The following is a 144,179-nucleotide window of genomic DNA, read 5'->3' on the forward strand; positions in this document are numbered from 1 at the left end:
ATTTTGTATCTTAAGAAATCATCATCAACTTTGTTGGGAACTTCTCCATTATCCAAATAGGAAAGAAAGTCAACAACCACATACTAAAATCTTGGATGATGGATCACTCAAAATTTGAATTTTTGAAGTTATGCAAATATACAAACACATTCCTACTATTAAACAACTTAATCTTACACTCTACTACCTAAAGAGCATTCATCACAATAGTTTCTCTTTGAGCAGAAGCCTGCATCACTTGTTGTTGTTGTTATACTTATATAAGCATGTTCATATTCTACGCTAACTACTTATGAGGTGCCTCCTCCAACAGACCCGGAGTAGTCCTCTAGTAGTCCACTGAAATTCATATCCATGCACATCACCATCCCGTCTCCCCATGGGAAACCTTGGGCTTAGTTAAACATAGGAATCTCAATTCTACTTCATTAACAAGTCACCCCTAACAGTAATCTAACACCCACCTAAGAAACACCACTTTGTAATCAATCAAAGGTAGGAGTGAGGTTAACCTGATAGACAAGCCAGCCCTACTTATGCTAAAAATTATCCTTCAGCAGCAAGTACATCTATGAGTGAACTGATAGGCAAGAACCTATGGCTCTAATACCAATTGTCAACAAGGAGAGGACAAGGGAGAGAGAAAGAGGAGAGAGAAGACTACAGAAGAGAGAGAAGAAGAGAAGCATAAGAGAGAGAAAGAGAGTGATGAGGATAAAGAAATACTAGAAGAAGAGAGAGAAAGAAAAGGAAGGAAGGAAGCCATGAAAGCTGGAGAGTGGGAGAGAAGATGAAGGAGACTTGTTATTATATTCTGATTGTCCAAATGTCAAGTCCCTTACATCTTATATACCCGCCAATGTTGTAGGCATTGTCCTCCATTATTTTATTCCCATATTCCCTCGTATTCCCCATCTCTTACACACTGCACTTGGTTCAAAGAAAGTGAGACTCAATCTCCCTACCCATAAGGTAAAATCTCAACTCCGGCCCCCTAAAATGGTGATAAACCTGGTAACTAATCCTACCGATATTGGGAGGGTCACGATTTAATCAGCTCTATCTAGTGTGGATCCACCCAGCCAGAGGTGTCCAATCGTCAAGATTGAAGCCTCCCACTTTCCTCGATGGGTTTGCTTAGTCTGTTAGATATGCTCAATGCCCCACCCTCACAAGGTGCCACCAATGATCCATGGTGCTCAAAGTTGTAAGGCCCCCATTATGAGGAGAAGCCAAATGTGAGCTCGGACATTGGTTGAGTCCTGACTTCTATATCAAATGAGGTTTATGCGACCGAATGGCAAAAAGGTGACCATTTTGGGTCTAATCTTTGGGTTGGAATGAGTAGTTAAGATGGTAGCAACTCGAGGCATATTGCATCGAGTTGCAGGGTAAGGGAGTTAAAAGGGGCCCCTTTTTTGGGGTCCGAGGGCCATGGAAGCGGCCCTTGGCTGGGGAGTCACGGGCCAATGGTAAAAGAAATATTCCCTTGAATATTCATTGACCTGACGGTAAATAAAATATTCATTGGAATATTCCCTGGCCGACTAGTGGAGGCTCATATGGTAGGTGACCTAACCGCCTTCACGAGCTATAAAAGTTAAACCCCTTCACAACCATCGATCATCTATCTTTCACCCAGTCAGAGTTGTTCCAGCTAGCCTTAAGCTCTTCATCTATCTTCTATCTAGATCGCCATCTAAGCTTCATTGTGGAAGCACACGGGTGGACAGGGCCATCTCTGTATCAGTTGTTTGGAGCTAAAGAAATTTTCTAATTCTCCTCTTATCTGTTGTATACTCTCTATCTCTATCTCTTTTTCAAATTCTGTTCGCTGCGTCGTGTAATTTTTACATGGTATCAGAGCCCAGGGAGCTCTAGGGATCGAAGAGTACACAAGAGACAAAGGCTTCAACAGCAAAGAGGAACAATGTTGTCTTCGAGAAGCGGATTTGGCACATCAAGAAGCAATGCATGAGGTGGTGTTGCTGTGCCAGCTATTCAAACACTGAGAATTCATCCACCAGCCTTCAGAAGGAAAGTTAGATGGTACAAACTATACCTTGTGGAAGTTCAAAATTACAGCTATCCTTGATTCTTATGGGCTTTTGGAGACTATGTTGGGGACTGATGTAGAACCACAGCCTACCCCCGACCCATCAAATCTTAGTGTGATGATTCCTCTGAATGCAAATCTTCTACAAGCTTGGAAATAAAGGAATGTAGATGCATTGTGTGCCTTAGTTACAAGCTATTTTGACAGTGTTCTGACTTTGATTCAACATACAACCAAAGCATCAGAGGCTTGGAATGTATTGAGGAGTTAGTATGAAACGCGAAACCAAACAAGGATTCAAAACTTGGAGAATCAACTAGCAGCGGAGAAGTTTGCTGAAGGAGAGATAGCTGAAGCATTCATCACTCGGATTAAGAATCTACGCGACCAGATGGCTCGTGCTGGGATACAAAAGACTAGCGAGGAGCTAGCGAGGAGGTGTCTTTGGATTTTTCCACAAAAGTTTGATGGACTAATAACTGCCCTTAACAACATTATCATACAAACCTTTCAAATATCTTGAAGTTATGGAGTGGCATTGTATCAATACCCAAAAACCCTAGACCAGTTACATTCCATTCATGAATGATGCATGATGCATTGCTCTCTTGTGCAGAAAAGAGAGAGAGAGAGACAACATTGATGCATGATGCATATTTCACATAACATTACAAACTGTGATCATTCCATTGGAATGAATGCATCCTTCACTGCTTGAAGATTTCTTACAAGTTGGAAGTCCTTGGGAGTTACAGTGATGCATGTATTACACAATGCTGAGCATCAATCGTCAAGTCAACTAGAAAGGCCTCTGCAACACACTGTAAAGCATGAATACATTCTTTTGTGAAGCGATTAGGTCTATCCTGCCCTTGTGCCAAAAACCACCTCCTACTTTCTGTGTGATAGAGGTCTTGCACAATCATGCGAACAAGTCTCAAGAAGCTCGCCTTCAGAATGATGAGATCAAAAGAGTGTTGATACCTTCTGATTTCTCTCAAGGCCATTGTACCTGGTCATCATAGCTGATTAGGTCACACCTATGATGGATAGAGATTGACGAAGAGACCCCTTGTATCCATGATCTCTAGGATGCCCTCAATTCCACATGAGATCATTAGAGATGAGTTAGCACAAGTGCACCAATCATAGTAGAGGCTCTCACCCAATTAGTCTCACACGCACATGGCCTATGGGATTTAGTTAGACATAGATATGCAAGACAAGTTCTTGATTCCTCTCAACAACTTACTCTAGAGAGGGAGATACCTCATGTTGGTATGCATAGATGTCAACCTATTTTGGGTTACATGGCTTTATCATGGACAAACTAGCCCTTTCAATACTCCCTTGACACACCATCTCTTACTTTGAGTTGCTTGAAGATTGATGAAGGGTGGATCTAACTCAATTAGACGCTAGGGGGACATGGTTGCACTAATGTAGGAGTTGGGGACAAAAATGGCTTTCTATTGAGAGCATCTGCTCCATACTATATATAATGGCCACCTAAGATACATGGATAGCCACCTTTCACATGGGATTTGAAGGTGTTATTAGCTAACTACACATCTCCTCACATTGGTTGGAGATTGAGATTGCCATATATAGATCCATGCCACTAGAGGAGTGCATTATGTCAAATATGTCAGCTAGAGCTAGAGGCAAAGAAACATTAGATTTGTTGCGTCCCAACCTACTATGAGATTCAAGGCCACTTTCATTGTCTATTCAAAGATGGTGGGTTTGGGCCACTATTGAGAGTCATGGATTACACTAATCAATGATGCCTTGGCCTCTTCATCATTGAGATACAATGGCTTAGAGAGATGCTCCTCATAAGTAAAACCTTAGAACATTGAGGACCTATCTAGTGGTAGCTTATAGGTTTCTTTCATAAGGGAGATCAAGGAGACTTTAGAGTAGTCCCAAACTCAATCCACACATGAGAGAATCATTGAGGGAATCTCAACACTACAAATATAGTCTGCATCTCCTTGAGGGAAATTAATTGATCAAGTCATCTAGCTTGGCTTATCCAAACCTCCTAGACCTTGACATAGACATTAGTAGCACATGCATATGCAAATATATGAGATCATTTCTCATGCTAGAGCTAGGCCCTATTATGTACTTCCATGATACTCCTAGTCTTGGCTTTTGTATATCAAGTTTTATAACTATGGACGATATCAACTATGATTTCTCCTTTTATCATTAGGTTTTAGATTTTAACTTTTTTATACTGCTCATCTACATTTACTATTCTTTTCCAAACAATTGCATCACCATGCAAATGTTTTGACTTATGGTCTCATAGGTCATTTTGGCATTTTACAAATAATAATATATCATTTTCTTTCCTTTCGTGTGTGTGTGTGTGTGCTTTAAAAATATCCCTTTAAAAATAATGTAAAAGTTTGATTATTAGACTTCTACTATTTATATAGATACTATATGGATGATCAAACATTTACATTATTTTTAAAGTGATATATGAATGATTTAAATGCTATTAATATTTATGGATATTCCAACTATAAAAATATTATCTAGAAAATTCTGATAGTTATTGGGTATAGTGGGATCTCTTGACTTAAGAAGAGGTACAATGGTATCTATGCTCCAACTCTCTAGGAGGCCTTCACTGTTGGTTCTATTAAACATGTAAGTTAGGAATTTAGCCACCAAATCTCTAGCATGAATCAAGTGCTCAGTTACTAATCCATCTTGATCTTGTGCCTTACCTTTGCTGAGTCTATCAATAGCCTCACAGACCCTCCTCTAAAAAGAAGGTGGTGGTCTTTGGGCAACGCTTTAGTGGATTGGAGAGAGGAGGTTGACCTACTCCTATGTAGAGCCTAGTTGTGTAGTGCTCTCATGTACTAGGGGATATGATGGATGTGGCCAAACAATGCTCTCTAAAAAGCTACTAGCCCTCTCTAGAATCTTGACACAAGAATAGATGGGATAGGTCTCTTTCCAATGGGCTAAGAATGCTTTCTTCTTCCACCATATGAGGCATCTGATGACAAACTATGCCTACTTATGTGTAATGGATGCAATACTACTTCTCTTTGTAGGTGAGCTATAGTCTCATCACACTCATCATCATACTAGCTATTTTCGAGGTATCACCCTAGAAGAGGCTTTTTATGTAGGCCTCAAGTGTGGAAAGGCTATCCCTATTACTGTGTATAGGGCCTCATTAAACTATTGGATGAGCTCCTGCGGTGGAATGTCAATGTCTACATCGTGTAATAGTCTAATAAGCTGCACCTTGTAGATGTCCTCTATCTCTCTAGAGAAGAAGTACCTTGAGTGTTGATGGGTTATATGTTGCGTCTACATACTAGTAAGTTGGAGATCCACACTAAAAGATAGATGAGCATGATCTATTTGCTACCCCAATGAGACATGGTGAGGTTAAAGATCCTAAATATAGGGTATAAGCATCAGTGGAGCAAGTACATAATCTACCATGTTAGCACCATGCTAGTGGGGGTAACATGTGAAGGAGCCTAATGAGGGGTATTTAGCTAGGCCATTAAGGATGGCCAGACCATATGCCATGCCCATCTCCACAACATATCTCCCATACTCTATGACTTCTCCCATGTTTGAGAGGTCCTCTCCATCTGTAACTCTACCACATCCTACTCCTATAGTATCCCCACAAATGTATCAAAGAATGGCACTTGATGGGAGGCTATCCTAGCATTACGATCTCCTAGTAGGATGGCATCTCTCTCCCTCGAAAACTCCCAAATTTCCTCATCTAAAACTACATATGGTAATTGCCCCTTAGGTGGGTTGTAGTGAGATGTCAACGGGGGAAAATAGCATATGGCAATGTTGAGAGTGCGCTCCTCACCCCATAATCTCACCCACATATATATGCACTACTCATCTCTACAAACCACCTAGATTATCGTTGGAGTTCCTCTCTAAAGAGCATTGCCACTCCTCTTGACCCCTTACTACTTTGGTTTGTGCATGTCTCCTTCGTGTTTATAGAATCCCAACTATAACCTGTCACCTGTGGGAGTTTAGTATGTGGTCCTTGATGTGTCTCGAAGTGTCTAAGTGGAAGACTATGTCACTCCATCTAGATGTCTCCTCAAATGCTCCCACATCTAGTCACAGAGCTCCATTACAATTGCAAAATGCAAATCTAAGGCTAGTCCCATAGGTCTCACATTGTCATTTGGTGCATCTCTCCATAATCATTACTCTACCTCCCCTATAGAAAGCCATATTATCTTCCTCCTTGGCTGCTCGAATTTTGGGCATACACCCCCTCATATGGGCTAGCTAGGTGGGGGTGAGATCATCGTCCTTTAATGTCTTGTGTTTTGTAAGGAAATCCTTTGTTGTAGCCTTTAGTGTGGGGAATTGTATGATGAGGATCCTTTTGAACTTTCCCCCATTCCAATCTATTCATTTTGCCTTTTGCTTGTCCTCCATGTTGATGTACGTGTTATTTCTTAATACCTATCTTTGCATAGGTTTCTTTGATGTCTTCCTCCATAATGCCACGAGTGTTTAGACCCACCACTCTCACATGGAGAGTACACAATCTCCAATGTTCTTCTTCCTTCAAGGTTTCATTAATGTTGTTAGTGGTGGGAGCATGTATCAATTGTTGTTTCCTCTTCTTTGCTACATGTATCCATTATTTAGCTTCACCTACTTGCTTTTGCACCTTCTTGAGCACTTCCACCCAAGAAGTTGCCTCCTTTTTTGTTTCCTCTTCTTTTTCATGCAAGTGGTGAACGTGGTGAGTTCTTCGATAACATTTGGTGGAATCTCACCTTCCTTTAGTTTGGGGTCCTGTTCTAACATGTCCCCGAGTTTTTGCATCTCTTCATCTTATGTTGAAACTTTAGTTTGGAGGGATGTGCACTCGGTTTCCAACCTTTTGATACAATCAGCAAGCTGCCTATTCATTGGGCTTAGAATGTTTTCATGTTTCCTTTTGAATTTGTTAATATGATTTATGGAGTATTTGCTCAATCTCAACATGTTCCATCTCCATGGACTTAAGGAAGCTCCTGTTACTACAATTTGAAGCACTCCTCTTCCGTTAGGCTGACTTTGTAATTGTCATGGGAATAGATTGAGCAAAGGCACAAGTCAAGGCAAACAATAGGAAAGCAATAAGTCTAGGGCTATAACAATTCATGATAAGGCCAAGTAGGGGTAGGGCCAGGAGACAGAGCAGGGTAGAGGCGGGGTAGGGGTAGGGGTAGGGGGTAGGGTTGGGTGCAGCGATGGGGGTTGGGCAAGGTATGGTAGGGTTGGGGGTGTTGGGGCTAGGGGCAGGTTCAGGGTAGGGGTGGGGCTAGGAGCATGGTTTGGGACATGGTGGGGTAGGGTGAGGCGAGGAGGCTAAACAATTTGCATCCAAGGACCCATATCCATGCATTTACCACGTTCTTTTGGTTGGTCTCGTCATAGTAATTAGATATTACAAAAGGAAATCAACTTGCATATTGCAAACATGTATTCTATATCGAAATCTAATCAGCTTTGATCAATAAGAATGGATATCCAATATGTTATGGAGCTTTAGCATGCCAAAATTCCATTTAAGGATGAGACTTTTTAGGCATTAAAATTGCCCTCTAAACTTGTCGTGATGCTAGCAAATCTTTTACAAACTAGTAGTACTATCGACATGTCTGCTAGAATGCATATTCTTTTACTTTGAAGCACCTAGAATCCCTTAAAATTTAGGCTTGAATATAGATCAATTTACCTCTTATCATGTTCATGATCTAATTCTTTTGCCTCTTATCATGTTCATGATCTAATCCATCATGGACTTCGATAAGGTAAGGCATATCAAAGTTATCCATTAAGGAAGACAATCGGGTAAGCCATTACAAAACAAATGTTGCACTTAGCGAAGTGTTTTCTACCCATTTTCATTAGACAACGTGTCCAATATAATCAACTTCTTAACTTGAAAGCCCCATCATTGCCATTAAATGGCTTGGCTCTACATTCCCCTACGAGCTCCGTACTAACGAAATTAGCACCTTATGAGCTTGTAAAACACCCTTACCATCAAATTTAGACATGTTTGTGCTTTTGTACCTCTTGACCTTGTCACTGTCACTATTAAAGTCCACAATGGTAACATAATACATCCTCTCTCCTTGCTTTCTTGTGTCTACCGCTAGCCTATGCCATTCTTCTCGTATTGTTTCCTCTCATGAAATACAATGAGGAGCTTGGAATTGCATATACTTAGAGCAATAGTTAGACATGCCATGGTTAAGAGTAGATTCACACACATCACATGTGTGAAATCACATATACATGCATATGTTTGCGCACGTGTGTGTGTAAGAAAAGTGGATGCTACAAAATAAAAGAAATCAATGTAAGTGACAAGTAGAGTATGAAGAATCAAATACTTTGATTATTGTAGATGAGCACAAACTAGTAGTCAATCTTTTACAAACTAGTAGTACTATCAACATGTCTGCTAGAATGCATATTCTTTGACTTTGAAGCACCTAGAATCCCTTAAAATTTAGGCTTGAATATAGATCAATTTACCTCTTATCATGTTCATGATCTAATTCATTTGCCTCTTATCATGTTCATGATCTAATCCATCATGGACTTCGATAAGGCAAGGCATATCAAAGTTATCCATTAAGGAAGACAATCGGGTAAGCCATTACAAAACAAATGTTACACTTAGCCATGTGTTTTCTACCCATTTTCATTAGACAACGTGTCCAATATAATCAACTTCTTAACTTGACAGGCCCATCATTGCCATTAAATGGGTTGGCTCTACATTCCCCTACGAGCTCCATACTAACGAAATTAGCACCCTATGAGCTTGTAAAACACCCTTACCATCAAATTTAGACATGGTTGTGGTTTTGTACCTCTTGACATTGTCGCGGTCACTATTAAAGTCCACAATGGTAACATAATACATCCTCTCTCCTTGCTTTCTTGTGTCTACCGCTGGCCTATGCCATTCTTCTTGTATCATTTCCTCTCATGAAATACAATGAGGAGCTTGGAACTGCATATACTTAGAGCAATAGTTAGACATGCCATGGTTAAGAGTAGATTCACACACATCACATGTGTGAAATCACATATACATGCATATGTTTGCGCACGTGTGTGTGTAAGAAAAGTGGATGCTACAAAGTAAAAGAAATCAATGTAAGTGACAAGTAGAGTATGAAGAATCAAATACTTTGATTATTGTAGATGAGCACAATAAATAGTTGATGCTTCTAGAGCATGTCACCTTGGTAGGAAGCTTTGATAGCACATAGGAAAGAAGAGAGAGCAAAGGCTATGTATATAAACAAGTGAGGTTGAAGCTCGTAAAATGAGCCACAAATTGTTACACTAAGTAGAGTGTTACATGCACAATTTTTCGAGCATGAAACCAATATTGATCATCATACCTGTATTCAATAGGTCCATAACTTATGCATAGTAAATAGAGTATTACATGCATGGTTTTTCGAGCATGAAACCAATATTGACCATCGTACCTGTATTCAATAGGTCCATAACTTATATGTGGTATTTTGGGTAACAAACCTATCTTTCTCCTGCCCTGCCCTATTCAATTGACTCCTTATTACAAAGAGGGGCTCTACCCCCCTCCACATCTCCCTCCAAGAAGTCTGGTGGGAAAAGTTACATCGTGGTAAGCCCTCTAAACAAAGACCTAGTGTAGTAATGATTTTACACATGCATCTAGCCCAGTTGGCAATATGCTAGCCTCCTTAGGGTTTGTCTCTAGTTGGCCACACTCGACAACCATTTGGTGTTGAAATTAGGATGATGTGTTTAGTAGCCTCTTGCATATAACTTGATATTCTTTTTGTGATTAATATTACATCATGAAGTAAAGGTAGGCATTCTTCTAATAAGGAGGCAAAAGAACATAACACACCGTGTTTACTTTACTTGCAAGACTCCCACAAAGCGGAGTTTGAGCTAGGTGAGGCATTGTCCTTAGTTAAGACTTTTGGCGCTTGAGCTACTTTGTGGAAGAGTTGGTAAGGACTTCTCCCATATGTAGGTCGTTTACATACCGAATGTCGGACGCCCACTTTGTAAGTGTTAACCAATCAAACTACTTATTTACAAGTTAGGTGAAATCTCGAGGAGAGGGAGTCTCCTTAGCCCAATTCGTAGAGTGACGAACAAGGGTATATTTTTTTACATTTGATGCCAATCAAACAAATAGCAAAAAAATAATAATTTATTATTAAATAAAAGATATCCTTTTGGTATGTAAGGGCTTTGTGCCAATATCCGCACCACCCAATTTCCAAGACTACATACATGCCTAGACTCTAGGCCGAGTAACCAGACTTAGAGCAACTTATGTACCCGAGATTGAGATTGAGCAACCAGCTGGTGCGTACCCATGCTTGATCTACGATGACGAGTCTTCACCTTCTCTGTCAGTCTCAGGCCGCGCCTGAGTTCCTCGTAACGTGCAATGATAATGCCGAATGCCTCATCCCCCACAGTCCAACGAGGCTGCTGCATTCGTGCCTCAGCCCTAATTCAAACCCGAAGAGCACCTTGCCTCAGCTTCATCGGCTCACGAGCCCCCTCCGAGCAGCTGTCTGCCTCGCCCGTGCCCCCAATAGGAGCGCTGAAACCACCAGCGCTGGCCCGGCCTTGTACGGCGAGTTTGTCGATTTTTCTATCCACGAAGCTGCACGGCATGCCGACTTGCGACCACTCCCCATTCAAGTATCTAGTTCATTGTTGAATACATTTGAAGTATAAGAATGGAGAATTTGTATCTGAAATGCACAGGAAATAAGCAATGGTACAGTCAGTTTTCTGAAAAAAACACCATTTAGGCAGCAGAACAAAGTTCTTTAACTTACAGAAGTTGAGAGGTTTTAGCATCAGAAAGATTCAAAATGCTTGTCTCTGCCAGTTTCAAAAATGAAGATTTTAAGGTCTGAGATGCTTTCTTCTGTATTTGAACGCGCTTGAAAAGTTTCTACTTGATTTTACACTGAACCTCATTGTTTGTGAAACCGGTTATAATTGTATTGGAAAAGTTGCCCAGACTTGCATGGATAAACTTGTGATATGCATGCGTATTTTTGCATTGGAGTGTCCAGTAAGCAATGATCCATCTATATATGGGGAGTCCGTGCAGGCTGTAAAAATCTAGTAAGCAAGGAAATTCTATCTCAAGTTAACTATCACATGGTGCACTTTCAGATTGTCCTTTTAGTTTGGAATGTGAAGCAAGCAGCAATGTATTGAGGGGGATTTTGAAGAAGGCTTGTGTCAATGCAGTAGGAAAACCCAATGAGATGGCCTTGCCATTAAATCTTGAATCGTAACTATGAGGTCATTGATTCATCTTATCACTTGGTCTGACGCTTATGTCCCCGTGGTGTGTATGTGTAAGTACGGGTTCTTGTCCACTCAAATAGTTTCTTGGTCCTCCTCCTTGGTAGGGTCATTGATGAGGAGAGTCCTAGTGTGATTAAGCTTCGATGCTCGTTCAGCTTGTGAGCTATCCTATTTGTGCACTCGAATGTGGGTGTGTCTGTTCTCTTGGCCAATATTTGGAGGATAGTGCCAAGGTGTGGGGCCATAGTTGCATCCCTTGCTGTTCTCGTGGACCTTGGAGTGCATATGTCTTGTTAAAGGGAAAAACATATGGTAGCTCACTTGGAAAGTAGTATAGAGATGCAAACTTTAGCATGTGTGCGTGTGCGTTCTCATATTGGTTTTGCTGCTCATAATCATGGAGTTGCAAGGGGTGCTAAAGCTAACTAAAAGTTCCTTTCAAATTATCATATTTTTGTATCTCGTCAGATGGCCCTAAAAAGGCATTTTTGCTTTTTATACAAAACACAAGAATTTTTTGGGCTCAGAATGCTTTTTAAATAGGGACTTAGTTTGCACTTTCATTTTCAACCCATATTTCCACATTCAATGCCAAACACTCTTATCACATTCCTCATTATCACCTTGCTTCTTTGGCATCAGAAGTTGCTATCTGGTGCTGTTGTGGCTATCTCAATCAGCAGGTTCACACATGGAGGTAGATTATAACTGACAGTAAGCATTTAGTGGAGCCACACCACCTCGTGTAGTGAAACGCAATGCTCGATACTTAGCCTTTCTTGATGAGAGTGAGGGTAGGCTACTTTTTACTTCTCCAAGCTATTGCACTAGATCCAAGGGAGAAGGAAAATTTAGTAGTCAAACGTCCAGTATTGGCATCTCTAATCAATCAAGATTACTCCATTTGGTAAGATGCGTGCTAAGACTAGATCATCTATGTTGGTCTAAAGCAAGGTTCTAGATGCAACGTAGATGAATCTAAGTGTGAAGTGATAGTAGGAGGGAAGGGTGGAAAATGTGAGGGTGAATGTGAAGCACCAAAGTTATACTCAAATGAAATAGAAAATAAAGGTTTATCTTGTGAAACATTTTTGATCATAGAGTGTTCTTCTAATCCATACGGGTATTGATTTGGGTCTATAGTATAGACATAATCAGAGTCACACAAAAATGGATTGCATGAACTTATCATTGGGCTTGACAGTGAAGAATTTGAACTTTTGATTGTATCTGGAGTGGATAATCTTTCCTTAGTTGGGAAGCAATCAATCTCGTCATCGGAGTGCCCTAACTGAGATGCAGGTTGTAAAGAAATATGAGATGAAGAAGAGATGGGCTTCCGTGAACGATCCCTTAAAAGAAAGTTTAGTAGGTTGAGAGTTACTCTCCAAACAAAGACCATAATGCCTTAAGAGAGCCTCCATTGAAGGGTTAGCTTAAGAAAGCACCAGAGGATTTGAAGATGGAGTGGTTTGTAGCCATGGTGAGTTAGCATGTGATGTATAGTGTAATCAAGCATAAACCAAGCATCCATGATAGCCTCAGGTAACTGTTTAGAGGAGCATCGGCTTTGATAGGATGCAGATATACTAGGATTTGCAAATGAAAACACCAATTGTACGAGCACAACTAAAACATAGAGATCTCAAACACAAATGTAGAAACACAAAACATAAGAAAGAAGGTAACTAAATGATCAAATGAATAATGAGTGAAAGTATACAAAATGCTCAATAGTAGAGCAACGAGCTATCCAACAGCTAGTGGCTTATGCGGGAGTGGGTTGAGGGAGGTGTTGGAGTGCGTTGTCTATTGGAGATAGATGTTGAGTGCTGTAACTAGTTAAAGGTGAGATGATGATGAAGATGCAAATACTAAGGCAATATGATGAAAACTGAAATGTAGCAAGTTTGTGGGGCTAGAGAAGGAAAACACAACGGTGTACTACCCGAAAATGATGATAGTTGGTCACATAGTAGGGAAGGGTTGGGTCACAGTTAGGAGAGGAAGATTTGATGTTGGGTGGCTTGAGTAGTTACAAAATGCAAGCCTAGATAGGTTTCTAGATGATGTCAACAAGCTAGGTACAAAAGCACAAATTGCGGGAACCTCCAAGGATGTAGAGGATAATGATTGATTGGGATTAAGAGCAGGATAAGTGACCTAGCACACGTACTATTTGTAGATGAGGAACCGACCAAAAAGTGAGTAATTTGCTTATGGGACATTGTAGGGTTGTCACGTACGATGGCGTTTGATTAGTACCATCTGATAGTAGTATGGTACTAATCGGACTAATAAATCTTGGAGCTATGTCCGAGGAAAAAAAAAACGTATAATTTAAAGTCTATACTTAATATTTGGACTTAAAACATAAATTTAGAGATTCAAGCCAAAAGTAAGTGCAAAAGAGTTGAAACAAGAGTCAAGAGTCAAGAGTATAGTACGAGTCATGACTCATGATTCATGAATCATGAAACTGACTTTTTTATGAGCCAAATATGCGATCTTATACAAAAAGATATACAAAAATGGATTGAGATAAAGTCATGGTTCAATCTGAATCAAGATACATGATCAAATGACAAATCCCTAGGCTCTAGGTGCTCATATCACTCTTGGTATCGGAGGTAAAAGCATTCTTGTTGTCGCTTGAGGAGCCATTACTATCCTCAACAAAATCACCCTCACTAATGTCATTGATGCGCCCCTCATCATGCTTGGACTTTGTAAGCTCTATGTGAGAGGTAGTGATGGGAATATCCTCATGGACCAAACTAGAAGTATTTCTTGAGCCACTCCCATGCCTTGTGTAGCATCTAAGGGTCCTGCGAGCATCACGAGTAGTCGATGTAGATGCTGAAGTGGAAGCTCTACCACTAGCAGCATGAGGGCGAACAACACCATGGGCTCAACATACATGAGTGCGAGTGATCCGCCATCCATCTCCTTGAGCTGCAAATAAAGCTCCCTAAATATTTGCTTCTCCTCCAAGTCCCTCTTGCAAGTCATACTTTAAGTGTGCTAGTGGAGAGCTTAAGCATCTACATTTACCTATACATTTTAAGGATGAAAAACTTAGATTAAACAAATGAAGCATAATTTATGAATAAAGTTATAAACTAAAAAGTATAAAAATTGGGTATGCTTGTCTTGCCATAGACATCTCATGCATATTGTGTAGCATGCGTAAATTGGAGCGACAATAAATTAGTCTCTCCAATTGCCGCGTACTAAGCTTATTACGAAATTTTGGTACGCATGAAGAAATAGACAGACCATTTTTTCTCACATGCACTTGATGAATAATCCTAAACCATGTGAAGAGAAATTAAATTTAAACTTCAAATTTGCAAGTTGTAACTAGAATCAAATGAAAAAAGAGGAGATTTTTAAACTTGTGCTAGAATGCGTAAGGTTGCTCTTTGGAGATAAGAGATTTTTAAACCTGTGCGAAAATGGATAAGGCTACTCTTTGGAGATGAGGCAATTGATAGACAAATGATTCTAATAAAAAAGAGGCTTCATGAATGATTCCTGCTTCCAACATTTGTGGATGCGAAAGCGGTGCCCCTTTGATCACACTATAATTTATGAGCTCTTAGAGTAAGGCATCATGATGCTCTTCTGCCGAAGCCTTTGGAAGAAATGCATCGCATCGGCAAGGACATTGGCTGTTAAGAAATACCCTAACACAGAAACATAAATAGAAACCGTACAACAAAGCACAAACTGATAAAAGAACACAGTTAGGGTAAGGGTAACTTAGAGACAATGAACACAATGAATAAATGAAGTGATATAACTACTGAATAATACGATGCTCATGCAGCAAATACACTATGCAGTGAATGAATACTGAACCTCGAACTTTTATATCTCAAGGATTAGGGTAGCGGTAATGAGCTGGAGAGTGTGTTGAACTTTGAACAGATCCTGAATCGCAGCAAGGTAGTCTCCGGATGTCGAACACCAGCAAACACAGCAGGAGAAGCTAGATCTGATGTAGACAGCAGTGAGGAGAGAGAAAGACTAAAAACGCAGGCAGCAGGTGAGAGAGACTAAGAACGCAGGCAGGACAGCCTACAGGAGCGAGGAAGACTAAAAACGCAGGCTAGTTAGCCTGCAGGAGAGAGAAAGACTGAAAACGTAGGCGCAGGACTGTGATGATGTGGCAGGCTGTACGGCAGCAGGTTTGCATAGGAATAGCAGTCGCCTGACTGAAATCAGCTCCAAACTATGTGAAGAGGGCTAGAAATCAGTTGCCAACTGATGGAGACAGCAATGGATGCTTCGGCTGAGATGTCCTCCGTGAATGGGGTGTGGGCAGCAAGCTGAAACACGTCAAATCTGCAAAAACAAGATTGAGGGAAGAGTGGAGGATTGGCTGCCACTTTACAGAAAATTAGGATTCTAGATTCTCTTCTGCTTAACTCTCTCGATCCACTCCCCATTTTAGGGTTTTGGCTAAAATAAGCCTAAAATAAGTATGTTTTGGGGCTGTTTAAGTGACTAAGTGCATTTCTTAGCACAAGACCCCCTCTTAGGCCCAAAATAGGGCTAGAAGAGTAGGCCAGCTTAAATTTTGAGTTACCCCAAGGTGTCCCACCCCAAAGTAGCCAGGGCAACGGACAAAGGGTGTGCGTCGGCTGCCCAGTGACCTACCAAGACTACAAAGGCGATGGTTATCTTACCAAGGGAGCCCAAGTGATCACCCCAGAGAGGCCAGGGCATCGGACCAAGGGTGCACGTCGGCTGCCCAAAGGCCTACCAAGTCCTACAAAGGCGGATGGAGGAGACAACAATGGACTTGTTTGTTTGTGTATTGGTTTTTTTTTTGTTTGAAAAGTGTTTTGAAAATACATAAGGAATGTAGGGGAAGCAGCCGATTAAGTGATAGATAGGAAAGGATAAAGAGAGTCTTAAATCCAAGTCATTCACAAAACTAGCAAGCCAATCCCTCACATTGACTAGGATAAGTGCCTACGGATGATAAAAGTGTGTGTGCGTGCCAATTATGTGGTGAATATATGTAGAGGTAAAAAAGATGATGGTGGGCTTAGCAAGACAAGCAAGCAAGTAAGCAAGCAAGGGTTGGGAAATTGCCTTTTAGGAGAACTGCCATGTGTTATGCGACGAATATGGTGGATCCTAGAGTTGACTACTCCAAAAGACCGAAGAGGGATAAATGCGCACAGATGCATGTTTACATGAACAGAATGCCAATGCATGGGATAATGCAAAGGGAGATGGAAGATGACATACTCATGCAATATGCTATGCAACGGTGCCACTTGGATAGTGCCCTTGCAGGGGAATTGTTCACTTGTCCAAGTGCCCTTTTACAATCATGTCATCCTGACAATGCGGATGAAGTTACAAATGTCCATAATACAATACAAAAGATTAAATGAATGTAATGTCTAAAAAATGTAAGCTTCATCACTGTCACTATCAAGAGTAGAAGCTGCTCCCTCTCAAACTGGAAGGGAAAGCAAGAGGGATCCACCCTCTCCTTGTCAAGCTGAAGAAGTAGGGGAGGGTGTACCCAAGCCGATCCTGGGTAGCAAGTACTGAAGAGCCGGCCGGTTGACCGCTTTGGTCAAAATGTCTACAAAATTATCTGATGAAGGCACAAACTCTAGGCGAATAGTGCCTAGCTCAACCTACTCTATGGAAAAGTGAAAGTGAACTCCCACATGTCATGTCCGTGGTGCGATGATCGGATTGCCCGCAAGAGCAATGGCACTTTGGTTGTCACAATAGACAATTGTGGGAGAGTCACATGGTAAATGAAGTGCTGCCAGTAGACTCCTCAGATAGATGCCCTTGGTGGTGCCATCAAAGAGAGCCCGGTACTCAGCCTTGGCAGTGGAAGCCGCCACTTACGGCTGGACCAAGAAATGGGAGCCATACCCAAGGTAAAGAGGTAGCTGCCATGGGAACGTCGAGTGTTAGGATCTCTTGCCCAATCAGAATCAGCGTACCCCTGCAAACATGAACCATAACCATATGTCAGGCCATAAGAAAAAATACACCGCAAATAATGCAACACACGAAGACATGCAGTCCAATGTGACATCCTAGGTGCTGTGAAATATTGATTGAGTATACTAATTGAGTAAGCTAAATCTGGCCTAGTGTGAATTAACCAAAGAAATTTTCCTACAACAAAGCGATAGGTATGGACATTGAAGGGCTGTCCTAGGGTATTCTTCGACAAGTGGACAGTAGGATCAAGAGGCATGGCCACTGGCCGTGTCTGGTCCGTAGTGTACTGGTCCACGAGCTGAAGTGTGTACTTCTACTGTGACATAAAAATACAGCCCCTAGAACAAACTACCTTCATCCCCAGAAAATAGGACAACAAACCAAGGTTTGTCATTTCAAATGTAGCTTGAAGCTTAGCCTTAATTTCTACTATGGCAGCAGAATCTGAACCGGTGATGAGTAAGTCATCAACGTATAGCAAGATATAGCTAACCCCCTCTGTAGTAGATCAAACATATAAGTTCGGGTCATAAGGGGTAGAATGGTATCCATGAGTCTGTAAGAACTCATCCATCCTATGGAACCAAGACCGCAGCGCTTGCTTCAGCCCATAGAGCTTTATGCAACCGGAATACCTTATTCCTTGGGTTGCCAGAAGGAAAGCCTAGTGGTTGCTCCACATAGGCTTCCTTCTCGAGAAAACCATTTAGAAAGGCACTCTTGACATCCATCTGATGTATCGGCCAACCGTGGTGAGCAGCTAGTGCGAGTAGCAACCGAAAGGAAGTCAACCGTGCAATAGGGGCAAAGGTCTCTTCATAATCAATGCCATGCTTTTGTCGAAACCCTTGCACTATAAGGCGAGCCTTATACTTGTCTAAAGTCCCATTAGCTTTTAGCTTAGTCCTAAAAATCCAGTTTGTCCCGATGGCTTTCTTGTGGCTCGGATGATCTTCCAATGTCCAAGTCGCATTTTGGTCAATACTCTCGAGCTCCTTTTCCATGGCCGCTCGCCATTGAGGGTGTTGAAGAGCCTCCTGCCATGTATCCGGCTCAGAATGCGCTATGTAATCAGCTGTAAACAACGACACAAATGATGCCTGAGGAGCAAGTTGGGCAGATCTTCTAGGTCCCTCCGTAGTGGAATCTGTTGGTAGGATCCCCGAATCCCGCAAGGTTTGCTGGTACTAGCGAGGTAACGGGTCTCGCGAAGAGGGCCTAGGAACTGAAGAATCTGTGGGAAGGTCAGGAGTGGAAAGTAGACCAGGCTCAGTAGGCACGTGCCACGATCTCTGATGATGTGAAAGAAGGAATCGGATCGGAATCTAGTGCAGAAAATTGCACAATATCCCTCTCGTCAAAGACGACATCCTGCCTAACAATCACCTTGTTTGTTCGAGGATCGAACAAACGATAGGCTTTCGCCTTAGAGGAATATTCCACAAAAATAAGATCAGCTCACGGAGTGAGCTTTCCTATCTTGTCGTCAGGCGTTTGTGTGTACACACGACACCCGAAGACTCTGAAGTGGGAAATAACTGTGAGAGTGCGCAGCGGAAGAAGAACACGAACACAGAGGAGAGGAGAGAGAAAGCAGAGAATGAAGGAAGAAAGTCTGCACTGACTGAGATAAATGCTGAATACACTGGAATGGACAGAACAGTCCCTGCATGCAGCCCGGAGCGTCAGTGAGGGAACCAGGACAGACTGGAGGCAGAGGCAGCACCAATGCCGGAGACGGAGACGGAGGGAGCAGTGCTGTACCTGCAGAGAACAATGCTGGACTGACTGGGGGGGCTGCTATAAATAGCCCCCAGGCCAGCAAACTGGCCGACCAGCCAAACTGGCCGACCTGGCCAGATTTGGCCGACCAGCCAGATCTGGCCGACTATGGCCAGATCTGGCCGACTGCCCAGAAAAATGGGCAGTCAGCACAAAATCAGCCCAGTTTGGGCTGGAACAAAACCAGGACTGCATGCTGAACAGAAAATGTCCTGACAGAGCTCCTCTGTCTCCCGTCAGACTCTGACAGGAGCTCACAACCAGGAGATGACAAACTGAGATTGAAAAAGAGCAGGCTAACACCCCCTCTCAACTCTTGGGAGAGTCTGAAGACCCAAGAACCTCATGTGATGAAGCAAAGAAGCCTGAGGCAACGGCTTCGTAAAGAGATCAGCTGCATTGGCCGCCGTAGGACAATAGACCACCACCAGCTCCGAATCCACGATCCGCTCTCGAACATAGTGATACTGAACCTCAATGTGCTTCGTACGAGCATGAAACACCGGGTTCTTGGCCAGAGCAAGAGCACTCTGGTTATCCACGCGCAGCTCCGTAGGTCCGGTCTGGGAAAAGCCAATCTCCGCGAGTAAGCGACGGAGCCAAACTGCCTCCATAGCGGTCGAACATAGGGCCCGATACTCAGCCTCAGTAGAAGAAAGTGCCACAGTAGGTTGCTTCTTGCTGCTCCAAGAGACAGCACCAGATCCAAGGGTGAAAGCATAACCTGTAGTGGATCGTCGCAAATCCACATCACCTGCCCAATCAGAATCACTCCATCCAGAAAGGGTAATCCCATCTCCATACATGATTCCGAAGGATCGAGTCCCCTGTAAATAGCGAAGAACCCGCAAGGCCGCCTGCCAGTGATCCTGGGTAGGAGTCTGCATAAAAGAAGACAATAAAGCCACCACAAAAGAGATATCCGGCCGAGTGTGAAGTAGCCAGATAAGAGAGCCGACAAGGCACCTGTAACGGGTGGGATCGGTAAGAGGAACTCTAGCTGTCAGAAGCTTGGACTCAGGGTCCATGGGGCATGAGATAGGCCGACAATCAGCCATATCAAACTCCGAAAGAAGCTCGGAGATGTACCTGTGCTGCGAGATAAAAATGCCCTGTGCCATCTGATAGATCTCCAGACCTAGAAAGAAGTGAAGGATCCCTAGATCCGTCATGTCAAACTCCTGCTGAAGAATGGACCGTGTATGCTCCACCTGCTGAGTGTCGCTCCCTGTAAGGATAAGATCATCCACATACAAGATAAGGAACACCGAAAGTGAATCCACAACCCGTAAGTAGAGGTTGGGATCATAAGCGGAGCGCGTAAAGCCACTCTGTAGAAAGAAACGGTCAATCCGCTGGTACCAAGCACGAGGAGCCTGCTTGAGGCCATAAAGAGCCTTCCGCAGCCTGTAGACATGATCCTCCTTCCCCGGCACAAGAAAACCAGGAGATTGTGAAACATAAATCTCCTCCTCAAGAACGCCATTCAGAAAAGCAGACTTGACGTCCATCTGAAAGACAGGCCAACGGTGGTGAGCAGCAAGAGTCAAAAGAACTTGGATGGTAGACATCCTGGCTGTAGGAGCAAAAGTCTCAAAGTAATCCAACACGGCACGCTGAGCAAAACCCTTGGCAACAAGCCTAGCTTTATGCTTGTCCAAGGAGCCATCTGCAAGATATTTGGTCTTAAAGACCCATTTCACACCAATCACCTTCCGTTTCGCGGGACGCGGAACAAGCTCCCACGTATGGTTTCGCTCGATGGAATCGAGCTCGGCCTGCATAGCCTGTCTCCAAATATCCTGTGTAAGAGCCTCCTCCACAGTGGAAGGCTCGGAATCCTGAAGAATTTGTGACATAAGAGCATAGTTCACACATAGTGAACTGTCCCACTGGGCCTGTAAACGTGTTGATCGACGGGGACCTGTAGAAGAAGCAGGAAAGTGAGTAACACCTGAATCCTGCATGAGCCGGCGATACCATAAAGGAATCCTGAGAGACTCCTGCTGCTGTGAGGGAGACCGGGGGGTCTCCGGAACCTGTAAAGCACCCATATCGGAGAGGGACTCCCCCTCACCGAGTGAAGGTAGATCCTCCGCATCTAAAGAAGGCTGTATATCCCGTGAAGATCCCGAAGTGGCGGTAGAAGAGCTCGTAGAAGACGAAGGCACATCCACCAAAGGGGAAAGGGAAGCCGAAGGAGGAGGAATAGGGGGGGTGCTAAGAGGCATCCTGGAAGGAAGTGAGGGGAGAGAAGGTGGGGGGGGGGGTCCGTCGATGATGAAGAAACATCTGTAATGGAACCATCAATCGGATCCTCAGAGGCCGAAGCCTCATCAAAGATCACATCCCTGCTCACCTCAACCGTCCGCGTCGTCGGGTCATCGAGCCGATATCCCTTCGTGGTCGTGCTATAACCAACGAAGATAAGCTTTCGCGACTTAGAGTCGAACTTCGTCTTCCTCTTCTTCTTGTCCACATGGACAAAAGCATCGCACCCAAAGATGCGAAAATGGGACACGGAAGGCTTCTTTCCAAAGAAAGCCTCATACGGAGTCATGTCCTGTAATGCCGAAGTCGGAGAGCGGTTGCGAATATGCACCGCTGTAGCCACCACCTCACCCCAAAGGAAATGAGGAAGACTCCTATGCTCCAGCATAGATCGGGCCATCTCAAGCATGGTCCGATTCGCACGCTCCACCACACCATTCTCTGATGGTGTGTTCGGGATGGGAATACTCCACCCGAATACCATGATCCCTGCAAAACTGAGAGAAAAGATGAGAAGTGAACTCTCCACCGTGATCAGCTTGAACACCACGAACCTTGGAAGTGGTTTGGGTCTCCACAAACACTTGCCACTCACAGAAACGGGAGTACGCCTCGCTCTTGTACTCCAAAAAATAAGGCCACACATAACGACTAAAGTCGTCCACAATCAACATCAAATACTTGGCCTTCCCAAGGGAGGCCGTGCCCATAGGTCCGCAAAGGTCGGTATGAACCAACTCAAGCGAAGTAGCCCGCCTAGTAGCAACCTGCGGGTGAGGCTGCCGGTGCTGCTTGCCCCTCAAGCAGCTAGGGCATAAAGTGTGAAGAGGAGGGAAATCAGGAAGGCCCTCCACCATCTTCCTCCTAGAAGCCCGACGAAGTGAATCGAGGTTCAAATGACCATACCGAGCATGCCAAAGCAGCCCAAGCTCATGGGAAGTCCGCGCAGCCAAGGCTGTGAGTGTGTAAAGCCCACCCTCCTGAGTACCTGTCCAAAGAGCATCACCTGTAGAAGCATCCTCCACTGTGACTGCATCCTGTGTAAAAATGACTCGGGTACCTAGCTGAGTAAGGCCATGCACAGATAATAGGTTAAAACCCAAATCAGGGACATAGAGAACTTTGGCGGAGGAAGACCGCCTGTCAGAAAACATAGGTAAAGTCCCCACGCCTCGAACAGGAACTGTAGAATTGTCACCAATGGTGACTGTACCCCCTCTGGAACGAAGATCCTGAAGCCAATCCTGACGGAAGGTCATATGTGAAGATGCTCCACTGTCGACGAGCCAAGGCTTCTCCTGAGTGGTAGAAGCTAGGGCAGTGTCTTCCTCAACAAAGAGACGCACAAACGCAGATTCTGTTGTGGCTGGGGCCGCCTTCGAGTCCTTCTCCTTAGGCTTCAAATGGGGATACTTCTGCCAACACTTCTCCTCGGGATGGGTGCCCTTCCCACAATGGGGACACTTGGGCTTCTTCTCCTTCGCATCCTTCTTGTCCTCCTCCTTCTTGTCCTTGGCCTTCTCCTTCTTTTGTTTCTTCTTGCCGCCACCTGTGCCGGCCGTAAATGCCTTGGTGGAGCCACTGGCTCCCACCTCTTTGAGTCGCTCATCATGCTCCAAGACAAGCGGGGAAAGCTCCTCCCATAGAAGTGTCTCACGGGTCCTCGAAGTGATGAGGCTGGTGTAGAAGACATCATAACGGGGTGATGGCAGCTGAGTCAATAGAATCATCGCCATATCCTCAGACGATATCAAACGACCAAGAGAGGCTAGCTCGCCTCGCATATCCTCCATCTTCGTGATGTGCTCCTTCATGGAAGAAGAACCATCAAGACTGAGCATCCACAACTTCTTCTCCAGGGAAATCTTGTGGGCAAATGTCTTGTGCTGATACAAAGACGCAAGCTTTGTCCATACTTCCGCCGCGGTCTTTAACCTGTGAACATGTACAAGAACAGAATCATGTAGACTCATAAAAAGAAAGGAACGGGCTCGTGAGTTGAGCCTATCCCATAAGGCTGCACGGTCCATAGAGGTGCCATCGGACGAATCCACGGGGGGTCGGTCGATGGGCGAAGAAACAAGCTCCCAAAGGTCAAAGGTATCAAGGATGCAAGCCACCTTGCAGGACCATAGGGAGTAGTTGGAACCATCCAACTTATCGTCCTTCGGAAAGGAAGGGAGAATCGGCACCTGTATAGAGGGAATCAAGGAAGGCATCCGTACATTTGATGCAGTCTTCACTGAAGAAACCTTCGCAGTAGATGGAACCCTCTGAGATGCATGGACTGAAGAAGGACGAGTGCGAGGAGGTTCTTCCCAATGTCGCATTTCACGATAATCCCGCCTCCGCTCAGAGGAATGATGAGAGAGAAGCTCATCCTCTGAGTCTTCAAAGCCTGAAAACTGGTAAGACATCTTCCAATCTGCAAAATACCAAAGAAAGTTGTGCCGTTGTCGAAATAGGACCCGCAATGTGGTCACCAACCACCAAGACGCAGGCAGAGAGTGCCTACAAACACTTGGATCTGCAAAACGCAAGAATACTGATGTCGAACACCAGAGAAGAGACCACCAGCACCAGGAAAACAGCCCGGACAGAGGTCGCCAGCAGGAAAGGAGCAGCCTGGGGTGGAGGCGACCTGCAGAGCTGCAAAACGCAGCCTGTAGGGAGGTCGCCCAGCAGCAGGAGAGGCCGCCTGGCTGCAAACGCAGGGTTGCTGCGTTGCTGGATGACGTGGCAGCCCCTGCAGTCAGCGTGGACAGCAAATGCAGGCTGAACAGCCTCCTGATGCAGTCGCCTGGCTGGATGGATCTGGTGGCAGCCGCCTGAAGCAGTCGCCTGGCTGTTGTGGATCTGTTGGCAGCAGCAGTAAGGTATTTCTCTCCTGAAGGTTGTCCTCCGTGCTCTCAATCAGGCGATGATACCATGTGAGAGTGCGCAGCGGAAGAAGAACACGAACACAGAGGAGAGGAGAGAGAAAGCAGAGAATGAAGGAAGAAAGTCTGCACTGACTGAGATGAATGCTGAATACACTGGAATGGACAGAACAGTCCCTGCATGCAGCCCGGAGCGTCAGTGAGGGAACCAGGACAGACTGGAGGCAGAGGCAGCACCAATGCCGGAGACGGAGACGGAGGGAGCAGTGCTGTACCTGCAGAGAACAATGCTGGACTGACTGGGGGGGCTGCTATAAATAGCCCCCCGGCCAGCAAACTGGCCGACCAGCCAAACTGGCCGACCTGGCCAGATTTGGCCGACCAGCCAGATCTGGCCGACTATGGCCAGATCTGGCCGACTGCCCAGAAAAATGGGCAGTCAGCACAAAAACAGCCCAGTTTGGGCTGGAACAAAACCAGGACTGCATGCTGAACAGAAAATGTCCTGACAGAGCTCCTCTGTCTCCCGTCAGACTCTGACAGGAGCTCACAACCAGGAGATGACAGACTGAGACTGAAAAAGAGCAGGCTAACAATAACAGATCGAGAGCCAAAGAATGCCTCATACGGGGTCTTCTGAGGAAGAGCCGCAGTCGGGCACCGGTTAAGGATGTATACCGAAGTGTTAACAGCCTTGACCCAAAGGTGCTTAGGAAGCTTTGTTGAGAACAGCATAGAGTGTGCCATTTCCATGATTGTCCGATTTCTACGCTCTACAACTCCATTCTGAGAAGGGGAGTTGGTAGAGGTGAGTTGGCGAGAAATACCATGCTGCTGTAGAAACTCGGAGAATTGGTGGGAGATAAACTCACCACCGCTATCACTCATGCAATCGACACGACGACCAGTTTGGTTATGAACCAGCAGCACCCAAGCAGAAAAGTATGTGAAAGCATCGGATTTATGCTTGAGGAAGTACACCCACAAGTATCTAGAATGATCATCCACTATAAAAAAGAAGTACAGTGCGCCATTCAAGGCAGCAGTGGATGTGGGACCACAAAGATCAACATGAATTAATCTAAGAGGCGCCTCAGCTCTATGAGAGGACTGCTGAGGAAATGGGGTACGGTGCTGCTCTTCGAGCTGACAAGCTTTACAGACATCTCGAGCAAGCTTTAGGTGTGGAAGGCTCTCAACTAGCTCACGGCATGACAACTCATAAAGTGAGTCATAACCAAGATGCCCTAAACAAAAATGCCAAAGACGCTCATTGTTCGTAGGCTCCTGAGAGATGGCTAAGGCCTGGAAGTTATGGAACATGGAGCCCTCAGCTGTCGGCTCGGTCAGAAAGTGTATCATGTGGTATAGGCCATGAAGTTGTGCCTCACCGCGAGCAATCACTAAACAAGTTAGAGAGTCAAGCATCTTGACTGTGGTTGTTGTAAAGAAAACCGCTTGCCCCAACCGCAAAGGTGCTGAACAGATAAGTTCATCCCAAGTTGAGGAACATGATATACATTGTCCAACGTAGTCAGATCCGGACCCTTAACAGTGGGAAAACTGACGCAACCTTGTGCTTGAATCTTGACTGAGGAGTTGTTTCCTATGCGGACCCGCCAGGTTGCAGGGGCTCGGGTACTGAAGATGTCCTCTATAGGAGTCATGTGATGTGTAGCTCCACTGTCCACAATCCAGACAGGAGTTGAAGTGCTTAGCTATGTCGAGTGGGCCTTTGCGGTAACCTTGTCGGGAGGCAACTCACAGATATGGACGAGATTCACATTTAATGTCTCTATGGAGATGATGTGGGCCTCTGCAGACCTGTCAGACAAGCCCTCTGGAGTTGAGAACATTGTAGACTGAGATGGCTCTGCAGTGGGAGTGTGAGTTTGACCTTTAAACTGCTCCTTGCCATCACCCTGCCTCCCCTGCAAGAGGTTGCTTGACTGAGGGGCGGGGGTCTGAGACTTAGGTTTTGGTGCTGTGCCTCTTGCCTATGATCGACACTCCTCATCAAAATGGCCAGCCTTTTGACAATGTTGACAATACCTATTCTTTTTAGGTACATTTTGCCACCTAGGTTTGAGAGATTGGGATGTTCCTTGTGATTCCCCAGATTGATTTTGATTTTGATTTTGATTTTGATTTTGAGTTTGAGTGGAGGTTTGGTTTTGTTTTTCCTTCCCTTGTTGCCCTATCTGAGAATGAACATTAAGAGCCCCCTCTAAAGAGGAATTCATATGAAACTGATCGAATAACCGTGCGTAACGCAATAGCTGACACTCAAATTCATAGAATGTAGGCATGGTAGGTTTTGAAATTATGCCTTCCACAAAATTGAAGTATTTCCTAAGGAGTTTGTTTAGGAACAATGTGACCTGATTGTCAGAGGGACTTAGGAGTCCCTGTAGTGGAGAATTCAGCGAGGAGACGCCGAAACTCAGCCAACTTGACTTTCAAGTCATCTCGGTTAGTGATTATGAAAAGCTGAAGCTCATGGTTAAGATTAATACGACGGGTCCTATCCCAAGCCGCATAGCAGTCAGTCAAGTGTGCCCATTGCTTTGACGCTAAGTCAAAATGCTGAAGCTGAGAATGAAACTCAAGCATTAAGCCCTGTCTCAGCTTGACAATAGCGGAGGCATTCCTAGCCTTCCATGAGCGGACAACCTCGTATGGAACAAGTGCGGGATCGGGTTGGGGTTTTAACCCCTGCATAAGATCCCATAGGTTCTGGGAGTCAAGAACATGTCTCATCAAGTTTGACGAAGTAGTAAAGTTTGACCCGTTAAAACAAGTCTTGTCATTAAATGCATGCTTGGCAGAAGACAAGCTAGAAACCATGAGGTGTCGAGTAGGTAGGGTAAGATGGATGTGGGGGATAAGATTGTGAAGGATAAGATGGTGGAGGTGGATGTGCCTGATAAGAAGAAGGAGAGGGGGAAAAGATGGGTAGGCAGAAGTAGGTTGTGAGTGTCCAATGAGTGCCGATTGAGGCGGAGGCACTAGAACATGAATGTTTCCATAAGGTGCCGGTGTATGTGAAGGCATTGGGACACGGAAGCCCTGTCCAAAGTGAGACTGGGACACAATAGTATGACCAAAAGGTCCACTAGGGAAAGCCATGGAGGCAAACTGTGGAATCAACTGATCCACACTTGGGAGAGACGGGGGGGGGGGATACCTAGGCTGCAATGATCCCGAAAGTGTGTGTGAAGTAGGTGGAACACCACCTGACAGAGGTAAGGATGAGGTCCTAAAGGATGTGCCTATGTTTCCATAACCCCCCGGTGTGATGTGCGGTGCAATATAAGGTGTCTGAAATGAAAAAGTGAATGGTGTGAATGGAGAGAAGCAGCGGATGAATGTGGTGGGATGGGTGGGTTTTGAAAATGAGGTGTATGAGGTGCAAATGCATTTTGTTTATTTTTATCATTTAATGATTGAAAATGAAAATGTGAAGATGATGATGCAGTATGCAATGAAGAAAAAGGAACACCAAATTCATTCTGATTTTGTGAAGTAGACAGAAAAGAAGGAAGGTTAGAAGAAGAGGTACCTGACTTTTTCTTATAATCCCCACGACGTGTGGTAACATACAAGAATTGGTCCTCAAGAGGATCTTTTCCGTAGTCAACAGGCTGTACTCTTTCTTCCACGTGATCTTTACCAGAATATTGCAAAGCAGAAGAAGTAAAAGAAGAAGGCACAAAAGATGAATCTAACTTACCTTGCATTGGAGTGGATGAAATAAATGAACATACTCTGGATCTTGTTTTCCAACAGGGAGGCCCATCCCTGATGGAGGTCTCGACGGCCCTGCAACATCATCAGACTTACGTGCAAAATTTGAAGAGAGAAATTTATGCATACCTTCATTAAGGGGATTTTCTTGAAGGGCAATCCTTTGATCGAGCTTCTTAATCTTCTTTTGTCTATAAGGTATGATCAGTTTATATTCTTCAGAGGTCAGCTTGCCTAGCTGTTCTTCCACGTAATCAGAAGTGTCATTCACCATGTCGAAACTTTGTGGAGCAAGCTGATCAGCCCACTCTTGCTCGGTTCTCGGTATAGTTGATCTTGGAGACTGAATTGTTGTTGTTGTGTTCGAAGTCATTTGAACCTATTGTTGTTCTTGCTTCTTGTGTAGAGCTTTCAGATCAAAGGCCTATGTTTCTCAGAGAATACCAGGCTCTGATACTATGTTAAGAAATACCCTAACATAGAAACATAAATAGAAACCGTACGACAAAGCACAGACTGATAAAAGAACACAGTTAGGGTTAGGGTAACTCGGAGACAATGAACACAGTGAATAAATGAAGTGATATAACTACCGAATAATATGATGCTCATGCAGCAAATACACTATGCAGTGAATGATTACTGAATCTCGAACTCTTGTATCTCAAGGATCATGGCAAGGGTAATGAGTTGGAGAGTGTGTCGTACCCCGAACGGATCTCGAATCGCAGCAAGGCAGTCTCGGGATGTCAATCACCAACAAATGCAGTAGTGAGAAAAGCTAGATCTGATGTAGACAGTAGTGAGGAGAGAGAAAGACTAAAAACGCAGGCAGTAGGAGAGAGAAATACTAAAAACGCAAGAACGACAGTCTGCAGGAGAGAGAAAGACTAAAAACGTAGGCAGCAGGTGAGAGAAAGACTAAAAACGCAAGCAAGTCATCTTGCAGGAGAGAGAAAGACTGAAAACGTAGGCAGCAAGATTGTGATGATGTGGCAAGCTGTACGGCAGCAGGTCTGCATAGGAACAACAGTCGCCTGACTGAAATCAGCTCCAAACTGTGTGAAGAGGGCTGGAAATTAGGTGCCAACTGATGGAGACAGCAATGGACAGCTTTGGCTGAGATGTCCTCCTGAACGGGGTGTGGGCAGCAAGCTGAAACACCTGCAAAAACGAGATTGAGGGAATAGTGGAGGGCTGGCTGCCAATTTATAGAAAATTAGGATTCTAGATCCTCTCCCACTTAACTCTCTCGATCCGCTCCCCATTCTAGGGTTTTGGCTAAAATAAGCCCAAATAAGCATATTTTGGGACTGTTTAAGTGACTAAGTGCATTTCTTAGCACAACATTGGCATCCATGAAGAGAGAGGGTTTTTTGAAGGCGGGATGCAAGAGTGCCGCGAACCATGGATGGGTCACTTAATCCACCCCTATCTCTTCTTTGTCAAAAAGAGAATATAATCTTTTTTAAGGATGGTATCCAAGATGTCACTACATAGGTGTAAGAGGATAGAGATTTAGAGGTGAAAAGAGAGTGAGACAATGTGAATTATAAATTCTAAAACTAAAAAGAAGCACGAATCATTTAAAAAAAAGAGAAAATAAAAAAACAGTGTATGGTGTCGGAGGGGTTTAAGTCGAAGGTTGTATCCACCGAGGATCAGAGAGAGAAGGAAGTAGAGAATAGGAGATAGAAGAGAAGAAAAAGAATAGACAAGATGTACACAAGGTAAAGACAAAGCACGATGAATCAAAGCACTGTGTATTGATAGAACATGAGAAGATAAACAAATTTCTTGTTTGGTACTACTTAGAAACAATCTCTAAGCATTAGATCTCCTGGGTCTCCCTTGTAGACCAAAAACGTGCATCAAACACTAGCTTTTTCTGTGTTGCTCAGACTGCAAATCTGATGGTTCCATTGGCTCCGAAAAGGGATAAAACCCAAGGACACCTGATCAGAATTCTTCCAGATCACTCATTTTCCCAGTTCGGAATGCTGTTTGTTGCCTGAAAACTGTGATCGTGCACCGTGCGAATTTGCAAGTCCTTTTTACATGAAATCTCCAAAACTGGTTGAAAAAGCAACTTGCTTTTTGCATGTTACTCTATTTTAGTTGTTTTCTACAGCTTTTTAGGATATTTACAAGAAATAATATCCAAAATATAAAAAATAGACTAAAATTGTCCAAAAATCTTGTATTTTTGAACTGTTCATACTATGAACACTGACAGTAATGACTAATATGGCATTGAGACTCTAGATCGATAAGAAACCCGGATACCGATGCACTCTAGAGTTTTTCACGTTGTGTCCGTGTAGCGATACGACATCCACCCCCTCTGAATTTGCACATTCTCTGGTATGTGCCTAAGTTCTAGTTGTCACCAGATTTTGAGTTGTCGTCATCCTCTACAACCATATTCTTTACTTCTTCATCTTCTATATCTTCTTGGCTAGCCTTGTATCATGGCCACTATTTTCTTCCAATTCTGGCAACTCATAGACAATCGATTTCTGCCTCTTGAATAATTTGATTCTTTTTCCTACTATCGAAAGTTTTATGGCTGTCCTATTTAGCTCATTTAATGCATAAGTAGTATTATCAAACACGTGTCTTACCACATAGAGTCCAAACCATCTTTTGGAGACTTTATGCATGACACTATGTTGGTTGTCTAAAGTGCTATCATAAACCAGTACCCAATCCCCATCTTGTATGGTTCTTGGCCTCAATCTATGTTTTTTGTCAAACCGTTTCTTGTTCTTTATCCTTGCTGCCTTTAACTTTGCAACTGCTGTCTCTATGTCTTCTGAATTTCTTTCCAATTGTCTAATACGTAAGGCCAACAACTCCTCTCGATTCAACTTTTTTTGACCATACATCAATTCAGCATGCATATATCCTCTAACAGCACTATGAGTTGTTCTGTCAGCCCACAAAGCATAAGGGAGCAATTGTGGCCAGTCTTTTATATTCTCTCCACATGCTTTTGCCAATGCCTTCACAATAGGTGGACGACCTCTTTCACTTTTGCCATTTCCTTCAAGGTTATAAGTTGAAGTTAAAGCAAGCTTTATCCCCAGCTGTGCAAAGAAATCATGGGCTTCATTTGTATCTAGTTCACCCCTATCTGCTGTAATTTTTCCCACACAGCCATACCAACAAAAGATCTCTTCTAAGAGAAAAATACACACTGTATTTGTTGTCTTAGTACATAGAGCTCTCCCTTCCACTTGATTAGTCAAGCCTTCACGGGCAAGTATAAGATATCTCATTTACCAAAGACCTGCAGGCATCGTGACTAAATCCACTTTCCACTTAAAATGAAAAGACAAGGGATATGTGGGTTGCAATCCATCCCGATGTCTCATAGATGAATACACTTGACATGTCGTACATGTTTTCACAAAGTGAGCGATATCCTTATACATGTCCTGCCACCAATATTTTTCTTTAATCTTTGCAAAAGTATCCCAAACACCTCTATGGCCAGCCCATAAGCTTTCATGAAATTCTTGCATAATGTTTACTTGTGAAGCTATGTCACCCAAGACTTGCAATGGCATTGTAGAGGTGAAGCGGAAATAGTTAGAGAGAGAGAGAGCTGTGAGCTGAGAGCAGACATGGTGATTGAGGAGTTCAATGACCCAGAGCAGAAGAGTGTTTGTCGGTGATAGAGTGAGAGTGAGTCGTCGGATAGGTGTGTACCAGTTGTTGAAAAACATGGATCTAGAGCATGGTAGCTATGGAGGTTGGAACTCAAAGTACAAACTCATGAAGACATAGACTAGGCAAGACCAATTGTCACACAAGTGAATTAGGTTCCAAGATTGAGACTTGGACTCATAAAGACATTCTTGTGTGTAAGGACAATGACAGTGACACTTGATTGAAAGGACAATAGCATTTCATTGAAAAATGAACCAAGTACATGTCTTTATAGCTTTCCAACTTGTTCCTCTCTCCTCACTATGCTTATGGGATACAAAGCACCTTATCTTGCAGCATACATCATTTGTCTATTTCTCAGTACCCCCCCCCTCAAATGATGAATCTCTACCCTTGCTGGCTTTTGCCCCCCCTGCATACAAAGATGGACTAGGAGACTAGCTTTGTGGCAGCCTAGTCAAGCTGAAGCATAAGGAACACCCTTCATGGTATTGGCTGCCTTATCATCTTTTGGGCAATCTGCTTTGCTAAGCTTAAGATGTTTCAAGGGCCTAACTTGTATTTTATGCACTAAAACTTGCCAAATTTGGACCTTCCAGTAGTTGTAGTTTGTGCACTCCAAATCCTTGAGCCTTATGATGTGTCGAGGATCTAAGGGGGGGTGTTAGAGATTAGTCATCCCCTGGACTAGCATTTCTTAGGAGACGCAGTCAATTCTCTTGGAGGGCATTACATATTTTTCTTGTCAGTTAGTGGGCATTTTCAGTAGTCATAGTGTATGCGCACCTTTTCAGGTAGGTGACTATGCCACGTGGCAGGCAGGCTGGCCAGCGCTGATAATTTTAGTCATTTATGTTGCAGTCGGCTGGTTGCTGATTAGGTCAGCCAGTTTTTTGCTGGCTGCCTGCATTATTTTATGGCTTTATTTCGTGCTATTTATGCCCCATTGGCGGTTTGCCCTCTTCACTTGGTTTTCAGGTGTTGGTGGGAGAGATTTGGCTCAAGGAGATACATCAACAGCCCTTGCACATCTACCCTTTTCATTTGAGCATTCATTGACTGCAGATTTTTGCGTTCTTCTGTCTCTTTTCTCTCTCCCTTCCTCTTGCGTTCATTGTCTTTTAGTCTTGTCCATATGCTTCTGGATTACTGCATTTTGACAGCATAAAGCCGATTGGGCTATTTATTCATTCTCTCTCTTTGGCATCATGATCATATTGTTAGCAGATATTAGTCAGCTCATGGTGTGAGTCTGTGTTAGAGGCTGGGCATTTTATGCAGTATTTTATGGCACATTTTAGTGGCCATTTATGATGTATTATTTAGCATTTGTTGCTGGCCGACCTGCATTTTATGCTCCCCACTTTTGTGGCTATTTATAGGGCTCCTCCTCCACAGTCTTCGGTACTTCAGCCATCAGTGGAGATCCTTCTGGGAGAGAGGAGCCGGTGCTGAGGAGCCCACGCAGCCAGTGACTCACCGTTGTATGCTGTTGTCTTGTGTTCGATATGGATTCCATTTCCCGAGCATACATCTGAGTTCTCATCTGTCTACTGTGTTCATTCTTTCTTCTGTCTTGTGTTTCAGCATTTATTTCAGCATATTCTTTACGCTTCCATTGCTGCACCACTTCTGACATGGTATCAGATTTCAGGCTGCAACCTATTTGTGCTGTGTTTTCTTGCTGATTTCAGGATTTACACCCTTCTTGCTGATCAGGCAGCTGTCCTTCCTGCTGGCGACTGCTGATTTGCTGCTGGCGACAGTGTTTCAGCATTTGCGTTTTGCGTTTACTGCTGTTCCACTCTTTGCTGCTCGTGTTTCCTTCATCAAACTGCTGGCAACAGTCTTTAGCCCCTGTTTCTTCAGTTTGCAGCCTGCGTTTTGCTGTTTACAGCATTATTTTTGGCTGTTTTTCTGATTATTCAGGCCGTTTTTGCTGTTTTTGACAGTTTTAACCTGATTTTTTCACTTTGTGCAGCAGCTTTTGGCTTATTTTGGTCAGCCTTTGGGTTATATTGCATGTGAACTCACTATTTTTGGTGTTTTTGGTTGCGTTTTGGCTGTGCTCACTCTCCACACGACCTTCTTTATTTCTACTTCTCTTTTCTACCTCCTCCAGATGGCCCCTCCGTGCACCTCAAGTGAAGATAAGTTACATGGACCTGATTATCTCACATGGAGTGCTGTCATGAAAGCTTGGTTTGTGCAGAAGCGGCTATGGTACATCGTCTGTGGAGCTCTTGCTCGACCTCTCCGTCCTTTTCCTCTTCTTGAAGACTTTGATGAGGACAACCATGAGGAAGCGGTGCTCACATGGGACTCGGACGATGCCCGTGCTTACTCGGGGTTGCTTCGGTGTATTTCTAAAGCGGTCTTACCGGCGGTTACCTCCTGTAGGACGTCTCCTGAAGTATGGCAGAAGTTGCAGCAGATGTACGAGGCACCTTCCACCATGCGGGCCGTCACACTTTATGGCCAGCTCCAGCAGATGAAGTTTGAGCCGAAAGATACTATTCAGTCTTTTCTTCTTCGTGTTACGCAGGTACAGGACCAGCTTCGGCACATGCAATCTGCTCTTCCCGAGGTGCATCTTGTCGGGACGGTCCTCTACAAGCTCCCCCCGGAGTTTGATGGAGTGGCCAATGCTTTGCGGGCACAGACATCATCGACTCCTGTCAGTTTTACACATATGACCTCGATGCTTCTTGAGCATGAGGCATCCTTGAGATTACAGGGGCGGCTTCCGGCACATTATGGAGGTGAGGCTTATGTAGCTTCAGAGAGGGGTGACGGGAAGAAGAAGTCAAAGGCCCAGTGTTACCACTGTGGCAAGAAGGGACATTTGCGGAAGGACTGCAAGAAGTTAGCAGCTTCTAGGAAGAAGGAGCAGAAGACGAAGCGGGATGCTGACTCTACCGATGAGTCCTCTCCTTCATCAGACTCCGACTCCGATCCTTTGACCAAGGGGAAGTCCAAGGCGCGGAAGGGATCCTCTTCTTCGGATCGCGGGAAGGGCTTGGTTGCCCCTTCCTCGGCTGCTTTCTAGTGGTGGTGATGAAGTCATCCCTCACGACTCTCTTATGCCAGAGAGGGAGTGTGAGCGGGTGTTGGTGGGGCTGCAGTGCCTCATCTATATTTTGATATAGATGCACAGGTTCCAGAGAGGGACGTCCCTGACGCATCGACGGTATCTGGCAGCGAAATCCTAGAGACTGGAGTTGATTTCTGGGTTCATGATGAGCTGTTCTTCTTGACAGAGAGCGAGAGGCTTTCGTCTGGAGCTCACATGAGGGGACACTTTGGTGGTTTGGCCAAAGGCGGGGAATCCATGGTCACATGTTCAGAGACATGTTTGGCAGATTGGCTTTGTATGTCCTGAGTGACATAGGTGACATTACACAGAGAGCTGCTATGAGTCTTCTCTATTTTCAGGTGTTGTTGGTACGATCGACATCGACATCAGATACTCTCCGAGGCATCTTGGTGGTGGGCTGGCCACTCACCGCTTGGACATCCATGGTCCTTCTGGTGTTTCTTTGTTGTGTAGTTTATGATTCTCCATCATTGTACTATTTTATTGTATCAGATCACCCATGATCTGAGAGAGGGTGTTAGCAGATATTAGTCAGCTCATGGTGTGAGTCTGTGTTAGAGGCTGGGCATTTTATGCAGTATTTTATGGCACATTTTAGTGGCCATTTATGATGTATTATTTAGCATTTGTTGCTGGCCGACCAGCATTAAATGCTGGCCGACCTGCATTTTATGCTCCCCACTTTTGTGGCTATTTATAGGGCTCCTCCTCCACAGTCTTCGGTACTTCAGCCATCAGTGGAGATCCTTCTGGGAGAGAGGAGCCGGTGCTGAGGAGCCCACGCAGCCAGTGACTCACCGTTGTATGCTGTTGTCTCGTGTTCGATATGGATTCCATTTCCCGAGCATACATCTGAGTTCTCATCTGTCTACTGTGTTCATTCTTTCTTCTGTCTTGTGTTTCAGCATTTATTTCAGCATATTCTTTACGCTTCCATTGCTGCACCACTTCTGACACATATGTGCTGGTGTAAGAATGAGAGCTTGAAATTGGCCTTTTATAAGATGGCCTTTATATTGACATTCATGCCCCTCCTCAAAAAGTTTCATCATGAATTTGAATAGACTAGATATATCATATAAATATAAGCAACATAAGCCTTAATTGTTTTGTTTATATGTAGTGAAGTCTTAAGGGCTCTTTTTTTGGCCTTTCATGCATTCTTTTCTCACATGTAATGATTACATTGGAGTTACCTGCTGTTTGGCTAACCATGAATTTAGTGATTACTATCCAAGGCTGTGTTCTGAAAAAAAAGTACAACTCTAATTTGACTTTTTAATGATTTGGGTTATCTATTGTTTTACCAACCATGAGTGCAGTATTAACTAGAAATCAAGATTGCGTTCTCAAAAAAAAAAAACACATCTATTTTGACATTTTGTCCTCCCTTTTTTGTACTCCTTATTTACTATAAATACCTACCTTGGCCAGTATGCTACTATGCAATCATAGAAATTAAACAATTTGTCATTGGCATGCCTGATCTTGTTACATGTGCAACCATCAATGTGTGGTAGGATAAGGTGTTTGAGATTTGGAGTAGACTATTATGTTTGTTGAGGCTAGATATTTTTCTTGGTTGTTTCTAGAAATATTTGGTAATAGAACTTGTCTTAATCAAATAAGATAATGGAGGCAATGCTTTGTTTTCAAGTTGTTCTTTTGGATTTTCGCTATTTGTGGTAGGATGGCTTTAAGGAGCTTATTGCGGTTGATAAGAGGACAGTTCTATTTAGTTATGCTTTTGAATCTTCCAAGATTCGCCTTTTCCGTGTTGCAATGATCAATGGTGGCGAATCAATGCAGGTAATTTATGAAGGATTGACATCATTAAACTTTGCTTGTTTGTATGTATGTTTCTTTCTATTTACTTTAAGAGTGGGTTTATGTTCATATTCAGATTGGTTGGCCATAGTGAAGTGAGATGAAATGTGTGAACCGAAGAATAAGTCAATTGTGCATTATGGCTTGTGTCAGAGTGCATGATCATGCCATATTGATCTCATACGCAGCTCACTCAAACTATTGAATGGTTCTTGTATAGATAGTGATGCCATAGCTTGAGTGGGTGAATGAGTGCGAAAGATATGTTCTCTTGTGTGGATGATGTTCAAGTAATCAATGGTCCAATATTCTTTTGCTTGCTCTAGAGAGTTGTGTATGGACACGAGGCAAATCTCAACAACTTAGTGTAGTCTACAACTTCTAGATGAAGTCTGCAAATTCAAAACTGATTTTATTTATAATTTTTTTTAAAGAGTATGCCATTCAGACAAATAATCACACCCTTTTGGGGATGATTACAATGCCATCAGCTGATATTATATGGTGATAACACAACTACACATTTGTAAGGTCGCACTTGGATATGAAGTACTCTCTCATCGACGATACAATGATTGAGTATGTTGTGAAGAACCATTGCTAAATTAACAGTTTGCCATGAGTTGGAAAGTTATGGAAGTGTAGATTAGGCCGAAAGATGTGATTAGAATTACATTGCATATGGTGGTTATGGAGGGTAGATAGATCTTGATCACAGGAATGTATCATTTGGCTAGATGCAACGTGTTATCAAAGTAACCTTGAGATGTCAAAAATGGCTCATGTCTAGTCTATACTTAATAGTTGGTGTTAGCAGTCATGTTTGTCATGCATAGTTATCTCTTGCCTATGAGCCTTAGTCTAAGTCAAACGGGGACATTAGGACCTCTGACATGCAGTTTGTCATGTGTTTTGACAGAGGAGGCAGCTCTTTCTAGAGCATGCATTTCTTTTTCAGTTGGGTTTTAGGTGTGTTCACATTGGCTGAGTCATTTTAGCCTTTACATTGGCAAGGTGGGGCAACCACCATTTTTTGATTGTGTCAGGATTTTATGATTATCTTATTGATGCTTGTCAGGTCGGCCAGCATTTATGGCACTCCAGGCTGTTGTTGGCAAGTATCTAGCATTTATGGCTATTTAGAACCTACTTCCACTTGGCTGGTCATTCATCTTAGTTATTTCACGCATTTTCCTTTGCAGGTTTCAACACACTTTGACATCTGAGACTCTCCTCAATCTTCCAGTGTGGTCTTCCATCACTAGCCTGATCCGGTGTCCTCAATGATGCCTTGGCTGCATGTAGGGACTGATCAGTCCTTGTATTCAGCATTCTTTCAGAGTTTAGTGCAGATTTTCTTTTTCCATTCTCTTCTTTCACTGCAGTCATGCTCTTCCCTTCTCTCTCCATGTTTGTGTTTCCTGATGTGTTGTGAAGAACATAGATTTTCTGTATTGTTCGGGCCTTCTATAACTCCTTGTAGGCTGTAGCTGATTTTCCCTCTCACTTAGGCCACTCAACACCAAAATGCAATTTTTCCTAGTGCGTTTGCAGGTTTTCAAAGATGGATTACTACTAGCTTGATGCTTTTGATGATTCCAAAGAGAATCTTCTCCCTTCTCGTGATGCATAGTCACAATAGTTAGACTATCGCAAAGAGTGATGTGAAGATTGACATTCAGAGCCTCATTCTCCCTTTGTTGGGTTGAGAAGATGTGAGCCCCCTTCACCTCCCCCTTCTCTCCATATTTCATGTAGGCTTGTATCTTTGGCCCTTGTATTGCCATGATGGCACCCCTTGTTCAAGTGCTTGTGCTTCCTTTCCTACCAAAAGAAGATCAACTTGATGGGTTGAACTACTCCCTTTGGTTATGTAAAGTGGAATGTATCCTTGATACCTTTGATCTTTGGGATTTTGTTACTAGTGTTCCTTGTCAAGTAGAGGATTCTTGCATTGGTTCTACGATGGACTAAGCCGCTTTATGCAGTGGGCTCAACTCTAGAGCCTAGTCTTTCCTTTTCATGAGCTTACATGATTTTGTTCTTGTTTATATGCGCAGATTTCAAACTGCAGTGGAAGTGTGGACAAAGTTAGCTTCCCTCTATCATTAGAAGACCTTGGCCCAATGCATCACCCTAGAGAAGAAACTTCGAATGCTCTTAGTTGATGATTCCTCTCTGTGTGGGAGCACATCAACCAAATGGAGGATATGTAGGATGAGCTTGGATCCCTAGGTTGGACAATAACTTCAGAAGATATGGCGATGATCCTTCTTACTCATATACCATCTTCTAAGTATGATGTTTTCTACACTAGTCTATTGACCAGTAGGGTATGGGAGACTATTCTCTGGGAGGAGTTAGCTTCCCTTGTTTTGGAGCATGAATTGTGCCTTAAGGAGATTAGAGCCAATGGATTAGGCTCTTTGAAATCTTTTAGTGTAGGTTCCGAAGGGGGCAACAAGAAGGCCAAGAACAAGAAGTAGATTCACCATCTTGAGATTCCTTAGGCTTGACACAGATTCAGAGAAGCCTAAATGTCAATATTGTGGGAAGGGCACTCATCTCAAGGAGAAGTATTGGCAAAAATATCCTCATCTTTGTATAGGGGCGAAGGATGGTGCTAAATTATCCAAGCCTTCCTCTTCCTCTACACCAGCTATTACCCATGGGTTCGTTTTTTTGCATATCTGTGAGATGGAGGAGGTTTCTTTAGCGGTTTCCTTGTCTTCAAAGAGACCTTGGCTTATTGACAATGGTGTGCTTCGAGTCATATGACTCCTCGAGGAGGTTTGCTACATGATCTTTGTCCATTTGAGGGTCTAGTTGTTGGCGACTTTTGTCTAGTGCTTATTAGTGGTGTCGGCACTTTGCTGCTATTATTTGACCGAACATTGAGTTCCGTTTCAAAAGTCCTACATGTTCTAGACTTCAGCTTTCCACTCATCTTTGTTCATGGCCTTATTAGAATTGGTACTGTTAGCAAATATGTGTATTTGTGTGTGAGTCTATGCATGCTAGAGAGGGCTGGGCACATTCTAGATATTTTGGGCATTTTATATTTGTCATTTTAATGGTGTTTGAGGCATTTATTATTGGTCAAGCAGCATTTATTGCTGGCCTACTTGACATCATTTATGGCTTAGATTTGGCCTATATATTTTGGCCTCTCCCTCCTCTAAATTGTATCATTCACTTTCTTAGGTTTTGGTGGAGAGAGGGAGCCGGTGCAGGTGCCAACGAGTGACTCATGTTGGATCTCTACTGTCTCATATCTTGGTATATGGATTCCATTTCTCAAGCATCTCTTTGCTTCTGAGTTTTTTGTGCATTGTTCTTTTCTTTTGCAGTGTTTCTCTTTCCTTTGTCTTGTTTGGATATATGGATTTCATTTCCCGAGCATACATCTGAGTTCTCATCTGTGTTGTGTTCTTTGGTGTTCTTTCTTTCCCTTTCTCTTTTGTCTTGTGTTTCAACAGTTTATTACAGCAAATGTTTATGCTTCCATTGCTGCTCCACTTCTAACATGGTATCAAATTTCAGGTTCTATGCTCTTGCTATGTTTTCTTTGTTGATTTCAGGACTGTTTTGACCATTGCTGATTAGGCGATTGCTGCTCCAACCAGGCGACCTGTTTTTCTTGTGTTTTTGTTGACGTCAGCATTTGTACCGCCTGTATCAACCCCTCTTTGCCTATGTGTCAGTTCCAGCCTGCGTTTTGGTGTTTTTGCATCTCCTCCTGGCTAGACAACTGCATTATTAGGCCGTTTTTACTGTTTTAGGTAGTTTCTGGCAGATTTTTTGACTTTTTGTAAAAGTTTTCTTCTTGTTTTGGTCAAATTTTGGTGAATATTGCATGTGAATAGTCACTTTCTCTAGTATGTGCTTGTGGTTTGGCTGTGTTCCCTCTCCAAATACCTTCTTTTCTCTACTTCTCTTCTAAATCCTCAATCGATGGCTCCTCCATGCACATCTATTGATGATAAGTTACATGGATGTGATTATCTTACATGGAGTGTTGTGATGAAGGCTTGGTTTATACAGAAGTGGTTATGATACGTGGTTTGCGGAGCTATTGAATGTCCTCAGTGGCCTTCTCTTGTTCCGGTTGATTTTGATGATGACAACCATGAAGAAGTGGTGCTTACATGGGATTCGGATGATGCCCGCCGTGCTTTCTTGGCCTTACTTCGGAGTATTTCCAAAGAAGTTCTACCGGTGGTTACCTCTTGCAGGACATCTTCTAAAGTATGGGCAAAGTTGCAATTGATGTACGTGGCACCTTTCACCATGCGAGTAGTTACTCTTTATGAACATCTCCAACAAATTCTGTTCGAGGCTAAAGATACTATCCAGTCAGTTCTACTTCATGTGACCCAAATCCAGGACTAGCTTCGGTACATGCAGTTTGCTCTTCTAGAGGCTCATCTTATTGGACTCGTACTCTCCAAACTCCCTTCAGTGTTTGATGGAGTGGCGAATGCTTTGAGGGCGTAGACATCATATCGACTCTTGTCAGTTTTACACGCATGACCTCGATGCTGCTTGAGCATGAGGCATCATTGCGGTTACAGGGGAGGCTTTCATCAGGTTGTAGTGAGGCTCTTGCAGCTTCAAAGAGGGGTTCAAAGAAGAAGTCGTCGAAGACCAAGTGTTACCATTGTGGGAAGAAATGTCATTTATAGGACTGCAAAGAGTTAGCAGTTTCCAAGAAGAAGGAGAAGAATACGAAGCAAGATTTGGACTTCGATGACGAGTCATCATCTACCTTTGACTTAGACTTTGATCCTCCGGCCAAGGAGAAGTCTAAGGTGCGGAAAGGATCAATTTCTTTGGATTGCGGGAAGGGAGTGATGGCTCCTTTCTCAGTTGCTTTCTAGTGGTGGTGATGATGACATCCCTCATGACTCTCCAGTGCTAGAGAGGGAGAGTGAGAGGGTGGTGAGATCGGGCAGTTGCGCCTCATCTATACATCTATACAGATGCACAAGATGATCCAGGGAGGGACTTCCTTGACGCATCGATTGAAGTTTGGCAGGTTCATATCCTGGAGCTAGGATTGACATCTAAGTTCATAATGGGCTGTTTATTTGATTGAGAGTGGGTTTGCTTCCTAGTCATGAGCTCACATGAGGGGACACTTTGGGGAATCCATGGTCACGTATGTTCGAGAGGCATTTTGATAGGATGGTCATGTATGCTACTGAGAGACATTGGGACAAACACAGAGATATGCTATGATCTTCTTTATTTTCAAGAGCTGGTATGATCGATATCGACATCAAGTTCTATTCGAGGCACCTTCATTGTGGCTTGATGGGTATCCATGGTTCTATTTGGTGGTTCTATGTTGTATGATTTATGATTCATTCTCATTGTACCCTTGTATTGTATCAGATCACCCATGATCTGAGAGAGGGTGTTAGCAGATATGTTAGCTCATGTGTGAGTCTGTGTATGCAGAGGTTGGGGACATTATTTAGGATATTTTAGGCATTTTTATGGTCTTCTTTTTGGTCATATTTAGCATTTATTGCTAGCCGACCAACATTAAATATTGGCCGACCTAATTATATTGAGGATATATTTTTGTCCTATATATTCAGGCTTCTCCTCCTCACTTAATGACTCATTTGCCATCACATATGTGGAGACTCCGTGGAGAGAGGAGTCGGTGCCAGTGCCCATGTAGCCAGTGACTCATTGTTGTATGTGACCGTCTTGTGTTGGATATATGGATTCCATTTCCCGTGCATACATCTGAGTTCTCATCTATGTTGTGTTCTTCAATGTTCTTTCTTTCCCTTTCTCTTTTGTCTTGTGTTTCAGCAGTTATTACAGCATATGTTTACGCTTCCATTGTTGCTCCACTTTTGACATATGCCTCATGCACAATATGGGCTACAACATATAAGTTACAAGTAAATAGATGGGATTGGATATATCATGCATAAATGATCATACAAATATGAGAAGTGTAGGCTTGAGAGAGAGAGAGAGAGAGAGAGAGAGAGAGAGAGAGAGAGAGAGAGAGAGAGAGAGAGAGAGATTTTTGATTCAATATCGAGTATCCATGGTCATATGGCCCGTGTTCATGGTTTAGTGTTATGGTAGATCTCCTCTATCCTAACATTGCTGCTCCTTGGCTAGATATTGTTCGCTCCACTCCAGCTGTCCTTTCTGAGTTACATTTCTGTGTTAGACTGTTAGAGTTGTGGTAGAACTTTAGTTGTATTTGCGTTTTTCTCTTTGCTGACTTGATGGTTTGATGTAAAAAATGTGAGATCCTTTCTGTTGGTTGGATGTAAATATTCCAATATTATTATATACTTATTCACGAGAGAGAGAGAGAGAGAGAGAGAGAGAGAGAGAGAGAGAGAGAGAGAGATGTGTGTGGAAGATTGATGCTGGAAAAAAAGGAGGTTTGGGAAGTGTGGCCAAAAGTGCCCTATTTTTTCGTGTGAAATCGTATAATACATATCGTATTGTATTGTACAGATCGTATGGAGACAACTATGTTGACTCCTAGTCTTGTGCTCACATGAAGGGACACTTTGGCAGTCTGGCCAAAGGCGGGGAATCCATGGTCACATATGTTCATCAGAGGCATTTTTGACATTATGGTCTTGTATGCTATTGCAAGACATTGTTCTTTCTTTCCCTTTCTCTTTTGTCTTGTGTTTCAACAGTTATTACAGCATATGTCTATGCTTCCATTGTTGCTCCACTTTGGACATGTGCCTCATGCACAATATGGGCTACAACATATAAGTTACAAGTAAACAGATGGGATTGGATACATCATGCATAAATGATCATACAAATATGAGAAGTGTAGGCTTGAGAGAGAGAGAGAGAGAGAGAGAGAGAGAGAGAGAGAGAGAGAGAGAGAGAGAGAGAGAGAGAGAGAGAGAAGGGAAAGTGGTGAGAGAGAGAGAGAGTAAGAGAGAGAGGAGCTCATCGAGACAATGTGATGGCGGATTTGCCGCCCCCGTGACGTGGCGACGAACCTCCTGTGCACGGCGGGCGATCTCCCCCCGGACCTACGTGGAGGTCATGAGCCCTGACGTCTGCGTCACGCCTTCGCCTGGACCTCCCGCCTGCTGGGCCTACTGACGGAACGTGCCACTGCTCGCCTGACGGTCGCCTGGATCTGCACCTTCCGATTATCGATTGCTGAGCAACGCTATGGTCGCCCACTGCTTCCACACGCCCTGTTGGTCAGTGGTTCACCTGCTTGTGTCCGCCCTGTTGCAGTCCTGTTGTTGCAGCCCGGCGGTTTCCTGGTTTTGCAGGTTTGCGGGTCCTGCAGAGAGAGAGAGAGAGAGAGAGAGAGAGAGAGAGAGAGAGAGAGAGAGAGAGAGAGAGAAGCGTAACCGTGAGAGGAGAGATGGCGCCGCTTGCGTGCCCTGCCGTGCCGTCGACTGGTTGACCGTCGCGACCCTGTTCGCTGTCGCCATCGCTATCGCCTGCGAGACCTGCTCGTCGCGGCCCTGTCCGCCACGCCTGTTGCGTCGCCTGTGCCCCGTCGCCCTCGCCTGCAGCCCCCGTCGCCATCGCCTGCAGGCCCCGCCGCCGTCGCCAGCATCTGGCGCCCGTTGGCTGCGTGCCCCGCCCTGCCGCCGCCCGTTTGACCTGCGGGCTCTGCTCCTGGTCAACGCGCGGCTGCGCTGCGTGTCAGAGCTCCTGTCGCCCCTGCTTCGCAGTGAGTCTGTTGCTGACGGTTCAGCCCTGCTGTCGCCTGCCAGCCTTCCTCCTCAGCGTTCTGGCCTTTGTCACTGCCCGTTGGCCCTGTGTTTCGCCCTCTTGCATCGGCTCGGTTAGGGTTGCGCCCTGACCCATGCGCTATCTACACCCCCTCGGGATTGGCCACGGCTGAGGCCGACAAGTTTGCGGGACTTGCCCAGAGAGAGAAAGAGAGAGAGAGAGAGAGAGAGAGAGAGAGAGAGAGAGAGAGAGAGAGAGAGAGAGAGAGAGAGAGGGCGCGAGTGCGAAGACAGCAGTATGGCTGGCCTGGATATGGATTTTCTTGACCGGACGGTGGCAGCCCTTGGCCCTGATTCCGATGCAGAGGAGCCGGAAGATATGGTGCCATGCACGGAGGAGTTGCCGCCGAGTTCTGAACTGCCGCCTGCCGGCAAACGCTCCAAGCATACTTGTGATGAGCCAATGAGTCCTTCGGAACGCTCCTATGCACAAGTGGCCTCTGATCCTGTGGATTTGCAGGAAATTGACTGGGAGCATATTTGCTGGACTTTGCCAATACTTTGCTTGGCGATTATGTCCAGCATAATAATGAATCTTTTTATGTTGCGGGAACGGATGATGTGCTGGAAGCCACGGTGGACCCCAAATCAGTCTTGCGATCCTTCTCGGTGTTTTATGACCGTGTAGTTATACTTTTCTTCACTGGCAGGATCCCAGTGCTTTCGCATATTCGCCAGTGGTTGCACCATTTATTGCAAGGGGAGTCTGTTGAGGAGATCTTCCTTGGACCTCGCGGCTTTTATGAGGTGCTGTTGAAATCGGAAACGCATCGAGCTGAGCTCCTGTCCAAGTTGCCACTATTCTTTGATCGCCGCTTGGTCTATGTTGTGCCATGGCGCCCCATGGCCGACTTCCAGCGTCTGCTTCAACGCGAATGCCCGGTGTGGGTGGAGGTGGAAAATTGCCCGGCGGTCTATTGGCCCATGTTGAAGGATGCGATGGCAGTTGTGGGAACAGTGCTGGTTCCCCCAAGCCTCAGGGCGATGAACCGAAACCGTTTATGCATGCTATGGGACACGGCTAGGAAAAGGCCCGCGTGGCTTCGCCTCAATTGTTCGGGCATGCATCCTTTGTATTTTCGCTTAAAATGGGGCAACTTTGCGGGACACTGCTTTTCATGTGGTAAATTGGGGCATTTCATGGCCGAATGCCCTGAAAGGCAACCGACTTCGGAGGATGCGCAGGTTGTGCTGCCCAAGGATGACATGGTGCTTGATGCCACGCCCCAGGAAGCCCTTCAGTCTCCTCATGTCATGGATAAAGGCAAACAACAGGTCCTGAGTGTGGATTCCTGTCGCACTGACTGGATTGAGGCACGTCCCAAAAAAGGTAAAAAGTTGGATGCAGGCCTGGCGGATCCTGGGCCTACTGCTTCCCAGGATTCCGTGCGCACGTATGCGCGCCGGAAAGAAATGGCCACTTCACAGCAGGCTGCGCGTCCTACGGCCCCGTCTGCCCCCCGTAATCAGTCTCCAAGGAGAGTCTATACCGACGGCCCCAAAGGCCCACCTGGTAAGTTGGCGTTTGATGCCAAAGGTAATGTTATTACACCCTGGGATCGGCGTTATCCCCGCCCCTCTCCCAAGGCAGTGAATTTCCCTTCTACCTCTAAAGCAGGTCGCCAGAATTCTTTTGCAGTTTTGGCTGATTTTCTGGATGAGGGTGTCCTGGATGCTCTTACGGAAAAGGTTAAATCGAGGCAGCAGGCGCCTCGTTCCTGACTTCCTTCTTTGAGGATACATGAAGATAGCCACGTGGAATGTGCGAGGCATTTGCTCTCGCCATAAGCAACATGCCATGTGGACCATCTTGCATGAGAACCAGTGGGATGTATTGTGTGCAGTTGAGCACAAAAGTCACGGTGAAGCAGAAAAAGTGATAGATTGACATGGATTCCGTCTATTTTATGCAGGGACCCATGCTACGCACTATTCGGGCGTGCTGATGATTGTCCATGAGAAATATCAGCCTGTCCTTGTTAAAAATGATGTGCAGGGCCGCTTTCTGGTGATCGAAGTCTTATTTGAAGGAGAGATTTTATGGCTATTGGGCCTCTATGCTCCGAATGATCCCGCATCCCGACGGGATCTTTGGTCCGCTTTGCAGGGCTCCATGTCACTCGGCCGAAGGGGGTTTTTGATGGGAGATTTCAATATGTGTGTAGACTCTTCTCAGTCCACTTCAGGGCATTCGGTAATGGATACACCGGAAAGCCAGGTGTGGAGTTCCTTTGCTTTGCACGTACTCAAGCAAGATCTTTGGTTGTGGCTTCACCCTTCTGTTTCAGGGTTTACTTTTCATTCCGCACAATATGCAACTACCTGGTCGCGACTGGACAGAATGTATATCATGCAGGGGGATGATTTTCTTCCCGAGATGCTGGAAATGAAGGTCTTGCAGCAATATGCGTTGTCGGACCATTTCCCCCTCCAGCTTGAGATGCGGGCACAATCTATTGCACCTTTTGTGCAATTGCTGGATAGGCTCCCTTTATGTTTCAACTCCTCTTATTTGAAGCATTCAATTTTCCAGGGCTATATGCAGCAGTTGATTGAGAGGTTCTTATTGGACTTCGCCTCTGAGGGCTTGCCTTCATTTGCACGGCTGCTCTCTAATGTGCAGCGGGTTGCTCGACAGTATGGGATCCATCATGCCTTGCTTTGTCGCTGACGTCGACATGCAGCAGAAGACTTACTGGCTTTGGTCCGTTCCTTGCTTCTGGATTCCCCAGATGATGATTTTCTGCTGTCACTGGAGAGGCGGTTGGCCCATCTTATTCAAGTATTTCAGTTGAAATCTTATCAACAGGCCAAGCTGCACAACTTGACTGACACATTGCAAGATAGTGCCTGCCAGTCTCATAAGTTCTTTCGCGCCTTGCATGCGTCTCCGGCTCGCGAAAATATGACCAGACTCCAGGATTCGGAAGGTCGCATGGTCACTGATCCGCAGACCATTGTCACTATGTGCAGAAATTATTTTATGGAACTTCTTGGTTCTTCTTCCTCACCTTCTAGCCAGGTTATGCATGCCCGCTCGGTCTTCTATAATCTGGTCCGCCAGCAGGTTCCAGTTGATATGCAAGCCACTTTGGAGGCGGATATTTGCGAGGAAGAGGTTATGGATATTTTGTTGCACCTGCCGAAGGATAAAAGTCCTGGCTGGGATGGTCTCACTAATGAATTCTTTCAGACCTCGGCCACGCAGTTGGTGAAGCCATTGGTGGTCATGTTTCAGCAGGTTTGGGAAACAGGGGTCATGCTCTCCTCATGGAAAGAAGGCCTTATCAAACTAATTCCAAAGGTCCCTTCGCCATCAAAGCTGCAACACTGGCGACCAATCTCTTTGATGGGCTCCATGTATAAAATCTACTCCAAAGTGCTGGCGAATCGGCTTCACAAGCACCTTCCAGCTATTGTGCATCCTCTCCAATATGGTTTCATTAAGGGCCGCAACATTCTGCATAATATCTTAAATGTGCAAATGGCTATTGACTATGCGCGGCACTCCGGTCAGGAAGTGGTATTGATTCAATTGGACTTGGAAAAGGCGTTTGATTATGTGGACTGGTCTTCCATTGCAGATCTCATGTCTGCTATGGGCTTTGGTACCCGGATGTCCCGATTGATCTACACCATTAGTGCTGCGGCCTCCTCCAGAGTTATGCTTAATGGTGGGGTTACAGAGCCATTTGTCCTTGCACGCTCGGTCAGACAGGGTTGTCCTTTGAGCCCTCTCTTCTTTGCCCTGGCGACTCACCCGGTCCTTTCAATGTTATCCTCCATGGCAGCCTCTGCTCAGCTGGCCGGGCTGTCTCTTCCGTTGGGTCAGCACTTCGTTAGCCAATCTTTGGCTGATGACACCTTTATGATTTTGCAGGCGGACAGGGACAACATTCGAAGGGCATTAGATGTTTGGACACTATTTGGTCAGGCCTCTGGGCTTCGCATCAATGCCTTGAAGTCAGCCATTCTCAGTTGTACGGAGCCTGATTTACAGTCATTAGGCTGGCAAGGCCAGGTGGTTTCCCGTGGCTCCATTGTCAGGCATCTTGGATACCCATTGGGGGTGGATGTACGGCCAAAAGACCTGCTGGAGTGGATTTCACAAAAACTGGAGGCGAAGTTTATGTATTGGAAGTCGCAAGCGTGGCCATTCCATGTCCGCCTCAAAGTGGCCCAGACAATCATGCTACAAATGCTAACGTATTTCCTGCCTTTGTTGCCATGGACGCCTACTACTTTGAAGGCTCTCACTCATCCCATCCGTTTCATGCTATGGAAGAAGGATTCACTGCAGGCAGGCATTTCCTGGATTTCATGGTCACATGCATGTACCCCTAAGCGCCTGGGTGGTGGAGCTATTTTGGATGCACAAACTCATATGCTAGCTCTCCGTTGGTCCCTTTTTCGTGCCATGTGTCTGGATCATTACCCGTGGACCATCATAGCCCGTTATTTTCTTGAGGACAGCGGGCTCCGCCATGGTAACACACGGCTTCGGGCCTCCTGGTGGCATGTCCTTAATGCTGACTCTTGTTTTTCCAGTCCCTCTTCCTCTTTGTTACTGCACTTGGTCGGCTCTTGGAAAGTGGTGCTCCAAAAGGCCCGTTGGCACCCAGTAGGGGACCGCATGCAGACTAACTCCTTTCAGCTGGAATTGTTGGCAGTTTCGAGACTCCTTTCATGGGAAGATAAATATCAGCTCAGACCAAGATTTAACCGCATGGCCCATTTAGGTGTGATGTCGGTTGCGGATGCTACCCTTGCCACTCGCAATGTCCTCATATCGTTTCGGACTGCTAGGCGACTCTTCAAGATCCCGCGTGGATACCGTGATTTATGGGAAAAGCTTTCGTCGGAGCTTCAGGGTAGGCAACCCTTTCCTGCCCTGGCTGTGGATCGCCCTTGGCAGGACTGGGACCTTGCAGGCCGGCTGGGTCTGGAAAAGGCCTCTACTAATCAGGTGTATCATCTTCTCATTCAAGATCACCAATGGCTGGGTGAGAAAGCTAATACTGTTTGGGGACTGCGGAAATCGCTGTCATGGTGGCAGAAAACGCTGATCGAGGGCTGGCTAAATAAGACACCTTTCAAATGCAAGGTCTTTCTTTGGCGGGTGATGATTGGTGGTCTTCCTCTGGCCTCGGCCCTTGCCAAGCGTCGCATCTCAAATGGCAATTGTTTCTTCTGTACCACACCGGCGGAATCGGCCCGACATCGTTTTATTTCTTGCCCGCTCGCCAAGAATATCTGGTCACTCTTGTGGCACATTTGGCGCGCGGTGGTGGGGTCCTCGCTAACTCCTTTCGACTGGGTTTTTGTGCGCCCGAAGTATCCCACACCGCCACAGTTGCATGTGAAGATCTTATTTCACTTTTTCAGATATTGGGGATGCTGGCACATTTGGACCACGCGCAATGCTTTTCTCTTTGATTCGGCCTCTAATGTACCGCGACATATAGCCAGGCTTAAAGGGCTCTTGCATTGGCAGCTAGATCTCATCCGACACTCCGACTTGCTCCCTTGGGAGGATTTGCATCCGTGGCATATGGCAATTGCCTCTGGGTCGTTGCCATGATTGGTGTAACCTTTTTAGTGCATTACTACGGGGATTCCCCACACGTTGGCCTAGGGCCCTCGTGTTTCTTGTAACCAGGAAAAAGAGAGAGAGAAAGAGAGAGAGAACCTCTTCACATGATGGCTTTGTGTCATCATGTATCTTGTAATCAAGTAATCTTGTATTTTTTTCGTAATTAATACAATTGCCTTTTACGAAAAAAAGAGAGAGAGAGAGAGAGAGAGAGAGAGAGAGAGAGAGAGAGAGAGAGAGAGAGAGAGAGAGAGAGAGATTTACGAAAAAAAAGAGAGACAGGAGAGAAGCATGGCTGGTCTGGATATGGCTTTTCTCGACCAAACGGTGGCAGCCCTTGGTCCGGATTTTGATACAAAGGAACCAGAGGATATGGTTCCTTGCACAGAGGAGATGCCTCCTGGTCTTGACTTTCAGCCTGCGGGCAAACGCTCCAAGCATGCTTCGGAAGAGACAATGAGTCATTAGGAACGCTCTTATGCGCAGGTTGCCTCTGATTTTTTGGATTCTCAGGATATTGACTGGTAGCATTTGTTGGAGTTTGCCAACACTCTGCTTGGTGATTATGTCCAACATAATCATGAAGCTTTTTCTGACTCTGGATCTGAAGATGTTCTGGAAGCCATGGTGGATCCGAAAAATGTATTGTGCTCTTTTTTGGTGTTTTATGACCGTGCTGTTATACTCTTCTTCACTGGTAGGATCCTAGTGCTATCCCATATTTGCCAGTGGCTGCACCATTTACTACAAGGAGAGTGTGTTGAGGAGATTTTTGTTGGGCCCAGAGGCTTCTACGAGGTGCTGTTGAAATCGGAGAAGCAGCGGACTGATCTCCTATCCAAATTGCCATTGTTCTTTGATCGCCGTTTGGTCCATGTTGTGCCATGGCACCCTATGGCAGACTTTCAGCGCCTGCTTTAACGCGAATGCCCGGTGTGGGTTGAAGTGGAAAATTGCCCGGCTGTCTATTGGCCTTTGTTAAAGGATGCCATGGCCGTTGTGGGAACTGTTCTGGTCCCCTCGAGCCTAAGGGAATGAATCGTAACCGTTTGTGTATGTTATGGAATACTGCTAGGAAAAGGTCTGCATGGCTTCGTATTAATTGCTCTGGCATGCATCCTTTGCACTTTCGTTTGAAATGGGGCAACTTTGCAGGTCATAATTTTTCTTGTGGAAAATTGGGGCATTTTATGGCCGTATGCCTAGAGAAGCAACCGTCTTCAGATGATGAGCATGCTGTGCTACCTATGGAAGACATGGTGCTTGATGTGCCATCACAGGATGCAACCCAGCCACCTAAAGTTTTGAATAAAGGTAAACAACCTGTTTCGGAATTGGATTCCCGTGGCAATGACTGGGTAGAGGCGCATCCCAAAAAAGGTAAAAAGTTTGATGCTGGCCTGGCGGATACTGGGCCTAATCTTTCACAAGATTCCATGCGCATGTATATGCGCAGGAAAGAAATGTTGTCTTCAGAGCACGCTGTGCGTACTATGGTTCCTTTTGCTCCCCGTAATCAGTCTAATAGGAAAGTATATATAGACGGTCCAAAAGCCCCATCCGCTAAGCTGGCTTTTGATACTAGAGGGAATGTGATTACACCATGGGATCGTCGTTATCCCCGTTCCCTCCCCAAGACAGTGGATATTCCGTCTACCTCCAAAGCTGGCCGTCAGAACTCTTTTGCCATGTTAGCTGATTTTTTGGATGAGGTTGTCCTTGACATTCTAGCAGAAAAGGTTAAATCGAGGCAAGCGGCGCCTCACTCTTGATTTTCTTTTTGAATACACATGAATATAGCCATGTGGAATGTGCGCGGCATTTGTTCTCGCCATAAGCAACATGCCATGTGGACCGTATTGCATGAGAATCAGTGGGATGTCTTGTGTGCAGTTGAGCGCAAGAGTCATGGTGAAGCAAGAAAAGTTGTGGATTGCCATGGGTTTCGCTTGTTTTATGCAGGGACACACGCAAGGCATTATTCTGGTGTGCTTATGATTGTACATGAGAAATATCAGCCTGTTCTTATTAAAAATGATGTACATGGCCGCTTTGTGGTAGTTGAAGTCTTATTTGAAGGAGAGATCTTATGGTTGCTGGGCCTTTATGCTTCAAATGACCCTTTATCCCGTCGGGATCTTTGGAATTCTTTGAAGACCTCCTTGTCACTTGGCAGACGGGGTTTTTTGATGGGGGATTTTAATATGTGTGTTGATTCTTCACAGTCCACTTCAGAGCATTCGGTGATGGATGCGCCGGAAAGCCGGGTGTGGAATGCGTTTGCGCTTGCGGTACTTAAGCAAGATCTATGGTCTTGGCTGCACCCTTCTTCTACAGGGTTTACTTTCCATTCGGCGCAGTATGCAACTACATGGTCGCGGTTGGACCGAATGTACATTATGCAGGATGATGATTTTCTTCCTGAGAAGCTAGAAATGACAGTCTTGCAGCAATATGCCTTGTCGGACCATTTTCCTCTCGAGCTTGAGATACTTGCACAACCTATTGCTCCTTTTATGCAATTGCTGGATAGACTCCCTTTACGTTTCAACTCGTCTTATTTGAAGCACTCAATCTTTCGGGGCTATATGTAGCAATTGATTGATAGATTTTTATTGGACTTCGCCACTGAGGGTACTGCTTCCTTTGAACGATTGCTCTCAAATGTGCAGCGGGTTGCTCGGCAGAATGGGATCCACCATGCCTCTCTTTGTTGGCGGCGTCGACACGCAGCAGAGGACTTACTGGCTTTGGTTCGTTCCCTGCTGGTGGACACTCCAGATGATGAATTTCTACTGTCACTGGCGATGCGTTTGGCTCAGCTTATTAAAGAGTTTCAGTTCAAATCTTATCAGCAGGCCAAATTGCAAAATTTGACTGAGAATTTGCAAGATAGTGCTTGTCAAACTCATAAGTTCTTTCGCGCTCTGCATGCCTTTCCTGCTCGAGAAAATATGACTAGACTCCAGAATTCAGAAGGTCGAATGGTCACTGACCCTCAGACTATTGTCAATATGTGCCGGAATTATTTTCTAGATCTTCTTGGTTCTTCTCAAGCACCCTCTAACCAGGTTTCGCATGCACGTTCAGTCTTCTATGATCTGGTCCGACATCAAGTTCCACTGGATATGCAAACTGCTTTGGAGATAGATATTTGTGAGGAGGAGGTTATGGAGGTTTTGTTACGCCTGCCTAAGGATAAAAGTCTTAGCTGGGATGGTCTCACCAGTGAATTCTTTGAGAGTTCTGCTACCCAACTGGTGAAGCCATTGACGGCTATGTTTCAGTAGGTTTGGGAAACAGGGTTCATGCCTTCTGCCTGGAAAGAAGGTCTTATCAAAGTGCTTCCAAAGGTTCCTTCGCTGTTGATGTTGCAACATTGGAGACCAATTTCTTTGGTGGATTCGATGTATAAAATATTTTTGAAAGTGCTGGTGAATGGGCTCCACAAGCATCTTCCGGCCATTGTGCATCCTCTTCAATATGGTTTCATTAAGGGCCGCAATATTCTGCATAATATCTTAAATGTACAGATGGCTATTGACTATGCAAGGCACTCTAGTCAGAAAGTGGTCTTAATTCAATTGGATCTGGAAAAGGCTTTTGACTATTTAGACTGGTCGTTCATTGCAGAACTTATGTCTACTATGGGCTTTGGTACTCGGATGTCCCGCTTGATCTACACCATTAGTGCTGCGGCTTCTTCGCGAGTGATGCTAAATGGTGGTGCTACAGAGCCCTTTGTCCTTGCATGCTCTGTGAGACAGGGCTGCCCTTTGAGTCCTCTCTTCTTTGCCCTGGCGACTCGTCCAGTTCTTTCGATGTTATCTTCCATGGCAGTGTCTACTCAGTTGGCCGGATTGTCTCTTCCTTTTGGTCAGCACTTCATTAATCAATCTTTGGCTGATGACAGCTTTATGATTTTGCGTGTGGACAAGGACAATATTCGCAAGGCATTAGATGTTTGGACGCTCTTTGGCCATGCTTATGGTCTTCGTATCAATGCTTTCAAATCAGCCATTCTCAGTTGCACAGAGTCCGATTTACAGTCATTGGGCTGGCAGAGACAGGTGGTTCCCCGTGGTTCCATTGTCAGGCATCTTGGGTACCCTTTGGGTGTTGATGTTCGGCCAAAACAACTATTTTAGTGGATTTCACAGAAACTAGCAGCTAAGTTTCTGTATTGGAAGTCGCAAGCCTGGCCCTTCCATCTTCGCCTCAAAGTGGCTCAGATAGTTATGCTGCCAATGCTCACATATTTCTTACCATTGCTGCCTTGGACTCCTACTTTGAATGCTCTCACTCGGCCCATTTGTTTCATGTTATGGAAGAAGGATTCATTACATGCAGGTATTTCGTGGATTTCGTGGTCACATACATGTATCCCCAAACGCCTGGGTCGTGGGGCTATTTTGGATGCCGAAACTCATATGCTCGCACTTCGTTGGTCTCTTTTTTGTGCCATGTGTGTGGAGCGTCACCCGTGGGCCGTTATAGCCCGTTTTTTTCTTGAGGATTGCGGGCTTTTGCATGGTAATACACAAATTCGAAGCTCCTGGTGGCATATTGTTAACGCAGACTCTCGGTTTTCGAGTCCTTCCTCATCCCTGCTTGTTCATTTGGTCGGTTCTTGGCAATTGGTTCTCTAGAAGGCGCGTTGGCATCCAGCGGAGGAATGCTTACATACTAACTCTTTTCAACTGGAATTGTTGGCAGCCTCGAGATTACTTTCATGGGAAGGCAAACATGAGCTCAGACCAAAATTTAACGGCATGGCCTGTTTGGGTTTGGCTTCAGTTGCAGATGCCACCCTTGCCAGTCGTAATGTCTTCATATCGTTTCGTACTGCCAGGAGGCTTTTTAGAATCCCTCGCGGATACCATGATTTGTGGGAACAACTTTTGTTAGTGCTCCAAAGCAGGCAACCCTTTCCTGCCCTTGCTGTGGATCGTCCTTGGCAGGACTGGGTCCTTGCAGGTCGGTTGAATTTGGAAAAGGCCTCAGCTAACCAGGTGTACCATCTTCTGATTAAAGATCATCAATGGCTGGTTACTAAAGCTAATACTGTATGGGGGTTGCGGAAATCTCAGTCATGGTGGAAGGCAACTGTGATGGAGGCCTGGTTGAACAAGACACCTTTCAAATGCAAGGTCTTTCTTTGGAGGGTAATGATTGGTGGTCTTCCTTTTGCCTCGGCCCTTTCCAAGTGTCGAATCTCTAACGGCAATTGTTTCTTCTGCACTACTACTGTGGAATCGGCCCGCCATCGATTTATTTCTTGCCCTCTCGCAAAGAAGATCTGGTTGGTTTTGTCAGCGGTTTGGCGATCTGTGGTTGGTGTCTCACTAAGCCCTTTCGATTGGGTTTTTGTACGCCCAAAATACCCCACACCGGCTTAGCTGCATATGAAGATCTTGTTCCACTTTCTTAGATACTGGGGATGGTGGCACAATTGGACCACTCAGAATGCCTTTCTTTTTGATTCGGCCTCTAATGTTCTGGGATACATTGCCAGGCTTAAAGGCCTCTTGCTTTGGCAGATAGATCTCATTTGGTACTCTGACTTGCTCCCTCGGGAAGACTTACTTCCCTGGCATATGGCAATTTCCTTTGCGTCTTTGCCATGACTTGTGTAACTCTTTCCTGGTTTTGTATTGACAGTTTACGCACTTTGGCTTAGAGCCATCGTGTATCTTGTAATCATGTAAACTTGTACTTTTTTTTCGTAATTAATACAATTACCTTTTACGAGAGAGAGAGAGAGAGAGAGAGAGAGAGAGAGAGAGAGAGAGAGAGAGAGAGAGAGAGAGAGAGAGAGAGAGAGATTTTTGATTCAGTATCGGATATCCATGGTCATATGGCCCGTGTTCGTGGTTTAGTGTTATGGCAGATCTCCTCTATGGTCTCAGTTGATTTGGTCCTTCCTGACATTGCTGCTCCCTGGCTAGATATTGTTCGCTCCACTCCAGCTGTCCTTTCTGAGTTACATTTCTGTGTTAGATTGTTAGAGTTGTGGTAGACTTTTAGTTGTATTTGTGTTTTTTTCTTTGCTGACTTAGTGGTCTGATGTAAAAAATGTGAGATCCTTTCTGTTTGGTTTGTTTGAAGGCCGGATGTAAATATTTCAATATTAATATACACTTATTCACGAGAAATGAAATGATATATTAATGTCTACAAAAGGCCAAAATGACCTATGAGACTATGAGTTACAATCATGTGTATGATGGTACAATTGTCTGGGCAAAATATGTAGCACAAAGCAAAATAAGAAAGGAAACTAACTATGGCTATGTGTAAAACATAGATCTCTATCTAGTAACAATGAGCCCCAAATGGTACAATCTCATTTGGGTATGGAGGGCCTAGCTCTAGCCTGAGCAATAATCCCTTGTATCCGCCTATGAAGGTGTCGCCGGTGTTTGTGTTGAGGCCTAGGACTTCTGGATCGGCTAAGCTGAACGGCTCGATCAATCAGTACTCCTTGTCTGTGTGTGGATTGTGGCGGTGAGAGAGGCTCTCGTGTGGACTGTGGCTGTAATTGTATTGAAGTTTTCTGAGTCTCCTTTGCAAAGAAGTTTGTGAGCTACCTCTGTGAAGGGTCTTGGTATCCTCGAGCAGCTGTACTCCTGAGGCAGAAGCCGTTGTATCTCAAGAAGAAAGAGGCCAAGGCATTGCTGATCGGCAAAATCCATGATTCAGGATAGTGGTCCAAATCCGTCTCTAAAAAGATAGTGGAAACGACCACGGACCTCATAATACGCTAGGCAACGGCAGATATAATGCTCCTCTGTCTTTGGCTCTAATTGGCATATCTGGCATATGCGCTCCTTTGATGGGATGGATCTATATCTGCTAGTCTCAATCTCTAGCTAATGTGAAGAGGTGCGCAACTGGCCAATAGTACATCTGATCCCATGGGAAAGGTGGGTGTCCATGTATCTCGGGCAAGCAATAAATCCATCATCTGTAGTATGAAGGAAATGCTCGCGGTAGAAAGCCATCTTTGTCCCTAGCTCCTACCCTGGTAGAGGGGTGTGTGGAAGATTGATGCTGGAAAGAAAGAAGGTTGGGGGAGTGTGGCCAAAAGTGCCCTATTTTTTTGTGCGAAATCATATAATACATATTGTATTGTACTGTACGGATCGTATGGAGACAACTATGTTGGCTCCTAGTCTTGTGCTCACATGAAGGGACACTTTGGCAGTCCGGCCAAAGGCAGAGAATCCATGGTCACATATGGTCAGAGGCATTTTTGATAGGATGGTCTTGTATGCTATTGCAAGACATTGTTTGAGAGATATTGAGAGTTGCTATGATTCTTCTCTATTTTTAAGAGCTGGTACGATGGACATTGATATCAGATTCTCTTCGAGGCATATGGTGGTGGGTTGGCTACTCTCCACCTAGATATCCATGATTCTCTTTTGGCGGTTATTGTTGTATGGAATTTGATGGGTTCTTATCATTGTATCACTATATTGTACCAGATCACCCATGATGTGAGAGAGGATGTTAGTGGATATGTTAGCTCATGTGTGAGTTTGTGCATTCCAGAGAGGGGTAGGCACATTTAGATATTTTAGGCATTTTATATTTATCATTTTTATGGTGTTTGAGGCATTTATTATTGGTCAACCAACATTTATTGCTAGCCGACTTGACATAATTTATGGCTTAGATTTGACCTATATATTTTGGCCACTCCCTCCTCCACATTGTATCAATCACCTCCTTAGGTTCTGGTGGAGAGAGGGAGCCACTGCTGGTGCCTTGATAGTTTGTGACTCACATTGGGTTTGTACTATCTCATATCTTGGTATATGGATTCCATTTCCCGAGCATCTCTTTGCTTCTAAGTTCTTTGTGCAGTGTTCTTTTCTTTGGAGTGTTTCTCTTTTCCTTGTTTCTTGTGTTGAGCAATCTATTACAACATCTTTCCACGCTTCCATCATTGCATCCACTTTAGACAAGTACTTGGGTTGTCTTTACCGAGTAGGCCATTTTTATTGAGGATTCTTCTATAGAAGTCATTTTAGCAACATGTTGGCAAGAGAGAGATCTTTGTAGGCTTCATTCCCCTTTAGTTGTACAGGATCCTCGAGATAGCCTTCTAAAGCCTCCCATTCCCAATTGTGCACCTTCTATCCCACAAGTTCCATCCCATCACCCTCTGCCCCTCTCAACAATCTCCTTTGGTGGTTCCCTCGTACCTCACTTTCCTTTCAAAGGGGCATCATATCGGTGATGTGGTTGTGGGTTCCCTAGCTCCTTTTATTTAGAGGAGGATTCACAGGATCGTGAGGAGCTTCTTCATTGATGGAGTGACCAATGAACTTCATTAACTTCAGCATTTCTTGTGTCACCCTTGGATCCATTCCGTCTTCTTTGGCCTTAAGCCACATCCAAGATTTGAGAGGGGGTGTTAGCAATTGTGTTTGTCACACAGATTCACCTCCTACCTATGAGCCTCAATTTGAATTGGATGGGGACATTAGGAGCTTTGACATTCAATTTGTCATTAGTTTTGACGGAGGAGATAGCTATTTCTAGAGCGCACATTTCTTTTTCAGCTGGGTTTTAGGTGTGTCTACATTGGCTGAGTTATTTTCCAGCCCATTGCATTTGTTTTTTGTGGGCCAGGAGGTTGCGTTTACACTAGCCAGATGGAAGGATCAGCATTTTCTGATTGTGACAGCATTTTATGATTATTTTATTGATGCTTATCAGGTTGGCTGACATTTACAGCACTCCCTAGGTTGCAATCTGCCAGTTTCCAGTGTTTATGGCTATTTCTAACTTGCTTCCATTTGGCCGCTCATTCATTTCAGCGATTTCATAGGTTTTCCTTTGCAGGTTTAAGTACACTCCAATGTTTGGGAATCTCCTCTGTCTTTCGGTGTTGTGTTCCATCATTGCCTGCTGATCTGTTAGTAGATATGTCAGCCCATGTGCGAGTCTGAGCTGCAGAGGCTTGGGCACATTATTTAGGTTATTTAGGCATTTTTTATTGTGTCATTTTATGGACATTTATTGCATTTATTGCCGGCCGACCTCACATATTTTATGGCATTATTTGTGCCTATTTATTCTAGACTCCTCCTCTTCAGTTGGTCAGTTCACCACTTGGAGTTCCCGTGGAGAGAGGAGCCGGTGCTGGTGCCCACGTAGTGAGTGACTCACTGTTGTATGCGACGGTCTCGCGTTTGATATAGGCATTCCATTTCCCGAGCATACATCTGAGTTCTCATTTGTATTGTATTCTTTCTTTCCCTTTCTCTTTTGTCTTGTGTTTTAGCAGTTAATTACAGCTTATGTTTACGCTTCCATTACTGCACCATTTTTGACATGGTATCAGATTTTAGGATTTGTGCTCCTACTGTGTTTTCTTACTGATTTCAGGACTGTTTTCACCCTTGTTGATTAGGTGACTGTTGCTCCATACAGGCGACCTGTTTTACTTGCGTTTTCTACAAATTTGCCATCGCTTATTGCCCCTCTGCTGCCTGCGTTTTCAGTTTTCAGGATGCTGGGACAGTTTTTCAGCCTATTTGGCAGTACTTAGCCTGCGTTTTGGAGTTCTTGCCTCCTTCTTGGTTGGGCGACTGTACCTTCAGGCCGTTTTTACTATTTTTGGTAGTTTTTGATTGATTTTTTTACTTTTTGTAGTAGCTTTTGTCTTCTTTTGGTCAGATTTTGGGTTATACTGTATGTGAACTCTTGGTTTTTGCAATATGTGCTTATGTTTTGGCTGTGTTCCCTCTCCAAATACCTTCTCTTCTCTACTTCTCTTCTAAATCTCTACAGATGGCTCCTCCATGCACATCTATTGATGACAAGCTCCATGGACTTAATTATTACATGTGGAGTGCGGTAATGAAGGCCTGGTTTATCCAGAAGCAGTTATGGTACGTGGTTGGCGGAGATCTTGCACGCCCCCAATAGGTTTTTTCAGTTCTAGCTGATTTTGATGAAGACAACCATGAGGAAATAGTGCTTACATGGGATTTGGATGATGCCCGTGCTTATTCGGCCTTACTTCGGTGTATTTCCAAAGAAGTCCTACCGGCGGTCACCTCCTGCAGGACAGCTTCAGACATATGGTGGAAGTTGCAGTTGATGTATGAGGCTCCTTCCACCATGAGGGCCTGTTACTCTCTATGGCTACCTCTAGCCACTGAAGTTTGAAACCAAAGATACGATTCAATCATTCCTACTTCGAGTTATCCAAATCCAGGACTAGCCTTGCACTATGCCCTATCAAAGGCACATTTTGTTGGTATGGTACTCTATAGGCTTCCTCAGGAGTTTGATGGAGTGGCGAATGCTTTATGGGCTCAGACATCTACAACTCTTGTCAGTTTTCTTCATATGTCCTTGATGCTACTTGAGCATGAGGCGACTTTGCGACTACAGGGGCGACTTCTGTCACATTATGGAGGTTCAGGTGAGGCTCTTGCAGCTTTAGAGAGGGGTTTGAAGATGAAGAAGTCAAAGGCCCAGTGCTATCACTATGGCAAGAAGGGCCACTTGTGGAAGGACTGCAAAGAGTTAGTGGCTTCCAAGAAGAAAAAGGAGTAGAAGACAAAGCGGTATGCGGACTCCTCCGACGAGTCATCATTTGTCTTAGATTCAGACTCATATCCTCCGGCCAAGGCGAAGTCCAAGGCGTGGACGGAATCCTCTTCTTCGAATCATGGGAAGGGCTTTGTGGCCCCTTCCTCAGTTGCTTTCTAGTGGTTGTGATGAGGTCATCCCTCAGGACTCTCTAGTGCGAGAGAGGGAGTGTAAGAGGGTGGTGAGATGAGGCAGCCGTGCCTCATCTATATTTCTATACAGATGCACAGGATCTAGAGAGGGACGTCCTTGACGCATCAACCGAAGTTTGGCAGGTACAAATCCTAGAGCTAGGATTGACATCTAGGTTCATGATGGGCTGGCTTTCGTCTGGAGCTCACATGAGGGGACACTTTGGCAGTTTGACCAAAGGAGGGGATCCATGGTATTTATGTGTTGTGGCATTGGTGACAGGATGGTCACGTGTGCTACATCAGCGGCATTGTTGACAGACATGGAGAGCTACTATGATCTTCTCTATTTTTCGGAGCTGGTACGATCAACATTGACATCAGGTTCTCTTTGAGGCACCTTGGTGGTAGCTTGATTACCCATTGCTTGCGTATCCATGGTTCTACTTGGTGGTTCTATGTTGTATGGTTTATGATTCATTCTCATTGTACCATTGTATTGTATCAGATCACCCATGATCCAAGAGAGGGTGTTAGCAGATATGTCAGCTCATGTGTGAGTTTGAGCTACAGAGACTTGGGTACATTATTTAGGTTATTTAGGCATTTTTTATTGTGTCATTTTATGGTCATATTGGGCATTTATTGCTGGCCGACCTGACATATTTTATGGCATTTTTTGTGCGTATTTATTCTAGGCTCCTCCTCAGTTGGTTAGTTCACCACACTTGGAGTTCGCGTGCAGAGAGGAGCCGGTGCTGGTGCCCACGTAGCCAGTGACTCACTGTTGTATGTGACAGTCTTGTGTCTAATATATGGATTCCATTTTCCGAGCATACATCTGAGTTATTATTTGTATTGTGTTCTTTTTTCCCTTTCTCTTTTGTCTTGTGTTTCAACAGTTAATTACAACTTATGTTTACGCTTCCATTGCTGCACCACCTTTGACATGATCCGGTGCCCTCATTGATGCCTTGGGCCATAAGCAAGGAGTGATAAGTTCTCCTTGTATGCAGCATCCTTTTTAGAGTTCGGTGTAGATTTTTTTCTTTCATTGTAGTCTCTCTCTTTCTTTGTCTCTTCAAGTTCATGTTTCCTCTTCTGTTGTGCATTCTCACAGTTCAAGTGTGTATAACTTTAAAGTAAATTCGAAGAACGATCATTTGTTCTATAGAAATCGAAGTTCCAAGTCACGTGCTAGATAGACCAAGTACTCATGGTTATTAGGGCTATTTGAGCTATATGCTCAAACTCTCGACATAATAGACCAAATAGTCATGGTTTGCAAAAGCTGTTAGAAGTGTTGCACAAATAGTCATGGTTTGCAAAAAGCGGTTAGAAGTTTTGCACAAGTTTTCATAGAAGGAAAGTAATGAAATATAGCAAGTCGACGCCTTGGCAGCTAAAGCCTTTATGGGTCAGCCAAATATTTTTTCAGAGACCTTAGAGAAAAGAAAATCATGTGGGCCAAATGAGGTGCCATGATGTTGACGATTCAAACATTTGTATGTATTAATTTATGCAAATCTCTAGGATCAAAAGTAATGAATTTTGAGGTCTTGCTTTGATGGAACATAGATAATGTTTGTTTCCAAGGAAGTACCTGGTCAAGTAAATGGTAAAGCATCATGCCTCTACTTGTCCCATCTTACTCCTTGGAATCATAGTGACGGATCTATGACTATCATGTGTCGCTTGCAAAAGGATAATTTATAAGATAAATATCCAATCAAGCGACTTTGTGTAGGCTTTTGAGATATCTTGAAATGAATTAGGGGGTTCCATGCTACCATATTTATCATTTGTTTGTAGGCCCAAGGATTTTACGTTCTCAAATAGTCACATTTATTTATCTAATCCGTTTTTCTTATGTCCATTGAAAAAGTATTTCTTGAGATAACCAATTTGGTGCTATGGTCACACAATGGTGCCGAATACTTGACGTTGTAGTTTAGGTTTTGTGCCTAGGCCACAGCTTGCCCATCATACATAGCCTTCTTGTGATTTGCAATATGTTCAAATGAGAAGATGTCATTCACTTTGCTGGTTATAAGTTGGCGCAAATCAAGCATCCAAATGAACATGGTCCATAGTGATATGCTACAAAATACATCTTCATTGAATGCACATATATATGAGGTGGCACTTTTTGGGAGCTTTAGAAAAATGGTGTTTGGGATATAGTGCATGTAGGGGTATGGAATTTGGAGTGTTCATAAGAGCAACATCCATGTGTGCTAGTAGCATCATTCTTATATGGTAAAGCTTCTTGTGAGGCCATGATGACTTGAGTAGAGAGGCAGCAGGAAATGGGCGGATGGTGAGAATGATAGTGCATGAGATGGGTAGTTAAAATAATAATTATTTTTGAAGGTTTATTTATGTTTAAACCAAACTCTCCTTCTCCAATTCATGTTCGTGATTTCTCTTAGGTTGTGTAGGCACACTACGGCATTGCATGAAACACCATGCATGTGGACTACCCACAAACTATATTGTCAATGAAACTTGTCGCTGCTCCCCACTACTATTTTATGGAATTGCCTACATATGAGGGCTACCCCTTGTTAGTACATGGCTACCCATTTGAGTGTCTCGGACTTGTTGAGAAACCCTTCACCCGCAGTTTGCATTTTTGTGTTTTGGGTTTGCGTTTAGGGTTTGCAGCCCCAAAAAGGGGCGCCATCCTAGATTGACTGTGCCTATTTATAGGCCACTCTCTCACTCATTCTACACGGCTGATTCATTCAGTCCGTCACCTCTTCTCTCTAGCCTCTCCATTACCCTCACACCCCTTCAGGAGAACATTGCGGTTTGTGGTTCGTGGTTGTCTTCATCATCTTCCTTGTGCTATGGCACCCTTGTTCCCTTGTATCACACCCACTCCATGATTCAGAACTTCATCATTCCATTCATCAGAGTTTCTTTTCTCTTCTCTTTTCTTCTCCATGTTTGTCGAGTTCACTCCGTGTTCTTCCCCGCAAACCCTACTATCTCGCTGGTACGTCATCTTTTGACATGGTATCAAAGCTGGATCTGGTCACCTAGCAGTGAAGATCCTCCACTCCAGTGAAGGCAAAGACCGGTGATGGGTTTAACATCCCCTTCTCTTCTTCTTCTGCTGCATCAACATCTCGTTTTTGCAGGTTTTATGTATTTTCAGCTTGCTGCCCACACCCCTTTCACGGAGGACATTGCAGTTTGAGCTGTCCCTTGCTATCTCCATCAGTTGTTGGCGCTTGATTTCCAGCCCTCTTTACGCAATTTGGAGCTGATTCCAGCTAGGAGACTGATGTTCTTGTGTAGATCTACTGCCTCTCTTACTACTGGTTACGTCCTCCTTCCACTGGTAGTTCACTTCCAGCCCTTCCATTGCCCTCCCACCCCTTGAGGCGGACATTGCAGTTCATGCTTCATACTGCCCTTACACCCCTTGAGGCAGACATTGCAGTTCGTGGTTCATGGTGGCTGACCTCTTTCTTCTTCAACAAGGCACACTGGTATCCATGGCTTCTTTACCAACAGATGACCAGACTACTGGATGCTCCTACTGTGGCATGACCAGACACACCACCGATGCTTGCTGACTTCGACCTTTGCTCCCCACCCCCCTGGAGTATATGCGTCTTCCACTAGGCGCTCCTTGTGCCACCTCTCCTTTCTGGGCCACAAAGATTGTTCTGTATCAGCTATCAGAGTACTATGCTCAAGGCAATAAGACGCATCAGATGCGCACTAAGTCCTTTCGAGCACATGGAGGATCGATTGGCGCTACAACCTTCTAGAGATCATCGCAATGCTAGCGGCAGTCTTCTCCCACTTATTTTTAGGTACAGTGGCTTCCACAACCTACGGATCTACAGTCCGCTCCATCGAGAGACAATGATTGTTTGATACTGTCTCCTCGTCAGTCTGCTCCTTTGAGAGACAGTGGTTGCTCGACTCCTTCCTCTTCTTCAGCTACCCAGCCCGCTCCACTGAGAGACAGCGACTATTGCCCACCTCTTGCTCATTCTGAGCCCTACCCTTTCCCACCCTCCACTACTCAGGTTCGAGAGGCTACCTTTGGGAGCTCTTCGGCACCCCAGACACCTTCTTCGGCACGACCGACGGCACTTCCTTCCTCATCAGACATTTCGGAGTTCGTGATCCATGAGTTTTTGGATTCCCTATCTACTTCAGAGAGGGATTTAGAGGGGGATGTTATTTCTTTGCCCTCAGAGGGGGCATCTACTTATTCTTCTTCTTTAGCGGGGGCCCCTCCACCTCCCACCTCAGAGGGGGAACCTACTCCACATGAAGCTCTTCACCTATCCTCTACTTTCTTGGGATGGCTGTCTTTGACCAGTCATCTCTTCTATTGATACCCAAGATCTTTAGGTACCACTTAGATCAGGACCTCGGAGGTTCAGCCGTGACTTGGTGATGAGGCCTTCGTATTCCTTCCAGCATGGATGCACGGAGCTAGTGGCTTCTCTCCCGAGGTTGTGTTTTGGGTTCTCCAGTTCACTCTGTCTACTGGTCTTTACTGCAGGTTCCCTTTCCAGTGGAAATCTTGGATCTTAGGGGTCCTCTACATCTTCTTGCCTTGGTCACTTGGCTAGCATGGAGCCATCTCCCGAGATTGAGTACGGGCATATCCTTATGGATCTTGGCACCACACAAAGTCCAACATTCCTCCTATGCATTGCATGTTTTCATCATCTTTGTACTAGGGCGCTTGGGCAAGTGAACAATTTCCCCACGAGGAACATTGTCCAAGTGGCACCTGCTGCATGAGCATTCTTTAGCATGTAGCATTGCATCTCCACCTCACTCTTCTCTTGTTCCCCTTTTTGGGCCTGAGAGGGGGTGTTGCGAAACCCTTCACCTGCAGATTGCGTTTTTGCGTTTTTCCGTTTTGCGTTTAGGGTTTGCAGCCCCAAAAAGGGGCTCCATCCTAGACTGGTTGTAACTATTTATAAGTCACTCTCTCACTCATTCTACATGGTTGATTCATTCAGTCAGTCACCTCCTCTCCAGCCTCTCCACTATCCTCACACCCCTTTAGGAGGACATTGCGGTTCGTGGTTCATGGCTGTCTTCATCATTTTCCTTGTGCTACGACACCCTTGTTCCCTTGTATCACATTCACTCCATGATTCGGGACTTCATCATTCCATTCATCAGAGTTTCTTCTCTCTTCTCTTCTCTTCTCCATGTTTGCCGAGTTCACTTCGTGTTTTTCCCCGCAAACCCTATTGTCTCGTTGATATGTCATCTTTTGACATGACTTGGGTACTGAAATCTCCCCCTAGGATCCAACTTGCACACAAGATACGATACAAGCCACATTCACAAATATCAAGGATTGAACATCAGACTCACCTCCTAGCCATAGAGCTAAAAGCTTGGGAGCTAGCAGCACTTCGGGTCATGAGCACATCCCAAGGATTGGCATCCCATACTACCAACCCACACCATCTCGGTGTACGGATGTGTTCGCTAATGGGCCAAGAGTCCAAGAGTGGTAATCACATTGGATGTGCACAATAAGCTTTGAATCCTATAAATAGGACTCGCTTGCTCTAACCTCAAAGTGTACTTGGTGCATAGGCACTAAGTCACTTCATAACCACTGTGAGCAATGCTTCTAGCACCCATCCAGATGTCCAAGGATATAACACTTTTCCCCTAGCAATATCCTTAAGGACAAAGTGGAGCAAACGACTCTTCAATGAATATATCATTTCCCAAGTAGCCTCGGCCATTGGGAGACTTTTCCACTTGACTACATACTCAGGGTAAATGTCTCAATGAGACCTTCAATCCTAAGGTTAAGAACCAATTCGGGTTTGAGCAGAATATATTGAGAAATGTCCTCGAGTTGCATGACTTCCTCAATCGGAAAAATCAGTTTAGCTTGTCCCAATTGTTCTTTCAAACTACTAAAGCGAAACATAGGGTAGACTCGGATTTTCAATAGTAAATTGAGCTTGTAAGATACACTACTTATCTTCTTAGTAATCCAAAAAGGACTACAATACCTGAAATATAATTTAAGCATTTGTTGATAAATGTCAAATTAGAGTCCTTGAGGACTTTAAGGTAAACCAACATGCCCTCTTGGAGGTTAGAGCTCTCAAGGAATATGATGTTGGTTAGCATAAAATGTGGCACGATCTTGGGCCTTTTTAATGCTTTTTCCTGCAGTCTTCAATATCTCTTACATATCGTGTAGAAAGTTGACTTGGATTGCATTTTTATCCCCTTAAGCTTGACAACAATTAGTGGTTTTGGCTCATAGGTGTACACAAGAATAAATGAGCTATAACTAGTAGTTGAATGCTTAGCATTGTTTTAAGCAAACTTAATCCAAGGAAGGTAATGCTCCCAATCAAACTGTCTATAGAAGGCATGTGCATGCGACATATCCTCCATAGTTTGATTTGTCCTGTTAGTTGATCGGTTAGTCTCAAGATGCTTCACGGATAAACTTGCTTCTAGTTTTTGAAAAACCATTTGTCAGAAATGGCCAATGAACTTAGAATCTTGGTCACTAGGTATTTCATTGGGCAAACTATTGGCAGCCATGTTTGTCATGTGTTGTCATCTCTTGCACGTGATCTTTAGTCTGAGTTAGATGGGGACATTAGGAGCTTTGACATGTATGTCATGTGCTTTGAGAGGAGACATCTCTATTTAGAGCATGCATTTTCTTTCTCAGTTAGTTTAGATGTGCATTTCTTGGTTTTCCCAATCACTTGCCATGTGCAGTTCCTTCGAGTTGTGATGTGCCTTACCATCCCCTGTCACCATTTATTGAGTGCTAGGTTAGCATGGCTGGCCAGCGCTGGTTAGCCAAATTTTATTGGCCGATTGTCACATTTAGTGGCATGCTGGCTGGTCGGCCAGTTTAGGAGCATTTTGGCTATTTATAGCTGGTGGACACTTGGGGCAGATCATTCTTTCTCCTCTTTTGTAGGTGTATGCTTTGAGCTCGGCATTCTTCTTTGTCTTTGGTTTGGGCTTTTGGTTGCACACTCTCTTTGTCTCCATCATGGTTTTTGATGTTGTTATTATTTTCCAGCTTGATTTGGTGCCCTCATCGATGCTTTTGGTTGCGTGCAGGGACTTAGCATTCTTTCCAGATTCAATGCAAATTTCTCTTTCATTCTTGCTATCTTCTCTCTTCTCCTTTTCTCTCCATGTTCCTATTCCTCTTTTGTTGCGCGCAAGCACCGAAACCATAAAAGTTTGTAAAGCTGCTTGACAAAGAGACCAGCCAACTCATGGTTTTTCATTGTTGTCCTTGTGGGAATGAATTGAGCCATTTTCGTCAATTGGTTGACCACAACCTAGATTGCATCATGACCTCGATAATCGTACATGATAATCCTACGACAAAATCCATAGAAATGCTATTCCACTTTTTATCAGGAACTTGTAAAGGATAGTCTTGATGTGTAGCCAATAAAAATAGTGAGTCACTAAGGCCAAAGTCCAGTGTATGCCACGTTGTCTAGTGCTCGGCGCATCATGGCACTCCTACAAAATTTTCTTGTGGATATCTTGATGATTACACACACACACTTTGCCTTGTTTAAAAAGTAATCCATTATGAATGGAATACTTTTCCGCCATCTTTTTCTTAGCAGCTAGCATTCGGGCATTCAGACAACCAAAGCTTCCTAGGCTACTAGGTCTTGTTTGAACTAGTTGTCAAATCTTACCAAAATGAAGATCATTTTGGCAACACGCTGAAAGAAAGAAAGAAAGAAAGAAAGAAAGTTATATTAATGTCTACAAAAGGCAAAATTGGCCTATGAGACCGAAATGTCACATCTGAAAAGTTAGGAAATTTCCCATGTTCCAAATGGCTGTCATCTAATGCTATGACTTATTAAATGGAAAATAAATACTGAACACTATGTAGCTGATGAGTACAGAATGATATCTAAGCTAGAATAATATGGAACTGCTCAAGAGGTACTCTTATCCCAAGAAATTTCTCATGGATCTATCTAGCATACAGAGGGTGAAGGGGCCAGGTAGGGTATCCCAGTGATAGTGTAGTATTCTTTGTGTTTGCAGATGATGCCTCTTGCGAGGGCGTGGACCAGTTGGGCATGGATCAGCTGGGCGTGGACCAGTTGGGCATGGATCAGCTGGGCGTGGGTGATGGGGTTTGCTTCTCTCTGTGGCTGTATAGGGCATCAACTTAAGAATCCGACTGAGGGCATCGGCAACTATATTAGTTGTGCTCTTTCGATAATGAATCTCAAAGTTGAATTCTCGCATAAGCTCCACTATGGAGATTGGGCTGATCACAAAGGTATGTTAACGAATGGTGATTAGTTCAAATAATGAACCGGGCACCATAGAAATAATGATGCTATATTTTAAACGCATGGATGACTGCGAATAATTTTGATTGCCAGTAATTGCTTCTCTCAGGTGGTGTAACGTGTTTGGACATTTGTGAGTTTACGGCTTTGAAATGCAAGGAGTTAGCGTGTTAATAAAGGACACCACCTATAGCATAAACCTCCTATCTGTATGAACATCAAAAGGTTTATTGGGATTAATAATCTGCAATTTCGGTGTAGAGGTACTAGCTATTGAAAATATTGATTGAGCTTACTAGCCCAAACAACTAGCAGACTAATGTGGTTTTTTTTTTTGCTTCGGATACCCTTGTGCCAAAGGTTCAACAACATGAGTAGAGGCCTTTATGAACTTTCAAAAAAATGATAAAACCTAAAAAGGATTTTACTTACTTCAACAACTCCATATGAAGAATTTGCACTTGCATAGTTTTGCAAACAATTATTCTCGTCTTAAGAGACATAAGACGATACACAAATGATTCACATGCTTCTCTAATGACATACTGCAAATAAGTATGTTTGTGAGGAAAATGACAATCCACTCTGCGATAGAGATGAAACAAATCATTTATCATTTGTTGGAAAGTTGCAAGAGCATTAGTTAACTCAAAAGGCATGACAAAAAATTGATAGTATTTATATTTCATTTGAAACATAGTTTTTAGGATATCCTTTGAAGCTATTTGTATCTAATGGTAATTGGACCTAAGGTTTATCTTCATGAAATATCGTGCACTGCAAAGTCTATCTTTAGGGCATTTTGTTTGAGGTAAGGGATATTTGTTCTTGATGGTCACCTTATCAAGACCTTTGTAATCAACAGAAGAGTGTATCGTGCCATCCTTCTTTTTAGTGAAAAGGATAGATGCACCCCATGGAGAAAAACCCCTTGCTAGGTAATCGTAAAGTTACCTAGCTATTTGGTGCTCCTCTTTTGGGCTAAGCCTAGAAGGTTCTCGAGAGACGGGAATAGCTATTGCGCAATGTCTTTATCCTATTATCCAATATATTGTGAGACAGCGGAAGTTTGTTGGGTAGTTCGAATGGAAAGACATCAATGTGCTTGTGTAGAATGGGATCCAAATATTTACTCACGTTTGAATTCACATCAACATTATTATTTAAGAAAATTCAATTACATTTTGAGAGGATAAACAACCCTCAATCACATAGTAACAAGCTTTAAGTTCAAAATATAGCATATGAGTTTTATAGTCAATGTACAATAAGGAATAGCTATAAAAAAACCATGGCATGCCAAGATTGACATTGACACGGTCAAGGCTCTTATTGGGAAGTTGTGAGACTCGTAGTACTGTTGGATTGAAAGATCCAAACTTAGCATTATTTGATCCTAGCGAACGAGAGTAGGGCCCTCCACATAACGAATACGATAAGCTTAGTCAGCCAGTATCTTGCGGAGCTGCAATTTTTGCACCAATCAAGAAAAAGGGAAATTGTAAGTAGAGCCATTATCGAACAAACATGTAACTTCTTGGCCATGAATATAACATATGACCTTTAAAAGGTCACGTGGGCCAAACACGGTTTTATTCATGGAGCAACCATTACAACTACTTGTATTAACAAAACAATTTTCTGACAAAAATTCATAAGAAATACGTGGGAGATTGTGCCTCGATTTGTTGGAATTGGGGAAATTTTAGTTGAACGAATTTGGAGGGGTTTCGAATTTTGGGTTTGGTCTCCTGATTTTTAGAGATTTGGCCTTTCATTGTTATACTCTTGGATTTTTGGAATAAATCTTAAAGAAATACCACAAGGAGCACCATGCTTTGAGGCCAATCGGTGTTGGGGATTGTCTCTTTTGTTTGGTGAAGTGCAGAATTTTATTTATTGGTGTAAAATTTGTTTGCAGTAGTATTTCGTAAATCAAGGGTTTACTACCCTTCTTTGAATGGAAGGCTAGTGATAGAGGCAATAGTTGGTGGAGAAGAAAGACGATGGAGAAGATGATGAAAGATGAGGAGGATAGGAATGATGATAGAGTGATGGGATTTTGCACAACATGTCCTTTTATACAAGGATTTTGAGCATTTGTCATACCACAAAATAAAATACATTTTTATTTAAATAATTCTTTTTGGGGCTGTTTTGTGGAGTTAAATTAGGCCAAAATGCATTGCAATTTATTTAACATAATGTCTTGAATTTTATTCCCTCAACACCGGAGTGGAAGGGCTAGGATCATAATCTCCTAGAAGCTCGCTATCTAACAGAGAGGGGATAGTCAAAAGAAGATGAACATGGTCAAGATGAGGTAGAAACAGTACATCCTCGGACATGGTTCTAGTGTGCACATTCATTGCATGATCACCTCTCTTGGGCTCTTGGCCCTTGGCCAATGCATCCATACTTTGGGATGGTGTGGGCTGGGGGTATGGGATACAAGCTCTTGTTGACATGGTCATGATTTGGGGTGCTGCTAGCTCCTAAGCTTAGGAGAGAGCCCGTTTGGCTCTATGGTTGGGAGGTGACTCTAGTGTCTAGTTCCTATTTGTTCATGGATATAGCTTGTGTCGTATCTCATGTGCAGGTTGGATCCTAGGTGGATGTTCCAAGAAAGATCCCATGCTAGCTCTTTAGGCCAAAACACTAATGAAAATGAGAACCAAAAGTACGATTGCAGGCAGCCTACTGTGTAAGTAGAAGAAGCACAACTGGGCGACTTGCATGCAGTAAAATCTGGCTGACCTAAAATGTTGAAAATGCCCACATAAATAAATTGCAAAAAGGGTCCAAGCTAAGGACCACATAATTTTTAAATGGAGCTAGGTGGATTCCAATCTCGAACATCAGTGCATCAGGGAACATGTTTGTGTTGGAGGTTTGTACTCTTAAAGGCTCCTGCCTCTACAACATAGGTTTCTTTACTGACAACCTCCCATCTTGGAAGAGACTAGAGGATCATATGACTGATCGTCTTTGGTAGTTCTGCACATAATGAGGCACTCTACAGTTCCGAACCTCTCAGCTGTTTTTCTTTGGTGTGTTGCTGTCAGAAAGCCTAAAATATCAGACCACCAATATTAGGTGCTTGCGAATATAAACTTGTCTCCTAATCTGTGTTGTTGGTTGTGGTATCACCTCAATATTTTGATGGTTTTTACATTTTGGTTTATTGCAGGTCCTAAACATGGCCATATTCCCAAGACCAGAACTTGACTTGCCAATCTTTTGTGCTGACTTTTTTTCTACCAGCACCAAGCATATCATTCTATTGTGAGCGAGTCTTCATGTGCTCTAATACTACCCTACAGTAAACTGATGTTATGCATTGCACCAACCCCAACTATGTTCCAAAGTATTTTTGCTCTAATGATATATGTGTGAACATGTCTCTAATATTCAAAATGACCCTAAAATTGTGTGAAGAGGCGTGATAAAAGTTTTGCAATCACATGAATAATAGTGCTAGAATTCATTGGAGCACTGAAACACAGTTGTGTTGACATGCATAATTCTAGCCATAGAACTGGCAAAGAGATTGCTATTGAAAAGTGGTGCAGTGTGTAGCCTAGTTTCAGGGATTACTTCATAAAACCACCAGGGTCATGCAACATGCTTGAGCATTTGGCAATCTCAGTGAAGAGAAATGGTGAGTGATTGGGAAACCAAATAAAAATAGCAAGAGACCACAAATTCCTGTATTAATGGTAAAAGTGTCTTACAACACAAATCAAATTATCCTGTAAGAAGGTGTCAGAACAATGAAATGAGGGCATGTTTGTTGATTTTAATATATCGAGTGCTAGTCAAATACGTATTAAGTTGACTGGTGATTTGGATATATTAACAGTAATATACTGAGTGCTAGTCATAATGTTTATTAAGGTGGATGATGATTTGGACTGAGCAATTTAGCAAACAACAGCTTAAAATTGATCAATGATTGAGGCTTTCAGCTAAGTGCATTGTCAACATTGGCTAAGCTACTATATGTAATATGGGGATGATTGTGGTGATGATCAGCTGCAGTTCTTTGACGTGCTGACTTTTCAGGGATCTTAACCCTCTGTATGATGTGGAAAAGAACAAAGATTACAAGACAAAATATTACTCTAAGCTGATGCCTTTAGTCAACAAATATGTACAGGTGAGACATGCAACCAATTTCTGCTTTATTACTTCTGGTTTCATATCGTGTTTTTTAAATTTATTATTATTATTTTTTTTTTTTGGGGGGGGGGGGGGGTTTGGGGCAGTCTAACTGGAAGGATAAGTAAGAGTTATGGTTTGCAATGTATGATGATACAAGGGTGTCACATCCTTTATCGTCATTAATAATACCATCGTTAATAACACAGATGGATGGTCATTTCAAGAGAGAGAAGGGAGGTTGTACGAACAGTTCAAGACTGAGTCTTTTTATTTGATAGAAGCCAATAAAATCCAATGCCATCAGGCTTAAATAGCTCTCACACATGAGTTAAAGTAGAGATTTTTGACGTTGAACACCTTGCTATTGCAACAAACACCTTGGAGCATAGTCAGGCTTGTCTAAGAGCTTAGCTAAAGTAGCTAAAGTTTATCCAGCTTCAAAACATACAATAGGTTCCTGAAAAGGCTGGAATAAAGTAAGTGTTTTGCCACATACTCAATGATATATGTTGAGCATGGCTCAAAGGCTAAACCAAGCCACTCAAAGGCTTGTGAATGAGCATGGGGCAAAGACTTTACAAAAACTCAAAGCCTAGAAAGTTTTGCTTCTTTGAGCTGAAGTTGCATGCACCAACATCCCATTGTATCCTATGGGCATGATATAGGCACTTGACTGCATGGACAACTCACATCTTTGGCTTTGAGAAGATATTTCCTTCTTAAAATAAAAAGAAAACAGTGGCGAGGGCCTTCTACCAAGACTTTTTGGCTAGGACTGACAAACATCTACTGCTACATATTTTTTTAGCTTGAATTGATCATCTATACTTTGAGAGTGCGTAGTTGGAGGAGTAAGTGAGGAATTCATGAAAAAATGTCAGGAAATAACTCTTTTGGTCATTTTGGTCATGGTTGTCCTGGACATACTTTTTGTTTGCCTTCAATGGCATTTTTCAAGGCTCCCAAGCTATATAAGCACACAGTGTGCCTGCTTTGTCTAGATATTGTCATGGCACTGAGGTATGGTACAGCACCATCATTAATCTCCCGTGTGCTTCCTCACCATTCATTCACATGTAAAAAGTCTTCCTAGTGTGTAGAGCCTTTGGCAATGCGCGTTTCCCTATCTATAACCATTGTACGTTGATATGACAGATTTTGTAGAGAAGCATGTGCTTGCAGATGAACCAGAGACACTTGGAAATTAATCGAGGCTTGGCTTGAGGAGAATGCCCAGTTATTGGAAGTTGGCAAGCATGTAGTCAAAAGGACAAGTGGTCATGATGAGCTAATCAAATCAGTGTTCTTGAATGGGCAGCTTTACTGGTCATAGTTTAGCTACTCTATATAAGGGGAACATTGGCTCAAGGTAAGGTTTGTTTTGTAGGGAAGCTTGGGCTGGGAGACAAAAACAAACCATATCCAGTTATGAGTGTTGTCTGTAGAGTTTTCTCTCTAGAAAAGGGCTCTGAGAGGTGGTTTCTGGGTAATGATACTAACCTGCATTCCTCTCATATGGTGTGTTCCACTCCTCTTGTTCGTTGTGTGTTCTTTCTTTTAGTTGTGATTCGTTTTAGGACGGATAAGAGGTTCTTGAAGTATATTAGAACCGCCTACAGCATGAAGACATTTTTGAAATTTCAACAACATCATTATTTTATTCTCCAAATCTTGTAGCCTAGGATTTTGTTGTGAGAATTTTCTTTTTCATATCAAATTGTGAGGAAATAACAGAGAAAATCTAGCACAGTGAATATCCCTGCCGTGCACCAAGACTAAGCAAATAAAAGCATACCAAATACCTCTATGTGCACTGTTTCTGGCTGTTGATTCACATAGAATTTGTTGAGGACAGAGCTGGAGAAAAGCAGTGCAGAGAAAGACTTGAAATCGGCTAAGGGCAAGCAATGTGCTTGTAAAATGTATTATGTGACAGCTATCTAGCTTTCTGGGCTAGTTGAACACTGCTCAGGAAAACCTTAGTGATATGAGGGTTCTTTGGATTTGTTTGGTTTGGACATATTTGTTGTCAGGCCATGCAAAAGGCCATCTGGTAGAGGGCTTACTAAATATTATGGCATGTCCTTTGGCTCCTTACTTGAGTTGCCTTCGAAACAACATATTGATCTTTCTCGTCAGAAGGATATCTATAGAGATACTCCTAACTCTTCATCTTGTTCATAGGATCTGTATGGCCCCATAACACTTTGTTCATTGTCGATAATTTCTTCATGTGCACTTGGGCCTATTCCTTGCAGCCCAATGATGTGACTTTGAGACTCCTTAAGAGTGAATGACATTGGTGGAGAGATAGGCTATCCATTGTCTTTGGACAATGAGAGCTGATCTTGATGGTGAGTTGATTTCTTCTGTGTTTGATGATTTTTGTGCTTTCCATGGCATATAGAGGAAGTCAGCCCATAATTAGCATGCTGCAAAGAATGGTGTTTGTTATGCCCTTAGACATCTGGATGGGCACTAGTAGCATTGGCTGCAATGGTCATAAAGTGACCTAGTGTGAATGCACTAGGGACACTTTAGGCTTAGGATAGTGGAATCCTATTTATAGGACTCAAGGCCCATTGTGCATATCATTGTGTGATCACCACACTTGGACATCAGGCTTGTCGGCCAATGTGCCCTATAGTGGAACGGTATGGGCTGGTGATATGGGATGCCAACTCTTGGTACGTATTTGTAATGTGGTACACTGCAGCCCTAGGATTGTTGATGAGCCTATTTAGCTCTAGGGTTGGAAGGGGAGTCTAATGTGCATTTCCTTTATATTCTATGTCATGGATATGGCTTGTCTTACATTTCTTGTGTAAGTTGGATCCTAGGGTGATATTTCAGGTGTTGTCGAGTGATAGAACATTACCATTATGGGGATGGTTCAAACTGTACTGGAACAAGAGGATTTGTGCCACACTTTTTGGGTAGAGGTCATAGCTAGCGCGGGTCATTTTCCACTAACCATCTCCTAATGTGGTAGTTCATGTATAATTCCTTATGTGATTTGTTGCTGAGTACTCCTATTAGGTGCACATTTCAGAGCCTTGCTTAGAAGTCCAAACTTTTGGTTATTAGGTAACCAAGGATCACATGCTCTATGATTAGGTGAAATGTGAGATCATTGTCAATAGGGTGTATTTCCTAAGTGATGTCTCTTCTTCAGATGTGTCTTCTTCTAGTGCTACCTCATTGATTGGTGCTTTTGCAAAGCACCTTTTTCACTCTCAGAGGATTTAGAAGCAACTCGGGATATTATGCTGGTTGACTTATTGTGAACTATCGACTTATGAGCTGCAATATGGAGGATAGAGAGTCTAGTTCTATCCAAGAGAAACTTGCACATGATATTTAGAAGGTCCTATGTAGGAGAAGATTAATTTCATTAAGAGGAATCATGTCATGAGGAGATGTATTTTTGAAATCTCACTTAACATGTGAATTAAATTTTAATCACATGGTTAAGTAAATGTTGCGCATGTGAAGTGTAACTGGGATTAGAGTAAATTTGCGAGCTTGAAAACCACGGGATAGCAAAGGCAAAAGTTGCTATAAGTTATATTATATAGGTACTTGGTGGTATCTGGTGCTAGTTGTTGCTGACCTAGGTCATTCATTCGTTTGGCCATAAGTGTCACTTGGTGACACTAGAGAAGTGGCGTTTAATGTATCCTAACGCCAATTTGATGGTCAAAGATTACGCAAAGACACTTGAGAATGGAAGTTGCCTAGCCAATTTAATTATTGGCCAATCAAATTATTTTTAGGGCAGTGAAATAATTGTTAGATTAATTTTCAATATTTAAAGACCGAAAATTAATTTCTAATTATGGATAATGCTGGAAAACCCATTTCGAAAGGTTGCCACTTGTTAAAAATGCCCATGCAAGATTGAAAAACGTCATAGGGGTTGGAGAGAGGCATCTTAGTGTATTTAGCCTGCAAGAGAGAGGGAGAAGATGTTGCTGGTCTGATTTGCAGCCATTCGAGGACCTTTTGAGGCAAGTAGAGGCAGGAGAAGGTGATAGCATTTACAGGTTGTTGAGACAGGGCAACAACAGTAAATGATTAATTTTCTTCAATTCTTTACAAAGAAAGTGTGAAAATTTTCTCTCCTCAGCATTCTCTCTTATCTCCCAGCCTTTCTATAGCCTTGCTCCGAAGATTACAGCATCAAAATCACTAGAGACTAGAAATTTCAGATTTCTGTGTTGTAAACCCTAATCTGCAAAAATTACGGTTTAGCAGCAGCCTCAGGAAGCATGCCGGAAATTGGAAGCTCCAAGACTTGGATTCAACAGGGCTGAAGCTGTTTTTAGTCAAATTTAAGTGGAGGGAACAAAAATGAATGAATTTGGGGCATTTTTCATCTCCATCAAAGCGGGTGAAGGCCGATTGATTGCCCAAATGAATCAAGTGGCAAATCAGATTGAAGACTTGCTGGTCATTTTGGAGAGTAAGGGGAGAAAAACCGAAAAGGATTGGGAGAGTCCCATTGTACATCACCTTCTTTTTCAATTGAGTGAAATAAATAGCGAAAGGGGCACCAGTTTTGGGGCCAACAAGATGTCCATTATCCAAGACAGTAAGTTAATTTGTATTTCTCAGTTTTGTAATAAATGTTATTGTTGTAACTAAGTTGTAACTAGGGAATTACCACCCATCCACGGAAGGAAGGTTGGTTTCATGGTTCCATCGTTGGGATTACCACTCAATCCCTTGATTTGGTGGGCCCGAGGCACTTGATTGCAAGCCAAAGCTTTGTGCTAGTGTTGATTTTTACTCTTATCTAAGAAATGACAGCAATATGTCTTCATATAGTGAGATGGACTTGAGCAGTGATGATGCCTCTCAGTATGAACATTCACATGGGAATGAAGGAAATGCAATGCTTGACCTTGGACAAGGCTCAGACCATGGACAGCAAGCTGAAAATGTTGATGTTGGGCAAGATGCACAGCTCTTAGGGCATAAGGAGGCTAATGACCAACAAAGTGAACTTTGCTTATGTTTATGATCAGCTTTGCAATGGCTAAAGGCATGGATACTTTGTGCTAAGAGATGGATTTCTAATGATGCACAGACGACTATATGTTACAAAGCAATTAAGGCCTAGAGTTATCACTGAAAGTCATGCTGCTTCGTACTAGGACACAGAGGTATTGATGCCACGGTCAAGGCAGTGGAGCATTTTTTTTATTGGCTAACTTTGAGGCATGATGTAGAACATTTCGTTAAGACATGCATTGTATGCCGGAAGGTAAAGATGATAGGCAAAAGATGCCAGGTTTGTTGCAGCCCTTGCCTATTCCAGATAGGCCTTGGCAGAGCATTGCAATGGACTTTATTTTTGAGCTTTCTAAGATACCTACAAGGAATGATAGGATATGGACTATCATTTGTAAGTTTAGCAAACAAGCCCATTTTATTCCGATGAGGAAGAAAATAAAGGTTGATTATATGACATGATTGTTTTTGCAGCACATCTTTAAGTATCATGTTATGCCAGAGTCGATGATTAGTAATTGAGATCCCCAGATGACCATTTTATTTTGGAAGGGGTTGTTTGAGAATATGGATACCACGCTGAAATTCTCATCATCCTTCCATCCCCAGATAGATGGTCAGTTTGAGGAAGCAAATTTTAGAGTGTTAGATCTTTTGAGCTACTATGTTTCAGACCACAAGAGACAGTGAGAGTAGTATTTGCCCTTGTTGAGTTTGCTTTCAACAACACAATGTATAGTTCTACGGACAAAGCTCCATTTGAGGTGGTTGAGGGTGGCAAGAAGGTATCGCCTATTATGCAAACTAAGGATAAGATCTTTGAGGCTAATCGTTATGTGGAAAACTTGGATGTAGCCTATGGAAAGATAAAATATGTACTTCAGAGATCGCAGAAAAAGCAAAAGAGAGTAGTTGATCACCACAGACGTGCTTTGCAGTTTGTAGAGGGTGATTATGTATTGTTGTGTTTTGAAAAGGCAAGGCTGAAAAAGATGAAAGAAAGAGAAAGATTGTATCCGAAGTTGTGTATGAGATTATATGGGCCCTTACAAGTATGGGCAAAGATCATCGATGTGGCATATCAGCTGAAATTACCTCCGTATTGGCAGATATAGAATGCCTTTCATGCTAGTTTGTTGAGGTTGTTGGAAATAAAGGCTCATCGTGCCTTTTACGGTGCACTTTTGACCAAGAGAATTGGAGCTTTTCCCGGATTTGGGGACTTCAGCATAGGATGAGACAATCTGACTTAGAAATTACACATTTGGTGCACATTTGCTCGAGAAACTTTGGGGCTTTTCACATTTTAGTGGAATTTCTTCAATTTCACTAAAATTTGTGCACTCTGGACCCAAGAAAATTGGGGCTTTTGCAAAATCCCTTGAATTTCTACAACTGTTTGGCATATGCACTTGGGTACATGTATTGATGTAATCTAGATGGATTTCCTTCTGAAAGTTTGGGGCTTTTGATGAAAATTGTGAAATTTGTGCTTGGAATGCTTTTGGAGTAGAAATATGCACTTAACTTGAAAGTTAGGATACTTTAAGGACACCTTTGATTAACTTGAATGCTCAGCTGTTATATTCTGATGTGGAGAGTTCTTTGCTGATGGAAGAACTCAATAGGTAAAATAATTCAGCAAACAAGTCTTCTAATGCATTGCACACTAGAGGTAGATTTTAGCAAAAGAACAGCTTTGAAAATAGAGCATGTAGCAAGTCTCGTGGTAGAAATGTGGAGTGCCATCATTGTGGCAAAGAAGGGCACTACAAATGGGACTGTTTTCAATTGAAGAAAGAGAAAGGCAAAAATAAAAACACTGAAGACAACAAGGCTGAGAAAAAGGACAGCCAGTTTGCAAAGAAGAGCGGTGTGAAAATAGAAGAGGTCAATGTAGCCAATCATGAGAATGACGACGACAGTGATGTACTTCTTACTTCTTCTTTGAGTACACATGCATTGATTGCAGATTTTGAGGATGACATGCACACTTGGATACTTAATTCAGGTACATCCTTTCATGTCATACCATATCATGAGTCGTTTTTTGACTACAATGGTGGTGCACGTGGTGTTGTCCACTTGGGATAACTATGCATGTAAAATTGCAGTCATTGGTAGTGTGAAATTGGAATTTCAGCATGGCTTCATGTTTGTTTTGCATAATGTGAGACATGTACCTCAGCTCAAGAAGAGCTTAATAAGCATAGGGCAGCTAGATGATGAATGCTATCACACCACCTCTGGGGATAGCAAATGGAAAATTTGTAAGGGCTTTGGCATTGTTGCCAAGGGCTCCAAAAGGGATATTTTTTATCCTTTGCATATATCTAGTGTGCGTGATCATGTAGTTGCCATAATTGAGTAGACAAGTGTGATCATTGTATTTATGGTAAACATGCTCAAACATCACTTAAGACATCTCTTTCTCTAAAGTCTTCATCCTTAGAGTTGGTACATTCAGATGTATGTCAAATGCCAGGGTTATCTCTAGGGGGAAATAGTATTTCATTACCTTTGTTGATGATGCCACACGCAAAGTATGGGTTTATCCAATCCGTCACAAAGACGAGGCCTTGGATAAATTTACAAAATTCTAGGTACTTGCTGAAAATTAGACCAACAAGACATTAAAGTGTCTTTGCTCTGACAATGGTGGGGCGTATGTGTCCAAAGCCTTTTAGGACTTTTGTGATAGTAAAGGGATTAAAAGGAAACTCACCGCTCTTCATAATCCACCTCAAAATGGTATTGCAGAGCGTATGAACAGGACCATTTAAGACAAGGTTTGTATAATGTTGTCACATGTTGCTTTATATTATGGATTTTGGGAAGAGGCTGTTATGATAGCCGTACACTTGATTAATCGATCACCAAGCAGGTCTTTGGGGGGAGGGGGGAGTCCCTCAAGAAGCGTGGTCGGGCAAGCCACTTGTTTGGCTGCGAGGCATTTGTGCACAGTTGTAAGGAAGAACGTAGCAAACTTGAGCCAAAGTCCTGTAAATGCATTTTTCTAGGATATGGTGATGAAGGTGAGATGGGGTACGATTATGGGATCCTGAGAAAAGAAAAGTAGTACGCAGCAATGATGTTATCTTCCAAGAAGATCTCATGCACAAACAACCCAAAAAGACAGAGGAGGTCAGAAGGGTTGTATTCCGAGAATCTGTATTGAGGACAGCAAAGAATGCCCGTTAGATAGCAGCAAATACCTGCTGTAAATGTCCTTGAAAATGTAGGGAATGATGCTGAAAATGATCAGCAAGATCTTGCCCATGATATACCACAAATTCAGCAAGATTAGATGCCTTTGGAACAACCAGAACTAGCTGTACAACATGCTGACCCTGCAGAACAAAGCTGAATAGTTATCAAATCTTGACCATTGGGTCCGTAGGTCGACCATAGTGTAAAGACAGCCAAATATGTTCATTTTTGGTATTAACTATGTGGCTGATTATGTCATGTTGATAGGTTGTGGTGAGCCATCATGCTTTTAGGAAGCAATGGACACAAAAGATAGCAAGAAATGGCATAAGACAATTTTGTCAGAGATGAAATCTCTCATGAAAAATGGCACTTGGGATTTGGTGCATTTGCCTAAAGGGTAGAAAGTGCTACCATGCAAATGGGTTTACAAAATGAAAGTCACTTCTGGTTCTCTACCAAAGTACAAGGTACACCTGGTTGCAAAAGGGTACAAGCAAGAACATGGAATTGATTTTGATGAAATATTTTCTCCTGCAGTCAAAATGACTTTTTGCGAACCATCTTGGGCTTGGTTGCATCTGAAGATATAGAGTTCATACAGATGGATGTAAAAAACTGTTTTTTTACATGGTGATCTGCATGAGGAGATCTATATGTAGCAGCCTGAGGGTTTTGCTGCAGAGGGGAAAGAGCACATGGTATGTAAACTCAACAAGAGTTTGTATGGGTTGAAGTAGGCACCACGAGAATGGTATCATAAATTTGATATATTTATGCAATCTCAGGGATTTCATCGCTCTGAAGTTAATCACTGCTTATACACCAATAAGGTAGCAGATAGCAGCCTTATTCTCTTGGTTTTGTATGTGGATAAGATACTGATTGTAGGCCGGGATGTTCATGCTATGGACTCCTTGAAGCAAAGTTCACACAATAGCTTTGATATGAAGGATCTTGGTGAGACCGATCACATTCTTGGCCTGCGTATACTCAGAGAGATTGAAGGGTCTTCTTTATCTATCGCAACAAGGGTCTTCTTTATCTATCACAACATGAGTACGTCACTAAGGTTTTGTAGCGTTTCAATATGGAGGGGGGGAAAGCCAATGGTGTACCATTGGTTCCATATGTGAAACTTAGTGTAGATGATAGCCCTACATTTGATGATGGAAAGGCTAAAATGACCAAGATACCTTATGCTTTAGTTATTGGTAGCTTAATGTATACTATGGTTGCTACACATCCTGACATTGCATTGGCAGCGGGAGTGGTTAGCAAATACATGGTATATCTTGGCAAAAAGCATTGGGAAGTAGTGAAGGGTACCATGAGATATCTTAAGGGCATAAAGGATTTGTGTATTTGCTTTGGTAAGCAGAAATCATCTGTTGTTGGCTTCACAGATATAGACTATGCTGGTCATCTCGACTGTTGGAAGTCTACTTTAGGATATATGTCCACGTTCACACATGGAGCAGTCTCTTGGATATCCAGGCTACAAAAGTGTGTTGCATTGTCTACTACGGAGGCAAAATATGTGGCCTCCATTGAGGCATGCAAAGAGGCTTTATGGCTTTAATGTTTGGTAAGAGAGCTTGGTATTATAGAGGTTTCTATTCTCCATTGTGACAGTTAGAGTGCTATCATGCGAGCATGGAATCCTGTCTTTCGAGCAAAGACAAAGTAGATACATGTGAAATATCATTTTATCAGGTATGTACTTGACAATAAGAGCATTGAGCTTGTCAAGGTACATACAGATGATAATCTTACAGATCTTCACATGAAGGGTCTTCCAGCAAAGCGGTTTGCTCATTGGCGCCAAATGATGGGGATTGGATAGTGTATGTGTGTTTTAGCTTTGTACATACATAGACTTAGTTGATTCTTTTCTCTACCTTCAGGCATGTTGCCTTTAGGTGGGAAGATTGTTGGGAATAAAGGCTCATCATGCCTTTTACGGTGTTCGGATGTGAACGCACCCTTACACTAGTGTACTTTATATATTATCTAAACCTAAAGTGGTACAACTTGTCATTGTACCAAATACTGATTGTGTCATGCACTCACTCCTTCAACTCACTCTTATTTCTGCACTCAGTTTGCATAGTACTCTGTCTCGAACGTAGCTAGGCTAATAGAAGCCTTTTCATGGTGATGTGCTAGAGGATACGTTTGCTGAAATTCAGCCTGAGGTTGAGGAGCTAGATGAGTTATTGGTACCCGAGCAGATTTTGGCACACAAGGAGAGAAAGGTCAAAAGTAAAGTTTCTAGGAGATACTTGGTGAAATTTCAAAATTATTCCCCAATCGATACCAAATGGATGGAAGAGAATGACTTTGTAGACCATCCTTAGTTGTTGCAGCTTTACCTAGATGCCTTTTAGTTGGAGCCGACTTTAGTTCGGGCTCCGTTAGGTTCCGTAGAGCAAGGGTCCAGAGTATTGCCTGATGCTCAAGGGGGAGGTAGCACTTCCACTCCTCCAATTATGGACAACTGTTGGATATATTCAGCATGCATCCAAAAAGTGTTAGACACTAGGTCTCTAGGGCATCCCTAGAAAGAGGATGAGGTAGAACTGTTCATACATCAGTGTGTCGTAAACTTTGTTGGGGATAATGGCTTATTTAAAAAGCTCTTTGTATATGAACCCTTGCTAGCATCTTATACTTTTGAGTTTTCTCAGGCTTGGTCAATGACAAGGCTGCCTGTATGTAGGTAGCCCCTTGTACCCTCTTCTGATTAGCAAATGCTTTACCTGTTCATGTGTTAAAACTTTGTTGAGGATAATGACTTATTTCAAGAGCCCTTAGTATATGAACCCTCGCTAGCATCTTATACTTTTTTTCTCAGGTTCAGTCAATGACATATGATGCTGCCTATATGTAGGTAGCCTCTTGTACCCTATTTTGACTTTAGTCAATGTATGTACCTCTTTTGGTTATTTTGTGCTCTTCTGCATGATTCTGTGAGTACGCCTCTCATTTTTCTTATGATATAATGGTTCAGTTCTACTAAGTGTCCTTCATGACTGAGAGGCTGATGCATGAACTCAAGGCCGTTGTGCATGTGGTGGCTGCTCTTTTTCGTGGCAAGGTCATCTGTTGGTGAGTTGCTGCTGAGTTTTTCTCTGGCAGGTTAGGTGAGCTGTATGGTGACTTGGATGAGCTAAATCTTGCTGTGTTATGACATGGAGACTTGCTTCTGTCTATTGTCGACCAACAGGCATTTTGGAGCTGTTGATGGCTGCTGGTGCCTGCCATTTTCATCCATGTACATGGCTGTCTGCTGCTTCAAATATCGGAGACCTGCTGCACTGGGGAGTTCCGTAGTTTGTTTATACACCTGGGCCATAGAGGACCTGGAGGCTGCCGGCATCATTTTTTGAGTTTCTGATGTATTGTAGAGCTCAGGTGTTGTTCTTGCTTTTACTTGCTGTTGGCTCACTTAAGAAGCCATTGTGTTCTGGCAAGGTCCTTTGCGCTTTAGGAAAAGTAGCTTAAGAAGCCATTGTGTTCTGGCAAGATCCTTTGGGCTTTATAAAAAGTAGCTGAGGAACCTTGAGGGAACTGTTTTATGCATTTCCTTAGTCTACTGGTCATGAATTTCCCATTCCCCTTCTCTGCAGAAATAATCTGAAGAGTTGAGGACAAGGTGGAAGAACTAGGAGGAAATAATTAATTTGCTATTTGGATTAAACTAACATGTCTTTGTCAAGTCCGTGTGTTGTTTTATTACAAGTTTGGATAATAGTTCAAACATGTATTTGGATTTCTCTCTTCTTGATTCATTTGAGTTGTTATCCCTTGCCCTTTCTGTCTCCTTTTGCTTGTTTTTGTACTGGAGCACATGTTTCATCTCCCGTCCTTGTTCCCAAGGCTTCTATGGCTTTGGTAGTGGTTCATAGTTCAATTGCATTGGATGTTGAGGCCATAGTATTGGAAGTGTCATGGGTTCAAGGCATTCTTTTTTTTTTTGGGGGGGGTGTATGTGTGCGCTTACATCATCACAAGACCATGCGCTTAGTAGCCAAGTCAATGTAAAGCATAAACAAGAGCAATGAGGACAATGTAAAGCAATTCAATAGTGATAATGACTGCACAAGAGTTAAAAGCAAAGCACAATGCCAAGTGGGGTGCCTTTATATAGGCTACAAATGTATGGGACTTGAGAGAGTCGGCACGTACAAGAACTAAGACAATTCACTATGGCCTCCCTAGCAGTGTTAGGATTTGGCATGTACTTAAGATTTTCATTGATATTCTTCATCTCTCAAGCTTGCTCATTCTATAAGCATGGCAAAACTTTATATGTCCATTGACATTTCATTTTTACTAGTCTTTAAATATTTTTATATTGTAATATATGCTAGCAAGCAAGGTGCTCTTTACAGGATCTTCTTCGCACTATATTTAACTCAGGGGAGGTGTCATTAAGGGAGTTTTCTTTTCTCTGGAAAAGACGAGGGAGTGACTTGCTGCAACATACCTTTGACCTATATCCTCAATCGGTGGATCCAGTTGGTACACAGCTTGGATTTGGACCTCAATCAACTTGAGGTACAACCACCTAAACATCCAACACCAACAAAGACTCACAAGCTATGTGTTGCATAGAGCTTCTTGATCTTTACTTTTCTCCAACTATGTTGCATCTAACAGTTGATATATTGAATCGAGGTTCAAGCTGCACAAGTTTACTAGTTTGAATAATCATCACCACAATTGATGAATGAACTTTTATAACACGAGGGTAACATATCATACCACATTACTAAGGGTTTTATGAACTTAGATTTCATTGTTGTTTATTGGTTCAATGCATGGCTTCCTTAGTTTTCATTGACAATATAAATATATTTGTCATTTCAGGTGCTTCCTTGGGGCCAAAAGCTGACCACAGAATCCCTTCAGTTTTTTTCTCCAATTGTCATTTGGACAAAACTTGAATCCAGGCTGGAGGTACAAGAAAATGTTTTTTCTGCATTCAAGGAGTACTTGCAGGTGACCAATGATTCAATTAGGACAGTTTTTTGAATGGTAGTACATTTCGAGCTCTTTGCGTCTACAAATTGTTCCAGACCTCTGTGGTTCAAGTATGTTTTTGTTTTTGTTTTGTTTGAAGGTATGGTTGAATCTACATGATTTGGAAGCACCAACAGCATATCCTACACAAGTTTTAGACAACCAATGGGCCCAACACCGTTATCTATCATGGCGTGCAACAAAGGTGAGTGTGTAGGTGCAGTCCAAATGTTCTTTTCATGTTCTCTCAATCTATTAAGCCCTTTTCTTTAAAAAAAACCAATGAATAATTTATACAACCATCTTAACATCTTCCAGTCAAGTATTACTGAATCCCTCCAAAAATTAACTGCAGGATCCTGGTCGTCCGCTTATGCACCGACTATTTGGAAGAGAGTTGTCTGAGGTAAGAGAGCCACTGTCAATATCCAAGTATATGTAAAAAATTAAGGGTTACTGAGAGATGCTGGATGAAATGATCTCACTGAAGTGCTATTGTCTCTAAGTGTGAAATAAGTTGAAGAATCCTTTCGCTCGACTCGGAGGCCCTCGTGACGTTGGAATCACTATGCTGTCGGGATTCCACTTTAGCCATTTGCCAGCACCTCATCAGGGCTCTTAGAGTGCTTGTTGTATTGCAAAGGTTTATTCATGGTGATGAGAGAGAGCCTTAATCCATTCTGACTTCTCTATCTTTACCATAGAGTGTTTGTTCAGTTTGGAACCTGTTCACATGCTCCAACTGCTCCTTGTTTCATCTTGCCTTTCTTGTTGTTGTTATGACTATGCTTCCACAAGCGACATGCGGGCACCCTTTCTTCTTGCTTTCGTGATTGAATTCTTCAAGTTTCAAAATACTAGATCATAAACGGTCAAGGGTTGACTCTAAACAGGGCCCAAGGACTTGAGGTATTTGGGAATCATGACTGAGACACTAATTTAGATCCATGCCATACTACTAGCCATTGGATGCAGACTGTGCGTGACAGACCTGGACACCTTGCTTTTTGTGATATAATGCTTGATGAGGGACACCGTGATGATGCCCATCTTATATAATAAAGTAGCATTCACCTCTTTTGGATGTACCACTGGATTGTCATGGGTACTATTCCATCACTTATATGCATTTGGCCTTGTGGAGGTACCATGCCACTATGGTATTAGTGAGCTTCCATCTCGAGCTCATTTGCCACGATTTGAAGATCCAGTGTCTATATTAGGGTGATAGGGCCGTGAGAAAGTTTCCTGGATGATTGTTATATCACAAGTTTACCTTTGAGTCGTTGAAATGGCATCCTTAGGGCTCCATATGTCCTTTGCTCGAGGGTTCTTACCCTTGGTTCCTTGAATGGCATCTATATCTAGAGTAGGTCAGAAGGAAGCCCCTTGTGAGCCGACTATGAATGGTTCCTTGTGTGGTCATCAAACACTTCATGCTAGGGTCGACTATAAATGGTTCCTTGTGTGGGTCATCAAACACTTCGTGCTTAGGTCCCTGACGATTATCATGGCATTTCCCCCTGTTCTCCTTTTTGTTATCAGTGTTATCTATATACACATCCTCACATTGTACCATCAGCTCAGCGTGCAAGCATTTCCTTGCCATTTAGGTTCCAATTAGAGAGAGATCTAGTTCTATTTTGAGCATGGTTTCTGACTTTGTAGATCCTTAAAGTCTAGTTTATTAGAGTAATGGATTATAATTAAGTATGCAAACAGAATAACAAAGTCGGTGTATACGGGACACCATTCAGGTCCCTTGAAGAGTGTGCATTCAAAGTGTTCCGTTTAGATGCAAAATTTGAAGCCCTTTTAAAAGGCATCTCAAAGAAATGTAAGAGGTAGATTTACTACAGCATTATCATTGAAGTGATGTTTTCAACTGTAATAGTTCTGATGCGAATGCTTACCCATTTTTATCACTTTGTGATATCAGAGATATATAGATGAATTTTTATTCAATGGTGTTAAAAGCTTGGGTACAGAAGGCTTCTTGGACTACTTTCCAGAGTATAGATGTGCAGACGGGAGTATTAGGAAAGAGCGGAGTATAGTTGGAAAATCCTGCGATCAACGCCCATGGGACACACAAGGCAATTTTCTTAAGGACATTGGAAAAAACTAAGTTTGTTTGATTGATCAAAGTAGTTTTGTTATGTTGTGGTAGTCAAAACACACAAGTAGTTGGCCTAATCACACCACATATGTCAATATGATTGTTTGTATTGAAGATCTTACAATCTATTAGTTATTTGCGCTCTCTCTCTCTCTCTCTCTCTCACCCTAATAGGTAATGTATTAATCATGAAAAAAATACAGGATAGTTATGTGCTCTTTTTTTTTTTTTCGTGAAAATTGAATTAAGTAGTAAATATTTACATCAGACCATCAGGTCAGCAATCTCTTTGTATCTCTTATTTTTGGTTACATTAGACCATCAGGTCATCCAAGAAACTCTCTCTCTCTCTCTCTCTCTCTCTCTCTCTGGGAGGATATCGTGGAATGATTGGGCCCTTGCTACTTGGAAAGCTTAGCTATGGTACTTGCAGTTTGCTACATTCTCAATTTCAAACCCATGACATATTTTCCACCACATATACATTTCATACTTCATAGGTCATTTTAGCACCTTGTGGATGCTAAGCACTCCTACGAATGCACGTGTACAACATACATGTCTTATTGATCACAACAAATTTTCAATCTGTTCAACAAGAAAAAGTGAATGACAGTCGAAAGCATAAACATGTCACTTGTGAAGGATTTTATTGTAGCCCAAAATTGTTTGGCTCTTTAAAAGCAAAACAAGCTAACTCAATAATTTCTCTACTTGGGAAAGGTGGATAGCAAGATGTCATGTTGGTTTTTGGAGGTATGTGTCATGCCATTGTATCATGTGTAAAATAGTGGTGCATTCTTGGATTAATATCATTCCAATGAGTTAACAATTATTGACTATTGTAGCTCTCAAAATGATCTCAACTTAGCAATTTCAAAGGACATTTAAGTGGCTTTATATATCATAATATGACCAATGCTATTTAGTTGCCAAAAATGCCAAAACAACTTCGTAGTACATAACCTGTTAATGTCACGTGCGAGGTTGACGCATAACACTCAACAAAACATGGTGTCACACGACATTTAACCTCAATAATGTATGATTGTGAATGTGAACTTGTTGAACCTTAACAAGTACAATATCATGAGTTCCCTTAAATTTGTATCTTATAATGCCATGAAGAATAGAAGTAAGAACTAGTAAAGCTTTTAATGGCATGATTGGCTTTGAGCTTCATTTAATTCCTTGCTTCATCACCACAAAGGTAGACCTCAATGTTCATATTCATATGCATGCAGAACACTCCCTCCAATAAAAGAGATTTACCTCGTGTTAATGTTGTAAGATAGGTGTGCTTTTGAATTTTCATCTTCATAGGTGCAAGGAATATTCCCTCCAAGAAGAGAGATCTTTACTTCAAATGCTTATGTGGTATAATAGGCGTGCTTTTGAATTTGCCTTGTGCTATAGGACAAATGCCAATTGTTGCTAGTTAGAAGAATGAGTATCAAGGAATGGATAGTAGTACTATGATAACATGAGTTTGTGTTGAGCATTGGCTTGATTGGGTATTGTTGAATTTGTGTGATACCTTGAGGAGGGTTCTTATTGTGTATGTACCATTATATCATGTTATGCCATGATGTGGTAGTTTTGGTTCTATTCACAAAGGTAATGTCCATGTGGCTCAAATAGTTCAACCATTAAGTCTATTGACTCCTTAAATTCATGTGGATCAAGAGATGTATGGCTTAGAGCTATGGGTAACTTGTGCAATTGTATTTTGAGAATAGTCTTGGTAACTTTTGACCTCGATAAATTAATCCTTGCAAATGCATTCTTCAATTGGTATGGTGGCCAATGGGATTCGACTTGTCTTCTTGCTCGCTTTTTGTGAGGGTGAAGCTTAAATGTTAAGGGATTATATTGATTATTTCACACAATTGCAATGTATCCCTTGTTTGCATTGGGTGCCACTTGGAGCTATTAGTGTGTTTTCCAAGTGTCTTAATGCTTCTCATATGAGAATACCATGGTGGGTAATGGACATTAGTAAGGTTTCTAGCTTAGACATTGAAAGAGTTTTAGCCCTTTGGATGAGATGGTTATGCTATAGATTGTGTGGACTCTAGTTGGGTCATGCAAGAAAGCATTGAAGGTAGTGGAGTATACACTTGAGGCATCTTGCATTAGGTGGTTAGTTATTAGGGGCCCACCATGGGGTTTGGGATGTTAGCCATGGCTAATGAGGGGTTAATCATAATATTATGTAAAGTTATTTGTAGATTAGCACAAGTCAATATAGATAGTTGTTAGTTTGGTGGAGCTATTAAACATGGATAGGAAGTAAGCTCCACGTGACCAATTGATATGTAACACTATATACATGCATTTAATGTGCCACCTTTTTATGGATCATGACTATTGAGCACTCAGCTTTTCCAATTCTTTCATGTAGCATTTGTCCAAATCACCACATCAAAGCTTGCAAAGGTATGAGCAATTTGTGGAAGGCTAAGCCTTTGTGATGTGTGTTGAGGGACACACAACAAATAAAGGATAAATACTCTTGTAGAGTTGGTTAACGTTGATCTCTATGGTCAGATGACTAGTCAAGGTTTAGAAAGCACCAACAAGGTTAAGGCCATAGAGGAAAATTTACTTGCAATCAAGGTCCTATATAAACCTTAGTAAAATAACAGCATGAGTATACACATCATGAGCACGCCAACCCACTCAAGGAGATGATGTAAAGTATAATGAATGAAAAATGATTAGCAAATTTCTTTTAGGTTGAACATTCTACATGATCATGTGTGTCATCAATTGTAGTTGTACATTAAGGTGCTCAAAGGCAAATACCTCAAGGCACCTTCTTTGTTGAGAAGACCAGAATTACATGTTTCATGAAATTTGGATGTGAGTGTTGTATTCATGTTCCATAAACGACACAAGAAGCCAAGATCAAGATGTGTATCTTTCTTTGGTATAGCTAGGAATGTAAAACTTTAGTACCTACATGATTGTGTATCTAACAAGATTATTGCTAGCTCGAATGTTGAAAGAGATTGGAGTGTTGGTGTAAAAGGTGCTATTGTTGAAGTGTAATACTCAAATTCAAGGGGATTGTAAATAACTTTATATTTCATGCATGCACAAAGCATGTGGAGTATTAGTATGAGGATGGGAGTTGGAGGGAAAATCTCCATACTGGCATCTTTGCTAAAGCTCTTGAAAGTGACCAATTGATTGATAATATTCATTAACTTGGCTTTGGGCTGAAGAGTAAGTTTAGTGGACATTGACATTGGGTATTGGACGTTAGTAAGGTGCCCACCTTTGAATGGGCATGATGGGGTATTGGGGGTCACACGAATGCCCATCTCTTAATGATTTACGAAATGACACAAGGGGACTTGATTGTTGGGTTAAGTAAAAAGGGGCAATTAAGGAAATGGAGTATAAATCCAAGAACTTACACTACGTGGTTAGTCATTGAGTATCCCTATTGTGAAAATGTGATGGAATATTTCCCTAGCCTATAGTTATATGGAAAAAAATGGGTGTATTGAGACAACTGACAAATATTAATTCATAATTTAATCAATACAATGAAAATAATTGGACCGAAATCGAGGAAAAAACACAAGATTGATTGAATATAATGAGTGGCCATGCATAATGCAAGCTTTAATAGTAATTCCAATCAACTAGTAATCGTGTTGACAAATAATGAGTGGATCCACTTGCAAAAAGCTTAACTTGAAGCCAAACATTAAGTTATACTATATCATGGATTTACTTACTACAATTTGCTATTGGTTCTCAATTCTTATTCTTCTCTAGTTGCTTGCGCATGATATCCTACGTATATGATTACAAATCCTCAGCCATGTGGGCATGTGTATATATAAAGAATTGGTTTATATGTTTATCAATATCATGTCAACTCGAAAAAGTGTTTCGTAATTATATGAAATTTATAACATAAGAAATATGAAGAGTTAGTGTTCCCTAACTCGTTGTCTAAAGAAGGTGTTGTATTCTATATTACTTTGTTTAGAAGAGATGACAATATATGAAAAATGGGTATTTGTGGTTTTGCATGGCATGTTGTATTTGATTTAGTCTAAAGATGGGTGTTGTATTTGTATGTTGCTACGGGCCTCTTCAAACTATCTTAAGCCCAACAATTGCATATGCGAAATGGGTATCTACATACTCACATGCTATGTTGTGTAATTGATTTAGTCTAAAGATGGGTGTTGGATTGCGTAGTACTTTGTTTAGAACAGTATGGTGGCATGTGCATGATGGGTATTTTCATTTTTGCATGTTATTTTGTCTTTGATTTAGTCTAAAGATGGGTGTTGTATGTATGGTGCTACATGCCTCTTTAAACAACTATATCTCTATTTGAGCTTGTTCACTACTTCCTTGCATGAGTAGATTACATACGTTGCTATTCAAGCTAATTTGTCAATATATCCATATTACACTAGTTTCCAATGAAGAGAGGAATTTGTTATAGTGTTGCATTTTGATTCATAAGTCTCGCATTAAATAAAGATATGTATGCACACAATTACACATGTATGTGGTATAGATATGTTACTTTGAAAATGTAATGACATGGTTGGTGTCATCTTGGGTGCTATGTGTGTACCAATTGGAGCAACAACATATGTGCATGTGAGTTGAAGCCTAAAATGAGGTATTTGATGCCTAAATGTGATGCGCATGCATGCATGCATATGGGCATGCGTGCACATGCACCTACAACTTACTCTCTCTAAAAAGTTATCATGTATAGCATTTAACATGTCCCACACACAAGCCTTTCCACAAAGTAAGCACACATACAAACTTGTGTGTGCACAACCCTTTCCACACAAAGTAAGCACACATACAAACTATTTCTCTCTACAAAGTAATTACCACATACAATTATCTCCACAAGGTAAGTGCACAGACAACCCATTTCTCTACTAGATAGGGCAAATTTTTAGCTAAGATGAGGGAGAAGCTTTCATTCGAACAAACTCTTATTAGCACTCCTTCACACAATGCACATAGAGAATGCAATAATTGTCAACTATGGAATTAGTACCTATAATATTATTTTTTAAACCCTTGCTTAACTTAATATTACAAAGGTTTAGAGTTGTGATTTGTAGATCCTAAGTCTTTTGGTCCATGGTCTTAATCTTCAATTGATGTAGAGTATTTTTTTGGGATCTTATAGATTAATCGAGTTGCCTCATACATAAGATTCACACACACACACACACACACACACACACACACACACACTCTCTCTCTCTCTCTCTCTCTCTCTCTCTCGTCCTTTCTTTGAGTCTATTGACTTAGATGTCTTCACAAACATGCATGTCTCCTGATCCTATCTGATAGCCTCATTGTATTGTTGCGCCTATAGATGTGGAAAATTCAAGCTTAGAATAACTAAGAACTTTCAATGCATTTTACAAAAGAAATGACTTGACAAATTCTTTGTAGCATGATTTCACGCTACTACTACTCTGTGTGATGACACCCTATTGGCATAAGTGCATCCATGTATTGAGCCTATTATGAAGATGCTTATAAGTCGTCTATGTAGTAGGTAGTTAGCCATAATACTCAAATGGAAAATGAAAACATCATGAGTATTAGATACAATCAATGCCAAATAGTCACACATGAAAACTTTTTTTAAAAATTACATACTTACAAAATCTACCTCAATGTATTGACGCCAAAGACCCCATACTCTACTGTGCTTTGAGCTTTTATCCACTCTTGACCATGGGTAGTAAAATCAACATTGGCTTAGGATTTAAGCCTTGCTCTAACCTCCTCTTACTTTCCACTATTGTTTATTTGACCATCACTCTCGTTAGAAATTTGATGTGTGATCCTTTCTCGAGCACAAGGGTCTATGAACCTTAAATGCAGGAGATTAGGGAATTTCTCATGCATTGTAGTAATGATTTCTTGGAGTGCATTTGGCTAACAACCTTCTTTCCATAGTATTTTGGAGGACCCCATGCTTAGGATTTAGTTAATAGCACACATTCGTTTAGGATTTTGCTTTCGAGTCTTCATGCTGCTAGGGTTCTATCCACCTCTCTCTATACAACTATGGAGAGGGGCTCTAATCACTACCAAAACATGTAGTAAAACAATCTATACCTCATTGGTTGTGCCCATGGTTGTTGCTACTACCATTCATGCATAATGGCTCATGCGATGAAGATTGTGGAGTGTTTGCACCTTTAAAGGTAGAGCTAGTACTACTAGAGTTAGTGGTTTGGGGAACGTGCGGTTGTTTGCGATTAAGAAGGATGAGAGATGGTCATATACTCATACAATTGAGCTGAGATAAGGGGGATGCCCAAAGAAGGCATGTACCTCAAACATCATTCTCTCTCTCTCTCTCTCTCTCTCTCTCTCTCTCTCTCTCTCTCTCTCTCTCTCATCCTCAAGGTTGACATCTTGAGATGGTGACCCCCACCATATCAAAATTTCAAACAATTAGAAACATTCATAAAAACATAGTATAGTAGGATTAGTGGTATGAAAACATGAGTTACTGGTACACATAGGCTTATGCATATGCATGCATATACCCATAGATACATGTATACGCATAGACATATGAACATGTATACATATAAGCACATGGATTGCCTAAGTGTATGTGTGTGCCTATATGTACACATAGCATCACAAAATAGGCATATGTATTTGTATACCCATAGGTACATGTAACAACAAAATAGAATGTATGCATATGCATATGTATATACATAGCTATAGGTATATCCATACGTACACATAGACTTTTGCATATGCATAGGTATACATATACAAATAGATATATGAATACTATACGTATAGACACATGAATACATATAGGTGCATGCATAGCCAATGTGTATGCATGCGTCTATATGTATACATATATGTAGCTTAGCACAATATATGTATATATTACATATACGCATAGGTATGCACAAACACATAGATATATAGAGATGTATACATGTAGGCACATGTATATGTATAGGCATATGTGTGGCCAATGCATGTACATGTGCCTACATGTATATGTAGCTTAACACAATATATGCATGTGCATACATATACATATGCATACTTATACCCCCTAGTTATATGTAGCATAACATAGTATATGAATATCCATATGCATGTCCATAAATATACATATACCCTACATGTACACATAGGCTAATGCATATGGATATGTATACCCATAGGTGTACATATATACATGTATGCATATTTATACATATAGGCACATGCATAGCCTATATACGTATCCCGACATTATTTACATAGGCTTATTGATATGCATACATATATCCATACATATGCATATACACATAGATATAGGTATATGTATATGTATATCTATGTGTATACATATATATATACATGCATACCCTATGTGTCTACATATGCCTATATGTATAAGACAAATTGTGTACTCTAAATACATAAGAAATCAACGCCTAGAAAAGTAAAAAATCCAATAATCCTAGTAAAGCACACATTTAAAATCATGTTAAAAAACCAGAAATACCTTGAATAAAAGCCATGTTTATCAAAAGTCCCATTCACCAAGTCCAAAGGATGTTTATCCAAATAGTAAAAACCACATTTTTTCAAGAAAAACAACTTGATTGCATCAAAAGTTGTAAATCATGTTAAGAAAAAGGGGAATAATTGCAACTCCAATTGCATTTACTAGCCTGCCAATAGTCATGTTTAGTAGACTGCAAAGGGCGTTTATAGCAATGACAGAGATCACGTTTATTCTATAGAAAAATAGCACAAACCTTCATGGTCACAAAGTCATTTCCATGCATACACACAATAAGGGATAGAAATTTTTCATAACAAAAACAAGAAACTCAAACTTACTTATAGCTTCAAGCGAGTCCTTCCCTTCAAGGGCTCACAAATCTCTCTCTCTCTCTCTCTCTCTCTCTCTCTCTCTCTCTCTCTCTCTCTCTCTCTCTCTCTCTCTCTCTCTCTCTCTCTCTCTCTCTCTCTCTCTCTCTCTCTCTATGCACGTGTTTATGTGATTGTTTTTGTTTATGGTCTATATTTTCGTTCAATAAGGGTAAATATGAAAATAGCGTGACTAATGTCCAAAAACACTAGTGCCTGTAACTTAGAATTTATTTTTGATGACTGTTTAAAGCTTTTTTCACATTTACAAAAGCATTTAAATTAAAGTGTATTGAATGAAACATTCCATATGTTTACATGTCAATGTACATGGTAAAATAAACATGCTCACTTTGCCACATCTGGCTTCCACATCTCTGCTTTGATTCTACTACAGTGACTCAAGTCATTCATTCAACATGTTCACTCAATCACACTGTGACATACCTATGCGCACTCCTAATCTCTAGTTCACCTTCCATTATGGGGTCTTTATTTTCTTCTACTTCTATCTTGTAGGTAGTTCCAGCAATCTTTTCCTTCACTTTTGTTGTTGTTCCTCTATTTTTTCCATGGAACTGCCCTTAACACAAAGACATTGGTTCGGATTTGGGTATTATCTTTTGAAGTACTTTGGTTTGTAGCATCTTTGGGTGTCATTGCTTTAGTTTGTTGGGATAAAATTTCCTATTGCATTAACCTTGGCCTTCTTTTGTGCACCATCATACTATTGGAATTGGGTTCTTTTGATGAAAGCACATGGCCCTTTGTTTGCAGAACCTTGCTCCCAATATCTTCCGCTTTTGCACTTATATCAGATACCTTAGTAAAGGGATTTTGCTCATATTAAGACATCCTAAAGATCCAAAGGTGTCATTGCCCTATCCAATGGGAGATTCAACCCTTGGCAAAACTTGGCTAGCTATTGGGTGGTATCCATGGATGGTGGGCCGTACCTTTGGAGTGTAATAAAAGTTCTAATCTTCCAAACTCATTCCCATCTAGCGTAGGGTGAAGAACTCATTCATCTTTATGCTATGGTAAGACAATTAGAGATACCTTTCATGCACAACTTCCTTTAGTTGTTCCCAAGTGGCAGTTGATTTTACAATAATTATGGTAGCGAGAGCGGTCTAAAATAGAAACTCTCTCAGGTGGAATCACTTTAATCATATTTTCATAAATATGGTGCTTTTGACAAATTGGTCGTCCTTCTATGTGGAGAGTAAGATTTAATGTAGATTCTTCAAAAAAAAAAAACCACTTTAGGATTTTCCATCCACTGGATCCACTTAAGGTTGGTCCAAATATAACCAAGACAATTAGCATTGATGAAGTAATACAAGTCATCCACATCCAATGCATTTTAAGATACAATAAAGAAGGATCATAAAGTTGAACTAAGATGGAGATAAGTTGATCCCTCCATCCAAAGTCTCGGGAGTGCACAACTAAGGTAAACATTGCCTAAAATACTAGAGAGTGATGTCAAGCTTCATTATTCTAGAAAAAGACATCATTAATTAGTGGTAAAAACACTTTACAAGGAAAATTTCAACTTAACCACAACCTTCTACAAGCTTTCCAAACATGTGTGAAATGCCTATCTAGTGAACCTTGAATAGCACGATTTTAATAGCTCATCAAGGGATGTGACTAGGTGACTTTATTCGAAACTCCCATGTAATATCTACATTTTATGGCCTAGGATCATTTGAGTTTATCCTTGTAGAGTAAGCTCCGCCTTCTTTCCCTAAGGATTGACCTATAAAAAGGGTCCTAGTTTATTCTAAGGTCTCCTAACAAAAATCTCTAGCATTAGCTGTAGGTAGTTGCTTATGCAAGTTGACATGAACCAAAGCATACCCATGTTGCACTCTCTAAGGAGAAGGAGAAATGAGGGGGATCTAAAATCATCAACCCCTCTACCTATAGGGTAAAGGCTCACTCTGGTCCCCTAAAATAATACTCAGTTGGGATCTAGAATAATGCTCTAAGATAGTCAATAGTCAACGCTTCTTAGAATTTCCTAGTCTAATGCTATTGTGGGAAACCTCTTAGCTAACTAAGACTTCCCTACCATAGGGTGAATCCATTGAAGGTTTGCCCTCCTGTTTTCCATTGAGACAAGGTTTACCTACTTTTCTAATTACTCATAATATTAGGTTGACATTTGCAAAGAGCTCCTTAATTAGATCCATTATAGCACATTCATTCATGCATATTTAGTATAAGCACAAACACAAGTAGAATAACAATCTTTGAGCAAGCATAAACATTTCTTCAAAAAAATGTTTACCATCTTTACTTTAGTTATTCAAATCCCCAATCAATAAAGAAGACTCCACCCAAAGGCAAAACCACTAGTCCACCTTCAACTAGCATTAAGGCCTTCTGAGAGACCTATCCCAAACTTGTAGGGGGTTAAACTAGTCCTAGAATGCCCAAGGAATCAGATTAGAATCCCTTGGCTTGTTGATGCCTCCTAGCTAACAACAAGTCCCTATAGAGAGACCTGGAATCACATTCAATGCCAATTCTAGCACTCGAAGTGGACAAATAATTCTTGTGTAAAGAGCTCAATGGCATCTCCAAAATTTGCCTATGTTAATATCATATAGAATACATAAGTAATCAAATAATTATTTTCTAATATACTAACTAGATATGGCAATAGAATTTATGTGCAGGAATTCATTTAGGAGCTACTCACAAAGTATTCCACAAACACTCATTGCTTAAATTCTTATTTGTTCTTCAAGTGCTCCTGCACTTGTACAATCTTCAAAGGGAGCTATGATAAGATCAAGGAGGACTTTCCAGTTATGAAAAGGGAATTGGGTTGGATGAGTATGACATTAACGAGAGTTTGAGGTTAGATTTTGGCCTTTTAGTGGGAGGAGAGAGAGTATGCTCCACAAATGAGAAGGCTTCTATTATGGAACTTAAAAAAAAATCAATTTAGCATTTAAAGAAAATAATTTCAACATCATTGAAATTGTTAGCTTTATTAAAATGGCTCGAGTAATTGTCAATTTCTGGCGGTAAAGTGCATCAATTGTCAATTTCACTGAGATGAGTTGGAGTGACTGTCATTTTTCGATAGTAATATTTTGCCATCACATTTCAGTCATTTTCATTGTAGAGACAAAAAGAAAATGGCAGAATCCTCCTATTTTAAATATTTTAATGTTTATTTCCTCCTTGACAACCCTGGGAATTCCTCTTTGTTTTCCATCCACTTTGCTGCACGTTTCTACTCTTCATCTTCATACTCCATAGAGGTGTCTACTTGGTGCCGAAAACCTAGTGTTTCCATTGAGTTCATAGTCACTCAATGAGTAAGACAAGTGGGTTCCCTTGACTGTAAGAAAGGAAAGTTGGATAATCATCCAATAAAAAAGCAAAAGAGATCCTCAATAGCCAACCTTTCTTATCATGCTAGAAGGGCAAGGAAACAGATTTTAGGCTTGGTGGCTCCAAGAGGACAATTAAAGAAGTGAGTGCACAACGTGTTTTCATGCATAAGGAGCTTCACCTTGAGCCTAATGCCTCCAATCTCCCTTTGCATAGACCCAATTGTTAGTGCAATCTAGTTGAGTTCATTTTTTGGTAGGAATAAAGGTTATTGTTTCTTATTTATCTTATAAACTGATAAGACCATTTGATAGTCAACAGACGTATTCATCAAGCCTTGAGGAGTGGCATTCAATGAAATGTGTGGTAAATGTTCTAGATATCATCCATGCCTTTGTTGGTGAGGAGCTTTATAAGGGGAGGACCAAATCAGCATAAGTTGAGATGGGTATACTATTTTACAATCATTTTTACGTACCATCTCCCTCCAATGAGTAATGGGAAACCTTATATCCTTCCCCTTTTAGATTTTAAGAGCAGAGAGTGGCTGCTAGTAGATTCAAGGATAAACAAGAGTTACATGTACAAAATTTTTCATAAGGTGCAAAAATGCCTAAAGCCCAACATTTTAAGTAGGCAAAGCAAAATATCTACTTTTATGCCTACAACCATTTTTGTGGGCTTCTTCTCTAGCACTGAAGTTCAAACCACTTGTGATACCATTCTCTAGGTGCTTGCTTAAGGACATAAAGACTCCACCTTAATATGCACACTAGGTGTTCCCCGCCATGTTTTGCAAAGTCCTTAGACTGCTCCATGTAAGTCTCATCATGCAAGTCCTCATGAAGAAAAGCTGTCTTAACATCCATCTAATAAAGATCCAAGTTAAGTTGAACAACCAAAACTAGTACCAAGCATAAGGGAGTCATCTTCACAATAGGAGAAAAGGCTTCATCAAATTACACATCATGTTCTTGCTGCTCAAAGCCCTTAGCAACCAATCTGCCCTTGTATCCCGCTAGCTTGGGGCGTCTAGGGATACTTTTCAACTTATACATCCACTTGCATAGCAAAGCACGCTTGCCACTAGGCAAAAGAACAAAATCCCACTTATGATTTTTCTATAGTGAGTCCTACTTTGACTGCATGGCCCTCTCCCAAGAGTGACTATCACCTTTTCTCATGGCCTCATGATAGGTAAGAGGCTCACTAACATTTATCACCATAACATAATCCATAGAGGGCTCAAACTGCGTAGGGCTATCGTCTATCCCTAGTAGACTGCCTGAAAGCTGACTGTGGGGCCTATACATCCTATGGAGCATTAGGAACTTGGGCCACTAGGGCATCAGCTATTGCTACAAACGCGTTGTCTAGCTAGCTATATATTAGTAGAAGGCTCCTCTTAAAATATCACCTTGCATACCTCAACGACATGCTCAAGCTGCTTATGCCTTTTCTCCTCATAGAAAATAACATCATGGCTATGAATAACCTTTCGAGTCTATGGATCCCATAAGCGATAGCCCATCTCACATGCATCCCCATAACCAAGAAAGATACATTTTCTAGACTTAGGATCCAACTTATTGAGCTTATCCTTGGAAACATGGTTGAAAGCCTCACAATCAAAGACATGCAAATGAGCATATGAGGGAGGTTTTCCAGACCATACCCCTTGTACAACCTGATAATCAACAGTAGTACTTACATGGGGATTGATTTTTCAAGTGTATAATAGTAGTAATTGCCTCAACCAAAAAATGTTGTGGCAAGCTTGCTTGGCTAAGCATACTATGAACTTGCTCTTGAATTGTTCGATTCATATGCTCAGCCATACCATTTTGGGATGGGGTATACATGGCAATCAACTAATGCTTAATACCCCTCTCATCACAAAATTTCTCAAAGGCTTTAGAGACATACTCACTCCCATTATCTGACCTTAGGCAATTTAGCCTATACCCAAATTGGTTCTCAACCAAAGCATGCCAACATTGAAATGTAGCCAAGACTTCTGATTTCTGCTTGATAGGATATGCCTAGACCTTATGTGTATAGTCATCAATGAAAGTAATAGAATACTTCATGTCACCTAATGACTTGTAGGGCATGGGACCACATACATGCAAATGAACAAGAGCCAATGTTGGTGGCTGACCCATGCATGCCATACTAGACTTTTTATGCGTATTAAGGGTCTACCGGCCATATAAACAATGATCACAAGACTCAAAGCACTTATAGTCAAGAGGCAAAAGATATTGCAAACGAGTAAGCATTTTCATTCCTTTCAAGGACATATGCCCAAGGCGATGATGCCAAAGAGATACATGTGGAACTATATCCATTGCCAAAATATAGTCAACTAACCCAAATACAAGCAAGGTAATCTTCCATGTGCACTGTGTGCAATGATAAGATTCCCACATGTAATCTTCCATGATGAGGAATCACCAAAAGAAACTAGATAACCTACATCATCCAAAGTGCTAGTAGAGATAAGAATCTTTGTGAGAGCGGATACATGACGTACATTATGAAGAGTAAACATGCAATCTGAATCAAACTAACATCACCAATATCAAGTGTCTCCAATGCTAGGTCATTACCCAAGTGGAAAAATCCAGTCATATTGCGATAGGAGTGAAACCACTCTCTATGAGGGGTCACATGAAAAGAAGGCCCTGAATCTATCAGAGCCAACACTGAGTATCTCCTGACAAAGCATCAATCAGCTATGAAGTATCCAAGAGAAGAAGCTACAAGTGAAATCATCATCAAAATTAGTATGTACAACATTAATCTCTTCAATCTTAACACTGGACTTGCTAAGGACAATGTTGTGATCATCATTTTTATCATGTGCTTTACCCTTGCCCTTTTCTTTGCGCTTGTCCTCGTGTATCTTATGGCAGTGTGGTTGAATATGCCATGCTTTCCCACAATAATGACAAGTCAATGAGGACTTACAACCAGGGGACTTACTGCGAGGTTGTCCACGTGACTGAGACAAGACTGATGAGAGTCTCTACCATAGCAATCATTACTACTCCTACCATTATTGACTCTAACTCTTGTTAACCTCTTCAGTTAGAGTGCATCCTCTACATCCTGCAACTGTAACCCATCAGTAGGTATTTTGGCACACATGTAGTGCAAAAGGTATAACTAAGAGAAAGAAGGAAAGAAGAGTGTCTTTAAATTCAATCCCCTGTGAAGACAAATGATTGATAATGGAATGAAACTCATTTAAGTGAGCTGATATAGAAGTGTTGAGCTAAAATATGCATTACTTGCTGATTAGCCTCTTAAACAGTCCCAAAACACACTAAAAATGCTCTTTTAGAGTAAAACCCTAAAACGAGGAGCGGTTCGAGAGAGTTCAGTGGAAACCCTAAAACGGAGAGCGGTTCGAGAAAGTTTAGTGGAAGCCCTAATTTTTGGGATGCCCTTCCATATCTATAAATAGACAGGCTACCCCCATTCAGCAATCATCCTTGTTTGCATGTTACACCAGCCCACACACCCTTTGCTGCTATTGGCGCCCAGTTTTCAGCCTGCAGCCCGTCTCCATTTGCTATCCAGCCATCATCGATTGGAGCCACATCATCTTTAGCCTGTCCATTGCTGTAGGCAATAGCTCTCAGCTGGAGGACTGCTCCAAACTGTCCTAGACTGCTGTTCAACCTGTTGTCCATCATCTCCAGGGTCAGTCAGCCTGCGTTTTCAACATTGCAGACCCTGACACTCTCAGACACTATTTTAGCCTGTTGTTTACAGCAGACTGTACATAGTTTCCAGCCCCCAATCGATGGTACATTGCTGCGTTTACTAGTTCTCAGCCTCCAGACTACTGTGTTTTGATGATCAGCACTCCTACACTCCGACTGGTGGTCACAGACTTAGGATCCGTCTTCGGTGGACGTCACACTGACATTGCTCTGACCTTGAGCACAATGTACACTCTTGCATTCATTTACAACATTCATTCACTTCAAAGTTGTGTTCTCTCTCCCTTATTCTGTTTGTGTTTGAGTTTTCGCATTTGAGTTTTGAGTTTGGCATTTAGAGTTGGAGTTGTTCCCGCTGTGTCTATGTTTGTGTCTTTGTGTTTTTGTCGTGGTCGTACACTCTGTGCGTCCTCAGTGCAAACCCTAGCACTCTTCTTAACAAGAAGTGCCCTCCTTCATGTGAAGGTCCATGAGTTGCTTCATCCAATACATCTGAGAAGTGGAGATCTGTTTGTCATAAACATTGCAAATCTTTTTCCATAATTCCCATCTACACTACCCATTTGAGAAAACATTATAGAACACCTGCTTAGAGAGGGATAATATGATGGTGGACTTACATAGCTCATCTAATTCAGCCCAACCATCTACATCAATAAGTTTGGGCTTGGCACCCTTATGTTTCAAAGGCCTAACCTACATTTTTTGGCTAAAACTTGCTAGATTTGGGCCTTTTAGTAACTGTAGTTGGTGCCATCCAACTTGTTAGTATTAAAGATAACATTATCATTTGAGCCACCAACCATAATGAAGGCAAGAAAGTGCACAAACTGTCAAAATAGATTGCTATAATTACTACAAAACAGCCTTAAAACCACTACCCGATCAAGTTGAAAACAAGGGATACTAACTAAGGAATCACCTGTCCATAAACTCAATGTAAAGAACTCTCAAGTAAGCATGATTGCTTGCATAAATAGTGTAGTAAACGACAATTATAACATGCCAAAAAATGAAGTACATAAGTAAGAAATCAATGCAAAAAATGGGCAATCATTGATATAAGACAAACTACAATTGCCAAGAAATAGCTCCAATTAGCAGTGAGTGAATATGCAACTAGCACCAAGAACTATCAAAGAAACAATGTGTCAGATTGAGATACATCCCATAGGCATAACGATTATGCATAGAGTGTGTCTCACGTGTAACAAAAGAGACCAACTATAGGCACAACACGGATTGAGCAATGTAACAAAAGCTCAATGCATAACCAACCAAGATGCATACATCACTAACAAGATCGTGACAAAGATAGGTGCCGCCCCAAGAGGAATGTTAGCTTAGTCCACTAAGCTTCAGCTTGCGTGCATAAAGCATGACAAGAGTATATACATGTCACCAAGTCCCATGGTCTCACTATAAGATCCTCATGCTCAATTGCATAACCAAAATCTCAATGTAATATCCAAATGTCAAGAATTAGCTCCCATTGGAACAAAAGTTGAATGCCAAACGAGCAAACAAAGCTCAAAGAATCATGTGGAAGGCATCCATACATTGATCCAAGTAGCATATATTTGAGAGCATCCGATCCAAAAGTAGCTTGCAAAGCTCTTACTAAAGCATCAAATAGCCATACATAATAGTGAATGACAATCAATGTCAAGATTTAAAGCTCCAATCTTAGCTCAAAGGCAATCCGAAAGCATAACCAAGCATGTGACATGAACCATAAGCATCAGTACATCACTAGGAATGATCGGTCAGAACCCAAGAGCAATAGGAAAAAATATGTTTTCATTGATAAAATAACATCCAGCCACACTTATGATAGTAGTAAAAAACCTCTATAAAACTAAGCAAAAGAGTGCTCAAATCAATCCCAAAGTATTCCAATAAATTGGCATAACATCCCTCGATGATCCAACATCAAATAGACATCTTGGGAAGCATAAGTAACCTCCAAATAATGAATGAAGTGTTGTCCTGAACTATAATATAGCAAAATATCATAAACTGTGAGCTACTGGCTAAACTCAAGGAGCTCCAACTGATGCCCAACTAATGCCCAATGCCGAATACAAGTGTCGGGAGGTGTTGCCAATGACCAACAAGGATGCGAAGAGTGCCAAGAGCCTATTAGAGGCTAAAGCAGTGGCCGAGCTGAGTAGGAGAGATCATAGGCTAGGAGCTGGCACAAATCACATTGCCTGTCTTGGAGGGGTTGCAGGGTGGATTGAAGCAAATGGGGGGCAAGGCAAGCTCTAGACGTTTCCAAAGAAGGCTTGGAAGAGGTCCAATAAGCTTTGATGAACTAGGAAAGGGAGGGGCACCGATACGTACCACATCAAGTTGAAGACATGGGCTGCCATTGAAAGTGTGAGCTGAAGCTTTTCTCCATAAGCTTAGGCAATGTCGTGTTTAGCTCCTCAATGCCAATGTAATGGCTCTGATACCAATTGAAGGGAGTGAGCCTTGAAGTGGAAGCACAGAGAGCGGAAGCGAGTGCTATGGTGGAAGGAGCAAGAGTAAGAGCAAGAGAGAGACACACACATAATGTGGAAACTCCAAGTCACAATATGTGACCAGCCTTCCCTTTATTCAAATATCAATCAAAGAATAAACAATGAAGTAATAGTGATGGGTGCTCGCCACTTGTACTGTACATGTGTGACGGTATGCGAGTACATGTGGGTGCGTATTCAATGGTTTTGACCTGCTCTCCACATTCACCCTCGATTGTACCCATTCCTCATCATTTGCCATATTGGCTTCAAATTGCCATCTGGCCTATCCATACTCATGCACAACTGCTAACTAAGCTTCTTCATCTTGGCACGGCCTTTGCACACATACTCTCTCTATCAACTTCATCTCCTCAAACCACCACCTTCCTATAGCATTGGACATGAATGCGAGCTACAATAAATTGAAAGGAAATGATCTTGAACCTTTTAACATCAAATTAGAGTAGCTTTGTGTATTGACGTCCTACACCAAAAACAAAGTTACAAATGTAGATACTTTTACTGCTAAGTTATTTTGTGGTAGCCACTCTCAACAATATTTGTAAAGTAACAAATATTTTTTGGTATATCAAATAACATACGACTCCAATATTTCCTATTCAACTATCGAACAATATAAGAATTCCAAAGCACTAGCATGAAAACTAGAATACAAGAAGCCAATGAACATAAACAAGTAATGCTATTGATCAAGCACTTACTACTCATGATATGAAGCAAAAACAACTCACACATCATCACCCTCATGTAAGGAAATGTCCTCAAAATTATGGGGTATGATTCCAAATCGTCTTGTAGAGCCCTCAATATTAGTGAATCAAGACAATATATGGAATTGTGCAGGGATGGTGGTAGTAAAGCTATAGTATATCTATAGAAAACATGGGGGGTTTAAAAAGATGATTAAAGCAACATACCTAATGAGATCAAGGATAAAAAATCCTAGAAAACAAATAATAAGAACTTACTATTGTAGGGCAACCATGATAGAGTCAATCAATGCCTCTGCATTAGGATAAGAGAGCACATGAATGTTGAGTTCGTCGAGCTCAACTTGCACCTGTTTCCCTATAAAGCATATAACGGCTTAGTTGGGGGACCTCTATGCTTGACAAGATAGCTATTCACTTGCCAAGGATGGTGTCAAGATCTCTATTAAAAACACACTCCTCCTCTGTTGAAAGTGGCAGTGGTTGGTGGGCCTTGTTAGGACCAACTACAATAGAGGTAGAGGATAGGGATTGTGTGAAAGAGGTGGGAGCTAGTGGCTATTGGGGGTAGGGCTAAGGTGCAAGGGTGCTGGTAAAGAAGCACAAAAAAAAAACAATAAGAACCTATTATAGGGAAACCATGATGGAGTTAGTCAACACCTTTTCATTAGGATAAAAGAGCACCCAAATGTTGAGTTTGTCAAGCTTAACTTGCATATGTGTCCCTCTCAAGGATATAGTGGCCTAGGTGGGGGGACTCTATGCCCAATAGGAGTGCCATGCACTCGCCAGGGATGGTGTCGAGTTGTCTATCAAGAACACGTCTCTTCTCCATCAAAATTGGTGGTGGTCATTGGCGTGCTAGGACCAGCTGTAAGAGAGGTACAGGATAGGGATTGTGTGAAAGAGGCGAGGGCCAACGGCCAGGGCTTAAGCTCAGCACTTGGGGCACTTAGGTTGGCTGTGGGCACTTGGGGCACTTGAGACTAGGTTTTGGTAGGCATGGAATGGCAAGGGCTAGGGCTCATTTGTGGGGCGGGGGCATTTGGGATTGGGGCTAGTGGGCCTAGGATGGCAAGGGCTAGGGCTCATTCGTGGGATGGGGGCACTAGGCCTGGGGTTGGGGCTAGGACTAGTGGGCTCGTAGGGCTTCACAGGCTTGTATGGCTCGACGGACTAAGCATGCTCTTGGGGATCGATGGGCTAGGGCTTTGTCAATCTAGAGTGCTACTCGTGCTCTTTGCAAGCATCAATGTAGTCTAGCGAGCTTTGTCCTAGGCTCAAGCTCTTCCGCTACTAGTGTTCCTTATAAGCATGTGTCCCTCTCATATCTATTGGGGACCTCGGCCTACCTCATTGTTGGTAAAGAGGTGGGATATTGAATTTCTTGCATGTGGAACTCTAAGATCTCCACAAGATTTGCAAGCTTTTCATTACTGGAGTCGCAACTGGTGCAAGCTATCAAAATCTCTATGCATGATTGTCACCTAGTAGCTGCAAGCTATCAAAGTGTCTAGGCATGATTGTCACCTAGTGGGCATGGGCTGCAAAAAAATATACATCTTCAAAAAATTTGATGAGAAAGTCTTCAACAATCTCCTGAAGTATGAGAATTGTCGAGATGGTCCATCTCATGTCTATGGCCTAGTGACCATAGATTTTTCAAACCAATCTTTGAAAGGATGTGCCTAGTATTACATTTGAATCTCTATCCCATGTAGCTTATTAAGAACTGCATAGTGAGCTTGGCGTCGCTGTGAATCCTAAAATATAGATTCTAAAGAGTCACCATGGAGCCGTAGAGACTGATCCATTACATTTATGAATTGCTAGGTGGTGACCTAGCTCACAAAGAACTGCATAGTGAGCTTGGTGTCGCTATGAACCTTGAAACATAAACCCTAAAGAGTCACCATGGAGCCATGGAGACTACTCCATTACATTTACGAATTGCTTGGTGTTGACCTTAGAAGACTAGGACACTTGACGAGGGTCACCACCAAGTGATAGAGGTTGCCCCTACAAATCACTTGGCGTAACTCTCAAAGACAAGGATGTTGGGGGTAAAGGCACCTATGCCTAGCCACTCGTGTATCACTACACTGATAGTACCCGTACACATGTACACTACAGGTGGTAGGCGCCCATCACTATCACTTCATTCTTTATTCTTTCAGTGATATTTGAATAAAGGAAAGGCCGATCACACATTGTGATTGTTGGATTTTCCACATCTTCTCTCTCTCTCTCTCTTGCTCTTGCTCCTTCCACCATAACTCTTGTTTCCACTCGCATGCTTCCACTCCAAGACCACTCCCTTCAACTGGTATCAAAGCCAACCATTCAAGAAGCTTCTTCATCCTTTACTTCAACCCACATTCAAAACTCCAACTCAAGGTTTCATGGTAGCCAATGTTTCTTTCTCTCGAGGTATGCGTTGAGTCTTTCCTTCTTCCGACTTGTTCTAGCTTGCTTTGTGCTTGTTGAGGATATTTCCAAGGCTTAATTGAGCCTTTTTGAGTGTTTATTGAGCTGAGGAGTAGCCATTTTTTCCACTTTGAGTGGATCTAGAGCATGATATAGAAGTCAAACAACTAATGGCACCTTGACAACATTGTCATAGTTTGGCCATAACTTTTGCATACAGTATCAAATTAAGCGTTCTATAGCTAGAAATGAGTACATCCACTTAGCGAGCAGGAAGTGGTGAGCAAGTCAAGCACAAGAAAGTATTTATGAAGACTTGACAAATATAGTTTCTCAAAGAAAACAACAATTTGCTATTATCCATGAGCATAACAAAAGGTTTTATATCATACAACACATCCACCTTTGCAAAACATATCACGACACTTCCATTGTCAATAATAAAAGTTCCCACCACTCTCACAAACATGTGATACTTCCACTGTCAATAATAAAACATTGAATTTGTGTGGAGCAAAAGTAGTATAACATTGGTGCTATTATTACGAATGATAAAAATTGAAGTAACATCAAAATGTATAATTGTGCATGGTTGTTGGTAACCATAAAGTCAACAAAATTGTATCCTCCGCAGCAATGTCCTCAATGAAAACAAATTTTGGTCTTCTTCTTCTTTTGACACTACCTATGTCATAACATTGAATAGAATGGAGCACAAATAGCATAACATTAGTATCATCAAAATGCAGAATTGTACATGGTTTGCTGGTAACCATAAAGGCAACAAAACTTAATCCTCCATAGTACTCTCATCAATGAAAACACATTTTGATCTTCTTCTTCTTTTGACAATACCTATGTAATATGCTAAAGTACTTATCATGTGCTTGGCCATGTCCTCTACATAACATGGCAAAGAGCTATGATGAGTCAATTTATTTGCAAAAAATAATATTACCAAGATACACTTACGACACTGGACTCATTCACTTACTAGTCGGATGGGGCATCACATAAGAACGCCTCAGCGTTTTCCTCGTCCTCAATGTCAACATCCATAGCTCCAACTGTATCTATGTCATAGTAACCATTGGCAAAAGGAAGAAAATAATTTTCACATATCTCAGCATCACTCTCTATCACCATGCAGGGGCGTCTAGTACGCGTGGTTGCCTTCATGCAATTGAAGTTCCTCCTCCAAGCTCAAGTATACAACCATTAAGAGGGCAAAATGCCTCCATGAATAGCAACATATGTGAGGCACTTTTCTCTAGTAGCCCACACCATTCACCACTCTTGCCATCATGCCGTGCTTTCAAAGATGAAGGCAAGTAATGGTGGATGATGTCCTCTGTCAAATCTTCTTGCAAGGCATCCCCAACCTGTGTTATCACAATATACAGTTACCCTTTTCAAAACTCAAAGCTAACATTGAAACTTATATGTAAATCGCATCATTGAACAAGGGTATGCTGATTATTTTTCCTACCTTTGAGGTGGCCTCTATGTCATATTTTGGTCTCTTTCCAACCTTATGGAAAGCCAACACGTGAAAAATTCGACTCTGTGTAAACACAAATACACTTAAAGTACAATGCAACTAAAATGGAATTGCTAATGAGCAACTGAGAAACATAAAAAACACCTCACACCTTGAAGGAGACTGCGTATTTTGTTGTACTTGAGGAAGGCTCTGAACACTCCATTGCCCATTGGAGACCTATCTCCAATCCTACGCATGATGCCATTTTCTCCACAACTCCAAGGCACGAAGGGATACAAATAACAAGTACCCATCCTAAGTCATCCGTAATTGCAGTTGCCACTATCAATGCTGACTTGATATGCTCACTTGATAGACTATTCCATGGAGAAATGTTATCAAAACCCACTACATGGGAGCTTGTGGGAAGATCAATGAAACAATACTCCACACTCCAAGATCTTGGCTTTGAATTTCTTAGCTTCTTCCCACCATCCACTTCTAGATAGAACTTCCTTATCACCTCAAAACCCTCCTTGAAATTTCTAGCAACAAGCAATTCTCCCACTAGCTAAATATAATCATATTGTCACACATGTGTGTGACTTCAAGGGTCTTTATTTGCAAGCTCATGAAAATGTTCAAGGGACACACGTTGCAACTCCGTGTGACCCATCTTCTTGTGAGAAAGAATGGTAGTAGTCAAATGCATAGACTCTACATAAACAACATCCCAATGGGTCTCACATACAAACCAAGAAAAAAGAAAATATATAAAATCCCCAATAATAATGAATTAGGCCAATGTGATATTATACTCTTTTATAGATCTGATTGATTAGTAGGACTTTCGCCCTTGGCATGCTTCATCGGTCTCTCAGCCTCTTCTCTCTCTTTGATCTACCTCAATTCCTCCTCCACCTTCCTTCATCATTGCTCATCCAAGAGCATGAAGAGCCTGAATCTGACTTGCATTCTCCTTTCAAGTGCTTGAGATATGTCTCCTTCTCTTCCTCTAGGCATTCACCCTTTTTCATGTCTAACCACCAAAGGGCAATGCTTGCACTCCTAATCGGACAATATGAAAGCACCTTCCAACTTGTTATCCTCCCTAAAAATTGGTGAGGTATACATGCAATAGGTGGGAGGAGAGAGGATTGTCCAAGCATTGCAAATGTCAGTGAATGATGGAATTTTCTTCATCCCAACCTATGAAAGAAGAAACCTAATCCCAATAACCAAATATATATATATTTTTAGAGCCACAAAACTATCTGAGGAAAACCTAGATGAGCTATTTTGTCGGCTAACCTGCTATTGATCCAAGAAAAATATCACGATGGAGAAAGGAAGTCCATGGACATGTTGGGATGACCATTGACGGTTACGATGCTTTATTTCAACTATTAAAAAAAAGCTCGTATGACTACTTCCAAAGCATGGTCTTTCCTAGGCAGCTTGAGTTCTCATCTTTTCAGAGATGCCATATCTTCAAGATGTCAACCCAAGGCCTTGCAAGTGGTGTTGACCATGTAAACAAAATGTGTCTAGGGGGAGAGCTTTCCATGTGTTGGGTGTGCTTTCGTGAAAAGAATGAAGGATTGGAACACTATGCTTTCCATGTTTACAATCTACACATACATGAGCTGGAAACAATAGCCATTGGGGATTTCAAGTTGGAGGACATAAAGGCCCAAACTTTGTTTTGGGAATTACTCAACAGGGTCATGGAGAAGGAAGGCTATAGGAAAAAAAAAATAGAGAATTTATGGTTGATGGGGCTCATTCCAGCTAGCATGCAGTGAGGGCCATTTTCAATGGTGATCCCAACAAGATTATTCCTAAGAGATAAAGGTCATGTTCCTTCCATTGGGAGAAAAGTCTCCAGCATCATGCCAAAAAGTGCATTCTCACCCACAATCAAGAAGATTTCAAATTAAAGTGTGGAATTTGGAAAAATGCTCCCTCAAAGCAAGCTACTGAGTTTGAGTTGCAGGCTTTGAGGCATTGGTTGAAAGATGGCCATGGAGATAATTCGCAATTGCCAATGCTAGAAACTTGGCTCATGTGGTGGCATGCAAGAGTTGGGCATTGGGGTGAATATATGATTAAGGCAATACAGAACTAAGATCCAAAAACTTTAGTGGTATCGCTCTTGGTTTTTTATATCCTTTTAACCTTTTGACTCCTGGTGCAGGCACTTGATGGTGATGACAAATGCCTTATTCCACGTACATATCTTTTAGAGTCAGTGCATGGAAATTGGTTGGCCTCCCGTGATGGTGTTAAATATGTCACTCTTTACAATGCCTGAATCTCCGATTTGACAATGGCATTGCTTCAGAGTGCAAGACATAATGCCTTCTATTGAAGATAAACATATTGGAAATGGCCCTTGTATTGAGCGCCTCAAAAAAAGAAGAGCATCAATTAACATTCCTCTTGCTCCTGCTACCATGATTGATCTTACCAATGATGTTGTGGAGGAGCTGCATGTGCCAAAAAGGAGGTTTTCAATTGATGGGGATGCAAGAACTGTGCGAGAAAAGTGCAGAGAAAACATGCAATGTGCAATAGGAGAAAATGACTCCCATCAACCAGAGTAAGAGTACATAACTCAGCCAGTCAAAGCTAGTAAAAGAAACATCCACAAGGTGGGTACCTCCTTATCATTAAGGAGGATGTTCACAAAACAATGTGGGCAATTTGTAGAACCAATGCTAGCAATGAGGTGAGATGTCAAGGCTACCTTGAGAACAAAGGAAAAAAGTGTAATAAGCTATTTGATAAAAGAGGCAAGGTTGGCTTGATTGGTGTCCTAGCTCTTGGCTTTTGGGGAAAAGTCAATGTGCATGGTTATAGGAGGCAAATGGTATGGTTTTGTGGTGATAATGTAGATCATACATGGAGTCCATCCAATATTTTTGAAGAGCATCCTGGGAGGTCTTCTCAAGAGTGTTGGTTGCAAGGGGCACTAATTTGACAACACAAGATATACAAGAGCTTGAGCAAGGGGGATTTAAGTTTAAACAGGGAGCTAGTAGCAGATTCCTATTGTTCATAGTGGATAGTAAGCAATAGTTTGATAAAGACTATGCTCATTACGCTTTGAAGCTACTTGTTGAGTACCACATATTGGATGTAGCGACACTTTGGTCGTCATGTATGCCTATGGATATGTTTATGACATTCTCCTAAGCGAAGATTGGAACTTGGATGCTTTGATATTGGTTGTCATTCTTGCCCTTGGATGCTACAGTTAGAATCTTGTGGACTATTGGATTCACTGCTTTTGGATGTATGCTCTATGAATCTTGGATACTTGAATGTTGTTGAGAAATATGCAATCACACCCATGTGGCAGCCTCTTTGTATGGAGAAATAGGGCAAGACACAAGTAGTTTGCAAAGTGATGTACCTTCTTATCATTCAATGATGGAATACTATTGTACTTTTTCCTTTCAGTCATAGTCTGTGTCATACTCAAGATTGTGTTTATGAGTCCAAGTATCCATCTTGGAACCTAATTCACTTGAGTAACAGTTGGTCTCTCCAATCTATGTCATCATGAACATTCTTTTTGTGTTCCATCCGCCATAGCCATGCTCTAGATCCACGCATTTTCAACATGGTATCAGAGCACAACTGAGCATGGCTTAGCTTAGTAGTCCTCTCTACTCTTTCACTTCTTCTCTCACTTCTCTTAGCTTGGCTCAACTCAACTTATTTGAGTGTATGAACTTGGTCTCAAACTCCATCTTCATCTTGACCATGAGTCTACCATAGCCAAAGCAGGACCTACCTCACTTGGAATGGTTAGATCTCTCCATCTAGGCCAAGTTAGTTGACGAATCCTTCTAGACAGTTGTCCCTTTGATCAAGGAGCTTCTTCCTGGCACTTCAACCATCAACGTTGAGCCTCCCTCAGCCCGGCATTGTCAGATTTCCAATCTTGCTGTCTCATTCTAGGCTCGTCTACATCTGTACGCTCACATGCTCCTTGCATTGAGCGATTCAACATGGCATCATGGGGCTTTGGTAGCTTGTCTACCAAGCTTCATTTCCATAAAAAAAGCTTGGGAAATGATCAAGTCTACAGCCCACACAAAAGGAAAAACCAGGCATGCTTGTTTAACCCTAACAGAAGCCATAGCCTTTTGAGCTTCAAGCTCACAAACTCACTTCATTTTCTCTCTTCTGACACTCAAACCAACCTATTGCCACCATGATTCACTAACTTACTCAGTGATAAACATCAAGGAGAAGACATTTGTGGAGTGCTTGGAAGACTTGGAATATTTAATCAAATATCATCATCAAGCTCCTCTTCCATCTCACTCTTCTCACTCCATTGGAAGGTTTTGCCACTCTGATCTGAGCTCCCAGCTCAATTTCCAGCAAGGATTCAAGTAAAATTTATCCATCACATCAGCAAGGAGGGGACTCAAGTTGAAGGACAAGACAAGCATCAAGAATCATCATCAAACTCAAGAATAATATCTCTTGATACTCCATAATGTGCTTTCACACTACCTTTTTGTTCTTTGACATATTCAAGAATCAACTCATTGTTGGTCCAATCTCACTTACTTAATGTTGATGTCAATGGCAAATAAGAAGATCTCTATGTGGATACACTTCATGAAGAGTAACATGACTTGTGTTTCTTATCTACAATACATAGAAGATTTTTGGATCTACTTGTAGGAAGACAAGGAGCTGCCTATATCCAAATGCCATTAATATTTCCATATGTAGAACTACATGCTACCGTGGAGAAAGTGCAAGATTTTGAAGACATTTCTGATGCCTCAGAGATGATGATACCTTTGCTTGAGGGGGACATGGACATGAAGATTAATGCAAGCAGAGTAAATGAAGACCATAATGAATAAAAAGACCAAATGGACCAGAAAGAAAAAGACCAAGAAAAAGAAGACCATGAAGACAAAAAGAGCATCAAAGAAAGAAAAATGGGCTACGTCAAAGAAGCGGATAAAGAAAAGAAGATCTACTATGCCTACAATGACATATCTAATGAAGAAAATCACAAGGGCTTATCGGTCCTTGTCTCTACTTTTCACTAGAACTTTGTAGTGAATGTACTTGCCATTAATGCTCCTAACATATGCCTTGTAAAACTCCTCGTGTAAGCCTATGCATAACGGCCTCTATACACTTAGTGAGGCTTTGTAATAGCCCCTAGATGTTAGCCATGTTTTTTAGTTCCCACAGTTAGCCTATTCTGTGACAGCCTCTGGTGTTTACCATGTTTGTGGCATACCCATAGCAAGGTTCTACTCATGGCAGCCCCTCTATACTTAGTGCATTTTTCACGGTTGTGATTGAGGAGGGGTGTTGAGAAATATGCAATCACACCCATGTGACAGCCTCCTTGTATTATGGAGCAATAGGGCACAAGTAGTTTGCTAGAAAGGATGCTTGAATCCCATAAGCATAGTGGAGAAAAAGGGAGCCATCATGAGCCTATAAAGTGATGTACCTTCTTATCATTCAATGATGGAATACTATTGTACTTTTTCCTTTGAGTCATGGTCTGTGTCATACTCAAGATTGTGTTTATGAGTCCAAGCTTCCATCTTGGAACCTAATTCACTTGAGTAACAGTTGATCTCTCTAGTCTATGTCATCATAACATTCTCTTTGTATTCCATCTGCCATAGCCATGCTCTAGATCCACGTATTTTCAACAAATGTCATTCACATGATGTTTTGAGTTGTGTTTTCTCATTTGGTATTCGACTTTTGCTTCAGTGGGAGCTATTTGGTTGTATGTACTAAGCCACATTGGCACTTGGATATACTATACATAGCATTTGGTTTATGCAATTAAGCTTGAGCTTATTACACTGAGACAATGAGCCTCATTGTGACATGTACATGCTCTCTTGATATTTATTGGATGCAGTTATTCTATTGTGGACTAATCTGATTTATTGGCTTAGATTTGGTACTTATATCCGCCAAGGTGTTGTTAGAGGTATTTATATTCTTTTAGATTATGTATTGAGATTTTACTCAATGGGTTATGTATCTAGTAGTTCTCTTCATTTACCCTTGAGACCTACCCTATACATGACATCTATGTCCATTGCATATATGGCTTTTGACAATATGCAGTTGTGATAGTCTTTAGTGTCAGTTGTTCCTGGCTTCTTCCCTCTTGGTTGCTCATAGTTGGTTGTTGGCATATTGCTATAATTTATTACAAAAACTTCTCATTTCAATTTTATGCATACTATTTGAGGGCAATCACCTATACTTAATAGTCTTTTGCTTACATGTTGTGGATAGCTCATTACTTTGGTAGTATTTCTTGCCTTCTACTTGATTTAGTAGTGGTTTTGGGGTTGATTTGTAGGGTATTATAGTAGCCCATCTTGGCCTTTTGTGTACTTTTGAGCGGTTATTTTTTGACTTCGAGAAGTGATAAAAAATAGCCAAAAAATTCCAAATTTCAAGGGAAAAATAGATTTCGTCAAAGGCGGCAACCGTAGTCACGATTTTAAGCAGCAAGCAACCGACGGGTGCTAAAAGTGCTTTAAAGATCCACTGGATGACTGTTGTGAAATTTTCATAATTTCTCTGGATGTCAGAATAGACCTCAAAAAGAGCCATGCAATGCGGGAATTCAAGACGAACAGCCAAAATTTTTTAGAAGCCTATTTGGAGGCCGGACGAGAGATGGAAGTGCTCGGGGTCCAAAGCCCAAAAGAAATCAAGTGTAAAAGGACTTTGTGGGAAGGGTGCGACCCTTGGCGTCCCCCAACCCCCCAAAATTTGATGAATTGGGGGGGGGGGGGGGGACTTTTTTTTTGGCGATGGCATGGAGAAATGGCGATGATTGCAGATGGCGCCGATTTTTTTTTAGAGGGGGGTGCTATGGTGGCTGAAAGCAACCCCCTAAAGTGATTACATAAATGATCTTGTGCTGTTCTTCACCCTCCATCACCACTCTCCACTTCTCCAATGGCTATCTAGATGAAGAGATCCCGTTCTAGTATTTCTCTCTCCTCCCTCTCTCTCCCCTTTATGGGTTGTTCATGCGCACTACTTTGAAGGAGGAACCGGGAACGAGATTGAAGCAAATGATGATGGTGATTAATAGAGATGCTGAAGATTGATGTGCAACATGGAATTGAGAGCAATGGAGGCTCTGTCTGCTGGTCACGTAGTCATTTAATGCATCTCGGATTTCATAAAAACACGGTATGACTATTTTTTATGAAGGAAATGAAGTTTTTTTTTACATTTTATGATGGAAATGATGTTCTTATGTGATAAAAAATTATTCAAGTGCTGGTTGCATTATGTTTAATTGTTATCTATCAGAAAATTCTGATTTTATAATGATTTACATGCACTATTTAAATCTTGCAAAGCCCGAAATGCGGTTTTTAAGGTTAAAATGATGGTTTTGTCGTTTCGGGTCGGTGAAATGTGTTCCTATGGGAAAAAATGAAAAACATAAATAAATTATAGTATGTTGAAATGATTGGTATGAGGAAAATTAAAAAATAATAGTGATGATTATCAAATAAATGCTTAAAAATAGGAAAAAATAAGAGAAGATAGGAATACGCTTCATAAAAATAAGGAAAAATACAATGAGTATTTGTGAATGTATGGTAGTGGCGAAACATGAGATTTAGCCTCAGTTTGCCCTATCTCTTTGTCAAAGTTCGTGATTTATCACTTTTCCTACATCAAAACATGACAAAATAAACCCCTACACTTATGCAACGGAAGCACTACCTAAAACTAGGGGGTGTTTAAATTATGCGATTTGGGTGATGTTTATAGCTGATTTTGTTGATGCTTAGCTTGATATAGGGTTTGTTGTATTTTAATTAAGAGGATAGTAGCATGAGTGTTGTCTCAATGCTATTTTTACATTGCCGCAACGAGTTAGTAAATGAGCATTAGAAAGCTTGGTTATGCACGATTCGTTTCTGATTGAAAATTATGTTTGAGCACATAAGGATCATCCACTTTTGCATGTGCATATCAACCATGGTATCAGAATACAAAGAACTGGATACATAGCACATGTTTTCCGTTATGATGACCTACGCTTGAGTGTAGAAGACATCCTAAGTTGTAGGCTGGTCAATCGTTTTCTTAGGGAATTATTTGGTAAGGACACATGGTATCTCCTGGGATACATTCAAAATGAATGAGTGAAGCGTGTATCGTGTGTACTTTATTTTGGAGCAACGCATCTTGGGGGGACCAATCCCCGAGGTGTAGGAGATCGCAGTGGAGTCACGGTAGTCAGCCGCCGTCGAGGGGTACTTCCTTGTGGTTGTGCTACGAGGCACTATGCCTATATGTTATGGGATCTCCCTCTAAGGAGAAGGGATGGTAAATGTTGGACTGTGATCTAATACAAATGCAAAATTGACATTAGCATTTAGTGTAAAGTGAATCTCAGATGCTCCTGGCCTGCGAGGTTGTGTGGTGAGGGTTGTTTGTTGTGTGCATGAGGTCTAGCTAGTGCCATAGCTAGTGGTGGACCATTTTAGGTCCCATCTCAGTGGTGCGCTTGCCAGGAGCCGCCAATAAGTGGTGACTCCAAATCTAGGGTTTCTAGGGATCAAATAGTGGGTTTATATCCTCTGACAAGAACCGTCAAGCCGAAATACAAAAAGAGGAACATGCTGAGAGGGCTAGACGGCGGTTGGAGATTCTAAGACATTATTCTTCTCAAAGGAGCAGCCCACTACGCATAAGCGGCAATGGTTCTAATAACCTGAGTGTCACAAGCGGCCCTTTGAGTGCAAGTGGAGGTCTTGGTACTTCCCTTCTTCTAGTCAATCAACCCACTTCAAGTGGGGGTATAGTTTTACCTACAAAAACTCCTATTGTCAATTCGGTTGTAGCCATGGCACAACCTGTTGCAATTCAGCAGGGACATCGCATTTACCAACATTAGGAGCACCTTTGTCTATCTTCCATGGGTTAGCAAAAGAAGATGATGAACTCCATATTAAGGAGTTTCAAGTGCTCATGTTCAACCATCGAATCCAAGACGAAGAACACCTAATGATGTCCTTCAGTATGACATTAAAAGGAAGGGTAGCAATATGGTATCATCGTCTAGAGGCCAAATCCATAACTAGCATTGACCAATTCTTCACGACCTTCCATAGAGAGTTTGCTCCTAAGAGGGGTGGATAGTATTGGTTGCATGTCTTGAATATAACACGCCAAGAGCCAAATGAGAATGTCCATGCCTATTCCAAGAAACTAAAACAAGTTCTTTGCAAACTTAATACTTATATCCCCATTCCATTGGTTGCACAGTCGCTTTGGCTGACATTGACACTGCTATTACCCAAGTAGAAGGAGTAGAGTCACGCTTGCAAGCAGCTATGCAGCAATGATAAATTGGAATGGTAATAATTTGGCACTGACCAATGGGAGTCTAGGGGACCCCATGTCAAATGCAAATGGAAGAGGGAATATCATGCCGAATTTGCCTATGTTACAAGCTCCTCCTAGTATGATTATGCCTATGGCTAGTCAGACGGCCCCACTAAGTGGTGGAGGCCAAACAACAAACCCAAATGTTGTCCCAGTAGGTCAGCGACCGATTCCCAATCAAGTGGTTAGGCTGATGGGACAACAGACAGACGATCACGGCTATGAGTTGAGTGTCTCTAATGTCCTTGGCGAAGTTAAGGACATGATGATGTCAAGATTGTGGGAGAGAAGGAAGGAGTCTCACTTGTAGCTTTCTTGCTTGCACAATGGGGGAATACACACAAAGGTGGAGGCTGAAAACAGTTTTCCTCTTCTTAGTTGTGTAAGCCAAAAATAACATTGATACAAAGAAATAGAAGAACCCTATATATGCGTCTCAAACTAAACTCGACTAACTAAGGTGGCATACTAACTGAGCCACGAACTAGAGTAGATAAGGATAGCTGTCATGTAGCTATTATTCATGGGTGGTGTACCAACCGCATCTGCAATTGACACGTTGGTAACATAAATGCACAACTGTCACCCTAGCATATCACGAGTGGAGCTCGACATCTCAACACTCCCCCTCGAGCTCAATCCCAATTCCTACACACCAAGCAGGTCTCTGAACTTGCGCAGCTTTTCTGCACCCAATGCCTTCGTGAATATGTCAGCTACCTGATCCTCTGTGCTGACATAAACTAGATCAATAAGACCTAGTAAAACCCTCTCCCGCACATAGTGATAATGCACCTCAATATGCTTTGTTCTAGCATGATAGACTGGGTTATTTGCCAAGTGTATACTTCTCATGTTGTCACAATAAATGACAACTGGCCCATCTGTAGGCTGATGCATATCATAAAGTAGCTTATGCAACCAAGCTACCTCACATGCATCCATTGCTGCGCCCCTGTACTCAGCCTCTGTGCTCGACAAGGCAACTGTAGGTTGTTTCTTATTGCTCCAAGTGACTGCAGCACTCCCAAAAGAGAACACATATCCACTAGTAGATCGTCTATCAGAAATACTACCAGCCCAATCAGCATCAGTGTATCCATGCAACTGTATCTGAACCCCAGTCTCATAAAGTAGTCCATACTGCAATGTGGACTTCACATACCTGAGTATGCGTTTAGCCGCATCCAAATGCGGTTTCCTTGGAGCCTGCATAAACTGACTTACTAGTCCAATAGCATAGCTCAAATCTGGCCTGGTAATAGTCATATAAATCAAGCTTCCTACTATGCGTCTGTACATAGTAGGGTCTCCCAGAAGCTCACCTACATCTGCGCTCAGCTTCACATTCTGCTCCAAAGGAACTGAAATAGGCTTACAGCCTGTCATCCCATATTTGGACAACATGTCCAATCCATACTGCGTTTGCAAGAGCTGTATCCCACTTGATGATCTAATCACCTCAATGCCCAAGAAATAATGCAACTCTCCCAAATCCTTCATCTCAAACTTCTGCTTCAATAGGATTTTCACATGAAGGATATCTTCATCACTGTCACCTGTCATAATCAAATCATCAACATAAATGACAAGTAGCATAATACCTTTCTCTGTTTTTCTCACATAAAGTGAGAAGTCTGCCTTGGAAATCTGAAAGCCAATAGTGACAAGATATTGTCCTATCTTGTCAGACCATGCTCTAGGTGCTTGCTTCAAGCCATACAATGCTTTCTTCAACCTGCAAACAAACTCAGGATGAACAACATGCACATAAACTGGTGGTTGCTCCATATAGACCTCTTCTTGCAAATCACCATGCAAGAAGGCATTCTTTACATCCATCTGATGTAAAGACCATTCCTTTGATGCAGCCATAGTAATGACTGCTCTTACGGTTGCCATCCTTGCAACCAGACTGAATGTTTCTTCATAATCAATGCCATATGTTTGTGCATACCCCTTGACTACTAATCTTGCCTTGTATCTGTTCACAGAACCATCTGCATTGTGCTTCACCTTATAAACCCACTTAGAGCCAATTGCATTCTTACCTTTAGGCAAAGGTACCAATTCCCATGTAGCATTTGCTTCCAAGGCATCCATTTCTTCATCCATGGCTTTCTTCCATTTATCTTTTCCCATGGCTTGCTCAAAAGAAGTGGGTTCTGGTTCCTGTATCACTTTGACCATATATGCATAGTGAATGGCTGTAAATCCATCATATTTCAGCCTATCCATAGGATACCTAGTTCTGGTAGACCTGCGCAAAGTAAGTTCACTCCCAGGTGCTCTCAAAACATCCCTGGTCTTCCTTACTCCAGGTGTAACAATAGAAGGAATACCCAACTCATCATCAATGCTCTGTTCTGAGCCACTAGATTCACCATCCACATAAGAGTGACCTGCATTCACATCAAACATGAGCTGATCTACCTTCTCTTTTCCTTTTCGTGATACCTACATACCACTATCTGCATTGCTTTGAGAAGATTCTCCTGATCTCAATTTGCCTGTCCATGACGAAGAATGTGAACCACTGCTAGAGGACGCTCCAGGTCCACTAATATCTTGTGACTGCTGCTGTGAATTCTATGCAGCATTACCATTTTGTGCATCTACATTATCAATCACATTTACTGGTTTATACCAGCTACTCATCTCATAAAAAATAACATCTCTGCTCACTGTAAACTTATGAGTAGAAGGGTTATAGCATCTATATCCTTTTTGCTGCAGAGAATAACCAATAAAGATGCACTTCTCAGCTTTTGGATCCAACTTGGATCTCAACTCATCTGGCACATGAACATAGGCAATGCAACCAAAAATCTTCAAATGAGAAATATCTGGTTTCCTACCAGTATACCTCTCCTCTGGAGTCATCCCATGTATTGCTGCAGTGGGAGTCCTGTTCATTATGTAGACTGCTGTAGCAACTACTTCAGCCCAGTAAAAATCCGGCAAGTCTTTTTCGTTGAGCATAGCACGATATACCTCTCCAATATGCATGTTTTTCCTTTCTATAATTCCATTTTGTTGTGGGGTATGACTACATGAATATTGCTGCTTTATGCCATGCTCCTGCAGGAACCTTGCAAACTCATTTGAGAGGTACTCTCCCCCTCCATCTGACCTTAGGCATTTTATTTGCAGGCCTGTTTCTTTTTCAACCATAGCTTTAAGAGTTTTAAAATGCCCAAACACTTCACTTTTCTTTTTCATAAAATACACCCAAACTTTTCTACTATAGTCATCAATAAAAGTGAAAATAATGACAGCCTCCAAGAGATGCAGTTTTAGTAGTCCACACATCAGAGTGGATTAATTCCAATGGCTTCTTACTCTCTTGAACATGTCTAGGAAATGGTTTCCTTGCCTGTTTTCCAAACTGACAGGCTTCACATACCTTATGCATTTCTGCAACCTTGAATTTAGGCAATCCTGCAACAATATTTTGGGCCTGCATTGATTTAAGTCGTTGTACATTAACATGACCAATGCATTTATGCCAGATATCAATATCTTCAACTACACCGGTCCCATGTGCAAACATTGCTGCACTCAATTCAGGCATGTCTGCATCCAATGTAAACATTCTGCCCTTCTTCTTTCCTTTTGCTATCAAGCGACCTTTATTTTTCATATCCTCAACAAAGCATCCATGATGATTAAATCTGACCTGCAAGCCCTGCTCAACCATTTGACCAACAAAAACTAGATTCTTGGTGATATTCGGGACATGAAATACATCGGACATGTATTTCTTTTTCCCATCCTGCATAGACAAAGGAATTTTTCCAATCTGCACAATAGGATGTGCAGTATCATCACCAGTCTCCACAAAGCCTGGTTTTTCCATTTTCCTTGCATCCTCAATCCATTCTGCATGACTTGTCATGTGGTTTGATGCACCTGAGTCAACATACCACACATCGTTGCTTTCTTCTGCACTTGTCCCAGAATTGTTCATGTGCTGCACCATAAACAAATGCTCATTTCTATCATCACCCTGTCTACTAGAAGATGCATAATTCCCTTGTTGCAATTTTTCATTCATGATGTCATTCTGCTTTTTATAGTAGTCTTTAGCCATATAACCCATTTTACCACAGTAGTAGCATTCAACATTGCTGTTTGCATTTTGGCCTCTTTGCCATCCACCACGACCTCTTTGGCTCCCCCTGCCTCTAGAGTTACCATGTCCTCCTCCATAGGACTGGTTTTCTTGAGTTTGTTGCATATTCTGATTCCTACCATGGCCTCCAAATCGGCCTCCTCTACCTCTACCTCTACCTCTTCCAGCATTTGAGTAGAAGACAGCTTCTTTTGAAGTTCCTCCTGAAGAAGATGCACCACCATTTCTCTGCTCCTCAGAAATTAGAAGAGCAATCAACTCCTCAAAATCAGGAAATCTTTCACGGACGGAAATGGATGTTTGGAATTGTGCATAATCCTTTCCTAGACCATTCAAGGTCACATAAACTAAATCATCATCTTCCATTGGCGACCCAATGGAAGCAAGTGCATCTACAATCTTCTTCACCTTCATGTGGTAGTCATTGATGCTCATATTTTCTCTTTGCACATTATGCAACTCTTGCTTGAGCTGCATTTTCCTGGCTTGCGTATTTGTGCTATACATTTTTGACAAAGTATCCCATGCCTCCTTTGGCGTACTTGCATCCTGAATATGCACAATCATAGAGTCTGAAATACTGATAGACAGCCAGTACATAACTTTCCTGGCTCTCTCATGCCATGCTTTGAATGCTTTGCATTTGCTGTTGATTGGGAACATTAGGAAGAGCTGGTTCTTCTTCATTTCCTGCAACAAATTCCCAATATCCTTTTCCCATAAGGAAATTCGTCATTCTAGACTTCCATGCTTGGAAGTTGTTATTGTCAAGCTTTTCAGTTACAATCTGTGAAAGAGAATCAGACGCCATTATAGAATACTGCAAAAAATTCTGTCACTGCAAAGAACACAGCTTCAACCTCACAAGGGCAAATCTGCAAAACTGAGGAAAGTGGTATTTAACCACACAGTCACTTCCTAGTGACGATTTTGCATCAACAAGCAACAAGGATGATTCTGTAACTCTCAATGTCTCTGTGCACATGCATACGATGCAATTTCTACAGTAACTTTTCACCGACCTGTAGAATAGTGGTCGCACAACATAAAACTGGGCCTTTTCCTGAGTGTGTGCAGAAAACTTCCGCCTCCAAAACAGGCCCCGAAATGGCCTCAAATCAAAAAACAGGGTCGCCTAGGGCTAAACCCCTTCCCCGCAGCATATACTGCCCTCTTGCTTCACCGCGAAGGGTGTCTCAACCTGAGACAATGCACTCTTGCAATTTTTGGCTGTGCTACCTGCAGAGATCTACTCCCAAAACAGAAAATGAAAGCAACACTGCTCCTCTTACCAGAACACCACGAGCTTGGCTTGCTTTCTTGAGCTCCTTACTACGAACAAGGCTCTGATACCATGTCAAGATTGTGGGAGAGAAGGAAGGAGTCTCACTTGTAGCTTTCTTGCTTGCACAATGGGGGAATACACACAAAGGTGGAGGCTGAAACAGTTTTCCTCTTCTTAGTTGTGTAAGCCAAAAATAACACTGATACAAAGAAATAGAAGAACCCTATATATGGGTCTCAAACCAAACTCAACTAACTAAGGTGGCATACTAACTGAGCCACGAACTAGAGTAGATAAGGATAGTTGTCATGTAGCTATTATTCATGGGTGGTGTACCAACCGCATCTGCAACAACTGACACGTCGGTGACATAAATGCACAACGGTCACCCTGGCATATCACGAGTGGAGCTCGATATCTCAACAGATGAAGCACTACACAAATATGATTTCTAAGCAATATAGACAAATAGTTGTGGACGACAATTTCCTTGAAAAGCAGCAGAATTTCATAGGGAGTCGATGCCTGAGAGGATGCCCTCTCAAGATTCAACTGTAAGTGGTGTGGTGGCCAACATTTTCGTAGGAATTGTCCGAATGTCAAATGCGATATTTGCGAAAAGCCTGGCCACTTAGCTACTACTTGTTGGAGTAAGATCAATTCTCTCCAATGAGGGAGTAAATTGCCAAGTCCAGTTAACCATCGCGCACAAGGGAATAATCTCCAACAAGATGAGGGACCAAGAAAAATACTACAGCAAAAATACTATTGTAGACGAGTTGCCTTATGCCAGTGGAGTCAATCTTATTGAGGCCGTACGTGTCAATGACATTGAAACTTCTAATCTACGAGCCATAACACGAGGTCAAAAGACTAAAGAGGGTGACAAAGGAATTGTAAAACTTGTCGAGAGAAACTCTAAGTAAGATGCTAGGGGAAAGCAAGGCCTGAATCTGGATATGGAAGGTGGACCTCTAAGGCCTGTTGATAGTAAAGTTGATCTCGAGAAGGATAAAGGATTGCCAAGAAAGAAGGCAAAAGTTTAAAAAAAGACACCAAAGATGATTCAAAGACCAAAGGAGAGACTAGTTTAGCGAGAGAAGAGAACTTTGGCTAACTATCACGACTTTGATCTAGCAACTTCTCTTTGTGAAGGTAAACCAGACGTGAATCTCTTGCAATTGATTAAACTGCCTCTAGGAGTACGTAAGGAATTCAAAAAAATCCTGCATATTGGGTATATTGTAGAACCCTTAGGCATAGCATGAGTGGGAGAAGATTGATTTAATCATGCTGAAAAGCATTGTCCCAAGGTTCCAGCATATGTGGATGGAATATTAATGGAGCACGCTATCGTGGACACTGGATCCTCCGTTAATATCATGAGTTCAGACTTGATGGAGAGGCTAGGTCTAGAAATCCAAAAAGAAGGCTCCACACTTCTTAGGATGGCTAACGATAGTCTAAGGCAACCAGAAGGTTGCATCACTAAAGTCCATGTTACCATTGCAAGTGTGGAATGCTATCTGGACTTTAGGATGATAAGGTTTTCAAGACATCCTAGCTATCGAGTTTTGCTAGGCAGGCCATGGATTTTACGAACAGACTGCCAAGTCGATATACCCACTGGTCGAATGATTCTAGGTAGAGGTGCCAATTGTATAATAGTGAAGGCTTACCCTGAGTCTCCTCAGAGTGAGAGAGCTCCTTTATCTTCTACTAAACTAGAAACAATAGATGATCCATCTGGTAGTGAGGCGTCATCGAGTGATGGATCTAAAGAAGGGTCCACTACAGAGGACATTTATCAGATAACATTGAATGAGCCGATAGAGCTTCAAGATCGAATAAGAGATGCAGACGTTATTGAGTTGGACCTTGGTACGCCTAACGATTCGTGGCCAATCAAATTAGGTTCCATGCTCAGTTCGGAAGAGAGAGAGGACTATGTGTCCTTAATTCAAGAGTTTTGTGACATCTTTGCTTGGAGCCATGATGAACTTAGGGGCATTCCCCCCAATCTGGCTGTGCATACCATTCCTATAAAGGAAGGTACTCGGCCCGTACGTTAGAAAGTAAGGCGCATGCCTTTTGGATTGAGGGACGGGCTATTTGAGGAGCTACAGAAGTTGTGAAAAGTGGGTTTGATCTTCCCTATTCAGCATACTGAATGGTGTTCACCAGTTGTGATCAGAATGAAGAAAAATAATCAAATCTGACTTTGTGTAGAATTTAGAGAGTTGAATAAGCAGACTCTTAAAGACTACTACTCGTTGCTGTTTATTGACCAAATTTTGGATCAACTAGCGGATAAGGAAATATATTCGTTCATGGATTGCTTTGCAGGGTATAACCAAATGGTGATTGTTGAGCAAGACAAGCTGAAAATGACATTTATTACTGTCTTCAGTACCTTTGCATACCATGTGATGGCATTTGGTTTATGTAATGCACGTGGTTCATGGCAAAGAACAGCCAACAAGACCTTTGGTGACATCTCCCTAGAGGAGTTGAAAGTATTCATTGATGACTTGGGGGCAACCACCACAAGAGAAAGGCTGTTGATTATTTTGTGGAAGTGTTTCGAGCATTGCAGACAATTTTGCATAGCTCTTAACCCATAGAAGTACATTTTGGAGTGGCTTATGGGCTATTGTTAGGTCATGTGGTTAGTTCAGTAGGGATTGTGACTGACCCTGAAAAGATCAAGGTCATAGTCACCATGAGTCTACCACGTAATCCAAAAGAAGTGCATAGCTTTCTATCGGTAGGGTATTATCGGAGGTTTATCAATGCCTTGGTAGAAATAACGTTGCCACTAACGAACCTATTGTCCTTAAACTATCAGTTTGCATGGAGTGATGCTTGCAAAGTATCTTTTGATGATGTGAAGCAGGAGCTTGCCAAAGCATCTGTTTCAAAAGCACCTAAAAGGAGTGAAATGTTTTATATATTTTTAGCAACAACCATGTATAGTATCAGCTACTGCTTATCCCAAATCTAGGAGGAAAAGTGGTACCACTCGATAGCTTTTGCTAGTAGAAAGTTGGGTATATCAAAAATTAACTACACCTATATGAAGAAGTTATGCCTTGTAATGGTATTTGCAACCAAAAAGTTTAGGCATTACATTCTTTATGAGAAGGTGGTTTTTTATACGAAGGCGGAAGGACTTCGATTGTCGTTGAACAAGTTACAGTCGCCTGATCACTTAGCAAAGTGGTTAATCACTTTGCAGGAGTTTGAGTATGAGATTAAGAGCAAGCCACCAAAGCTATAGGGCATTGTAGAATGTCTTGTGGATTTTGCCAAGCCAAAAGAGGTATTGGCTAAAGGAAGTGACATGGAAACATTGTTTAAGATTGATACGGCATCTATTCCCTCCTAGTATGCTGCTATAACGCACTATCTATCTATGGGAAAGATTGGAGCTACTCCATCAAAATCCGAGAAGAGGAAAATTAAACATCATGCATTGAAATTTTCCTTGATTGTAAGAACATTATATCGGCAGGGTGTTGATGATATCTATCGCCAATGTGTGATGTTTGATGAGGTTCTATTTATCTTGGAAGAGTGCCATGAATCCACTTGTGGGGGGGCACTTTGCTGGGCAGTTGATGGCACAAAAGGCTTTAAGAGCTGGATATTGGTGGTGGCCATCCATCTTCTAGGATTCATTTGAGTATGTTAAGAGATGCGATACATGCCAAAGACATGACAATAGAGAGAATAGGAAGCGCCCACTTACTCTGATTATGGCTACCCTTCCATTTGAGAAGTGGGGCATCGACTTTGTGGGTCCTATTACCCTGTCGTCTACTATTCAAAAGAGATACATTATAGTATCCACTGATTACTTTACAAAGTGGTCAGAAGCATGGGCGACGAGGTAGGACAATGCAAAAGAAATTACCAGTTTCCTACTCGAGCAGATCATCTACCATTTTGGTCCACCAAAGGAAATAGTATCAAATCGTGGAATCATTTTTTGAACAAGGTGATTAAAATCCTGACTGAAGCATCAAAAATTAAGCATAATAAGACAACTCCCTATAATCCACAAGCAAATGGGCAAGTTGAAAGTACCAATAAGCAGCCTATGGGTATCCTGTCCAAGATAGTATCTGAAAAGAAACAGGACTGGGATACAAAATTATATGTGGCAGTATGGGCATATAACACGACGTTTAAACGAGCCACTAGCCACACCCCATTCAAATTATTTTATGGGGAGGAGTGTGTCTTGCCCTTAGAAATTGAGTTGTCGACCACTAGATTCGCAATCAATCATTCTTTAAGTGACGAGGATGCACTATTCAAGCATTTTACGACTATAGCCCACTTGGATGAGCTCAAATTGCAGAGTTTGTTGCAACAAGAAGTGGTTAAGCGTCAAATGAAGCGGTTGCATAAGCTAAAAGTGAATAAATATACCTTTAAGAAAGGACAGTTAGTTCTATATTACGATGAACGTAGGGAGCGATTTTCAGGAAAGTTGGAACCTAGATGGAAGATGGCATCCAAGTTGACTGGTGAGGTTTTTCAAGTATCCATCTCCACCCTCACAGCTTCCGTCCTATTGCCTAAGAATATCAAGCCATTACCCCGATCTTCAATAACTCTGGCATTGCTATCCAAGGCCGGCCTAACAGAACATCATAGTCCACCCCCTTCATGACTATAAAGTCGACAGAGAACTGGACACCTGCGATTTTCACTGGCCAGTTTTTAAGTATCCCAAATGGCCTCACCCTCATGCTGTTTGTTAACATGACATTAAACCGAGCGGTCTCAATAGGTGGGTTTTCCCAGGTCTGCAGTACTGCATGGCTTAGCACACTAACCCCAGCTCTCGTGTCTATGATCCCCTTTCTTGTTGTGTTTCCTAGGGCTAGGACTGGTAACACTGCATGCATCTCAGTGCCTTCCCAGAAAGCATTAATGTGAAAGGATTTTGGCACATAGTGTAGGTATTTGTGTTTCTGCATCCTGATCCTGCAGATCCGACACTTGTTCTTGTGATTCCTCGACCCACTGCTTGAGGTTTTGCCATATTAACGTCACTGGGGTGGTCAGTAGCGTGGTGAGGAGGCTATCGGTTGCTCATCCATCTCCTGCGCCAAATTGTCTTGGCCAATGGTCGTGACTGATTTGTGGGCCTGCAGCATCAAGGCTTGCCCTAAGGGGTGTTGTTTGTGGTGTGGTTGCCCTTCCTGACTTTGGTTGAGGGGGTGAGTCTGCCATGCTCATGCTGATGAGATCCTTGCTCTCATCCTCTAGGATGGGCTTAGCGTCTCTTAAGTGCTCTTGGGCCTCTTTTACCCAATCCCTCACCTTCTCTATGGCCTTGAGTTTACGCTTCAGATGCGGATACTCCCCTACCTTGGCACTTCTCTTTTCGATCGTCTTGGGGGCTGAAGTTTCAGTCTCTGCGTCCTCGACTTTCTTTCCAACAGGTAGAGTTGTAGCACTCTCAGTTTCAGTGTGATCTTAGCCTCCGGACTCCTCTTCCTTCACCTGCAGCTCTTTTTTCCCGTCGAGGCTGCATCGAGGTTGCTGGGCCCTGGTAGTGATATGCTGGCGTGCTTCCTCTGGGCATGGGTCATGACCCGCAATGGGATGGGTGTGGCCTCCCCATCAAGATTCTTGACGTCGAACAGCCCCAATGGGATAGATAGTACTTCGACTGAATTTGCAAAAGGTTTTCGCTTTGGATAATCGACGAAGAGATGGGTGATTCCACACTCTACACACCTTAGGTTAGCTTTGTCTTTGTTCTGTTGCTCCCTCTCGGGGCAACGTGATGAGACATGGCATGGGTGTCCACATGTCCAACAAATGATTGGATCCTGCGTCTGCCTCCCTAGGCCTCTACCTCGTCCTCTTCCTAACGCCATCACTGGTACTGGTCGATAGTCCATGAGGATGGCGTTGCCCTCTTCGTTGTGAGAGACATAAGGGTATAAGTAAGTCTCTTCCTCATTTGGCTCTTCCATGTATTGGACTAGAGCATCACTCGGTGGATGGGTCACATAGGGACTGGGCGGCCTAGGTATACCTGTAGGGTTTATGTCCATCCTGGGGACAGCCAGCTTCATGTCGTTAGATGCAGGAAGGGCCAGTGGGGCTCCCCTTCCGAAAAGTGGTTGTGGTCTGTTTGCTAGGTAAGGTTGACCATATGGTTGGAAGTACGGAAGTCTCTTAGGCAATCTATAGTGCATAGCGTTGTGACCGAACATGCCGCAGTTAGCGCAAGGTCTCGATCGAGGGTCTTAACACTCGACTGGCAAATGATTTCCGCTACAGTACACACATTAGATATGTGGCCGCGTTGGTCATCTCCACAGGTCTTGCAGCTTGACTATCTCCATCTTGACATCAGCCAAGTCGTGGTTCATCTCGGTGGCCTTCCCCTTATCTTGGGATAATGGTGCTGATCACTCACCAAAGGTTGATGCTCTTTCCAAACCTCGTGAGATGGTTTCTTCTAAGTTGGAGTTCTTGGAGCTCCTCTCTTTCAGTTGATCGTCAACTCTGATAGCTTCCTCAAAAACCCTAGCTAGCATGTCTCAATGCAAGCTCGAGTTGGCTACCAAAGCCTTATACAGTTCCTCATTTCGAATTCTGTTGATGAACACAGTTGAAACTGCTCTTTTAGTCGGTCGTTCACCTATAGGGATTCTCTTGAAGAGGCTTCTTATGTGGGTTACGTAGTGCGAATGTCCTCCTTCTCTTTGTGCTTAACATTCATCAGTCGCACCAGCAGATTGTCGGAGTATCCAAGCTCGGAAAATCTCTTAATGAAGAGATCCTTGAGGCTATTGAAGTTTGCCCGCTCTGCAGCATCTAAGCTTGTATATCAGGTCCTGCCCTTGTCACCTAAGAAGAGTCCGAATGCTTAAGAACACTAAGTCAGGTCGCTGAGGCCGTTGGCTTCACAAACTTGCTCGACATGCTCTACAAAGCTGTATCGGTCGTCATGGGGTTGGTACTTGTCGAGCTGCTTTGCGACTATCGGGATTTTAGAGCCTTGGGTTGCTCCTAACCTTGCCAGCAGTGAGGTCGCTAATGCTGCAGCACTTTGCTCTATTGCGGTGTTGTCTAACAATCGCTTTATAAGAAGTTCGCTTGGCTTTAAGTCTCCTTTTAGGGCTCTCTCGTGATCCGTTCGGTTTCTGCCGGCTAAGTTCAGCACTCACTGTACCTCACGCAACTCCGTGCTTTGCCTTTGACTCCGCCTACTGGTCCCTATTGTACGTGGCTATGCCTTGCAACGCCTTATGGGCTAGCTTCCTCTCTTCTTCTAAGTCTGCGATGATAGCATCTGTTGTCCAACTATGGTGCTCATATCGGGCATGTGCATCGTAGCTGCTGACCAATTGCTGAATAGCCTTTGGGAAGATACCCAAGTCGAGTTCCTCGTTGGACCTGTGGTCCAAGCTTTCCTCCATCATAGTCGAGTTCTTGTGCTTCGCCAAGCTATCGATTGGATTGAGTGGGTTTGTCAAATCCCCTTTGTTTGCATTGCTTGCTTGGTCCTACTTTGCGTGTTGATGGTTTATCTCCGTCTGTGGGTTCTCTCCTGTTCGTGGGTTCCTTGAGTGGCTTATCTGAATGAGTTCCTTAACTTATTAAATACAGTCCTCAAGTTATCTCCACTCCGTGCGTGTGTTCTTTTTGGTACACGTGCATTCAATCAGGCTTTAAGTTTTTCTTAAGTGCACTTCAAGTGCGGAAATTCAAGGTGAGTGTGGTAAACAACCTCTAAGCATCTCATGCACCCTCGGGCCTAATAGGCTTTGTAGATCAATTCTCTAGCCGTCTAGACGGGATTTAGGGCCCTTTGGCTATGTTGCCTTGCTGTTTTTTTTTTGGGGCTCAATCAGGGTTTTATGGCTCGGCGGGTTACCTCTAGGTCTCTGGGTTTCTAGGTATTGCAATAGCCCACTCAAACTGTTAAGCGGCCATACCTTACAATTTTTTCTACTCAGTGCGTTAGAATCAGCCTCTAAACGTCATGAGGGCTTACGACAGGTTGCGCAGCTGAGCTCCAGTTGGGTCAAGTCAAATCTCTGAGACTAAGTTAGGTACACACTCGGCCCAATTGGTCCGAATTGCAGGGGCCGAGCGAGTGACTCGAATGGGCTGAATCGCTCTTGTCCAAGTGCAAAATTTTTTTCATAGGCCAAGGTCCAAGTGGAGTAACTCGGACAGGCCGAGCTAGATATTGGGCCGAGGGCCGAGTCGGGTCCTGGGCCGAGTGGACCTCGAGCCGAGTGGACTTCGGGCCAAGTGCTGGTTTGGTCAAAGGGCCAAGTGGAGTAACTCACACGGGCTGAGTCGAGTATTGGTTCCGAGGGCCGATTAGGGTTTTCGGGTCAAGGGTCGAATGGGCGGGACTGAGGGCCGAGTCTGGGACCCGGCATAACAAGGGCCGTTCGGACGGGCGGAACATGCCGCGACGAATACTGCACAATGACGATTTCAATCGAATCTTCCTAGTCAAGCAATCATCTCCTGCATAAACTTCCAGATCTTGACTTAGGCACCAAAGGAAGTGATTGGTATACCTGGGGTGAGCAGTAGGCTCTCCGATGGCGTGATCGAATCGAATCTTTGCGGGCTCTCTCTCTCTCTCTCTCTCTCTCTCTCTCTCTCTCTCTCTCTCTCTCTCTCTCTCTCACCGCAACGGTTGCAAATGAGCTCTCCCTTGGCCTCTTGGCCCTTAAACCCCTTCCCAAGCAGGGCTTTGACACTCAATCACTCACTTATCGACATTAAGCATCCCAAGCTAGCTTGTTGCCATTTTTTGCATGTTTTATGCCCTGTTTTGCCTGTTTGCAATAATAAACCCTACCCTTTCTCGGTTCGATTTCCTAATCCTATCCTATACTAAATGCAACGAGAATCGAAAGCAATAAACTAAAATGATTTCTCCCTATTTTCCAATCATCAAACTAACTAACTAACCCAAAATACTTACTTGTTTCGAAGATCAAAACACCCAACCTTCCTACCTACCTCAAGCTTCGTTTTGGGGGAGAATCCCTTACTTCAATGCTTGATATGGGGCGCGCAAGTGCTCAAGCTTGAATCCGTTGGTCTCGGCAAAAACGAAATCAAAATGTGGGAGCTTTCGCTCAACCACCAAGACCCACGAACTGCTTATTGTTTCAAGTGTTCCAAGCGAGCTCTAATGGCTACCTCTCACATAGCCGACGCGCCCTCAATCCTATGAGTGTAGTGAGCTTACCTTGATGCCGATATGAGTTGCCTCCTCTCTTGCACACTCTGGTAGCTCCACGATCCTAGATGCTAGCTCAAGCATGCTCAAGCCTCCTCCATCTCCAAGCTCTAACCGCCATAACCACGTGCTCAAGAGAAGGAAAGAGAAGATGAGATGGTGAAGAGCTTCACCCCCTTGATCCCTCACTCCCACTCACTCACTCCCTCATACTCACAATCACTCCCTCTCTCAAGAGCACACACAAGCAAGGAGAGGAGAAGAAGATAAGAGCTCTTGTTGGGCACACACCAAAGAATAAGCTTCCATTCACTTTTTAAACTTTATATATAGAAACCCTAAAACCCCATGGGCAACCATCCTTTTTTACATGACCGGCCATTGTGGCAAGGTCCCTTTTTCTTATTCCCTCTTTTTGCTTCATGCTCTAGGCCTATATTCGACTATTCTTTTATAGCTGGCATAGGAGGGAGCCTGGCGCTCTTTTACAAGAGTTTTTGGAGTTTTTGAGGCGCCTTTTATTTAAAACTACGCTTTTGGCCCCGGCTTAGCTTTGGAGACCGCCTGCGTGTCCTTGCTCCTTTTCCATCTTCTTTCTGCTTTTTCATTCGTCCTTCCGCCTTCTCGGCTTGGGGTTAACAAGTGATCAACTCATGCTTAATACCCCGCTCATTGCAAAGCTATTCAAAATCTTTCAAAATGTTGGGGGTAAAGGCGCCTCCCCCGTGCCGCCCCGTGTATTACTACACTGACAGTACCCGCCACTACACACTGCAGGTGGTGGGCGCCCGTCATGTCATTTTATTCTTTATTCTTTTAGTGACAGATTGAATAAAGGAAGGCCTGGTCACACATTGTGACTGTTGGAGTTCCCATTTCTTGTCTCTCTCTTTCTTGCTCTTGCTCTCCCGCCATAGCTCGCGTGCAAGCTTCGATCCTTCTCACCTTTCAACTGGTATCAGAGCTTGGCATTCTCTTGCTCGAGCTCGACTCGGTGCTTCCCGACCTTCGCATCAACTTGCTTCACGCATTGGGTCTCCATCCTGGCAGCCATATCCGATCTCCCCAAGCTCCCGTCACTCCCTGGCTTCCCGAGCACCTTCCCAACCTATTGAGGCACCTTCAAGGCATTGATACTGAGGTATTTGATCATTCTTTCAGGGTTTTATTTCAGTCTACAGGTTACAAATAGCAAGGGTAGCCATGGCTTCAAACCCTTGAAGCTTATTCCCCTCATATTGTGCCTTACACCTATCAAGGCTCAAAGAGGCTTGTCATAGGCCTTTGATAGGCCCTTCTTGAGCCCCCCATTACCCCCTTTTCAGCCCATGTGGAGCAACAGCAAGTTCAGCACCAACAGGGCAGATTGCATCATTTTTTTCCAGGGTGTGAGCACTCATCTACTTCAGCTCCACACTTGGCCATTGCTTCTTGCTCTCTACCTTGATCAAGAGGGCTATAGACTTCATGTTTGATGTCATTCAAGCTTTGGGCATTGGTCTTGATCATTCGGGGCTGATCTCTTCAGATTTGGGACTGTCATAAACTGTCATAACAGGTTGAAAACAGGGCAGCACCATTGGCATTAGCATTTGTTGCTTATACTCCATTCCGGTTGTGCTATTTGATGCCCGTATGCGGTCTACATGATGCCTAGTGCCTTGGGAATGTATACACATGATTATGCCATGATTTTGGCCTGAAATATTGGCTGATTTGGGATTGTTATTTACTATTATACAGTGCTGGAAACAGGGCAGCCACACTTGGCATTGGCATTTGATGCTTATACTCTACTCCGGTTACCTTATTTGATGCCCGTATGCGGTCTACTTCCTACCCGGATGTATTGGGGATGTATGCATTTGGTTTGACCATGATTTTGGCTTGAATTTGGGGCTGAAATCTATTGTTTAGAACAGTAAATACATGCTGGAATAACAGTGGGCTGAAGGTACTTTACAGGCTTTGGCACTTACCTACCGATACCGGATGTATGCTTTGAGCTTTGGCATGATGTCTCTGACATTTGGGGACGGCTTGGAGCATATGTATGAGATTATGGGTTGCTTTTGAGCTTCGCATTAGCTCCGTCTTCACTGGCATTTGGACCGACTTGGCATGCTCGTGGACCACCTATGCCTCATGTCTCTGCTTGATAGTTAGGCTTTTGCATTACATGCTTTGGTTCGTGACATATGCTATTTGGTTCGTGTATGCCATACCAACATTTGAAGCTTGGATTTGGATGTATTTGAGCATTCCTGGCTTACTTGATCACTGATCTTGGTTGCTATTTGGATGTCATTGAGTTGATCGAGAGCTTATTTGGGCTTATGTATTGCTTCATGGTTAATACGACCGGTGCTTCATGTATGTCATGCTCTCTTGGATGCACTTGATGCATTGATAGGGTCACTTATCACTTGTGCTTTCTCTTGGGTTATTTGAGCTTCTAAGCTTGCTTTGTACGCCTTTTGTGCTAGTGGGAGCATTCTACATGCTTGCTTGACCTTTGACAGTTGCATGCTATTTGAGCACTTACATGTATTTGGAGCAGTTTATGTCTTGAGCAGCTACATACGCATTGAGACTTTGGGATCATACTCCGATCTTTATGGATATGCATTGATGTACTCTTGGTTCACAGGATGCTTATGAGCTGAGTCTCATATTTGGATCTTTCTCTTTGAGCAGACACATATTTGTGTCAGGTTTTGGCGGTTACAGGAACACTTTGCCTAGAGTGTTTGGGGGTGTGCCTTTCACTAGCAGATGTTATTTTGACATGCTTCGGTGTTGAGCTCATGTTCTTTTCACTGTCATTCACCTTGCCTATGTTCGTTTCATGCCGGCTTTGGACCTAGCATTGTTTGCTTGACATTGGATCCTATTTTGGGACAGTTTGCTCTCTAGATTACATACCTGCAATTTATTACACCAAGCAGTTATTGGTGGACTGAGGTGTACTTTTCATGCTGAAATATCCTGATTTGGTATACCGCACCTAGTACTAAGTGGGCAGTAACTTTTGGCACACTTTGCTCGCCCTTTAGACCCCGTTTTGGTCATTTTTGGGCAGTTTCTACAGTAAAACAACAAGCAGTTTTTGGACTGTTTGGGCATTTCCAGCCTGCATAATGGCATCATCTTCGCATGATAGTGCCATCTTTAATATTACAAAGTTGGATGGTACCAACTACTCTTACTGGAAGAGTCAAATTTGGCAGGTCTTGGTGCAGAAATATCAGATTAAGCCACTTTGGTTGAGTGGGGAGCAGCCTGAAACTATGGACAATGACGACTGGCTTGAACTTGATGAGCTATGCAAGTCCACGATTGTATTGTCTCTCACTGAACAGGTACATTATAATGTATTTGAGGAAGCACAGAGTGCATGGGATCTATGGAATAAGATAAAAAATCTTTATGATAAGAAAAGTCCGGCAAGTGAGATGTACTGGTTGAAGCAGCTTATGGATCTGCGCATGAAGGATAATGTGACTATGTCTGCTCACTTAAGCCAGTTCCATGCTATACTGAAGAACCTGACCTCGCAGGATATCAACTTTGGAGAGGAAGTAACTCCTCTTTTCTTACTTGGGACTCTGAATGAGTCATGGGATGTATTCCGCACTGCCCTATGTGCCTCTAGTGCTACTCTAAAATTGGCAAATGTTGAGAGTGCTCTTCTTCAGGAAGAGGTGAATCGCAAAAACTTGGATGCCTCTCGTGGTAGTCATGCTTTGACCATTAGAGGCAGGAATGACAGGTATGATCGTGGTAATGCCCGAGGCCGTGACTCGCAGAAGGGTCGGTCTAAATCTCGTGGTGGCAAGTCGCGTAGTAAGTCATGCGGGCGCAATGCAAATATCACTTGTCATCATTGTGGGAAAAAGGGCCATATTAGACCACAGTGTCATGAGTTGTGCAATGAGAAGTGCAAGGATAAGGGGAAAGATAAAGTGCAGGAGAAGTCCTCTGATCGCAGCATAGTACCTACGAAGTCCAGCGTCAAGATTGAGGAAATTAATGTTACGCAGACTGAGGAGTTCGATGGTGGTGATGAGTTTATACTTGCAGCTAGTTCTTCTGATGCTTCACACTTGACTGAGACACCTAGTATGTATGCACAGTGCTGGTTATTGGATTCAGGTGCGTCCTTCAATGTGACGCCTTACCGTGAGTGGTTTCACTCTTACCGTACTGTATCTGGATCAGTCAGACTTGGAGATGACAGGTCTCTTGATATTGTGGGCTGTGGAGATATTCAGTTGCAGTTTTCCACTGGCATTTCCTTTTTGCTAAGGGATGTACGTCATGTACCTGCGCTTACGCGTAGTCTTATGTCTGCAGGACAGTTGGATGATGCAGGGTTTCATGTCTGTTTTGGGGATTCTGCCTGGAAGATCACCAAAGGCAGACTTGTGCTTGCTAGAGGCGCCAAGGCTGGTAGCCTCTATCCTCTTGTTGTATCTGGGTCTTCTGTAGACCATGTTTTGGCAGTGGGCTCTATCCCACATGTATCACTTTGGCATGCCCATTTGGGGCATATGTCTTTAAAGGGAATAAAAATGTTATCTGGTTTGCAGTATCTTCCACCTTTGGATTATGCATGTTTTGACTCATGTGATCATTGTCTTTATGGTAAGAAGAATAGGTCTACGCATAAGAAATCGGGTAGGCCACGCATGAGTGAGCCCTTGGCATTGGTGCATTCTGATGTTTGTGGGCCTATGCCTTGCATATCTATGGGTGGCGCGAAGTACTTCATTACCTTCATTGATGATTTTTCTAGGAAAATGTGGGCTTATCCCATAAAGCAGAAGTCCGATGTCTTGGTAGTTTTTCAGAGATGGCTTGCTCTTGTTGAGAACCAGACTGGGTATAGGCTGAAATGCCTTAGGACTGACAATGGGGGAGAATATGTCTCACGTGCTTTTGAGCAGTTTTGTGATGACAGGGGTATTAAGCGTCCGTTGACCGCCCCTTACACCCCACCCCAGAATGGTTTGGCTGAGCGCATGAACATGACTATTCAGGAGCGTGTGCGCTCTATGCTTAGCCATGCAGGGCTACCCCAGAGTTTTTGGGCTGAGGCAGTTAGTACGGCAGTGCATGTCATAAACCGATCACCTTCTAGTGGATTGGATTTCCAGGTTCCAGAGGAAGTTTGGGATGGTAAGCCACCCTCTTATGCGCATCTTCGTGTCTTTGGATGTGAGGCATTCTGCCATGTGCCCAAGGACAAGAGGAGTAAATTGGATCCAAAGAGCATTAAATGCATATTCCTTGGCTATGGTGAGTCAGGAGAGATGGGCTATCGCCTATGGGATCCGTAGGCGCGGAAAATAGTACGCAGCCATGATGTCGTCTTCCATGAAGACAAGATGCACAAGCAGCCTGAGAAGGTGGTTGAGATCCATAGAGTGATCTTTCAAGAGGAGCCTAGAGCTCCACCACAGCCAGTAGTACAGCCTGCAGCAGTTCCTCCACAGGGCCAGGGTGTTGGACAGGCAGTTAGACAAGCAGCAGAGCCTGCGGTGAGATGGTCTACTAGAGACAGATGTCCACCTGACAGATTTCAGCCCTCTATGCATTATGTTTTGGTTACAGATGCAGGAGAGCCTTTCACTTATGATGAGGCTATGCGCAGGGGTGAAGTCACTCCTGGGAGAGGGCTATGCAGTCTGAGATAGACTCCCTGCATAAGAATGAGACTTGGGATTTGGTTGCCTTGCCTAAGGGCAAGAAGGCTTTGCCATGCAAGTGGGTGTACAAGCTGAAAAGTACCCCTGGAAACCCCAAGCCGGCATACAAGGCTAGATTGGTAGCAAAGGGTTTTAAGCAGGAACATGGTGTGGACTTTGATGAGGTCTTCTCTCCTGTGGTTAAGATGACCACCCTGCGCTTAGTCTTGGCTTTGGTTGCACAGCTTGACTTATATCTATATCAGAAAGACGGCTTTTCTACATGGGGACTTGCATGATGAGATCTATATGGATCAGCCTAAGGGCTTTGCAGAACCTGGCAGGGAGCACCTAATGGCAAGTTGAAGAAGAGCTTGTATGGCTTGAAGTAGGCACCTAGGGAATGGTATCATAAGTTTGATGCCTTTATGCAGTCACAGGGCTATAGCAGGAGTGCTATGGATCCGTGTCTTTACACGAAGAAAGCCCGTGATGGCAGTTTGCTTATCTTAGTACTCTATGTTGATGATATGCTGATAGCAGGGAAAGCTCAAGATGAGCTAGATGCTCTTAAATCTCAGCTGAAGAAGAGCTTTGAGATGAAGGATTTGGGACATGCCTCACATATACTTGGGATGCGCATTAAGCGCGATAGGCATCAGGGGCTTTTGTATCTCTCACAGCGGGAGTACATTCATGAAGTCCTTGAGCGCTTCTGCATGTAGGACGTAAAGCCTATTGGCTGTCCATTACCTTCTTATGTGAAGGTATCACAGGCGATTGTCCGCAGACAGATGAGTAGAGGGCCGAGATGGCCAAGATCCCTTATGCTTCAGCCGTGGGCAGTTTGATGTATGCCATGATAGCCACTCATCCAAATATTGCGCATGCAGTTGGTGTTGTGGCACGCTATATGGCTACACCTGGCAGCAGACATTGGGATGCCATGAAGGGTATCATGAGGTACCTGAAGGGCACAGCAGATATGTGTATTTGCTATGGCAGCCAGGATACAGGGGTTGTGGGGTACACTGACTCCGATTATGCAGGACATGCAGATAGTAGGAAGTCCACTTCTGCCTATGTATTCACCTATGCTGGAGGGGCTGTCTCTTGGATGTCCAGGGTTCAGAAGTGTATGGCTTTGTCTATCACTGAGGCCGAGTATGTTGCAGCCACTGAGGCTTGCAGGGAGGCCATATGGTTAGGCCGTCTAGTTGTTGACCTTGGGATTGATGCTACACCTACACTGCATTCAGATTCTATGAGTGCCATTCAGTTGACTAAGAATCCGGTCTTCCATGCAAAGACGAAACACATTGAGGTGAGGTATCACTTCATACGTGGTGTCGTGGAGGACAAGTCTGTTGACCTTGTCAAGATCTCCACTGACGAGAATCCTGCAGATCTACTCACGAAGAGCCTCACTACTGAGCGCTTTGCCTTCCTCAGGAGGTTGATGGGCATTGGATGAGATGTCGCCTTTCCTCATCCCTTGTACCTATGTACATTTGTACTGTCTTTTCTTTTCTCTCTCACTAGGGCAGATTCGCCTTTAAGTGGGAGGTTGTTGGGGGTAAAGGCGCCTCCGCCGTGCCGCCCCGTGTATTACTACACTGACAGTACCCGCCACTGCACACTTCTGGTGGCTGGCGCCCGTCACGTCACTTTATTCTTTATTCTTTTAGTGACAGTTTGAATAAAGGAAGGCCCGGCCACACATTGTGACTGTTGGAGTTCCCATTTCTTGTCTCTCTCTTTCTTGCTCTTGCTCTCCCACCATAGCTCGCGTGCAAGCTTCGATCCTTCTCACCTTTCACAAAACATACTCATCCTCATTATCAAATATTAGGCATTTCAGCCTATACATAGAGTGGTTCTCAACAAGAGTAAGCTAACATTGAAAGGTAGACAATACATCTGATTTTTACTTAATAGGGTATACCCAAACCTTATATGAGTAATTATTAATGAATGTGACAAAGTACTTTGCACCACTTAGTGATTGATAGGGCATGGGACCACATACATTTGAATGAACAAGAGCCAAAGGCTCACCCATGCGCTTCATGCCAAACTTGTTATGTGTATTATATGTTTTTGCTTGCCATATAAAGAATGATCACAAGACTCAAAACACTTATAGTCTATGGGCAGAAGATACTAAAAATTGGTAAGCATTTTCATTCTTTTCAAAGACATATGTCCAAGGTGATAATGCCAAAACATGGTCAACTGACCTAGATACAAGAAAACAATAGAGGGTACTAGAGTTAGCACCACGTGTAATAACAAGATTCCCATGGAAAACCTTCCATGAGGAATCACCAAAAAAGACAACATAACTTGCATCATCTAAGGTATCAATAGAGATAAGGCTCTTCATGAGAGCCAATACATGACATACATCATGAAGAGTGAATATGTTGCCTAAACCAAAACACAGCTGGACATTACCAATACCAACAATCTCCAATGCTAACTCATTACCCAAACAAATAGATCCAATCATACTATGATAAGAGTGAAACCACTCTCTATGAGGGATCACATGAAAGGAAGCCCTTGAATCTATCAACCAATACTATGATTATATCTTGACAAAGCATCAGTTAGCTATGAAGCATCCAAAGAAGAAGCTACTAAGATAAGATCATTAGATGCATTAGACTGCACTACATTAATCTCCTCAATCTCAACACTACACTTACTAGGCACAATGCTACAATCATCATTCTTGTCTTGCACTTTACCCTTTCCCTTTTCCTTGCACTTGTCTTCGCACATTTTATGGAACTGTGGCCAAATATGGCCCACTTTTCCACAATGATGACAAGTAAGATCAGACTTGTGGCCATCACGTATCCTAGATGAGACCTATTAGAGTCTCTACCATGGCCATTTTCATCCTACCGGCCTCTCATAGACAATGCATGGGATGTACAAGAAGCATCCACATTCTTTCTGTTCACCTCTTCTGTCAAGAGGGCACTCTCAACATCTTGCAATTTTGCCTATTCTTAGTATAGGAGCCATGTGGAAAGTGTCCCATGACTCATGTAGACTACCAATCAAAAATAAAGGATGTAAAGTATCCTTGAACTCAACCTTCTATGAAGCCAAATGTTTGATGATGGAGTGAAACTCAATCAAGTGTGTAGACATAAAAGTCCCTCCCTTCATGTGAAGGTCCATCAACTGTTTCAACCAATACATTTGAGGCATAAGACTCTGCTTGTCCATAAAGTTTTTTAATCTGTGTCCAAAGCTCATATATAGTCTAATTTCTAGTTACAACATTGTTGTGAACCTGCTTAGAGAGTGATAAAATGATTATGGACTTGCATAGCTCATCTAGTTTATCCCAATCCTCGACTGCAATGTTTTTGGGTTTGGCACTCCCATTTTTGGGTGGTCTAACTTGCAATTTTCATATAAAAACCTGTCATTCTGGGCCTTTCAATAGATATAATTGGTCCCATCCAATTTTTGAATATTCAAGATAGCACTATCGTGAGAACCACTAG

The 144,179-nt window shown here is 42.6% G+C and overlaps 1 protein-coding gene across 2 annotated transcripts; it reads left to right on the plus strand.

Annotated features, from left to right (window-relative positions):
* The first annotated feature begins 10,386 nt into the window (after nucleotides 1-10,386).
* Nucleotides 10,387-88,827, plus strand: HY2 (phytochromobilin:ferredoxin oxidoreductase, chloroplast / phytochromobilin synthase (HY2)). 2 transcript variants are annotated; one of them, XM_087670191.1, is made up of 8 exons: nucleotides 10,387-10,819; nucleotides 36,575-36,694; nucleotides 72,337-72,431; nucleotides 73,212-73,305; nucleotides 86,412-86,543; nucleotides 86,665-86,769; nucleotides 86,920-86,970; nucleotides 88,504-88,827. In XM_087670191.1, the coding sequence occupies exons 1-8, from the start codon at nucleotides 10,499-10,501 to the stop codon at nucleotides 88,690-88,692; spliced, it is 1,107 nt and encodes a 368-aa protein (XP_087526317.1). In that variant the 5' UTR covers nucleotides 10,387-10,498; the 3' UTR covers nucleotides 88,693-88,827. The 2 variants fall into 2 exon arrangements, with proteins under 2 accessions (XP_087526317.1, XP_087526318.1); XM_087670192.1 differs by having other exon boundaries at nucleotides 86,412-86,501.
* Nucleotides 88,828-144,179: the final 55,352 nt, after the last annotated feature.

This window comes from Lygodium microphyllum, chromosome 28 (assembly GCF_053477565.2).
Source record: "Lygodium microphyllum isolate KBCC chromosome 28, Lygodium_microphyllum_v1.1.10, whole genome shotgun sequence".
NCBI lineage: Eukaryota > Viridiplantae > Streptophyta > Polypodiopsida > Schizaeales > Lygodiaceae > Lygodium > Lygodium microphyllum.

Bases quoted from the DNA above. Each gene is read 5' to 3' on its own strand.
- HY2 (XM_087670191.1), top strand. From the start codon at position 10,499: ATGACGAGTCTTCACCTTCTCTGTCAGTCTCAGGCCGCGCCTGAGTTC. The intron at 10,820-36,574 runs GTATCTAGTTCA...TATTTGTGGTAG, and splicing joins TGCGACCACTCCCCATTCAA to GATGGCTTTAAGGAGCTTAT. The intron at 86,544-86,664 runs GTGACCAATGAT...TTTTGTTTGAAG, and splicing joins CATTCAAGGAGTACTTGCAG to GTATGGTTGAATCTACATGA.